At 43.6% G+C, this 144,179-nt stretch overlaps 1 protein-coding gene across 1 annotated transcript; it reads left to right on the top strand.

Annotated features, from left to right (window-relative positions):
* Positions 1 to 57,324: 57,324 nt before the first annotated feature.
* On the top strand, positions 57,325 to 137,103 carry LOC129824436 (voltage-gated potassium channel subunit beta-1-like). Its single transcript, XM_055884087.1, has 14 exons — positions 57,325 to 58,659; positions 92,552 to 92,595; positions 94,266 to 94,303; positions 95,376 to 95,455; positions 97,824 to 97,868; positions 98,560 to 98,604; positions 100,050 to 100,093; positions 104,010 to 104,096; positions 130,940 to 131,025; positions 131,384 to 131,504; positions 131,689 to 131,783; positions 131,889 to 132,009; positions 132,131 to 132,219; positions 132,712 to 137,103. Exons 1-14 carry the CDS (start codon positions 58,430 to 58,432, stop codon positions 132,805 to 132,807), a joined length of 1,221 nt encoding a protein of 406 aa, XP_055740062.1. The 5' UTR covers positions 57,325 to 58,429; the 3' UTR covers positions 132,808 to 137,103.
* Positions 137,104 to 144,179: the final 7,076 nt, after the last annotated feature.

Genomic DNA, 144,179 nt, shown 5'->3' with positions numbered 1-144,179 from the left:
AAATGTTTGGGTATGAACTAAATGTCCTTTTATTTTTTTTACTGTTCTGTGTTATGGTGCTATCAATTCATTGATGGAGTGATCTACTCATTCAATCTACAAAGCGTTTTCTGGTGTTTTTGAAGTACTCAATTTGAAATACGCAATATTTGGTTGTGGACTTTTTGGTGAAACTTTTCGGTGTTTGAATTTTTGTGGGCCTGAAGTGCTCAATTGATTTGAAATGAATAACTATAACTGAAAGTATGTTGGGTCTGTCTTCACAGGGCTTCACAGCATATGCCCCCCTTCTTTGCCTGGGAAAGCTGATTTTGTATCGTAGCAGGTGGTTGCCTGGGAAGCTGTGCAGACAGAGTAAATGTTGAATTCTCTAAAATGTCCATCATTACAGCTTGATGATTGTGGAAAGACAAAAGGAGATGGAAAGTGAAATAATAGCCCCCCCCCCCCCCCCCCCTCCCCCCTCCACCATCATGATTAGACCCAATGACACAAGCTACATTGACTGTAAGACAACGACACACACAATGGAATGGCAGAATATGACTTTCAGGGGTGAATTACAAATACTACCCACACCGCAACTCCTTTTGTGGGCAACATTCCTTCATGGCAGCTGTGTGCTGGCAGTTCTCAGACTCAACGTAGGGAGCTGAGGGATGGAAGAACAAAAATCATATAGTGACTATCAGGTGTGTTGCAGAAAATATACCGTTCACAAGTCAAAACAATCACCTAACCCCCCCCCCCCCCTGCCAATTCGTGCACATTCATTATGGGAGGTGTTGCCCTTTGATTGTTTATGTTCATCAATTCCGCATTACATATATCACCAGTAGTACATTTCAAATGAATCCCTGTCCTTTGTAATCTAGAGTGATTGGTTTAATATGGCCATTTCTGTGAATGCATTCAATATTATTACAGTCATTTACTGTGGACACGTTGTTTGCAGAGCTCACAACCTTTGCTACCCGCTGCACTATCAATTATCAGGAAATCAAAGTTTTTTTCTCTCACAGTGACTTAGGCTATCTCCAATATTTGGGTACAATATGTGTCCGTACAAATTAATTTCAAACAATCAAGAAAATGGATTCTGCATGTTGCATATCTCATATTGAGTGTACCAATGCCTGATTCACACTACCGCACCAAACCAAGGAAGGGGTTTGGTATGAAACACACTCCCTTCTAGATGTACTGTGTGGTACGACCTCAAGGAATTACTATAAAAGCAGGTGACGTCAAGCCTTATTTGGCAATGGTCTTGGTAAGTGGGGTGTGCCAATATTTTTTCTATGATGCTTCCTTGACTAGACTACCAACATAACACAACATTCTAAAGGCAGTAAGGCACATTTCCACATGACCAAATGTAGCGCCTTTGTTTACGGTGTCATACACATCTATGTCCTTTTAGGTAGATGTAAAAAAAATATCATGTAAGCTGTGAGAAGTGTACGATTATATTCGGAGCTGCATCCATCGTAACAAGAAACAGATGACAATGGGGTCGTGTCAACTCGTATTTTTTCCACAGCTGTTTTGACTGAATGGTGGTGCAGTCTGCTAAGACAGTTGGCTCATAGTTCAATGGCTGTAAGTTCCATTACCACATGGGGCAATTATCATCACATTTTTCAAATCCTTTAACAATATTCATCCCATACCCACACACTTCTAAGTTTGACAAATGAAAGCATACTTGTGAGAGGGGTCCACCCTGGTAGTAGTTGTAGGTTTTAATACATTACCCAAGACCAATCTGTGAGTGAAATTTGACCATTGGAAAAAGAGCTACTACATAAATACTCCAATGCAGGTTGGATTGAATTGAGCACCTAAGCTTCATTTTCAAGGTGATGATTAAATTCTCCCAACTTGGTAATTGAACTTACACCGCAAGTGGCAATAGATGTCAGCAACTCACCGCGGTGAGATAACTGTCCAAACCATATATGCTTCCAATGCACATACTTTTATTATCAGAGCATGGCAACTTCTGGTAAGTTTGCCTTATGCCCCGTACACATTGTGACGTATTTCATGACGTCGTACGTCATCTTCACGGAGTCTTGCCCTGCCACTGAACAGTTCCAGACAGTCCAGAATAGATGTTTGGCTTATATCGAAATGTGTTGAAAGTGTGTTACTCAAAATGTTTTTACTACTCCGCTCACAGACCACCGTCTATTTCCATTTATGTGAAATTATTTACCCCTTATACTAACCATGGTAGAGCATCCTACTGGAAGCTAAATAGCTCCTTATTGAATAACCATCTAGTTAAGTCTGAGGTTAAAGGTCTACTTTCACACTTATGGGAAAAGGCTTGTGCAAAAAAAGTCTTATTACAATAGCTGGGAGCACTTTAAATGACCTTATATGGTAATACTCTTGCTTAGACCGGAAGAGCTGAGGAGGAAAAGGTGGTAATAGCTTCCTCTTCCTCAAAAAACCTCCAGCCGGCCTTTCAGGGGAGGAGAAGATGGAACTGATTGAGTTACAAAATAAACTGGATGACAGATACGCTGAGCGTACAAAACATTAAGAACACCTGCTCTTCCCATGACAGACTGACCAGGTGAATCCAGGTGAAAGCCACGTTGCTTTATTGATGTGCTAAATCCACTTCCATCAGTGTAGATGAAGGGGAGGACACCGGTTTTAAAGAAGGCGTGTTAAGCCGTGAGATAATTGAGACATTGATTTTGTATGTGTGCTATTCAGAGGGTGAATGGGCAAGACAAAATATTGAAGTTCCTTTGAACGGGGTATGTCAAGAACTGTGTCAAGAACTGCAACACTGCTGGGTTTTTCACGCTCAACAGTTTTCCATGTCTATCAAGAATGGTCCACCACCCAAAGGACATCCAGCCAACTTGACAACTGTGGGAAGCATTGGAGTCAACATGGGCCAGCATCCCTGGGGAACGCTCTTGACACCTTGTAGAGTCCATGCCCTGACGAATTGAGGCTGTTCTGAGGGCAAAACGGGGTGCAACTCAATATAAGGAAGGTGTTCCTAAAGTTTTGTACACTCAGTGTATAGATAAAAGCAGAAGGAGCCTTTATTAGATACAGGGAAAACTGGCTTGAGGAGGCAGAACAGAATTCATACTATTTCTTTAGACTTGAGAAATTTCACTGGAATGGAATGGAATCAATGGAACGTAGTCAACATGTGGTTTCCATATGTTTGATGTGTTCAATACCGTTCCATGAATGCCATTCTATAATGAGCCTGTCCTCCTATAGCTCCTCCCTCCAGCCTCCTCTGGAACCCACAGATATGTTTTTTGACTCACTGAATACTGTTAATTCTATCATTGATAGAGACTATGAACAGTGATGAACCCATCATTGTTGAAGAGATTATCGAGTTTATCAAACATCTAAAGAACAATAAATCCCCAGGTATTGATGGAATTATGTCCGAATTTTACAAGTTATTAGTCGGGCTCCCGCGCCTCAGCCGGCTCGTCGGGCTCCCTAACCTCGGCCTGCTCGTCGGGCTCCCGCGCCTCGGCTGGCTCCCCCAGGTAGGACGCCAGGTGTTGTCCGTAGAGGGTGGTACTGTCACGTCTGCCCCCGCTCCCCCTCTCTGGCGCTTGAGGCCGCCAAGCTGTTCATCATTACGCACACCTGCCACCATTGTTTCGCGCACCAGCGCTTCATCGGACTCACCTGGACTCCGTCACGTCATTGATTACCTCCCCTATATCTGTCACTTCCTCAGTTTCATCCCTATGTCTGCATTGATGTTGTTTTGGTTCTCTTGTCCAGATGCGGATTTTGATTTGTTTCATGTCTATTTATTATTACATCCTCACCCTGTACTTGCTTCCCGTCTTCCAGCATCTGTCGTCTCAAGACCGGTACATTATCAAACTCAAAAATGGCACCTCACCTAGATTTGAGAGGAATTCGTCAAGGTTGTCCTATCTCATCGTATCTGTTTTTATTAGTCACCCAACTACTTACAAATTATATGAATAGTCCTGTACAAGGTATTTCCATAGCTGGTAAAGAAATTATTATAAGCCAGCTGGCTGACAATACTACATTTTTTCTGAAAGACGCTAGTCATATTCCAATATCGATCAATATGATATAATCATTTTCCATAGCATCTGGTCTACGTCTTAACATTAATACATATGAACTTATGGCTGTCAAAGATGGTGTGACTATGGTATTCCAGTGAAAGAAGAACATACATATTTAGGTATGACTATTACTAAGGATCAGAAGTCTAGAGGCTTTTTTTAGGGGGTAGATCAGCGTTTATATTGCAGCTAGATTGTGGCTTCTATCAATGCAATTGTGTGCATCATTTCCAATCCCCCAAATACTTAAAAAAAATATATATACAGTACCAGTCCAAGGTTTGGACACACCTACTCATTCCAGGGTTTTAAGTTAATTTTGAATATTTTCTAAATTGTAGAATAATAGTGAAGACATCAAAGCTATGAATCATGTAATAACCAAAAAAGTTTTAAACAAATCAAAATATATTTTATATTTGAGATTATTCAAAGTAGCCACCCTTTGCCTTCGTCCAAAGGTGTAAAATGAGTTCCCTGTAAAATATAGATATTATATTCCTTCTCGTTCAGCCAGGTAAAGACTGATCATCTTTTCTTATTATCTGCTAAGCCATTACAATTATAACTAGCTATTTGATTATACTAACCATAACATATGTTTGTAAACTTACCATTAATAATTGAGTATCCATATAGCAGTACCATGATATTTACACTGTTAAGCATACTGTAACTTCGACAAAGTAAACCTCTAATTGTCCTCCAATATTCCACCCGCTAAAACCTTCCCCCATCCCAAGTTGGGTTGTCATCCCAGTGACTGGCTGAGCATCCCTGTACACATGGATCTGGAGCCTTTAAGAGAAAGGGGCCCATCCTTAAAAAGAGCAGATGGTGCTACCTACAACAGAACCAGATCCACAGCCAACACCATTTCGAACGCCCTCGACTCAGTTGTACTGCGTCTAGTTATTTAAAAAATCTGATTTTTCCCCCCACAGTTGACAGATAATTGCGTGATAATACAAGCACTTACCTAGCTGGCATGAAAATAAACCACGGGGAAAAGTGTCCTCCATTCGCCATTTAAGTGCATAGATGACGTGTATTTTTGCCTGCTGCCCCCATTTCGATACAGGTGCATGATAATGGTCCATCCTAAATCAAAACAAATGTCACACATATATTATTTAGTATATGTTAAGACAAGATTAAATGAAGAATAGTCTGATGGGTGACAAAATTCGCCTATCACTTGGGACTTCTAAACCCAGAAAAAAAAGAAACGTCCCATTTTCAGTGCCCTGCCTTTCAAAGATAATTCGTAAAAATCCAAATAACTTCACAGATCTTCATTGTAAAGGGTTTAAACACTGTTTCCCTTGCTTGTTCAATGAACCATAAACAATTAATGAACATGCACCTGTGGAACGATCGTTAAGACACTAACAGCTTACAGACGGTAGGCAATTAAGGTCACAGTTGTGAAAACTTAGGACACTGAAGAGGCCTTTCTACTGACTCTGAGAAACACCAAAAGAAAGATGCCCAGGGTCCCTGCTCATCTGCATGAATGTGCCTTAGGTATGCTGCAGGAAGGCATGAGGACTGCAGATGTGGCAAGGGCAATAAATTGCAATGTCTGTACTGTGAGACGCCTAAGACGGCGCTACAGGGAGACAGGACGGACAGCTGATCGTCCTCGCAGTGGCAGACCACGTGTGACAACACCTGCACAGGATCGGTACATCCGAACATCACACCTGCGGGACAGGTACAGGATGGCAGCAACAACTGCCTGAGTTACACCAGGAACGCACAATCCCTCCATCATTGCTCAGAATGTCCACAATAGGCTGAGAGAGGCTGGACTGAGGGCTTATAGGCCTGGTGTAAGGCAGGTCCTCACCAGACATCACCGGCAACAACGTCGCCTATGGGCATAAACCCACCGTCGCTGGACTAGACAGGACTGGCAAAAAGTGCTCTTCACTGACGAGACGCGATTTTGTCTCACCAGAGGTGATGTTCGGATTAATGTTTATCGTCGAAGGAATGAGCGTTACACCGAGGCCTGTACTCTGGAGCGGGATCAATTTGGAGGTGGAGGGTCCGTCATGGTCTGGGGTGGTGTGTCACAGCATTATCGGACTGAGCTTGTTGTCATTGCAGGCAATCTCACTGCAGTACTTAATGCAGCTGGTGGCCACACCAGATACTCACTGTTACTTTTGATTTTGACCCCCCTTTGTTCAGGGACACATTATTCCATTTCTGTTAGTCACATGTCTGTGGAACTTGTTCAGTTTATGTCTCAGTTGTTGAATCTTGTTATGTTCATACAAATATTTACACATGTTAAGTTTGCTGAAAATAAACACAGTTGACAGTGAGAGGACGTTTCTTTTTTTGCTGAGTTTATATTATCACTTGTGAATGATGCCCAGCATAAGAAAAAAAGCCTTTTTTTGTGACTTGTTCGAATCATAGTCGCACACCTCATGTAGCCTAGCCGGTAGGCCCATATGTTATGATAAAGTTTGTATTCAACTAAAGTGGCCAAGTAACTTCTTAAAATTAAGCACATTAAAAACCTGTTGAGGACAGAGGGCGCTGTTTTCACTTTGGGGGAAAATCGTGCCCAATTTAAACGGCCTCGTACTCAATTCTTGCTCGTACAATGTGCATATTATTATTACTATTGGATAGAAAACACTCTCTAGTTTCTAAAACTGTTTGAATTATATCTGTGAGTAAAACAGAACTCCTTTTGCAGCAAACTTCCTGACAAGAAGTGGAAAATCTAAAATCGATGCGCTGTTCTAGGGCCTGCCTATTAATGTCCTTGATATTTATTAGTATAGATGCAATTCATACGTCTTCCACTAGATGTCCACAGGCAGTGAGAGAAGAAATGGAGTGAATAACTTGATCTGGGGTCGAATAAAAGCTCTCGGCATGACGTGTCACCAGTTTCCTGTTTTCTGGAGAGCGCGTGAAGGGACCTGGTTTTGCCTTCTGATAAGCTGTCGCTATGGACGACTAATTTCTCCGGCTTTGATTTTATTTGATACATGTGACAATTTCATCGTAAAGTATGTTTTTTCAATATAGTTTTATTAGATTATTGAAATTTATTCGGGACGTTAAGCGTGTTGCGTTGTGTGCCTTTGTTCAGGAAGGAGAGCTTCGCGCTACTTTGCTAGCTTTCCGTGCTAATTGACTGGAGAAGAGGACATTCTAAATCCAAACAACGATTGTGCCCGACAAAGGACCCCTTGTACGACATTCTGATGAAAGATCCTCAAAAGTAGGACCCATTTTATGATGTTATTTCATATATCTGTCAAACATGTTGTACTAGTAGTTTGCGCCCAGATTTTGGGTACTCTCTCGCTATACCTAAGCTGGATGTCGTAATGAAGTTATTTTTAGAATTCTAACACGGCGATTGCATTAAGAACTAGTGTATCTATCATTTCCTATACAACATGTATTATCTAGTAACGTTTATGAATAGTTATTTGGTCAGAATAGTTGGAGTATCATAAAAATATCCACACATTCTGGGAAAAAGATGCTACGTTAGCACAATGCATAACCACTGATTTCAGCTCTAAATATGCACATTTTCGAACAAAACATAAGTGTATGTATATCCTGATGTGTTGCGTCAGCCACATTGCATAACAAAGTTTTTTTGATGCTAGTGGTTGTATTAATGTGGGATCTATCGCATCCCACAAACCCAGACTATGTTTGGAATATTTATTTCTCGCACAGAATAGAATAGTTCGACTTTTGTACTATGGGGGATAGTAGATTGACATAGGATAGTGCTTTTGCTGTTCGTTAGGCCTATTCATCTTGTTGGCTGACAAAATGTAAATGTGGACAGTTCTTCCAATATCTTCAATTTGCACCTCGGAATTGGATAAGGACGCACACAGTTGTGTCCCCTATGTGTCTGTCTTAACTTGTAGCCTGTGAGAAAGACCTGATCACACACAGTTGTGTCCCCTTTGTGTCTGTCTTAACTTGTAGCCTGTGAGAAAGACCTGATCACACACAGTTGTGTCCCCTATGTGTCTGTCTTAACTTGTAGCCTGTGAGAAAGACCTGATCACACACAGTTGTGTCCCCTATGTGTCTATCTTAAAGGAAGATGGAGAGTAGTGTTTATAAACGCAAGATGGAGGACAGTTGGAGATCACATTAGAACAGGTCAGGGTTCCATAGCCGCAGGCAGAACAGTTGAAACTGGAGCAGCAGCATGACCAGGTGGACTGGGGACAGCAATGAGTCATCAGGCCAGGTAGTCCTGAGGCATGGTCCTAGGGCTCAGGTGCTCCGAGAGAAGAGAGAGAGAAAGAGAGAGAGAATTAGAGGGAGCATACTTAAATTCACACAGGACACCGGATGAGACAGGAGAAATACTCCAGATATAACAGACTGACCCTAGCCCCCTGACACAAACTATTGCAGCATAAATACTGGAGGCTGAGACAGGAGTGGTCGGGAGACACTGTGGCCCTGTCCGACGATACCCCCGGACAGGGCCAAACAGGCGGGATATAACCCCACCCACTTTGCCAAAGCACATCCCCCACACCACTAGAGGGATATCTTCAACCACAAACCTACTACCCTGAGACAAGGCCAAGTATAGCACACGAAGATCTTCCCCACGGCACAAACCCGAGTGGTAAACCAACCTGGACAGGAAGATCACATCAGTGACTCAATCCACTCAAGTGACGCACCCCTCCTAGGGACGGCATGGACGAGCACCAGTAAGCCAGTGACTCAGCCCCTGTAATAGGGATAGATGCAGAGAATTGCAGTGGAGAGATTGGAACCGGCCAGACAGAGACGGCAAGGGCGGTTCTTCGCTCCAGTGCATTTCCGTTCAACTTCACATCCCTGGGCCAGACTACACTCAATCAGAAGACCTACTGAAGAGATGAGTCTTCAATAAAGACTTAAAGGTTGAGACCGAGTCTGCGCCTCTCACATGGATAGGCAGACCATACCATAAAAATGGAGCTCTATTGGAGAAAGCCCTGCCTCCAGCTGTTTGCTTAGAAATTCTAGAGACAGTAAGGAGGCCTGCGTCTTGTGACCGTAGCATATGTGTAGGTATGTACGGCAGGACCAAATCGGAAAGATAGATAGGAGCAAGCCCATGTATAGCTTTGTAGGTTAGCAGTAAAACCTTGAAATTAGCCCAAGCCTTAACAGGAAGCCAGTGTAGAGGCTAGCACTGGAGTAATATGATCACATTTGTTGGTTCTAGTCAAGATTCTAGCAGCCGTGTATAGCACTAACTAAAGTTTATTTAGTTCTATATCCTGGTAGCCGGAAAGTAGAGCATTGCTGTAGTCTAATCTCGAAGTCACAAAAGCATGGATACATTTTTCTGCATAATTTTTGGACAGAAAGTTTCTGATTTTTGCAATGTTATGAAGATGAAAAAAAACGGTCCTTGACAGGGTCCAGAAAAGGAGGTCCTTCAGTTTTATTTGAGATGACTGTACAACCATCAAGATGAATTGTCAGATCCAAAAGAAGATCTCTTTGTTTCTTGGGACCTAGAACTAGCATCTCTGTTTTGTCCGAGTTTAAAAATAAAACATTTGCCTCCATCCACTTCCTTATGTCTGAAACACAGGCTTCCAAGCAGGGCAATTTTTGGGCTTCACCATGTTTCACCGAAATGTACAGCTGTGTATCGTCCGCATAGCACTGAAAGTTAACATTATGTTTCCGAATGACATCCCCAATAGGTTAAATATATAGTGAAAACAATAGTGGTCCTATAACAGAACCTTGTGGAACACCAAAATTTACAGTTGATTTGTAAGAAGACCAACCATCCACAGAGACAAACTGTTACCTTTCCGACAGATACGCTCTAAACCAGGCCAGAACTTGTCCGTGTAGACACATTTGTGTTTCCAATCTCTCCAAATGAATGTGGTGATTGATGGTATCAAAGCAGCACTAAGGTCTAGGAGCATGAGGACAGATGCAGAGCCTTGGTCTGACGCCATTAACAGGTAATTTACCACCTTCACGAGTGCAGTCTCAGTGCTATTATGGGGTCTAAAACCAGACTGAAGCGTTCTGTATACATTGTTTTTCTTCAGGAAGGCAGTGAGTTGCTGCGCAACAGCTTTCTCAAAATTTTTGAGAGGAATGGGAGATTCGATATAGGCCAATAGTTTTTAAAAAACATTTTCTGGGTCAAGGTTTGGGTTTTTCAATAGAGGCTTTATTACTGCCACTTTTAGTTTGGTACACATCCGATGGATAGGGAGCCGTTTATTATGTTCAACATAGGAGGTCCAAGCAGAGGACGCAGCTCTTTCAGTAGTTTAGTTGGAGTAGGGTCCAGTATGCAGCTTGAAGGTTTAGAGGCCAAGACTATTTTCATCAATGTGTCAAGAGATATAATATTGAAAAACGTGAGTGTCTCCCTTGATCCTAGGTCCTGGCAGTGTTGTGCAGACTGAGGACAATTGAGCTTTAAAGAAGGGTCTGTAATTTGCTTTCTAATGATCATGATCTTTTCGTCAAAGAAGTTCATGAATTTATCACTGCTTAAGTGAAAGCCATCCTCTCTTGGGGAATGATGCTTTTTAATTAGCTTTGCGACAGTATTAAAAATACATTTTCGATTGTTCTTATTCTCCTCAAATAATTTGGAAAAATAGGAATATCGAGTAGCAGTGAGGGCTCTTCGATACTGTCTTTCCAAGCCAGTCGGAAGACTTCCAGTTTGGTGTAGCACCATTTCCGTTCCAATTTTCTGGAAGCTTGCTTCAGGGCTAGCGTATTTTCTGTATACCAGGGAGCTAGTTTCTTATGATAAATGTTTTTTGTTTTTAGGGACGTGACTGCATCTAAGGTATTACGCAATGTTACATTTAGTTCCTCAGTTAACTTACCTTGGGAAGGTGGAGTGAGTCTGGAAGGGCATCTAGGAATCTTTGGGTTGTCCGAGAATTTATAGCAAGGCTTTTGATGATCCTTGTTTGGGGTCTGAGCAGATTATTTGTTGCAATTGCAAACGTAAGAAAATGGTGGTTTTATAGTCCAGGATTATGAAGAAAAATATTAAGATCCACAATATTTATTCCACGGGACAAAACTAGGTCCATATTATGACTGTGGCAGTGAGTAGGTCCGGAGACATGCTGGACAAAACCCACTGAGTCGATGATGGCTCCGAAAGCCTTTTGGAGTGGGTCTCTGGACTTTTCCATGTGAATATTAAAGTCACCAAAAATGTATGTTTTGTTCGAAAAATGTGCATATTTCAAGTATAAATCATAGTTTTACATTGCAGCTACAATCACAAATATCACCAAAGCAGCTAGAACAATTACAGAGAGCAACGTGAAATACCTAAATACTCATCATAAAACATTTATGAAAAATACATGGTGTACAGCAAATGAAAGATAAACATCTTGTGAATCCAGCCAATATTTCAGATTTTTTAAGTGTTTTACAGCGAAAACACAATATAGCATTATGTTAGCTTACTACAATAGCCAAACACACAACCGCATTCATTCACCGCAAAGGTAGCGATCGCAAAAAAACATCAAAAGATATAAAATGATTCACTAACCTTGACAAACTTCATCAGATGACAGTCCTATAACATCATGTTACACAATACATATATGTTTTGTTCGAAAATATGCATATTTAGCGGTACAAATCGTGGTTTTACAATGTGAATACGTAGCCAAACTGCACAAAATTATCCGGATATATTTCTGACACTCACCTAATCTAATCAAAGAACTCATCATAAACTTTACTAAAAAATACATGTTGTACAGCAAATGAAAGATACACTAGTTCTTAATGCAATCGCCGTATTAGAATTCTAAAAATAACTTTAGTACGACATACAGCTTATGTTATACCGAGACAGCGCCTGCAATGAGGGCGGAAAATAGAACTAAACATTTTCCACAGAAATACGAAATAACATCATAAATGGTTCCTACGTTTGCTGAGCTTCCATCAGAATGTTGTACAAGGAGTCCTTTGTCCAGAATAATCGTTGTTTGGTTTTAGAATGTCCTCTTCTCCTGTCGTATTAGCAAACATAGCTAGCCATGTGGCGCAAACGTGCACAACTTCACATGACGCAAAGAAAAGAAAATTCCGAAAATCGCAATAAACGTTCAATAAACTGATATAACTCGGTTTAAAAAAACTACTTTATGATGTTTTTATCACATATATCAAATAAAATCAGAGCCGGAGATATCTAACGTGTATACCGAAAGCTTTTCAGAAGGCAATCTGGTGATCCTTCTCGCGCCTTCGAAGACAATGAAAATTCCAGACACGTCATTCCAAAAGCTCTTGTTCGGCCTCAGATCAAGCTAGACACCCCATTCCACCTCTAACTGCCTGATGACGTCTAGTGGAAGGCGTATGCAGTGCATGTATATCCATAGATTTCAGGCAAATTAATAGGAAGGACCTGGAACAGAGCCTCGATTTCAGATTTGTCACTTCCTGTTAGGAAGTTTGCTGCAAAATGAGTTCTGTTTTTCTCACAGATATAATTCAAACGGTTTTAGAAACTTGAGAGTGTTTTCTATCCAATAGTAATAATAATATGCATATTGTACGATCTAGAATAGAGTACGAGGCCGTTTAAATTGGGCAATGAATAGGGTGTTCAATTTGATAGAGCTAATGGTGGGAGGCTCCGGCATCTCAGACCCCGTAACGGGTGGAGGAGAGACCAGAGAAGACTCTGACTCTAACTGGTTGAAAGTTTCTGTCGGCTGAATGAGCGACACCGGTTGAGCATTCCTACAGCATTTCCTCTCAGAAGCCATGAGAAAATTGTCTGGCTGCCATGATTGTGTGAGGGGATTTTTAATACTATCTGTACTTATTGGTGGCACAGACACTGTTTCATCCCTTCCTACACTTAAATTACCCTTGCCTAACGATTGCATCTGAAGCTGGGCTTCCAGTACGGCTATCCTCGCCACACGGCGATCTTTCTCCTGTACTGTTGACTAACCCCATTCCGTACAAATTCAAACAAGGCTGCAGTGAAAACAAATGGGACTGTAGCGACTGTGTTGGCATCATAATCTGGGGTGTGAACTACAGTGATGTAACGGCTGTCGTCGGTGGAAGAAGGAGAGGACCAAAGCGCAGCGTGATTAGTGTTCATCTTAATTTAATAATAAACCAAAAAACGGAACACTTCAAATACAAAACAACAAACGTGAAAACCGAAACAGTTCTATCTGGTGCAGACACACAAAGACTGAAAACAACCACCCACAAAACCCAACAGAAAACAGGCTCCCTAAATATGGTTCCCAATCAGGGACAACGATTGACAGCTGCCTCTGATTGAGAACCATATCAGGCCAAAACACAGAAAACCAACACAGAAATAGAAAACATAGATTACCCACCCAACTCACGCCCTGACCAACTAAAACAAAAGACAAAACAAAGGAACTAAGGTCAGAACGTGACAGTACCCCCCCCCCCAAGGTGCGGACTCCGGCCGCAAAACCTGAACCTATAGGGGAGAGTCTGGGTGGGCATCTGTCCGCGGTGGCGGCTCTGGCGCTGGACGTGGACCCCACCCCACCATTGTCTTTGTCCGCTTTATTAGCGTACTTTGAGAGGCGACCCGCGCCTCTGACGTTGGCCTGAGAACCCTAATAAAGGGCCGCACTGGACCGAGGAGCACTTCTGGACTGAGGGGCGCCTCTGGACTGAGGGGCAGCTCCGGACTGAAAGGAAGCTCCGGACTGAAGGGCAGCTCCGGACTGAAGGGCAGCTCTGGACTGAAGGGCAGCTCCGGACTGAAGGGCGGCTCTGGCAGCTCCTGACTGGTGGGCGGCTCTGGCGGCTCCTCACTGGCGGGAGCTCTGGCGGCTCCTGACTGGCGGGCGGCTCTGGCGGCTCCTGACTGGCGGGCGGCTCTGGCGGCTCCTGACTGGCGGGCGGCTCTAGCGGCTCCTGACTGGCAGGCGGCACTGGCGGCTCCTGACTGGCGGTCGGCTCTGGCGGCTCAGACGGCGCTGGACAGACGGGCGGCTCAGACGGCGCTGGACAGACGGGCGGCTCAGATGGCGCTGGACAGACGGGCGGCTCAGACGGCGCTGGACAGACGGGCGGCTCAGACGGCGCTGGACAGACGGGCAGCTCAGACGGCGCTGGACAGACGGGCAGCTCAGACGGCGCTGGACAGACGGGCAGCTCAGACGGCGCTGGACAGACGGGCACCTCAGACGGCGCTGGACAGACGGGCAGCTCAGACGGCGCTGGACAGACGGGCAGCTCAGATGGCGCTGGACAGAAGGGCAGCTCAGGCGGCGCTGGACAGACGGGAGCAGGAACAGGGCATACTGGACCCTGGAGGCGCACAGTAGGCCTGGTGCGTGGTGCCGGAACTGGTAGTACCGGGCTGGGAACACGCACCTCAAGGCTAGTGCGGGGAGCAGGAACAGGGCATACTGGACCCTGGAGGCGCACAGTAGGCCTGGTGCGTGGTGCCGGAACTGGTGGTACCGGGCTGGGGACACGCACCTCAAGGCGAGTGCGGGGAGAAGGGACAGGGAGTACTGGACCCTGGAGACGCACTGGATGCCTGGTGCGTGGTACCGGCACTGGTGGTACCGGGCTGAGGACACGCACCTCAGGGGGAGTGCGGGGAGGAGAAACATGGCGTACAGGGCTCTGGAGACGCACAGGAAGCCTGGTGCGTGGTGTTGGCACTGGTGGTACTGGGCTGGGGACACGCACCTCAAGGTGAGTGCGGGGTTCTGGGACTGGAGGCCTGGTTCGTGGTGCCGGCACCGGACGACTGGTGCGAGGGGCTGCCACAGGAGAGCTGGTGTGTGGGGCTGCCACAGGAGATGCAGGACTAGGGTGGCGCACAGGAGGCCTGGTGCGTGGGACTGGCACTGTCATTACCAGACAGTTAGCACGCACCTCAGGACGAGTATGGAGAGCTGACTCAGGTAATATCAAATCCCGGACACGCTCCGTCGGGCGGATGTCGTGCCTCATGCACCAACACAGCAACTCCCTCATTTCACTCTCCTCCAATTTCCCCATTAATTCCTTCACAGTCTCTGCTTCACTCCCCTTGCTCACCTCCAATTCCACCCCGACTGGCTCTGGTTCCATCTTCGGCTCCGCACGGTAAGCACGGGAAGTTGGCGCAGGTCTCCTACCTGAACTCGCCACACTCCCCGTGTGCCCCCACCAATACATTTTTGGGGCTGCCTCTCAGGCTTCCAGCCGCGCTGCCGAGCTAGCTCCTCATAATCCCGTCTCTCGGCTTTCGCTGCCTCCAGCTCTGCCTTGGGGCGGCGATATTCACCTGGCTGTTCCCATGGTCCCTTGCCGTCTAATATTTCCTCCCAAGTCCATTGCTCCACAAAGCGCTGTTCCTTCCTTTCACGCTGCTTGTCCGGTTGTGGTGGGTTATTCTGTCACGTTCGTCGTATGGAGGAAGAGAGGAGGACCAAGGCGCAGCGTGATAGTAATACATTCTTCTATTTATTTACCGAAACGAAGAACACTTGACAAACTATACAAAAAAAAAAAAAAAAACGACCGCGAAGCTATATACGAATAGTGCAGACACAGGCAACTTACACATAGACAATAACCCACGAAATCCCTAAAGAATATGGCTGCCTAAATATGGTTCCCAATCAGAGACAATGATAAACAGCTGCCTCTAATTGAGAACCAATCTAGGCAACCATAGACATACAAACACCTAGAATAGAAAACGGCACAGCCAGAAGAGGACTGGCCACCCCTCATAGCCTGGTTCCTCTCTAGGTTTCTTCCTAGGTTTTGGCCTTTCTAGGGAGTTTTTCCTAGCCACCGTGCTTCTACACCTGCATTGCTTGCTGTTTGGGGTTTTAGGCTGGGTTTCTGTACAGCACTTAAAGATATTAACTGATGTACGAAGGGCTATATATAAAATAAAATAAACTTGATTGAAAACACCCCATAAACATACAAAACCCCTAGACAAGACAAACATAAATCCCCCATGTCACACCCTGACCTAACCAAAATAATAAAGAAAACAAAGATAACTAAGGTCAGGGCGTGACAGAGATGTAGAAGCTTTAGAAGCAGGAAGTCACCCCTTCCTACTACCTCTGTGTTGTCACACAGGATGTGGTTACCGTAACCAGTGAAGATTCGTTTTCATTCTTCAGGCCCTACGTCAGCTGCTCAACTCAACACCTGGTTCATTTGAATGTCATTGTCCTTTAAAATGTATTCAGACCTCTTTAGTTCAAACTGTTTCTTACAGACAGGGGAGAGAGGGAGGGAGAGAGGGAGAGAGAGAGAAAAGAGAGAGAGAGAGAGAGAGAGAGAGAGAGAGAGAGAGAGAGAGAGATGGAGACAGGGGGAGCAAGAGTGAGAGTGAGAGAGAGAGAATTGAAAAAGGAAGCTAGATCAAGAGAAGATAAGGAAATCAAGAAGTGCAGTGGAGGTTTGTACAGCATAGTGTGATTTGTGCTTGCCTCTGGATTGCTGCAGAAGTATGGAGTGTGGAGGAGTGGGTGAGTCACTCTGGTCTTTAGTGAGTGCAGTGCAGGCCGCACATCCAGAGCCTGAAATAGACTATAGCGCTCTCTGTCTATAGCCTACCTCTCACTTTAGTCTGCACTGCGTGGGAGGACTAGCTAAACAGCAGACAGAACAGCTCTCCTCCCACACACACAAACACGTCTGATCACAGTATATAATCCATATGAAACATGGTGAAAGTATGTGGAAGAGAGAGAAAATGTATGTGTGTAAGGCAGGTTATCAAAACATAACTGAAGACTAGATAGATAGGGGTTTATTTTATATTATAAACTGGGTGGTTCGAGCCCTGGATTCTGATTGATTGACAGCCATGGCATTTTTACTGGTCTAATTACGTTGGTAACCAGCTTATAATACCAATAAGGCACTTCGGGGGTTTGTTATATATGGCCAATATACCACGGCTCCGCAATGCGGAGAACAGCCCTTAGCTGAACAGCCCTTAGCTGTGGTATATTGGGCGTACACCACACCTCCTCGGGCCTTATTGCTTATTAAGTATACCATGGGTATGGCAAAACATTTATTTGTACTGCTGTAATTACATTTTCTGAAAGGTACAGATTACTGCCAAAATAAAAGTACACACCAACATAGTGTCTTAACAGGAAGTTGGGCCATCACGAACCAGAACAGCTTCAATGCACCTCGGCATTGATTCTACAAGTGTATGGAACTCTGCTGGAGGGATGTGACACCATTCTTCCATGAGAAATTCCATCACTTGGTGTTTTGTTGATGGTGGTGGAAAACGTGGTCTCAGGTGCAGCTCCAGAATATCCCATAAGGTTTCCATTGGATTGAGATCTAGTGACTGAGACTGGCAGGGTTCCCCAACTGGCAGCATTGGTTTTATTTGGCCCCTTAAGTTGTTTTGGGGGGGGGGGGGGGGATTGTCATTGTTGGACATACAAGAGATCAGCTCCAAATTATTTTTCTTTTGAAAATCTATTCCTATGTAAATTAGAGAGACATGTGATCCTATAGAAATATAAGCAATGCTTGAAATTATTATGTTTTAGTCAAATATGATGTATGTTTGGGCTTCTTGCGGTCAATTTGCAGTCTACAAATGATTTGCAATTATGTTCCAGCCCCCCGACATTCTACTCATGAAATGTACATTTTTATTCACAGCAGAATCCTTGGCGGACAACCGATTCCGACAACATATCCCAAGAGAGCCATGTTTCCCGTGAAACAGAGAATGTTACAGTGTCTGATGTCTCCCTGGAAGGCAACCCTTGCTCGAATTTCATCTACCTTGTTGTCAAGAGACTGCACATTGGCGAGTAGTATACTCGGTAGCGGTGGGCGATGTGCACGTCTACGGAGCCTGACCAAGAGGCTGCTCCGTCTGCCTCTTCTGCGGCGACGTTGTTTTGGGTCGGCTTCTGGGATTAGATCCATTGTCCTGGGTGGTGGTCCACACAAAGGATCCGCTTTGGGAAAGTCGTAATCCTGGTCATAATGTTGGTAAGTTGACGTCGCTCTAATATCCAATAGTTCTTCCCGTCTGTATGTAATACGACTTAAGATTTCCTGGGGTAACAATGTAAGAAATAATACATAAAAAACTAAATACTGCATAGTTTCCTAAAGACTCGAAGCAAGGCGACCATGTCTGTCGGCGCCATTACTATCTGTCCTGAGAGTCCATTAGGTGCCTTTTGGAAAACTCTAAGCGGGCTGTCATGTGCCTTTTACTGAGGACTGGCTTCCATCTGGTCACACTACCATAAAGGCCTGATTGGTGGAGTGCTGCAGAGATGGTTGTCCTTGTGTAAGGTTCTCCCATCTCCACACATGAACTATGGAGTTCTATCAGTGACCATCGGGTTCTTGGTCACCTCCATGACCAAGAACCTTCTACCCTGATTGCTCAGTTTGGCCTGGCAGTCAGCTCTAGAAAGAGTATTGGTGGTTCCAAACTTCTTCCATTTAAGAATGATGGAGGCCACTGTGTTCTTGGGAACCTTCCATGCTGCTGACATTTTTTGGTACCCTTCCCCAGAGCTGTGCCCCGACACAATCCTGTCTTTGAGCTCTATGGACAATTTCTTCGACCTCGTGGCTTGGTTTTTGCTCTGACATGCACTATCAATTGTGGGACCTTATTTAGACAGCTGTCTGCCTTTCCAAATCATGTCCAATCAATTGAAGTAGAAACATCAAGGATGACCAATGGAAACACAATGCACCTGAGCTGAATTTCGAGTCTCATAGCAAAAAAATTTAAAAACCTATTTTCACTTTGTCATTATAGGGTATTGTGTGTAGATTGATGAGACATAAAAATATAGATATTTTAGAATAAGGCTGTAATGTAACCACATGTGGAAAAAGGGAAGGGGTATGAATACTTTCCAAATGCACTGTATTTCAATCAGGTAAGTATAAATCACATAGGTAAGTACTTAATATTTCATCACATGCATTAATATAAACACACAGACATACGCGGAGCTCTGTATGTTCTGTCTTTTATACAAATATGTTTAAAATTGGCTCTAACATACCGCCCCCTAAATGTTAACTGCACTGAAAGCATAACAATGACTTAGTATTCAAAAATAGAGCCAATACACAAGACACACTATACCAGAGCAGTATTACAGTTCATAGCTATATATACAAATATACAAGGTCGGATATAGAACAAGAATCCAGTGATCTCAGTCCCAGAGTTGAATTTGTGAGTGTTCAACATCCAAAATTCAAGCGCTCAACAAGCGTTCAACAGCCAAGAATCAGAGGTGCACGTGATTCAAAGATGGAGCGCTGTGTGTGTGTGTCTCAGTCAGCCGTCGCCAGGAGCAGACAGAGTTTATTGATAGGTCTCTGTAAGATGTTGGTCTTGGTCTTAACCATGACGCTCCGGACAAGACCTTGGGCCCTTGGCAAAGCCTCCACCACACGCCCCATCAGCCAAGAGTTCCTTGGGGCTGTGTCATCGACGATGAAAACAAGGTCACCAGGACTGAAGTTTCTCTTAGTTAACTCACCAGCATTACGACCAGGAATACGACTTTCCCGAATTGGATCCTTTGTTTGTACCACCCAGGGCAATTTAACTTAATACAGAGGCTGATCCAAAACATTGCCGGTGGAGAAGAGGTATTCGGAGTGGACTTCTTGTCTGACTCAGCATGCGTGCATACCATCCACCGCTTCCGAGTATATTACTCGCTAATGTTCAGTCTCTGGATAATAAAGTAGACGAGCTCAGGGCGAGGATCTCCTTCCAGAGAGACATCAGGGATTGTAACATACTCTGTTTCACGGAAACATGGCTTTCTCGAGATATACTATCCCCGTCCATACAGCCAGTTGGGTTCTCAGTACATCGCACAGACAGGAATAAAGAACTCTCCGGGAAGAAGATAGGTGGGAGTGTATGTTTCATGACTAACTAGTCATGGTGTGATTGTGATAACATACAACAACTCAAGTCCTTTTGTTCACCCGACCTAGAATACCTCACAATTAAAACGCTGACCGTATTACCTCCCAAGAGAATTTTCTTCGGTTGTAGTGGTGTACATTCCCCCGCAATCCGATACCACGACGGCCCTCAAAGAACTACTCTGGAATTTATGCAAACTGGAAACCACACATCTTGAGGCCGCATTAATTGTAGCTGGGGATTTTAACAAAGCAAATTTGAGGAAAATTATACCGAAGTTCTACCAACACTGACTGTAGTACTCAATCTGGAAAAACATTTGACCACTGCTTACCGCCCCATAGATCCACAGTCGATGCAATCGCCGTTGCACAGCACACTGCCCTATCCCATCTGGACAAGAGGAATACCTATGTAAGAATGCTGTTCATTGACTATAGCTCAGCATTCAACACCATAGTACCCTCCAAGATCATCATTAAGCTCTGGGCCCTGAGTCTGAACCCCGCCCTGTGCACCTGGGTTCTGGACTTCCTGACGGGCCGCCCCCCCAGGCGGTGAAGGTAGGAAACAACACCTCCACTTCGCTGATTCTCAACACAGGGGCCCCATTAGGGTGTGTGCTCAGTCCCCTCCTGTACTACCTGTTCACCCATCATCAAGTTTGCAGACGACAACAATAGTAGGCCTGATTACCAACAATGATGAGACAGTCTACAAGGAGGAGGTGAGGGCCCTGGGAGAGTGGTGCCAGGAAAATAACCTTTCACTCAACGTTAACAAAACAAAGGAGCTGATCGTGGACTTCAGGAAACAGCAGAGGGAGCACGCCCCTATCCACATCAACGGGACCGCTGTGGAGAAGGTGGAAAGCTTCAAGTTCTTTGGCGCACACATCATTGACGATCTGAAATGGTCCACCCACACAGACAGTGTGGTGAAGAAGACACACAGCTCCTCTTCAACCTCAGGAGGCTGAAGAATTTTGGCTTGGCCCCTAAAACCCTGACAAACTTTTACAGATGCACAGTTAAAAGCATCCTATTGGGCTGTATCATCGCCTGGTACGGCAACTGCACCGACCGCAACCGCAGGGTTTTCCAGAGGTAGGTAGGGGTCTGCCCAACGCATCCCTGGGGGCAAACTACCGGGACACCTACAGCACCCGATGTCACAGGGAGGCTAAAAAGATCATCAAGGACATCAACCACCTGAGCCACGTCCTGTTCACCCCGCTATCATCTAGAAGGCGAGGTCAGTACAGGTGCATCAACGCTGGGACCGAGAGACTGAAAACAGCTTCTATCTCAAAGCCATCAGACTGTTAAATAGCTATCCCTAGCCGGCTTCCACCCTGTTACGCAGCCCTGCACCTTAGAAGCAGCTGCCCTATATAAATAGACTTGGAATCACTGGCCAATTTAATAATGGAACACTCGTCACTTTAATCATGTTTACATACTGCTTTACTCATCTCATATGTATATACTGTATTCTATTCTCTGCCACTCCGACATTTCTCAATCTAATATTTATACAGTATATTTCTTAATTCCATTATTTTACATTTGTGTGTATTGTTGTGAATTGTTAGATTCTACTGCACTGTTGGAGCTAGGAACACAAGCTAACTATGTGTATATGACCAATAAAATTAGATTTCATTTGATTTATCCATCTCTTCCAGAAGTCAGTGATATATGGTGTTTGCTTCCATCTCCTTCGTGAGTATAGGTCTCCTCTCTGGAACAGTCCTGGCAGCAGGACTGGTTTTGCTTTCAGATGTAGCAGATAGTTTGGTGCGAGGGGTTCTAGATCATTAGGGTCATGTGTCACATATGTCACAGTCGTTCATGACCGCCTCAACTTCCGACAAGGCTATCTGCAAAGCCTCATCGTCCAGGACTTGCTGAATAGAGGATATTTTTCACCAGTCGGATCAACCTCTCCCTTACTGCCTTAATTTTGCTGGGCCCCAGGATCAATAATAATGCATTTTGTATCTTGTTGTGATCCAGCTCTTTCAAAGCTTCTCCTAGCTCTCTCTGTGTTCCAACGAAGTTTGTGCCATTGTCTGTTCTGATACTTGTTACTGGGCCTCTTCGATAGATGAACCTGTACAGGGAATTGATGCAGGAATCAGTATCCAGAATATGGGGCAAGGAAACCTAATGGATTGTAAACAGAGCTGACAGTTGAGAGAGTACCTCTTCTTGTAAGGTGTCTGTTTTTGACAGTGACTCAGAAGGTAAACACATCACTTTCAATGTTCCATCAGATTCCAAGTGATCTTTCAACAGGCAGCTTTTCTCTAGTTCTCCAGTTCCAGTTCTTCTTGGCTTTGTGTTCATCATGGATAGAAGCCAGCACATTGCGGCTGTTGCTGACCCACTTGGTCCACTTGAACCCATTTCTGTTTTTTTTGTGTGAGAGCTATGGCTTGTTCTTCGGTGGCCACTGATTTGAGGTTTCACTCACCTCTTCATTGTACACTCACAGTTATCTTCTGCCGTCTTTTGCAGTGCAAAGTTTGCACAACTTGGAGAGGATATGTCACTGAAGAGATGTACCATCATTCTGTATTCCTTTATTCTTTTTTTAGTGTCACAATCTTACCACCATAGGAACTGCAGGAAGTCTAAGTCATCTTCATGGACACGTATTTGATGGAATACTGCCATGATGTCTGCCATCATGGCAATATGCTTGTGCCGAAATCTTAGCAAGACTTAGATGAGTGTTTGCCAGGTAAGGGCCTTGAAGGTGTTGTGTCTTTGGCATCATGAAATTGAAGACTGTTATTTTATCAAATCAATTCTCTGTAATTATTATTACGTGATTAAACTAATCATGTAAATGTAATTAACTAGGAAGTCGAGGCACCAAGGAAAATCTTCAGATTACAAAGTTATAATTTTCCTAATATAACTTTTCAGATATTTTAATATCTGATCAATTAGTCTTCTAATTAATGAATTGTTCTTTACCTCACGTTAGTCTCATTCCAAACGTCGTAAGTTATTGGTTATCTGCACGAACCCAGCCTTCACTATGAATCATCCATACATCAATCGTCAAAATCCTTTATTTACTAAGTAACTAAATAATCACAGAAATGCATAACAAACAAACAGTAGATATGGTTACAAGGAAATGATAGGGGATGTGCCCTAGTGGGCTAAACCGATATGGCGGCTTGGTAGACAAAGGGACTGAGAAGGGCGCGAAAGACAAGACACTACACAGTTGATAATTATATTGATAGAAATACAAATCCTTTGCACATGAATGCTCACTCATTCGGGAATAATTGCAATCAATATATATATTTATGCTCAGTGTGTCGTCATGATCTCTGTTGGAATCGTCCGTCTTTCTGTTGGAAAGTTCATCTGAACTTCTCTTTGCGTCCCTGGAGTCTTTCGTGGTTAGAATGGATACTTCAGAGTCCCATTCAGAAATGTTTATATAGAATAGATGTTTCGGTGGTTGTCGGTCTTCGCATTTCAGGTCGACATAACTTCTAGCTGCAGACTAGTAGTTTTGACTCGTTTTGAAGATTTGCTCTTATTCTGTCGGAATCGATAGTCTCAGAGTTTCAACAACCATTACAACCTTAGCTTATACTGAGGTTTTTATGGTCTCTATTCAAACCTTTGCCCCCTCTGTGATCAAGGTACGCATGGTCTGAAGTGGGATTCTCCAGGTGGGGGTTATATTCGGAACAGCAGAAAAGGCTGTCCTATGATGCCAGATCAATGTCTGTGCTCATGGGGCAGGCCAATGACTTAGTTAAACTTTAAAGGGAATTGGATTCTTCATTAAACAGTTTAAAATCACAAATAGTTTCATCTTTACTCATTCATTTTATACAATAATTAGATGCAAATCGGAGACTCTTGAATAAACAGAGTTATGGTAATGTGGCTGTATTGTCTCTCATGAGGTCACAAACATTAAACATAATGGACCGGTTGTATCTGGATTCTCCACCGACCGTTTACACATTCTCCAAAACATGGATATTGTTCAGTTCTCAAGTTCTGTGAGGTAGAAGAAGTTCCTTTGTTCTACTATGAACCCTCTCTCTATACCGCATGGCCGGGGGGGAAGACAGTCTCCTCATGGAATTTATGACCTGAGATAACAGAGCCTGGGTGTAGGAGGGAGAGAGGTGGTAAGAGAGAAGGGGAGGGTACTCGCTATACCCAAAGAGGGCCACGTCATGACAGTCCCCCCTGGTTTGTAGATCATTGTTGCAGTCCCCCTCTGGTGGTTGAACTTGGTAGGATCTCTGAAAGCGGAGCAGTCCACCATAAGGATGGGCAGTTGATGTCCGGTTGGTGATCGCCGTTGCGGTCCCCCTCTAGTGGTTTACCTTGGTAGGTTCCTGGAAGCTGCAAAGTACCACAGGAGTGGCCAGGGGATGTCCTGGTTGGTGATTGCCATTGCCGTCCCCCCCTCTGGTGGTTTACCTTGGTAGGCTCTCTGACAGCGGGGCAGGCCGCCACAAGGATGGGCAGTGGGTGTCTGGATTTGGGATCGCCATTCCGGACCCGTCGTCTGGTCGTCCAGACTGGAAGATCTGGGCAGTAACTTAGGCAGATGTTAACAATGCACACACACTCACAAAGTACATATAATTACATTCATTCCCCAATGAGCGGCGTTGTGGCACTAAGTGATGGTTGTATGGGGACTTTGTTTATGGCTCTATCACTTCCTAAGTGTCAAAGGAACTGAACCGAAAAAGAATGAAAGCATAAACAAAAGATATACAAAATATAGTTCTCACACAAAAATCATCTAACTGGACTGTATTCTATATACGTCCAATGTCCTGGCAAAATGACTATCATGGCATTGTCTCTAATGTCAAATCTAGTGTTTTCCTACTTGGTGTGTTGCTAAGGCACTATCCTAAGTTGATAACTACATAATAAGTCTACAGCTGTAAGGCACTAGTTTTGGGAAGTCTACAGGGATGACCTATGGACTTCTAGGAAGAAAACTGGTGAGTACTGTAGCTGTAGAGTCAAAGGCCTCAAAGTAAATGTTCAACTTTACTAAGACTGGTATTTTGCTCGGACCCTTAAGTGATCCTAGCATAAATCCTAATTGGTTGTGCATGTGCATTTATGCTTACACAAGCGCGCATGTCAAGGGAAGAAGTATCCAAGTATCCTGGCAGATTACAACTTGTTCAGGATGAGTCTGATGGAGTGAGGTAATTTTCAGGTCAATTCCTGGAGGTCAGTCAGAATTGGTGTCTGTGGTGGTTTTACTACAAGTCACTGTGTCTTCCACTATTGTAGTGGCGATAGGTATGAAGAAGTCTATTTCATAGATATGTTATCCACGGAGGAGCTAACCTCACGACGGAAGTACTCTTTAAGTATTGGACCAGTCGTACGTGGTGTGATCATGGTTCATGACTTCTAATAATTTTCCTCCTGAATGGAGGATTCTATTTATTAGTGGCATGTGTGTTAACCATTGGAAGAGTGCACTGGAGATTCCCCTCCTCGTGTTGCACTCTGAGTGACTCCTAACTACTATGTCGCTGATGTCAAGGGTAATTTGATTGGTTAGGTCTCTAACCTTCTTACTGATTGTAGCTGGAATGACTGTTGCTGTTATAGGTACTGGTACTCAAGGGGACCAGATGTCCTACCAATTTGTTCTGAAATATTATTTTACCGGAACACATGATTAGAGCATTTTACTAGTTGTATTGTAGTTGAACCTACACATGGCAATGCATGACTATTTAAAAAAAATGTTGCCAATTGTTTGAGGTGGAAGTCCCAAGGACTTCTACGACCAGTGTGGTACACCTCAAAAATATCTTAGATGTGTTCTAAGATTATCCCCCGTCTAGGGGCCTGTTTGCTCCTCACTGTTCTCATAGGGGAGTTTACAACTAGATTTATTTTATGCTCTGGCGGTCTCATACGGTGTTGCCCATAGTCTCGACCCCTCCCACCGGCCTCGATGAGGTTCACCATGGGTCTGGGCTACTATTCCCCCCCTTTGTGTCTCGGGACCCCCCACCCCCCCCACCCACCAGCGGGTGGTGTTGGTGTCCGAGGCGCAAACGAAAAGGTCGGACCCTATGTACAATTTGTCAGTGGCCGCGTTGTTATTTTTTTAACCTTTATTTAACTAGGCAAGTCAGTTTAGAGCAAATTTGAATTTTCAATGACGGCCTAGGAGCAGTGGGTTAACTCTTGTTCAGGAGCAGAATGACAGATTTGTACATTGTCAGCTCGGGGATTTGAACTTGCAACCTTTCAATTACTAGTCCAACGCTCTAACCACTAGGCTACCCTGCCACCCCAATTATGAGAATGGCTGTAACCTTTCAACCAAATCTCCTGGTGTTTGTGCTCAGTGGCTGTCGAGGCCTGTTAGTCACCACCGCGTCCGCATGTGGCAACCTCTTCAGTACCTGTGAACTGAGACGAGGATATTGGTCTGTGATATCGCAAAGTGTTTCACCAGTGGGAGTCATCGGGTCAGTTGCTGGACTGACGACATTAGTGTCATTGTAAGGGGTGACAGTCCACCACAAAGCGGAAGGTGTATCATCGGAAGCAGAGTATACTCTGCGCATCAATGTTTTTCTTGCTGAGACGGCCGCAGTGCTTGCGGAAGTGTCCATAGGGCAAGAGAAGTTCATCTCAACTACCGTATTGCACGACTGCAAGGAGGAGGGAAATTGCTCATTCACAGAAACAGCTGGCTCGAAATCATGAAAAGAATGGTCATTCAGATTTGCTGATGGAATGTGTCGAGATATCGTAATATCTCATTGGATCGGATTCTGCACCAAGAGGTTTCGAAACATCTTTTTCTCAAGGGGTGCTTTCATTTACATTTACATTACATTTAAGTCATTTAGCAGACGCTCTTATCCAGAGCGACTTACAAATTGGTGCATTCACCTTATGACATCCAGTGGAACAGCCACTTTACAATAGTGCATCTAAATCTTTTAAGGGGGGGGGGGGGGATGGGGGCAGAAGGATTGCTTTATCCTATCCTAGGTATTCCTTGAAGAGGTGGGGTTTCAGGTGTCTCCGGAAGGTGGTGATTGACTCCGCTGTCCTGGCGTCGTGAGGGTGTTTGTTCCACCATTGGGGTGCCAGAGCAGCGAACAGTTTTGACTGGGCTGAGCGGGAACTGTACTTCCTCAGTGGTAGGGCGGCGAGCAGGCCAGAGGTGGATGAACGCAGTGCCCTTGTTTGGGTGTAGGGCCTGATCAGAGCCTGAAGGTACTGAGGTGCCGTTCCCCTCACAGCTCCGTAGGCAAGCACCATGGTCTTGTAGCGGATGCGAGCTTCAACTGGAAGCCAGTGGAGAGAACGGAGGAGCGGGGTGACGTGAGAGAACTTGGGAAGGTTGAACACCAGACGGGCTGCGGCGTTCTGGATGAGTTGTAGGGGTTTAATGGCACAGGCAGGGAGCCCAGCCAACAGCGAGTTGCAGTAATCCAGACGGGAGATGACAAGTGCCTGGATTAGGACCTGCGCCACTTCCTGTGTGAGGCAGGGTCGTACTCTGCGGATGTTGTAGAGCATGAACCTACAGGAACGGGCCACCGCCTTGATGTTAGTTGAGAACGACAGGGTGTTGTCCAGGATCACGCCAAGGTTCTTAGCGCTCTGGGAGGAGGACACAATGGAGTTGTCAACCGTGATGGCGAGATCATGGAACGGGCAGTCCTTCCCCGGGAGGAAGAGCAGCTCCGTCTTGCCGAGGTTCAGCTTGAGGTGGTGATCCGTCATCCACACTGATATGTCTGCCAGACATGCAGAGATGCGATTCGCCACCTGGTCATCAGAAGGGGGAAGGGAGAAGATTAATTGTGTGTCGTCTGCATAGCAATGATAGGAGAGACCATGTGAGGTTATGACAGAGCCAAGTGACTTGGTGTATAGCGAGAATAGGAGAGGGCCTAGAACAGAGCCCTGGGGGACACCAGTGGTGAGAGCGCGTGGTGAGGAGACAGATTCTCGCCACGCCACCTGGTAGGAGCGACCTGTCAGGTAAGACGCAATCCAAGCGTGGGGCGCGCCGGAGATGCCCAACTCGGAGAGGGTGGAGAGGAGGATCTGATGGTTCACAGTATCGAAGGCAGCCGATAGGTCTAGAAGGATGAGAGCAGAGGAGAGAGAGTTAGCTTTAGCAGTGCGGAGCGCCTCCGTGATACAGAGAAGAGCAGTCTCAGTTGAGTGACTAGTCTTGAAACCTGACTGATTTGGATCAAGAAGGTCATTCTGAGAGAGATAGCAGGAGAGCTGGCCAAGGACGGCACGTTCAAGAGTTTTGGAGAGAAAAGAAAGGGATACTGGTCTGTAGTTGTTGACATCGGAGGGATCGAGTGTAGGTTTTTTCAGAAGGGGTGCAACTCTCGCTCTCTTGAAGACGGAAGGGACGTAGCCAGCGGTCAAGGATGAGTTGATGAGCGAGGTGAGGTAAGGGAGAAGGTCTCCGGAAATGGTCTGGAGAAGAGAGGAGGGGATAGGGTCAAGCGGGCAGGTTGTTGGGCGGCCGGCCGTCACAAGACGCGAGATTTCATCTGGAGAGAGAGGGGAGAAAGAGGTCAGAGCACAGGGTAGGGCAGTGTGAGCAGAACCAGCGGTGTCGTTTGACTTAGCAAATGAGGATCGGATGTCGTCGACCTTCTTTTCGAAATGGTTGACGAAGTCGTCTGCAGAGAGGGAGGAGGGGGGGGGGAGGGGGAGGAGGATTCAGGAGGGAGGAGAAGGTGGCAAAGAGCTTCCTAGGGTTAGAGGCAGATGCTTGGAATTTAGAGTGGTAGAAAGTGGCTTTAGCAGCAGAGACAGAAGAGGAAAATGTAAAGAGGAGGGAGTGAAAGGATGCCAGGTCCGCAGGGAGGCGAGTTTTCCTCCATTTCCGCTCGGCTGCCCGGAGCCCTGTTCTGTGAGCTCGCAATGAGTCGTCGAGCCACGGAGCGGGAGGGGAGGACCGAGCCGGCCTGGAGGATAGGGGACATAGAGAGTCAAAGGATGCAGAAAGGGAGGAGAGGAGGGTTGAGGAGGCAGAATCAGGAGATAGGTTGGAGAAGGTTTGAGCAGAGGGAAGAGATGATAGGATGGAAGAGGAGAGAGTAGCGGGGGAGAGAGAGTGAAGGTTGGGACGGCGCGATACTATCCGAGTAGGGGCAGTGTGGGAAGTGTTGGATGAGAGCGAGAGGGAAAAGGATACAAGGTAGTGGTCGGAGACTTGGAGGGGAGTTGCATTGAGGTTAGTGGAAGAACAGCATCTAGTAAAGATGAGGTCAAGCGTATTGCCTGCCTTGTGAGTAGGGGGGGAAGGTGAGAGGGTGAGGTCAAAAGAGGAGAGGAGTGGAAAGAAGGAGGCAGAGAGGAATGAGTCAAAGGTAGACATGGGGAGGTTAAAGTCACCCAGAACTGTGAGAGGTGAGCCGTCCTCAGGAAAGGAGCTTATCAAGGCATCAAGCTCATTGATGAACTCTCCGAGGGAACCTGGAGGGCGATAAATGATAAGGATGTTAAGCTTGAAAGGGCTGGTAACTGTGACAGCATGGAATTCAAAGGAGGCGATAGACAGATGGGTAAGGGGAGAAAGAGAGAATGACCACTTGGGAGAGATGAGGATCCCGGTGCCACCACCCCGCTGATCAGAAGCTCTCGGGGTGTGCGAGAACACGTGGGCAGACGAAGAGAGAGCAGTAGGAGTAGCAGTGTTATCTGTGGTGAGCCATGTTTCCGTCAGTGCCAAGAAGTCGAGGGCCTGGAGCGACGCATAGGCTGAGATGAGCTCTGCCTTGTTGGCCGCAGATCGGCAGTTCCAGAGGCTACCGGAGACCTGGAACTCCACGTGGGTCGTGCGGGCTGGGACCACCAGGTTAGGGTGGGCGCGGCCACGCGGTGTGAAGCGTTTGTATGGTCTGTGCAGAGAGGAGAGAACAGGGATAGACAGACACATAGTTGACAGGCTACAGAAGAGGCTACGCTAATGCAAAGGAGATTAGAATGACAAGTGGACTACACGTCTCGAATGTTCAGAAAGTTAAGCTTACGTTGCAAAAAAAAATAAAATAAAAGATCTTATTGACTAAAATGATATATTACTGCTGGCTGGTGAAGTAGCCTGGCTAGCAGTGGCTGCGTTGTTGAAAGTGAAGCTGGCTAGGTAACCTCGACAATTTCTCTAAATTTCTCTAAACTACACAATTATCATGGATACAAGGACAGCAAAGACAACTAGCTAACACTACGCTAATCAAGTCGTTCCGTTGTAATGTAAGTTTCTACAGTGCTGCTATTCGGTAGAAGTTGGCTAGCTAGCAGTGTTAGCTAGCAGTGTTGGCTAGGTAGGAGGACGGCAGCGCGGCAGGCGAAAATAGCTGGCTAGCTAACCGATAATTACTCAAAGCTACACAATTATCTTAGATACAAAGATAGCAAAGAAAACTATGTAGCTAGCTAACACTACACAAATCAAGTCGTTCCGTTGTAATGTAATCTTTTCTACAGTGCTGCTAATCGGTGGCTAGCTGGCTAGCTAGCAGGGTTGACTACGTTACGTTACGTTACGTTAGGACGAGAATACCTGGCTAGCGAACCTCAGCGAACCTCGATAACTACACAATTATCTTTGATACAAAGACGGCTATGTAGCCAGCTAAGTAGCTAGCTAAGATCAAACAAATCAAAGATAGCAAAGACAACTGTGTAGCCAGCTAACACTACACTAATCAAGTCGTTCCGTTGTAATGCACTCGTTTCTACAATGCTGCTATTCGGTGGCTAGCTGGCTAGCTAGCAGTGTTGGCTACGTTGCGTTACGTTAGGACGAAAATAGCTGGCTAGCGAACCTCAATAACTACACAATTATGTTTGATACAAAGACGGCTATGTAGCTAGCTAAGATCAAACAAATCAAACCGTTGTACTGTAATGAAAATGAAAATCAAACCGTTGTACTATAATGAAATGTAATGAAAAGTTATACTACTATTCGGTAGACGGTGGACGTTTGCTAGCTGGCTAGCTGCTGGGCAGATAGCCGTGTGGACTACGATAGACGACGAAATACGATAATTACGCAATTATCTTTGATACACAGACGGCTATGTAGCTAGCTAAGAAGAAATTGCTAAGGTTAGACAAATCAAACCGTTGTACTATAATGAAATGTAATGAAATGTAATGAAAAGTTATACTACCTGCAGAGCGAATGCAAATGCGACCGCTCGCTCCAAACCGGATGTAACTGGTTTTCGACAGATACCCCTCGTGTTACGAATCCCTTTGGCCCGACAGTCTAGGGGGGATGGCAATGGGACCCGTAACATAACTCATGCAAATTATAGTAGTGACAAAGTAAGAGTGAGAACGAAATAACCACGACAACTAAAATATCTACCGTCAAACACTCAGGGTTTATTTACAAACACACGGTAATGGGGGGAGCAGGAAAAGAGGCTGAGCTGGACCCAAGGAAAGAAATAATAAGTATCCACAAACACCCCTAAGCTAGACTAGCCTACTTCACCAACAGCTAACTAACTAACCAAAAATACAGTAGGTGGTCCGCCCAGTTCTAACTAGTGTATTTAACAAAGTTTACCTACGGGTAGTGTATGCCCATGGGCGACTTATCTTGGTACCCCCTTTTCCCACCGTCAAACAAACACCATAACAAAACCAATACTCACAGGTGGGGACAAAGTGACATGTAGATGCTAAACCACACAATGGATCTACAGACATATGGCATTGACAGAGAGATTGAGCTCTAGAGAACACAACTGACAGGGTTTTTAAACCAAGGGAAAGGGAATGTGATTGGGTAGGAGAAAAGGAGCAGGTGTCTTCTGATTAGGGACTGATTGATGACTGATTGGGGAATGATGATTGTCACCTGTGAGTAGGGGAGAAGGAGAGAACAGAAATACACACAGGATACACACAGGATACTTGTATCCGTAACACCTCGTGAATGACTGCGTTCCAGCTAGCGTTAGGGGAAGACAGTGTGGTCAGTGGAGAAGGCACGGTGGCCTGTGACCATACCTGGTTGGTTTTCCAATCCATCAGTGGGAGTAACCGATCCATCAAGTCTGCTCCAAGTAGCAGGGGTACAGATTCGAGGCTGGTAGCATACACATGGTGAACGAGCGATACGTCCTGGAAGTGAAGTTTCAGCATGACTCTCAATGTGAGAGGCGAGTTGGTCTGAGTGAGCCCTCGAAGTGTAGTGTCGCATCGTTCCACTTTTAACCAACGTTTAGTTGGCTTCAAAGCTCTTTTGAGATCATTGAACAATGTTTGAGAGATGAGCGATATTGTCGCGCCGGAATCAATTAGTGGATGACAAGTTAAGCAGTCCTCCAGGACTGTTTCCAGGTATGGGCATTTAGATTCGTGTTTAGTGGACATATTCCCCACAAAGTGGAGTGGTCGTTTGCGACGACATGATGTGCCATTTCTGTTCATGGTGGAAGCAGATCGACTTTTCAGATTTTCCATGGGCTAAGCTTTAGCTGTAAAACCCTTTGTAGTGTTTTTTTTTGGAACTGCGCTTAATCCTGAAAACTCAACAGGTGATGGTTCAGGTTCCTAAAAGACCTTGGGATCCTGGTTCTCAAAATGGGAGTTAATTCCATCTTCTGGGTTTAGTGGGCTGCCGCAGCATGGGATTGAGAAATTGACTTAAAACTCTCCAGGACCTTCAGTCTGGCAATTTAAGCTGCTATGTCCGTTTCCAGTTCATTTTTTTTTCTATCCTAGCATTCAGTTGAGCTTTCTGTTGTTCCAGTTGAGCTTTCTCCAATTCCAATGCATGTTTGCCCTGTAATGACGCTTGCGAGTGAGTCGAACTGCTCCCACTGCCTCAACTTTTAGGGGTGCAGAGGACACTGAGGATGATGCGGCCTTAGAATACTTTATTTCACTTGATATTTTTTACACATTGGAAATGCTGCCATGTGGTTCAATGAGTGTTTTTGGCTCCTGTTCAGCATTTTTCCATATTTACACCTCTTTCGTGAATCCTAATTCTTGGTTGATAATAGTTAATGCTCTCCTGTTCCTGTTCCTCCTCTGTGACCAGCTCTAGCACAGATTCATGAGCATTCTTAAAGTCATTGAGAACAACATCAAATGCGTCAAGACCCTCATTCACAGTTTCAAAATGTCCTCCCTCAACAAGAATACTTTTATTTCATTCATTTTGCGTACACACTCCAAGTTTGCCTCTCCGGTCTGCATAGAGTGAATTTAAATGCTCCTTGCCCTCTCCAGTTGGGATTTATTTGGGATTTAATCCGTCATCATTCACTTTTAATTCACTCAATTTACAATGACACAGTTGTTGATGATTGCTAAACGCAATGCCCTTTACTCCTCTTTTAATGCTTAAAACAGTCATCCGTTTCAACATATTGACCCATTTTGCTTTGAACATGTGCAAGTTGGGCATTTTAGATGCACTAAACATTTCATCCCATTATAGGTTTTGTCCCCTTTATTTAAATTGAAACACGCAGTATCTTTAGATCCTTTAGTTGCATCCCATTGATACATTGCATTTCCACTTTACGCCTAACATTGGACATTTGATTAGGCTACATTGTGCATAGGATCTCAAGTGTTTCGCAAACTCAAATTTTTCAATTTCAACACATCATTTCCAGACCGATTGCTACATTGCTACATTCGTCAGACTTAAGGATATTTCCTCACCATTCATACATGGAACAATCATTTTTATCTTAATCAGTGTACTGACTCCAAAGCATGGCTCGCAGGCTACAAAGCATTTGTCTATGCGCACTAAGGCGTGTGCACTCCTATTATGCACAGCCAGAATGACAGAGACATCGGGGAACTCCGTCATAACCCGGGGAATATGAACAAAGAAAACCGTGCATTGAATTAAATAAACAGAATTTCTACCTCATGAATCTTGCACATGTTTATGTGCACAATAAACATTGTGCCCACTCAGAGGGTAGGAAATGGTCAAATGTATCATATCAAACATGAAACAACTTGATTGACAGTTTGATGGTTCAATCAGAGGGCCGAGTATGCCTTTCCCTAGCCAATCTGTTTCATTTTTTGTTTTGCAAGAGTGATGCTGTGGCTACGGTCGCTGGCTGTGTGGAGAATAATCCATGAAGACTGTGCCACAAAATGAGTGACAAAACATTACGTAACCTGGCCAGATCACTTGAAGTCATCAGTCTCAAGTCAAAGTCCTGAGTCTTGAGGCTCTAAGTCCAAGTTAAGTCTCAAGTTATTTTATTTTCTATCAAGTCGAGTCTCAAGTCATAAAATGTCTGACTCTGCTGGGTGCACAGAAGTCAAGTCAATGAGCATGAGCATGTCTTTAAGGTAGGTGAGAGTGTGTCCGTGTAAAAGATGGTTCCAAAAGGGTTCTTTGGCTAGGAGAAGTGAGGCAAGAATTTGAGTAATGTGCTCAGTTTTTGGTTCCTTTTAGGACTCTGCCATGTTTTGTATGAGTTGGAGATTATTCAGAGTGGAAGAGGTAGAAGAACGTAAGTGAAAGTAGGTTTCAGATTTTTGCTATGTTCCTTAGATGAAAAAAGTTTAAGTCACAGATGGCTGTTGCTACAGTGTTTAGAGCGTCAGACATAATAGTATAGGGAGTGCACATACCAAATAATATTTGATCATGTAAGGATTGCAGCCTCCAAAAAAGGGTAAGTGTAAAAAATATAAATACATTAACTTCTCTGCGCTACGGATCCCTTTTACGGGATCACTTTCATAAACAACCGCTAGAATTGCAGGGCGCCAAATGCATAAATATTACTAAAAATATTTATAATCATGCAATCAAAAGGGAAATATACCAAAACACAGCTTAGCTTGTTGGTAATCCACCTATCGTGTCAGATTTTGAAAATATACTTTACAGCGAAAGAAATCCAAGCTTTTGGCAATCAATGCTACAACAGCTAGCCCCAAATTAGCATGGTCACGAAATTAATCGCTTACCTTTGATAATCTTCAGATGTTTCCACTCACGAGACTCCCAGTTACACACAAATGTTCTTTTTGTTCGATAAATATTACTTTTATCAAAAAGAAACGCCATTTGGGTTGCGCGTTATGTTCAGAAAACTACAACCTTGTTCCGTTCGACAAATTCCAAAAAGTATCCGTAACGGTCGTAGAAACATGTCAAATGTTTTTTATAATCAATCCTCAGGAAACATCTCGCTAATTTTTCAAAATAAAAGCCTGAAACTATGTCTAAAGCCTGCTCACAGCCTTGCGGAAGAAATTGGAAAAGCAATCTGGTTGATACCCCTTTAAATGGAGGATAGACGTTCCAGGAAACACAGTTAAAAATATATATATATCACTTCCGGGTTATATTTTCTCAGGTTTTCGTCTGCAGAATACATTTTGTTATACTCACAGACAATATTTTGACAGTTTTGGAAACTTTGGAGTGTTTTCTATCCTAATCTGTAAATTATATGCATATTCTACGATCTGGGCCAGAGAAAATGTCAGTTTACCTTGGGAACGATATTTTAAGAAGAAGAAAAATTCTGAACCCTAGCGTCTAAGGGCTCTATTCAATCAGATCCGCTTTAGCGAACATCCACATAGTGGTTGTTTTGGCAGTGTCGGCGGTGGAACTGCATTAGAGCTGTCAACTCCACAAGCGGCTCCTGGCATTATACCTAAAGTGGACATTGCCATTGGCTGCACGGAGTCACATTAAGAGAAGTCCCATGCGGCCTTGTTAACGTGTCCGAACACTGGAATGTGAGATGTAATCGACACCTCGATTAGGCTGATAGAAATCTTCATCATTTTCAAGTTGTTTATTATCATTATTTCTATATGGCCTACGCATTCTTATTCTGGACCTTTGAAGCGAGTGGGATGGGTGTGGGTTCATGACAATGATCAAGAGTAGCTGCTCACCGATTTTGACCGCTCCGACGCAGCTACACCTCCGACGCCAAAACATTGGCTATGCGGGAGTCGGCAATCGCCGGTTAATGCTTCATCCGTTTCAGACTCTGAAACAACATGAAGTGAAAACTGTGCAGGGGTTCACACACTTTTTCCTCCTCACTGTACATTTGGTTTCATGAGTGACAAACACCGTTACATCTAAACATGCAGTACAGTTCCCTTCTCTAAAGAACTCTGCGATGATAAACATTTCTCAAGTGTAGATTTTGCTTCAAGGATTTGTCTCTTTAACATCAGTGAAGATCCCCAAATGGACCACAGAGAGAGGGGGGACCCTCCACCTTCCTCTACTGACACGCATGGTCAGACCATGTGGGGCGATGGAGGTGGAGGGTCCCCCTCTGACCGTACAGGGTATAGTAGTGACTGTCCTTCCACTATGAAAAGACTACACTGCAAATGTTGCATTGCATCAACCAATGGTTGCGTGCTACATTATCTACTGAGCAGTCAGTGTCAGATTGCTATATCACATGATGTGGATGAAATGTTAGACACCTATCCTATCCATTGTGAGATCTGGCATGCGTCTGCAATGTAGTTGGCCTGGAACGCAGCCATTTACTGTAATGTTTCTCATTTGCATACGCAGTGTGGGTTTCAACTCTCCTCTCATGGCTCGTGTCTCGTGAGTAATAGGCCAATCAGATGTGGCCTCAGGGAGGAGTCTGGTATGCTCACCAGTTCCTCTGTGTTCTTGACCCTAGAGTGAAACGTGTAACGAGTTCAGCACGACAGCATGTGAAGGATCAATATCACTACACCGATGTCCAATCGAGTTAGTAAGTGTGGTGATGAACAGAACACAATGCAACATTGCACATTTTCGTGTTCTGTATACTGAGAACACAGGCGTCTGGTGGCACCTTAAGTGGGGAGGACCGGCTCATAATAATGGCTGGAAAGGAATAAATGGAATGGTATCGAAACACATCGAACACATGATTTCCATGTGTCTGATACCATTCCATTCACTCCATTCCGGACATTATTATGAGTCATCCTCCCCTCAGCAGCCTCCTGTGACTGAGAACCTGTTTTTGAAAGCGTGTACAGTGTATGACTCTGAGCTTTTTTCCTGGGACTATGAAGGTCCACTCTGGCCCATGAACGTATACTTAACTCATGTCTATAAATAAAAGCGCAAACGAAAAGGTTTTTCCAAATATGGCATGGCTTCCTGTTGTGTCCACAATAGAATGTACTGATGTGTCTTTTAATATGGCATTAAAGGCTCTGTGTTCCTTACGTCAATGAGCTTGACTTGAATAAATATGAATAAAATGTCCATGGAACTTAGTGTTTCTGTCACGGCATTCAAGAGAAGAAGATGAGGACCAAGGTGCAGCGTGGTACGTGTTCATATTTAATTCAATAACCGAACACTAAACATGAAAATGACAAAAAGAACCGAAACAGTTCTGTCTGGTACAGATACGAAACAGAAAACAACTACCCACAAACCCAGGTTGGAACAGGCTACCTAAGTATGGTTCTCAATCAGAGACAACGATAGACAGCTGCCTCTGATTGGGAACCACACCAGGCCAAACACATAGAAACACAACAACATAGACAAAAAGAACATAGACTGCCCACCCTAGTCACACCCTGGCCTAACCAAAATAGAGAATAAAAATCCTCTCTATAGCCAGGGCGTGACAGTTTCATTATCTTATGTCTGTTGAGTTTTGCTACCAAAAGTGTTCAATAATGCTATTTTGACATATTCAATGCAACATGCCTCTCTCCACCTGTACCTATTATCACAAAATATTCAAAACAGTAGATAACACCTCCACATGTTACTGAGGAGGACAGGGAGCAGTTGGAGAGAGGTTGAGGGTTATGGTCATACAGGTGGCAGTGTTTCCAAAATGGTGGATGAGGAGTGGGGTCACGGCTAATGCCTTGTGAGTCACCCTGGCTAAAGCCAAATGTATGGTCCAAGGTGGCTTAGCAGTTCAGACGTCTTTTCCGTATTGTCTTGTCGTGTCCTGTATATATATATATATTTACACCTTTTCTTCACATATCTTTTATTTATTTTATTATCCAAGAACTCAACTACAAAGCTTTCCTGCAAAAGCTTTCCTGCAACCCGCTTCACCAATTACAATAAGTATTATTTATCTCAATCTGAAAATCCATCGTGGAAGATAGCCAGGGGCTAATTCAGAAGCTAGCCTGATAGCTAACCAGAAGCTACTCCGATAGCTAGCCAGAAGCTAATTTGTAGCTGCCCCGAAATTAGCCGGTTTGCTAGCTAGCGTTGGTGTTTCAGCTGCCCACGTTTTGCGGTCATCAGCTATTCCTTTAGCTCGATCATCTACCGGCACTTTTGTGCAACGCGACTCGGACCGGAGCATTCCGGGACTTTTTTTTCTCTCAGTTTCCCCGGATTCCAACCGCAGGCTCTGGACACTTGCACCTTGATTTCGCAGCTAGCTAGCTGCATACCGTGTGACTATTGGCTTACGTCGACCCCGGAGCAAACTCAAATCATGCTGGAGCTAGCCAGCTGAGGAGTTCCATCACCATCCGGACCCGTTTCTTTTGTTGCTGCTGCAGATACGGAACCCCACCGGGCCTTCACGACTGACTGCCGACGTTATCTGCCCGAGGGATTTATCCAACCGGCAAATCCGTCCCGACGTTACCTGAACGCTCACCTGAGGCCCGCTAATCGTTAGCTGTCCTATCGGCTGCTATCTGAACAAAACCCCACTACACGGAACCTACCGACGGAAACGCACGAGGTATCTACAAACAGACCTCCATCCTATGCTGCTACCGATAGCCATATACCCGGCCAGCTGTCTGGATCGCCACGACCCCAACCAACCTCTACTCACTGGACCCTTACTGATCACTCGATTAAGCATGCCTCTCCTTAATGTAAATATGCCTTGTCCATTGCTGTTCTGGTTAGTGTTTATTGGCTTATTTCACTGTAGAGATTCTAGCCCTGCTCTCTATACCATATCCAACCTATCAGTTCCACCACCCACATATGCGATGACATCATCTGGTTTCAATGATGTCTCTAGAGACAAGATCTCTCTCATCATCACTCAATACCTAGGTTTACCTCCACTGTATTCACATCCTACCATACCTTTGTCTGTACATTATTCCTTTAAACTATTTTATTGCCCCCAGAAACTTCCTTTTACTCTCTGCTCTAGTAGCTCTAGGCGACCAATTCTCATAGCTTTTAGCCGTACCATTATCCTACTTCTCCTCTGTTCCTCTGGTGATGTAGAGGTGAATCCAGGCCCTGCAGTACCTGGCTCCACTCCTATTCCCCAGGCGCTCTCTTTTGATGACTTCTGTAACCGTAATAGCCTTGGCTTCATGCATGTTAACATTAGAAGCCTCCTCCCTAAGTTTGTTTTGTTCACTGCTTTAGCACACTCTACCAACCCGGATGTTTTAGCCGTGTCTGAATCCTGGCTTAGAAAGACCACCAAAAATTCAGACATTTTTATCCCCAATTACAATATTTTCAGACAAGATAGAACGGCCAAAGGGGGCGGTGTTGCAATCTACTGCAAAGACTGCCTGCAGAGTTCTGTTATACTATCCAGGTCTGTTCCCAAACAATTTGAACTTCTACTTTTAAAAATCCACCTCTCTAAAAACAAGTCTCTCACCGTTGCCGCCTGCTATAGACCACCCTCTGCCCCCAGCTGTGCTCTGGACACTATATGTGAACTGATTGCCCCCCATCTATCTTCAGAGCTCGTGCTGCTAGGCGACCTAAATTTGAACATGCTCAACACCCCAGCCACCCTACAATCTAAGCTTGATGCCCTCAATCTCACACAAATTATCAATGAACCTACCAGGTATCACCCCAATTCCGTAAACACGGGTACCCTCATAGATATCATCCTAACAAACTTGCCCTCCAAATACACCTCTGCTGTTTTCAACCAAGATCTCAGCGATCACTGCCTCATTGCCTGCATCCGTAATGGGTCAGCGGTCAAACGACCTCCACTCATCACTGTCAAACGCTCCCTGAAACACTTCAGCGAGCAGGCCTTCCTAATCGACCTGGCCGGGATATCCTGGAAGGATATTGATCTCATCCCGTCAGTAGAGGATGCCTGGTCATTTTTTAAAAATGCCTTCCTCACCATCTTGAATAAGCATGCCCCATTCAAGAAATTTAGAACCAGGAACAGATATAGCCCTTGGTTCTCTCCTGACCTGACTGCCCTTAACCATCAGAAAAACATCCTATGGCGTTCTGCATTAGCATCGAACAGCCCCCGTGATATGCAACTTTTCAGGGAAGCCAGAAACCAATATACACAGGCAGTTAGAACAGCAAAGGCTAGCTTTTTCAAGCAGAAATTTGCTTCCTGCAACACAAATTCAAAAAAGTTCTGGGACACCGTAAAGTCCATGGAGAATAAGAACACCTCCTCCCAGCTTCCAACCGCTCTGAAGATAGGAAACACTGTCACCACCGACAAATCCACTATAATTGAGAATTTCAAAAAGCATTTTTCTACGGCTGGCCATGCTTTCCACCTGGCTACCCCTACCCCGGACAACAGCACTGCCCTCCCCTCTGCTACTCGCCCAAGCCTTCCCCATTTCTCTGTCTCCCAAATTCAGTCAGCTGATGTTCTTAATGAGCTGCAAAATCTGGACCCTTACAAATCAGCCGGGCTAGATAATCTGGACCCTTTCTTTCTAAAACTATCTGCTGAAATTGTTGCCACCCCTATTACTAGCCTCTTCAACCTCTCTTTCGTGTCGTCTGAGATCCCCAAAGATTGGAAAGCAGCTGCGGTTATCCCCCTCTTCAAAGGGGGGGACACCTTTGACCCTAACTGCTACAGACCTATATCTATCCTACCCTGCCTTTCTAAGGTCTTCGAAAGCCAAGTCAACAAACAGATTACCGACCATTTCGAATCACACCACACCTTCTCCGCTATGCAATCTGGTTTCAGAGCTGGTCATGGGTGCACCTCAGCCACGCTCAAGGTCATAAACGATATCGTAACCGCCATCGATAGGAAACAATACTGTGCAGCCGTATTCATTGACCTGGCCAAGGCTTTTGACTCTGTCAATCACCACATCCTCATTGGCAGACTCGACAGCCTTGGTTTCTCTAATGATTGCCTCGCCTGGTTCACCAACTACTTCTCTGATAGAGTTCAGTGTGTCAAATCGGAGGGTCTGTTGTCCGGGCCTCTGGCAGTCTCTATGGGGGTGCCACAGGGTTCAATTCTTGGACCGACTCTCTTCTCTGTTTACATCAATGATGTCGCTCTTGCTGCTGGTGATTCTCTGATCCACCTCTACGCAGACGACACTATTCTGTATACTTCTGGCCCTTCTTTTGACACTGTGTTAACAACCCTCCAGGCGAGCTTCAATGCCATACAACTCTCCTTCCGTGGCCTCCAACTGCTCTTAAATACAAGTAAAACCAAATGCATGCTCTTCAACCGATCGCTGCCTGCTCCTGCCCGCCTGTCCAACATCACTACTTTGGACGGCTCTGACTTAGAATATGTGGACAACTACAAATACCTAGGTGTCTGGTTAGACTGTAAACTCTCCTTCCAGACCCACATCAAACATCTCCAATCCAAAGTCAAATCTAGAATTGGCTTCCTATTCCGCAACAAAGCATCCTTTACTCATGCTGCCAAACATACCCTTGTAAAACTGACCATCCTACCAATCCTCGACTTCGGTGATGTCATTTACAAAATAGCCTCCAAAACCCTACTCAATAAATTGGATGCAGTCTATCACAGTGCCATCCGTTTTGTCACCAAAGCCCCATATACTACCCACCACTGCGACCTGTACACTCTCGTTGGCTGGCCCTCGCTTCATACTCGTCGCCAAACCCACTGGTTCCAGGTCATCTACAAGACCCTGCTAGGTAAAGTCCCCCCTTATCTCAGCTCGCTGGTCACCATAGCAGCACCTACCTGTAGCACGCGCTCCAGCAGGTATATCTCTCTAGTCACCCCCAAAACCAATTCTTCCTTTGGACGCCTCTCCTTCCAGTTCTCTGCTGCCAATGACTGGAACGAACTACAAAAATCTCTGAAACTGGAAACACCTATCTCCCTCACTAGCTTTAAGCACCAGCTGTCAGAGCAGCTCATAGATTACTGCACCTGTACATAACCCATCTACAATTTAGCCCAAACAACTACCTCTTTACCTACTGTATTTATTTATTAATTTATTTTGCTCCTTTGCACCCCATTATTTCTGTCTCTACTTTGCACTTTCTTCCAATGCAAACCAACCATTCCAGTGTTTTTTTAGTTTTTATTTTACTTGCTCTGTTGTACTCACTTCGCCTCCATGGCCTTTTTATATTTTATTTATTTATACATATATCTGTTTGCCTTCACCTCCCTTATCTCACCTCACTTGCTCACATTGTATATAGACTTATTTTTTTTCACTGTATTATTGACTATATGTTTGTTTTTACTCCATGTGTAACTATGTGTTGTTGTATGTGTCGAACTGCTTTGCTTTATCTTGGCCAGGTCGCAATTGTAAATGAGAACGTGTTCTCAATTTGCCTACCTGGTTAAATAAAGGTTAAATAAAAATAAATAAATAAAAAATGGTAGAAAATTCAAGTTGCAGACAAAAGTGACAACAAAGCAGACAAAAAGACGTGGAGGAGCACTGGAGGGTCACAGACGTTGTCGCTCAGCACTCCAGACGAGTGTCTGCGACCCACCCAGACGACACTTGTCTTTTCTACCAAAAATTGGGCTTAAAGATGTGTTTATTTGGTGGGTCAGTTGGAAAGATATAAACCACTGTAAAGGTGTGCTGTTGGAAGTGTATGAGATTATAGCACCACAACCATTCCTCAAGTGTGGGTTTTTCTGTAAGGACTTGTCTCTGAACATCAGTGAAGACCCCCAGAGGGACAACAGAGTGGGGGACCCTCCGCCTTCCTCTACCCACATAAAGGGTCTTATTGTACAGGGAAGACAGAGATATGAGCATCTCCTATCACTACTGTAGTGGCTGTCCTCCAACACTAGATGGTAATCTTTGCACTATGAAACCCATGGTCTTATCCACCATCACACATTAACTGCAATGTTTCTCATTTGCACACACACACACACACACTTTCATCGCATTGGTCATGTCTCATGGGTAATAGGCCAATCGGGTGTGACCTCAGGGGAGGAGTCAGGTATGCTCATCAGTTCCCCTGTGTTCTTGACCCTACGTGAAATGTGTTACAGGTTCAGCAGAACAGTATGTGAATGATCAATACCCTTGAACAAGGCAGTTAACCCACTGTTCCTAGGCCGTCATTGAAAATAAGAATTTGTTCTTTTAACTGACCTGCCTAGTTAAATAAAGGTAAAATAAAAATACAACTACACCAATGTCCAATAGAGTTAGTAAGTGGTGATGAACAGAATATATCACATTTTTATTGTTCTGTATACTGAGAATCTGTGTATGTGATAGTGTGTATAGTGTATGATTCTGTTTTAGCTCTTGACTTGGAACTATGAAGGTCAGCACAAGGAACTGATCAACTAAATGGCACCCACTGACACATGAACATATTCTCAACTAATGTATGTAAATAAGACTGAAAAGGTTTTTCCAAATATGGTATGGCGTCCTCGTGTGTTAAGTCAACAGTAGAATGTACTGGTGTGTCTCCAAATATGGCATAAAAGGCTCTTTGTTTGTTATGTCAACGAGCCTGATTTTAATAAAAGTTCATCATACTCATACGGAAAAAGAATATATTGACATATTTTTTTTTTAGACATCTATATACAGTATATGTTAAGCTTTATATGTACAAACATATATGGACATATTACTAAATTGGCAGGTTCCATATACAGTACCAATCAAAACTTTGGAAACCTACCTGTACTCATTCAAGGGTTTTTCTTTATTTTTACTATTTTCTATAATAGTGAAGATATCAAAACTATGAAATAACACATATGGAATCATGTAGTTAAATCAAAATATATGTTTGATTCTTCAAATTAGCCACCCTTTGCTAGAGTTGACAGCTTTGCACACTCTTGGCATTCTCTCAACCAGCTTCATGAGGTAGTCATCTGGAATACATTTCAATTAACAGGTGTGCCTTGTTAAAAGTTCATTTGTGGAATTTATTTCCTTCTTCCTTCTTAATGCATTTGTGTTGTGACAAGGTAGGGGTAGTATAGGCCGTCATTGTAAATAAGAATTTGTTCTTAACTGACTTGCCTAGTTAAATAATGGTAAAAATATATATATAAAAAAATACAGAAGATGGCAAGAATAGCTGAAATTAACATAGAGAAACGACAGTCCATCATTACTTTAAGACAATCCGGAAAATGTCAAGAACTTTAAAAGTTTGTTTAAGTGCAGTCGCAGAAACCGTCTATGATGAAACTGGCTCTCATGAGGACCGCCACAGGAAAGGAAGACCCAGAGTTACCTATGCTGCAAAGGATAAGTTCATTAGAGTTACCAGCCCCAGAAATTGCAGCCCAAATAAATGCTTTACAGAGTTCAAGTAACAGACACATTGTCACGGTTGTCATAAGAACGGGACCAAGGCGCAGCGGATGTTGAGTTACACATATTGTTTTCAAAAGTGAAACTTAAAGCACACCAATAAATCAATAAACGAACACCGAAACGTGACTAAGTGGTGCACATGCACAAACACAAAACAATATCCCACAAACACAGGTGGGGAAAATAGCTACTTAAATATGATCCCCAATTAGAGACAACGATTACCAGCTGCCTCTAATTGGGAATTATACAAAAACACAAACATAGAAAATATAAACTAGAACACAACATAGAAATTATAAACTAGAATACCTCCTAGTCACGCCCTGACCTACTACACCATAGAGAAACAAGGGCTTTCTATGGTCAGGGCGTGACAGTACCCCCCCCCCCCCCCCCCCAAAGGTGCGGACTTCGGCCGCAAAACCTGACCCCAAATGGGGAGGGTAGGGTGGTGGTGGGGGGGGGGGGGGGTGATTAGTGTTGGTGGCGGCTCCGGTGTAGGTCGTAGCGCCCGCCCAGACCCCGGATTCGGCCATCGCGCCGGGCTTAACGCCGTGCCTGGACTGGGCATCGGCGCAAAGCAGGACTCCGGCCATGGAGCTGGGTTGGACGCCGTGCCTGGACTGGGCATCGGCGCAAAGGAGGGCTCCGGCCATGGAGCTGGATTGGACGCCGTGCCTGGACTGGGCACCGGCGCAGAGGAAGATTCCGGCTTTGGAGCTGGACTGGACACCGTGCCTGGACTGGGCAAAGGCGCAGAGGGAGGCTCCTGCCATGGAGCGGGACTGAACGCCGTGTCTGGACTGGGCACTGGCGCAGAGGAGGGCTCCGGCCATGGAGCTGGACTGGACGCCTTGCCAACAAGCTCCTTACCGTTGACCCTCGCTGGAGGTTCCGGACCGTTGAACGTCGCTGGAGGTTCCGGACCGTTGACCTTCGCTGGAGGTTCCGGACCGTGGACCTTCGCTGGAGGTTCCGGACCGTGGACCGTCGCAGGAGGTTCCGGACCGTGGACCGTCGCAGGAGGTTCCGGACCGTGGACCGTCGCAGGAGGTTCCGGACTGTGGACCGTCCCCGGAAGCTCTGGACTGGGGACCGTCGCCGAAAGCTCTGGACTGGGGACCGTCGCCGGAAGCTCTGGACTGGGGGCCGTCGCTGAAAGCTCTGGACTGGGGACCGTCGCCGGAAGCTCTGGACTGGGGACCGTCGCCGGAAGCTCTGGACTGTGAATGCGCACTGGAGGCCGAGTGCGTGGAGCAGGCACAGGACGCACCGGACTAGGGAGGCGCACTGGAGGCCTGGTGCGTGGAGCCGGCACAGGTGGCACCGGACTGGTGACACGCACTTCAGGGCGGGTGCGGGGAGCTGGCACCGGATGTACCGGGCTGGGGAGGTGCACTGGAGGCCTGATGCGTAGATCCGGCACAGGTGGCACCGGATTGGTGACACGCACTTCAGGGCGAGTGCGAGGAGCAGGCACAGGACGTACCGGATTGGGAAGGCACACTGGAGACCTAGTGCGTGGAGCCGGTACAGGTGGCACCGGACTGGTGACACACGCACTTCAGGGCGAGTGCGAGGAGCAGGCACAGGACGTAGCGCACTGGAGGCCTAGTGCGTGGAGGAGAAACAGGACGTACCGGACTTAGGAGGCGCACTGGATGCCAGAAGGGTGGAGCCAGCCCAAGTTGCACCAGACTGCTTACCAGATCCCCTGGTCGGATGTTGAGCAGAACACACTTGCACAACATCTCTCTCCTTTCTCTCTCTCCTAACTTCCCCACACAGGAGGTACGGTCCCGTGTGGCTCAGTTGGTAGAGCATGGCGCTTGCAACGCCAGGGTTGTGGGTTCGATTCCCACGGGGGGCCAGTACAAAAAAGTATGAATGTATGTACTTGTAAGTCGCTCTGGATAAAAGCGTCTGCTAAATGACTTAAATGTAAAATGTAAATAGCTAGGCTACATTCAAATTCAATGCACGAAATTTCACTAAATCACAATCCCAAGGATGAACCAGACTTGTGAAGGTCTACAAATTTTTTTCTGAGGTCTTGGCTAATTTCTTTTGATTTTTCCCATGATGTCAAGCAAAGAGGCACTGAGTTTGAAGGTAGGCCTTGAAATACATCCACAGGTGCACCTCCAATTGACTCAAATGATGTCAGTTAGCCTATCAGAAGCTTCTAAAGCCATGACATAATTTTCTGGAATTTTCCAAGCTGTGTTAAAGGCACAGTCAACTTAGTGTATGTAAACTTCTGACCCACTGGAATTGTGAAACAGTGAATTATAAGTTAAATATTCTGTCTGTAAACAATTGTTGGAAAAAGTTACTTGTGTCATGCACAAAGTCGATGTCCTAACCGACTTGCCAAAACTATAGTTTGTTAACAAGAAATTTGTGGATTGGTGAATCTCTAATAAAATGGGTTGAAGTTATTTATAGTAATCTTAGAGGTAAAATAGTAAATAATGGCTACTAAAGTTTAAACTGTCAAAGAGGAGTAAAACAAGGTTGTCCACTATTATTATATCTATTGATTATTGCCATTGAAATGTTAGCTGTTAAAATCAGATCAATATTATATCACGGGGTTAGATATCAAGGGCTTAAAAACAAAGGTGTCATTGTACGCTGATGATTCATGTTGTCTTTTAAATCCACAATTTGGGTCCCTCCACAGCCTTATAGAGGATCTAGATAATTGTTCTAACCTCTCTAGATTGCAACCAAATTATGATAAGTGTACTATATGACTTATTGTATCACTAAAAAATACAACTTTTACATTACCGTGTAGTTTTCCAATAAAATGGTCTAACAAAATATATGGAAATGCCTGCTCTACCAACTAATTGCAGCATTAACGCAAAAACGAAAGAAGCAAGTGGAAAGGGGAAAAAGTAAGGAACTTGTCTATCAGCCCTGCATTAAGTAGGAAAATTGGTTAAAGAAAATTGCCCTAAATAAAAAAGGTATGCCAGTTTCATTTCAGGACCAAAAAATTGACAGCTGTGCCATATAGATAGCAAAATAGTTTGGAAGAGATTTTCGATGTACCGATTCCAGGGCACATGGTTTATGAATTGTTACGCAAAATCATGCCTGATTCAAAACATATATTTTTGAATGTAAATGATTAAACAAAATTCTTGCAATAAATAGAATGTTATATATATGGGGGATACAACCTTCCCAGCTCTGCAGATTTTGCTGTGAAGAGACGGAGTCATTGGATAATTTATTTTGGTACCGTCCATACGTAGCTTGTTTTTGGTCACATGTCCAGGAATGGCTGAAGAATTGCAACATTAATTCTGCAGAGAGCACTACAGGGTGATTTGAAAAGTCATAGTCAATCGATCAATAATATAATAATACTTAAAAAAAAAAAAATCCTTTAATTTACAATCTGTAGAAACTATGAGAATAGAAAGGTTCAGAACTTTTTCGAAACATCACAGCAGGTTTGAAAAATATATAGCAAATAGAAATCCAATATGGATGGTGTTAAGAGATAGATGGGAGAGGTTGAAGGGAGCTGAAGGGTGGGACTAATAACAACATGATAACTAATGTAAAATATAATGTGTCTGTAAAATGTATATAGGTTCAGAACTTTTATGAAACAGCACAGTTTAAAATATATGGCAAAGTGAAATCACACTTGATGGACATCAGAAATAGATGGGCGACGTTGAGGGCAGAGGTATAACTGTTGTAAAATAGATTGTGTCTGTAAAATGCATTTAGTATGTACAGTATAAGCTGAAAGTAGAAATCTTAGTGTTGTTGATCATTAGTTTACTCCAATTAGGGGAGGGGTGGTAGGGTGAGTGGAAAGTAATAAAGGAAATTAGATTTTAAAAAGATATGTGTATATATATACATTACACTACCGTTCAAAAGTTTAGGGTATCTTAGAAATGTCCTTGTTTTTTAAAGAAAAGCTCATTTTTTTGTTCATTAAAATAACGTCAAATTGATCAGAAATACAGTGTAGACATTGTTAATGTTGTAAGTGACTATTGTAGCTGGAAACAGCAGAATTTCAATGGATTATCTACATAGGCGTACAGAGGCCATAAGCACACAGGCAAGACAACGCAGGTCGCATGTTTCATGATCTAAAATAATAGATTCCAGAAATATTCCATATCCACAACAATCAAATTTCTCTCAAATTTTGTGGCCAAATGTGTTTACATGCCTGTTAATAATGAGCATTTCTCCTTTGCCAATATAATCTTCCACCTGACAGGTGTGGCATATCAAAAAGTTGATTAAACAGCATGATCATTACACAGGTGCACCTTGTGCTTGGGACAATAAAAGGCCACTCTAAAATGTGCATTTTTGTCACACAACTCAATGCCACAGATGTCTCAAGTTTTGTGGGAGCGTGCGGTTGGCATGCTGACTGCAGGAATGTACACCAGAGCTGTTCCCAGAGAATTGAACATTCATTTCTCTACCATAAGCCGCGTCCAACGTCCTTTTAGAGAATTTGGCAGTACATCCAACCGGGCCTCACAACCACAGACCACATGCTACCATGCCAGCCCAGGAACTCCACGTATGGCTTCTTCACCAGCCACCCGGACAGCTGATGAAACTGAGGAGTATTTCTGTCTGTAATAAATACCTTTTGTGGGGAAAAGTCTTATTGGCTGGGCCTGGCTCCCCAATGGGTGGGCCTGGCACCCCAATGCCCCTGCCCAGTCATGTGAAATCCATAGATCATGGCCTAATTAATTTACTGACTGATTTCCTTACATGAACTGTAACTCAGCAACATTTTTGAAATTGTTGCATGTTGCATTTATATTTTTGTTCAGCAAAAAACACAGAGGGGAGTGTAAATATAGCATAAGAAAAACCTATAGTTTATCATATAAACGCCTATAGCTAGCTGTAAGATCCTCATTTGTGCATACTGTATGCCTTTTACAGAACTATATTTGAAAATCTCATCGCCAAGCATTTCGAGTAAACCTCTAATCCTTTACAGCTGTCTTTGTACTATGGTTGATGTGCTTCAGGCGAACACACGGGCATCACCAACACTGATGCCAGGAATAGGGCCTTTTGAATCTGGATGTAATGACTCCCTAACCGCTTTATCACTGTAAACTGTATCAGGGTTGGGGTCAATTCCATTCCAGACAATTCAATAAGTACACTTAAATTCCAATTCCAATTCTCTTCAATGCTTTTCAATTAAGAAATGTTGGAATTGGAATTTGAATTGACTCGAAGATGATGGTGCTGGTGGTGATGATGATGACGAATCACCAGAGCAACCATAACCTTGATCAGCCTAAATCTTCCCTTACTCAGTGATACACATAAGATCAATACCATGGCTTTGCTGACAAAAAAACAGATTACTTTACCTTTACCTGACCACACCCCTCTCTCTCCCTCAGCTTCCTTCTGATCCGCAGTACATTCGTGCGAAACGGCACAGGGTAATATTTGAGTTGCCTAATAAGTTAGCATGGAGTCAATGCCAACGCCATTGGAGGCTGATTCTAGTTCTAGTAGTTTGGTTCTGTAGTTCTAGATATGAGCTGCGTGTTAATGACTACTGCGCCCAGGCACATCTACAACATGAGCGATTTGGTATGGTCTGGCGTGGAGACAGAGAGCGGCGTGGTGAATGGTGATTTAGCATGGAGAGAGGGGAACAGATGGGCTGGTGGGGAAAGAGAGGGGAAGGGGGGGAAGGAGACGGGGGGAAAAGAAAGGAGCGTGAAGGAGATGGGATGGAGAGAGAAAGAAATCAAATAAGAAATGAGAGCGATAGGAAGAGAAAGAAAGAAAGCAGCAGAGAGGAGGGAGAGAGAAAGAAATTAAGAAATCAAAGAGAAATGGAGAGAAAGAGAGAGAAAGACTACAGAAGCAGCAGTGACTTCACAACCTCATTCAAAACGTTTATTCAACCTGGTTCTTTTAACAGGAAGTTTAGTTCATCTAGCAATTATCCCGGATCCCGCTGAATGCCATTGAAAAACACAGGTTGCCATAGTGTGTTCTCTTATGTGCAATATATGCACGGTTGTTTCTACGTAATTAAGTCTTGCCTACACTCCTGGTGACAACTCAACTGGTGTGTACTGTGTGTTTTCGGGTTTGAGAAAGGAATTGCCTGCAATAAAATGAAGCACACTGATAATGTGATTCATAAATTGGTCTTGCTGAATTATGTTTTTTATTTTATCTTTATTTAACGAGGAAGTCAATTATGTATATTTATTGGAGAACGAAGCAGATAGGGGGACTCAATCTTCAGTTTTGTGGAGTTTCTAACAACCTAATTGTGCATTCTCATATTCCCCTGTGTGCTGATCACAGTTTCTTATATAGGCTGAGTCTCTGTCTCAGTGACATTCTAATCTAAGCCGTCTCTTCCACATCTCATTTATAGATTCTTACTGTGGTAAAGTAGTTAGCCGGGGGATAATCAGAGTCATCATTGCCCGTCGGGGATTCTTCCAACCTAGAATGTGTCAGTTCTAGTTGACAACTTTGAGTGACATACTTTTAAATGGGTTGAACAAGGAGGACGTTTTGGCTTACAGGCATTGAGGCACAAGCGTGATGGACATCTCAGCACCGTGTTCACCCTCTACCTAAAACGTACCGGACTGTGTCTCTCACAGGTCTCACAGCTTAGATCTACACAAACTCACCCTTGCCTCACGGTGGTAGCCTTTTGGATGTCTCTGTGAAAATCTTTTGGCGTACTTGATACAGTACTTTGAGTATGGTAAATCATAGTCTTTTGCTAAGTTTGTTGTGGACCATTTTGTTATGGTTAAATTAGAAGGAAATAAATATAGTTTACCAATCTTTTTTTCTTTCTTTTTTTGCACTGAGTTTGTTAAAAGAAAATATAATTATAATTCATCTTCATTTTTCCATTGGGTTCTTATACAACAAGTAAACATTAGACACAAGAAGACACAATGTCTCTTGGCACAGCAACCAAAAGAGAACCCATCGGATTTACAGAAATACAATGTACAACATTGTGTATTCGATTCTAAAACATCAACAGACAGATACAACTCAGAGTTATCAAATGAATTCATAAAGGATATACGTAAGTCTTGCCATGGCCCTGGGGTTTGCTTTACTCAGGGAACTGTGAAATCCTGCATCTTCACATCAGTGTTCTGTGGGGGAGGCTGGAGTAAAGGAACACATGCATGCAGCTCTGGTGGAACGGAGCAGAGCATATCAGAGGCAGGGTAGAACAGGGTTATACTTCATTTCACAGTACTGTTTCTGGCTCGTATCACTTAGATATGTGAACACAACAGATAGCTTCTGGTTGCTTATTTAAGAAGAGCTCAACAGAATTAGACTTCCCACTGGGCACAGACGTCAGCTCTAGTTTTGAGTTTTCAACTAATGTGAATTCAACGTGAAATCAACCAAACGTCACCATGTCATTGGATTTACGTTAAGAGTTGGGTGAAAAAAAAGGTCAAAATGCCCATACATTGTGATTTTTGCCAATCCAAATTATTATTAAATTGAGGTCCCCCTGGAGGCTGGGCTTCAAGGTTTGGCCTCTCAGATGTTTTGAAGTCTCTTTTTTGTTTTCTTGAGTATGGCAGCTCCAAAATGCAGGTGTTTCAGTCTAGCTCAGTGCTTTCTGTGGTGGTGGGGCAAGCCAGCAGAAAATACGGAGCGTTGCGCCGTAATTGGCTCAGTGTTCTGTCACTCATGGGGACAGTACGTCACCGCCAAGTCTAAGTGTAGAGGTCTAAAATTCTAGCCCCTTGGGTGCTGACATATAGTTACATTAGAAGTGCCCATCCAAGAAGGCTCAAGGTCATTGGACACAGATAAAATTATGTCAAATCATGTTATATATACAGTAGCTTTGATTGGACTGATCATGTCAACATCATACTTTCAAAATCTTAGCTACCAGTCAGCATCATGAATCAAGTCGACAATCTACTGGCAAATCCTTTTTAATCCTTGTCATATGAAGACAAGTAATGAAGAGATATTATAGATAAAACGTATCGGTGCTCATCAGGCATTGGACATAAACATTAAACAACAAGTTGGAAATAGCAAATTCAACAATGAATAGTTTGGAAGGAATCAGTGCATTGCAAAGCAATCATTAGCCTTCTATTCAGTGGAGTGGCTGTGTGGTCCCAAGTCTAAGATTAAGGGTCTATTTTCCTAATTTAAAATTCTAAACATTCAACATTGGCCATGCGGTCAATGAAGCATGATTTAAGCCGTGCTCAAAACAACTGTTAACTCAGAACTGCAAAATCTGACTTTAGTGAGTTCAAGTCAACTTGGAACTCGGGGAAAACGAGCTACAACTGGGGAAATACGTATTGAACTTTCATCCAACTCGGAAGTAAATCGGGACCTCGGACCTCTTTCCAGAGCTACGACCTGAAGAGCACTGACGTCATCATGATTCAAAACATTTTTTTCAGAGTTCCCAGTGTCTTGAACGCACCATAAATCCAGAGAATGCCAGATTTTAATGACAAAGTTTGATGACAAAATTTGCCCACAAGAAGGACTGTTTTCCCCGAGTTCCCAGTTGACGTCAGATTTTGCAGTTCCAAGCTAACAGTTGTTTTGAGCGCGGCACAAATCATGATTCATTGACCGCATGACCAATGTTGAATGTTTAGAATTTCTGTTCAAGTGACTCCAAAAATGTATTGTATGCTTCTGCATAAATTATGTAATATGCCAGGGAGATATGTATACTGTAGCTAAGAAAGTAATACTAAGTGTATGTTGTGTTAGTAGCCCATGTGCCTCACCCTAATAATTTGGTCTATTTTCCCCTCATCATTTCACCTACTGTTCTGACTTGGTGGTGCACATGTAGCCTATAGCCTGTTTTTGAGAAATGTAATCATTGAATATTGTAGAGCTTTCATTGTCTGCTTATATGCCCTCTTTATTTGTCCTACGGTTCTGACTTGGTGTACAGGGAGAAAACTGTAAGAGCGGCCCATGTTATGAATTCTGTCGCTGTACGTTTCAAAAGTGCTGAACAAATAGTTACATTGACTACGTCCGTCCGCTCGCTTATTAATGTCTTAATCGACATTTTGGATTGCCTCTTATCCACTTGTCGTCCCCTTATGCCATAGTTTGTACATCTCAATTGTCAGTAGAAACCACATTTGTTTAAGCAAGTCAGCCATATCAGCAAAACAAATTTAAAGGCAGCAAATGAGGCTGAATGAGCTGTTTCGCTGCCAGACAACACTCCGCTGATAGCCAGGTGTAGCAGTGGTAAGATGTTGGGACTGCTGTTGAGACTGCTGTTGGGACAGCTTTATGTAGACCCTAACAGTTTGTGGGCACCGTTTTTATCACCGTTATAGTGCAATTCATTTATTGTTTAGTGTTGTGTTGTGTAGTGTCTTTGCTGGCATACATCCCACATATTCTTTTTTTGCCCCACCAAGATTTCCATACTAAAATCGCCACTGTGTGCATGCACCACATGGTTGGACACATGGCCTAGGATGTTGCTCACTACTTCTTCCACAACAAAAAAGCAACTTGTATAACTGTTTGCGCTTGTGTGATTCCCTTATGACAACGGCCACACAATGCACAGCGTTCAGTGTGTCAGCCACAAGGCTCACCTCGCGGGTGACTTCTTGCAAAACTAAATCCAGTGAATTGTTCCTACACTGCACATGCTGCACATGGTACCTCGAAATACCTCTTTCAGTTGAGCCTGTACACCTGAAAAACGACCTGACGTGTTACTTACTCCATCAAAGCAGAATCCCTTTTAGCTGTTCCATGGGAAAATGTTTAAACGCAAATATCCTTCACACGCAAGAACAGATTTTCGCTGTGGAGTCGGGGGCATGGTAAAACCCCCCAAAATCAGTGTGACTCCAGGTGCTGGTCGACGTACTGTAGACTGCATGAGTACTGTTACATCATGCTCGCGTCAGTGATGCAATCAGCTGTCAATCCATATAGAAAGGCACATTCAGATGAGCGTGACTATCGCCCTCTGTACAGTGTGATCAAACTGTAGAAGGATCTCATCCAGTCTCTCCGAAGTCTGGATGTCAGCAAGTCTGATAGCAAGGCATTGATCGGTGGGCTACCTAAAGCAAGCAATTGTTGTAATTGATCTGTGTGCAAGTGTGATTTCTCATGTTCCCAGAATCTCTTGATTGCTTTGCACCAGTTTACAAAACTACGATTTAACAAAAATGCGATTGAATCTAACATTTTCCTCATTCATAAGCATTTTCTCCACTGCCTTAAACGCATGAGAAACATGGCACTCAATGGTCTTCCTTGGCATAATGCAGCCAGTATCATTTGTCGAAACAACCTGGCTTAAGTGCACGGGATACGCTTTCCATAAAGGTGAAGTTCTCCTTGGGTTGGAAAGGCTGATCAGCTAGCTCAGCCATGGCTGCCCAAATGTTCTCTGTGGGTGCAGTAGGCCTAGCATGCTTCTCTGCCTGGTGCCGGGGCTAACGCGGAGCTGTTGCATCCAGTGGAGATAGTATCTTGCTCCTCAGAGGCTAACGTTTCGGCACCAGTCAGATAGGGCCTGGACCCGTGTGGACTGCTGCAGGTGCTAGAGGCAGCATGCTCTTTGTTTTCATTCCTTGGGGCTGCTGTGATAGCAGGTTGCTTTGGTTGGCTACCAGGATTTAAAAAAAATATTTTCGTGGGGGGATACAGGTAAAATATTTTAATTCATATAATTTCATATTACATATATTTTCTAGTAATTATCTCATACATTGTACCTGTGGGCTGCCACTCAGAAAAAGAAGACAAAAATAAGATTAAAAAAACATTACAAAGGTACATAACTACGACATATTGATCATTTGGATCACATTTCAAGTTTAAGTAATTATAAATGAAGTTTAAATAGGAAAATAAACCAAAAAATAAGTGGTGCTCCACCCCCAGCCTCCCATCCCATTCCCCCAATCCCACCCAGCTGACATGTATCCATCCACTGAGGCAGCGCTGCCTGCCAGCAGTAATCGTCTCTGATTGATTGAAAGATTCCAGGAGCTATCAATTGTATGTAAGATAATGGATTCAAAGCATTGAAGGTTTACATTCAAGCACTTCAAATGAATTTGGTAACTTTGCTCCAGAAGAATTTAACTGCAGGGGCACTCACACATCATATGGAGGAATGTGCCTACCTGATTTAGGGGAAACGGTGAACAGTTGGGAGTTGGGGCCAATGTCATCGTAAAACATTTCCTTGGTGTTAAATACAGTCTGTGAACAAACTTAAAATGTATAAATTGATGGTTCAGATGTGTAATGGCAATCTCAGAATATTAGCTTTATAAAAGTTGCTTATATATTATAGAGATCAGTCCTTTCAGTAGCACAGATAATTTCTTTATAAATCCCACCATTGAATGGTTCAGTAGTTCGGTTTCCCAAGGGACTCCAAAGGCCAGCATAGATGACCTAAGTTGTAAATATAGAAAACAGTTGCCTGGTAATGTCTATGTATCTTTTACATCTTGGAATGTTCTCAAACCATTACTGTCCATGATATTGGTAAGGGTACGGATTCCACATTTGGACTATTGGGAGGGGGGGAGCAAAAAGCCGCCTTCCAAATCGAAAAGGCATTATTGTGAAATATTTGCATATGGGGCATGTCGTTTTGATCCCCAGTTACTTTGTTTAAAAATGTTCCGCCAAATAGAAATTGTGTGAAAAAATAATAGGACCAAAGCATTGTTTACATTGTTGAAGTGATATATCAGTGACGTACACCTCTTCTAGGGCAATAGAAGACACCATATGTCTCTATATACTCAGTCAGGGTGCGTAATAATCATGTCTAAACCTATTTAGGATGGGGAGAACTGCTAGAAGTGCCTGGAAATACAATTTAAAGTTTGGTATGGATAGTCCTCCTACATCTTTCCCTTTTTTTGGAAGTTTGTTAATTTATCCGGGATCGCTGACCTTGTCATATACATTTTGAAACCCTACTATTACTTTTTTCCCCACTAGCCAGAAGGGGGCGCCATGGGAAGCATTGTACTACAGGAATTCAGTCGTGGTAATATATACATTTTGACAATAGATATTTAATCGGAGACATTTTGAATTTGATTGACCTTGTAAATGCTACTATTACCCTAAGAAAAGAATCAAGTGGAAACGTTCAACCTCACGGTAGTGCATTGTTGAGGCCTGGTTGTACAGTTTGAAGATTTTATTTATATTTTTATATACTGTATTACACTATATTATAGCCAATATTATTATTATTTTTTATCAATAACGCAACGGGAAAAAATATAATAACAGTTTTTAACTGCAACAACACAAGTTCTTATACCTCTTCTGCAGTTTTACCATCTCACCACCAGGGGCTGCTGTAGCAACCCCTGCACCCGTACTTAATGCAGCTATGCTTATAATACCACTGAGCATCTACCTCAATAAACAAACACTCTTTGATACACACACACACACACACACACACACACACACACACACACACACACACACACACACACACACACACACACACACACACACACACACACACACACACACACACACACACACACAAAACTTGGCTTCAGCTCTGTCCCTTCCATCCACACTGTGTTCTCCTCTCTCTGTGTGTCGCTAGTGAGGAAACTGTGGTCATTTCAGCCAGTCATTTAGAGGCAGCAGCCTGTCTCTCTCTTTCAATCACTCCCTCGCTCACTCTCACACTCACCACCATGCATTCCTTCTCGGCTCCTCACTCCCCCTCTCATTGTACGCCTGTCCTTTCCTTCCAGAAGAGAGGGATCATGCTTCGTCCTTTTCCCTCCTCCTCCTTCTCCTCCTCCTCTTCTTCACTTCCTCACTATCATTCTGGGGTCTCTGTATCAAACGGAGCACGTTTTCCTTCTGAGCAGAGCATTGGAAGCTGTCCCTCTCTTCTCGGCACGGGGGACTTTTAGAAGCGGGATTTCCTGGGCTAGAAAGCCTGCACATCAGCTCTCTACACTACCAGAGGTCCTGGTGGGATGCAAGTCTTAGTGGGACTCCTGCTTTCCTCACGGGACAGCTCGCTTCTCCTCGAAGTTGAAGGACAATCCAAGAATCTCTTCATTCTTTTAATCTCCGAACGCTGTAGATATCTGGCTCGGTGTAAGAATGTTTTTCTCCGCATGTGGCAGTGTGTAGATTTGGAAGACTGAAGATTTAGGTCTGTGTGTGAGAGAGCGAAAGTGTTTGTGTTGGTCTGTTAAGATCTGGTTGCGAGTGTGTACGAGATTCTGTGTGTGAGCGAGTCTGTGTGTGGCTGTGTGTGTTGCTCTGTATGCAGTGCAGTCCGCTCCCACTCCTGGTTCTTGACTGGAGGGTTTAGCCGACGCTGGAGGGTGAAGGAGACCCCTCCACTGCAGTCCCCTGCTCCCGGAGAACCTCCTCCGTGACACAGACTAGCCCGAGAAGAGGAGGGAAGAGAAAGAGAAGGGAGAGAGAGCCAGGTATAACAAACAGAAGAGAAAGAGGTAGAATGAGAGGGGACTTTTCGACAAAACAGTGAAGTGCATGACCACTAAAGGAGACAAAAACCACTTCAGGAGAGACAAAGACACTACAGACACATACAACCCAGTGAAGACTGGAGCAAGGCTGGCAAGCAGCCCCAGCAGCCCACCACCACCACCGACAGTACAGCCACCACCATGCAGGTGTCGTTTGCATGTTCGGACCAGGACGGAGGAAGAGGAGGGCTGAGGCCCCCGGGGAATGGAGGGCACAGCAAGCAGAATGCCACCAGTGCAAACACAGCCAGCCAGGCGCGGGCACGCTTCCGTACGGTGGCCCTCATCGCCCGCAGCCTGGGCTCCTTTACCAACCGCTACCACCACAACCTTAAGGAATCCACCGCCAAGCTCACTGGCATGAAGTACCGGTACGTAGATGAATTACTGTTGTAATTGTGGTAATGAGCGCTTATTCATGTGTTATACATGCTTAGTCAATGAGTTATTGGTTCTTAAGTAATGAGTCTTCGTATAGTGTTTACGATTTATTGTTGTAGTGGCTTATTCATTCATGTGTTATAAAGCATTAGACCCACATGGAACCAAGAAGTATCACATTGAAGTGTTTTACCATTTTCTTTTCAGGGCAACCAGGGCTACAAGTAAAACACAACATGATTTGACAAACAGTTGCAAAAAACGTGATAAAAAAGTACATAAATTGGAAATTAATATCCACCTGAGTTTGTGACAGCAACTATGTGAGCATATTACAGTATTATAGACACTGGGATTTCCTATGATCTATGTAGAAGAACAGAAGTCCTTTCCTTCTAACGACTCTTACAGTGCCTTCAGAAATGATTCATACCCCTTGACTTATTCCACATTGTGTTGTGTTACAGCCTGCATTCCAAATGGATTAAATGTGAAAAAACGATTTTACCAATCTACACACAATACCCCATAATGACAAAGTGAAACATGTTTTTAGCAATGTTCGTAAATTGATTGAAAATTAAATACAGAAATAATCTAATTTACATAATTATTCCCAAGCCTGAGTCAATACTTTGTAGTAGCACCTTTGGCAGCGATCACAGCTGTGAGTCTTTCTGGGTAAGTCTCTAAGAGCTGTCCGCACCTGGATTGTGCAACATTTGTTCATTATTCTCTTAAAAATTCTTCAAGCTCTGTTAAATTGGTTGTTGATCATTGCTAGACTACCATTTTCAGGTCTTGCCATAGATTTTCAAGTAGATTTAAGTCAAAACTGTAACTCGGCCACTCAGGAACATTCACTAGCTTCTTGGTAAGCAACTCCAGTATAGATTTGGCCTTGTGTTTTAGGTTATTGTCCTGCTGAAAGGTGAGTTCGTCTCTCAGGGTCTGGTGGAAAGCAGACTGATCCAGGTTTTCCTCTAGGATTTTGCCTGTGCTTAGATCCATTCCGTTTATTTTTAATCCTGGAAAAACTCCCCAGTCCTTAACCACTATGCTTGAAAATATGGCGAGTGGTACTCAGTTATGTGTTGTATTGGATTTGTCCCAAACATAACCCTTTGTATTCAGGACGAAAAGTTAATTGCTTTGCCACATTTTTTGCAGTATTCATTTATTTCCTTGTTTCAAACTGTATGCATGTTTTGGAATATTTTTATTCTGTACAGGCTTCCTTCTTTTCACTCTGTCAATTAGGTTAGTATTGTGGAGTAAGTACAATGTTGTTGATCCATCATCAGTTTTCTCCTATCACAACCATTAAACTCTGTAATTGTTTTAAAGTCACCATTGGCCTCATGTTGAAATTCCTGAGCAGTTTCCTTCCTCTGCAGCAACTGAGTTAGGAAGGACACCTGTATCTTTGTGATGACTGGGTGTATTGATACGCCATCCAAAGTGTACTTAATATATGTGTACTTAATAAGTGTACACCATGCTCAAAGGAATATTCAAAGTCTGATTTTGTTTTACCAATCTACCAATAGGGGCCCTTCTTTGCGAGGCATTGGAAAACCTCCCTGGTATTTGTGGTTGAATCTGTGTTTGAAATTCACTTCTCGACTGAGGAATCTTACAATTATCTGTCTGTGTGTGGTACAGAGATGAGGTAGTCCTTCAAGAATCATGTTAAACACTATTATTGTGCACAGAGTCCTTGCAACGTATTTTATTTGTTCATTTTTTTTCAACTCCTGAACTTATTTAGGCTTGCCTTAACAAAGGGGTCGAATACTTATTGACTCAAAACATTTCAGCTTTTCATTTGTCATGAATTAGTTACAACTCTGACATTATGGGGCATTGTGTAGGCCAGTGACACGAAATCTAAATGTAATCCATGTTCAATTCAGTCTGTAACGCAACACCACTTGGAATACTTTCTGAAGGCACTCTATGTGGCTTGTGAATAGTTTGTTGCTCAAACCATTTGTACTTTCAGACGTCTTTGTGAGAAGAACTGTTTTCTAGATCCACCCTTCTCACAAACACCGCTCTAGTTCAGCCCCCCCCCGTCAATCGCTGGTTGGTATCAGCGGTTGCAGAAGAAATAGACAAATCCAATACTAAAAACAGAAGTCTGTAGCTCAAGCACACGGTGTTTAAGAAGGCTTAGAAGCAAAAAAATCAGGCCGGAGTGACGGTGGGACTCAAGCGGTTATAGAGTCTTACGTAATGAGTCATACAGTCATGAACTGCACAGTTTTCCATACAGAGTGTATTGACCACTAAGTGTTGAGTTATAGTGTTTAAGGTTGAGTTACTGAGCAATCTTGTATATGGTGACTGTTTATGGATTGGCGTAAGTGGAGGACACGAGCTCCACTCCTCAGTGACTTGAGGTCCCAGTACAAGGTGCAAGGACAGTCTGTTAGTCTGTTAGTCAGTCTGTTAGCTCTCAGTCTGTTACAGTTAAATTTGACTGCAGGTTTATGAACAATAAATGATGACATCCATACATGCATGAGGGAATTAGAATGTTTTAGTTTAAATGTATACGTTGTTTAGAATGTGTTTAAGAGATGTGTAGGTTTATGTGTATTATGTACAGTAACCATATAAATGACAATTCCTGCTTTCCTCAGCACCAGTGCATGTGTGTAGTGTGGTTACGATACCTTATTCATTACTTGTAAAGCATTCATTTATGAAATATAGAGCTTTGGAGAGTTTTTTATGCATACTCCATGTGTATGATGTAAGTATACAGTATATAACTAAATACATAATAATTACTTGAGGAAGAGTAACAATAGCTCTATATGAAATACTCGTTGAGGCTTAATGATCTGTAGATTTACTGTAAGATGTCTGTGTGAGGTCATTGTATCACAGCTGAAACAGTTGGAGAGAGAAGGGACAGTTTTTACAATGGAGGCAACTACAGCAATTGAATGTGAATGGATTTGATGAAGATGAGGAAATCGCAGTGGTGGAAAAAGTACTCAATTGTCATACTTGAGTAGAAGTAGAGATACCTCAATAGAAAATGACTAAAGTAAAAGTGAGTCACCCATTACAATATTACTTGAGTAAAAGTTTTTTTTAAAACATATGTTTGTAAATGTACTTAAGTACAGTGGTGGAAAAAGTACTTAATCTCATACCTGAGTAAAAGTAAGAAGTATGAGTAAATGCTACACATCAACTTCCTTTAAAAAGGTTATCCCTTTTAGATTAAACTATATTAAATATATTCACGTCACCAAATAACTGATTAAACACACTGTTTTGCATTGAAGGTCTACAGTACCCTCAACAGCACCCTCTAGGGTAGCACCATGGTGTAGCCGGAGGACAGCTATTTTCCTTCCTCCTCTGGGTACATTAACTTCAACACAAATCCTAGGAGGCTCATGGTTCTCACCCCTTTCCATAGACTTAAACAGTAATTATGACAACTTCCGGAGACATCCTCCAACCTACCAGAGCTCTTGCAGTATAAACTGACATGTTGTCCATCCAATCAAAGAATCAGATAATAAATCTACTACTGAAAACGGCTAGCTAGCAAAGCAGCGCATAAAATGTGGTGAGTAGTTGACTCAAAGAAAGAGAAAAACAATAGTTGAACCGTTTTGAACTAATTAATTTCTTCAAAAATGAAGGAGAAGCAGCAGAGACAAAGTGAGAGAGAGCTAGCTATATTTTGTTGTATTTTTTTCTTCATTGTTTACCTTTCATGTACTTAGCTAATGCAGCTAATTTAGCCTACTGAACAACCTGACTCAAACAGAGAGGAATGTTATTTATGTTAGCTAGCTGGCTAAAGCTATCCAACACGGCAACTTTTCAAAGTCATGGTAAGCTTTCGGTTGTATTAATTTATTGCCACCTAGGCCCCCCAGTGTAACTATTAAACTGCTTGCCATACACTGTCCTGAGTGTTTGTACACATGGATTGTAGGTTTACTAATCCGTTAGATCTAGTTTGTTGACTATAACATTAACATGGTGACACGATGTAGGCTGTGTAGCTGTTAGCGGTTGTGGTATGACGATTTGGCTTGGAGAGGTTATTGCGCCTGCTCACAGACAGCTGTTGTGTTGTGCACTGAAGTCCACAAGAGAAGGTGAGGAGGAGAGTGTGTAGATGAGAGAAGGAATTATACAACGAGCAAAGTGATGATGCTGTATGTGGCTGCTTTGAAAGTGAACTGTGTGTGCAAGTGATCAGGGTGTATTCATTCTGCCAATTCTGTTGCAAATTGTTTCTTAAATGGAAGCAAACTGAATAAAATGGGGAGAGCCTACCTGAATTTGTCCAATAGAAACTCTTGTTTTAGTTTAGTTCGGACTAATGATTACACCCCAGATAAACTAGATGCAGGGAAAAGTGTGCAATGCACTATTGAATGTGTCACTGTCTTGATTACTCCAATTTGTCTCTTGACCTGTTCACCTAGAGTTGAAGTTGGAAGTTTACATCCACCTTAGCCAAATACATTTAAACTCTGTTTTTCACAATTCCTGACATTTAATCATAGTAAAAATTCCCTGTTACAGGTCAGTTAGGATCACCACTTTATTTTAAGAATGTGAAATGTCAGAATAATAGTAGAGAGAATTATTTATTTCAGCTTTTATTTCTGTCATCACATTCCCAGTTTACATACACTCAATTAGTATTTGGTAGCTTTTGCCTTTAAATTGTTTAACTTGGGTCAAACGTTTCGGGTAGCCTTCCCCAAGCTTCCCACAATAAGTTGGGTGAAGTTTGGCCCATTCCTCCTGACAGAGCTGGTGTAACTGAATCAGGTTTGTAGGCCTCCTTGCTCGCACACGCTTTTTCAGTTCTGCCCACAAATTGTCTATGGGATTGAGGTCAGGGCTATGTGATGGCCACTCCAATACCTTGACTTTGTTGTCCTTAAGCCATTTTGCCACAACTTTGGAAGAATGTTTGGGGTCATTGTCCATTTGGAAGACCCATTTGCGACCAAGCTTTAACTTCCTGACTGATGTCTTGAGATGTTGCTTCAAAATATCCACATAATTTTCCTCCCTCATGATGCCATCAATTTTGTGCAGTGCACCAGTCCCTCCTGCAGCAAAGTACCCCCACAACATGATGCTGCCACCCCCGTGCTTCACGGTTGGGATGGTGTTCTTCGGCTTGCAAGCATCCCTCTTTTCCCTCCAAACATAACGATGGTCATTATGGCCAAACAGTTCTATTTCTGTTTCATCAGACCAGAGGACATTTCTCCAAAAAGTACGATCTTTGTCCCCAGGTGCAGTTGCAAACCGTAGTCTGGCTTTTTTTATGGCGGTTTTGGAGCAGTGGCTTTTGCCTTGCTGAGAGGCCTTTCAGGTTATGTCGATATAGGACTCGTTTTACTGTGGATATAGATACTTTTGTACCTGTTTCCTCCAGCATCTTCACAAGGTCCTTTGCTGTTGTTCTGGGATTGATTTGCACTTTTCACATCAAAGTACATTCATCTCTAGGAGACAGAACGCGTCTCCTTCCTGAGCGGGATGACAGCTGCGTGGTCCCATGGTGTTTATACTTCCGTACTATTGTTTGTACAGATGAACGTGGTACCTTCAGGCACTTGAAAATTACTCCCAAGGATGAACCAGACTTGTGAAGGTCTACAATTTTTTTTCTAAATTTTAATTAATTAATTTTTTATTCATCTTTATTTTTATTTTTTTTCCCCATCAAGCAAACAGGCACTGAGTTTGAAGGTAGGCATTGAAATACATGCATAGGTACACCTCCAATTGGCGCAAATTATGTCAATTAGCCTATCAGAAGCTTCTAAAGCCATGACATCATTTTCTGGAATTTTCAATATGCTATAATAAAAATAAGGCCATGCCTGTACCCGTGTAAGGATTGAAAATGTCAGATTTGGGCACTATAAGTGCTTAAATTGGAGCTGAGGCTCTGCACTTTAATGCGCTGTATGAGTTTTGGATGCTGTTCGGAACTTGAGCATCGCATGCACAAGAAGTTGGTCCCATCCCTCCCACTAGTTGGACAACTTTAGCACATTTGTTGTTGTCTGAGTGAGGGAAATGCTGTAAATTAAGAGGACTTAATGTATTTTGTAAAATGAGGCGTTGAGGATTTTAATAAATTCCACTTTGATGTCATACAAACATGCCAAACACCCGTGAGTCCAAATGTGCACTCCACATTTTCTTATCATAAAACTCATATACAGTCTCAATGTTGATGATCACTATGTTTGTACAGTTGCAAGATGACATGATGTCACTCCCTGGGTTGCTCTGAACAGAATGAGCCTATGTTTGTCTATTGTGATTCACACCTGAGTGCTAGTGCTTGTAGTATCCTATATCTTTGCTTTCTAATGGATACATTTTTATTTTTATTTGGTCGCCATTTCCTCGTGTTAAGCCTAATGTTGATGTTTCACGAATCCATAGGCCTACGGTGTCGCAATGCTGCTATTCAGAATGCTGGCTGGCGACAATAATGTAGAGTATTTACTTGTTCAGTAATTAAAAGGGGAAATTCAAAAATTGCAGATTGTAGAATGAATGTTCGATGCAACAGCATACTAATCAGTAACCAATAGATTGTTTTAGAATATACAACTGCCCTTTAGCCTACTTTAGCTGTATTTGGGCTCTCTCGCAGCTTGTATAGAAAGTTGTGCTGTGTAAAACCAGTCTTTTAATGCCAAATAATACAATCAGTCCACCGTCAAAACAATAGCTTGCTAGGGATTGTTTCATTATGCAGACAATGCAGTCTAGCCTATCTATACCTACAGTGCCTTCAGAAAGTATTCATACCCTTGACTTGTTCCACATTTGTGTTACAGCCTGAAATCATAATGGATTAAATGTATGTTTTTCTCTCTCACCTAACTACACACTACCCCATAATGACAAAGTGAAAACATGTTTTTGAAGTTTTTGCACATTTATTGAATAATAAAACACAGAAATATTTCATTTACATAACAATTTACACCCCTGAGTCAATACTTTGTCGAAGGCGGTTACAGCTGTGAGTCTTTTGGGGTAAGTCTCTAAAAGCTTTGCACACGTGGATTATAATTTATTTTCCCATTTTCCCATTCTTCAAGGTCTGTCAAGTTGATTGTTGATCATTGCGAGACAGCCATTTTCAAGTCTTGCCATAGATGGTAAGCAACCAGTGTAGATTTGGCCTTGTGTTTTAGGTTATTGTCCTGCTGAAAGTCCATGCAACTTATTATGTTAAGGACATTTTTACTCCTGAAATTATTTAGGCTTACCATAACAAAGGGGTTGAATACTCAAGACATTTCAGCTTTACATTTTTATTAATTTCGAACATTTTCTACAAATAATATTCCACTTTGACATTATGCGGCATTGTGTGTCAATCAGTGACACAACATCTCAATGAATCCATTTTAAATTCAGAATGTAACACAACAAAATTTTGAAAAATAGTCAAGTGGATACTTTCTGAAGGCACTTACAGTATTTAGTTGGTAGCCTATTTATATTACACTTTGGAACTCGGACTCCACGCTGTCGGAGCTATCTGTCTCATCACTCTTAGGCTTACCAGTGGTCACAGAAGGGGGGTCGCTCTCATGAGCGCCGCTGGGTCTCTGGCAGTTATCAACTTGGTTTTCTGGGAGAGGAGGAGAGGGAGGACCGATATTCTCACTAGAGGAACTGTCACTTTTCTCGAGGGGAGGAAGAAGAGGATGAGCAAGGCCACTGTCACTTTACTTTACTGACTTCATTGTCCCCATGGGGAAATTTTGTTGCAGTGTCATGTACATGTTTAACCTCTCTTGGGCACGTGAGACGGTAGCGTCCCACCTCTTCAACAGCCAGTGAAACTCCTGTGCGCCAAATTCAAAATACAGAAATACTCATTGTAAAAATTCTGAAAACAAAACATATTTTACATAGGTTTAAAGATTAACCTCTTGTGAATCCAACCACTGTGTCAGATTTTAAAAATGCTTTACAGCGAAAGCATACCTTACGATTATTTGAGAACATAGCCCACTAGACAAATCATTACAAACAGTAGCCAGCCAAGTAGAACAGTTACACAAGTCAGAAATAGAGATAAAATTAATCCTTACCTTTGATGATCTTCATATGGTTGCACTCAGCAGACATTCATTTACTCAATAAATGTTCCTTTGTTCGATAAAGTCTCTTTATATCCAAAAACCTGTTCTGTTCACGCGTTTTCTTCAGTAATCCACAGGCTCAAACGCAGTCAAAACAGGAAGACTAAAAAATCCAAATTGTATCCGTAAAGTTCATAGAAACATGTCAAACGATGTTTATATTCAAACCTCAGGTTGTTTTTAGCCTAAATAATCGATAATATTTCAACCGGACAATAACGGTGTCAATTCAAAAGGTAAACAAAAAACGCACTCTCTCCATCTCACACATGAAAAAGCTCTGTGACACTTTAGGGTCCACTCATTCAGACTGCTCTTACTTCTTCATTTTTCAGAATACAAGCCTGAAACAATTTCTAAAGACTGTTGTCATCTAGTGGAAGGCATAGAAACTGCAATTTGAGTCCTAAGTCAATGGATACTGTAATGGCATTGAATAGAAAACTACAAAAAAAAAAAAAAAACTACTTCCTGAATGGAATTTTTTTCAGGTTTTCGCCTGCCAAATCAGTTCTGTTATACTCACAGACACCATTTTAACAGTTTTGGCAACTTTAGAGTGGTTTCTATCCAAATATACCAGTTATATGCATATCATATCTTCTGGGCCCGAGAAGCAGGCAGTTTAATTTGGGCATGCATTTCATCCAAAATTCCGAATGCTGCCCCCTATCCTAGTGAAGTTTTAAGGTGGCGTTTACATAACAAAACAAATTGACAATATAACTTGCATAACAGTTACATACCAGTAAAAAGAGACTAGCCTGCTGGCCTTACTGGGTCAGTAGGAACATTAGCCCGAGGTATTTAGGAGGGATATCACACCTGGCACAAATGATTGTCTAGTTCTGTTTTTCCTGCCGCAGGGTGCCCTATACCTGCGCCCAGGGGAGTAGTTCAAAGTCCGGGTACAGGGGGTGGCTTGGGTCTAAAATTATTTTGTGAGCCTTGCGGATGGCCCTGACCTTAAACATCTCATCCAGGCCTGTCTGTTTGACTCCATGTACCTTGCTTGCTGTGGTGATAATCCTTCTCAGCATATTTCTCTGGCTGACAGTGGAATTGCCAAACCAACAAACAATGCAAAAAGTTTAAATACTCTCAATGAAAGATTTTGTAAAACAGAGTCAGTATAGTACAGTCTACATTAAAAGATCCCAGGTTTTTGAGAACGTCTCTATTGACTCTTTTTGTAGATCAGGTCTGTACATTTACTCCACTGAAGCTTTTTGTTCAAGAGGACACCCATATATGTGTTCCTCTACAATCTCTATGTTCTGACCTCTGATAGATTTTGCAGAGATACGCTTCCTGAAGTCTGTGCAGATCTCTTTGGTCTTGTTGGTATTGAGGACCAAGTGTGATTCGTCACACCACTCTACAAAGTAATTTAGGACCGGGCCGTGGTGTCCCTCGTCATCATGATCAGGCTGATCAAAGCAGTGTCAACAGCGAACTTAACGAGGTGTCTGTCGGGATGGGAACTAGTACAAGATGTACAGGAGTGGGGACAAAACACATCCCTGAGGAGAGCCTGTGTTGGTGTTGCGTGTGTCCGACACTTGGAGACCTATTTTGACCCGCTGTGACCATTGGCTCAGGAAGTCCAACAGCCACAAAATAAAGTCCAGCTGTGTGCAATCTAAGAGTCACATGATCTCAGTATTTATACACCTGTTCCGAACGGCCCCAGAGTCTGCAATACCACTAAGCAAGAGGCACCACCAAGCAAGCAGCACCATGAAGACCAAGGATCTCTCTAAACAGGTCAGGGACAAAGTTGTGAAGACGTACAGATCAGGGTTGGGTTATCAAAAAATATCCAAAACTTTGAACATCCCACGGAGCACCATTAAATCCATTATTAAAAAATGGAAAGAATATGGCACCACAACAAACCTGCCAAGAGAGGGCCGCCCACCAAAACTCACGGACCAGGCAAGGAGGGCATTAATCAGTGGCAACAAAGAGACCAAAGCTAACCCTGAAGGAGCTGCAAAGCTCCACAGCGAAGATTGTAGTATCTGTCCATAAGACCACTTTAACCTGTCTAGGATGAGGGTGCCGCTAGCGGCACTCCCCCCCCACCCCCACTGAAAAGGCAGAGCCGCGAAATTCAAAAAATATATATTTTTTAAATATTTAACTTTCACACATTAAAGTCCAATAAAGCTAATGAAAGACACAGATCTTGTGAATCCAGCCAACATGTCCGATTTTTAAAATGTTTTACAGGGAAGACACAATATGTAAAGATGTAAATCTATTACCTAAAAATACATTAGCATAATCCACCATCTTTTATTTGTCCACCAACACCAGTAGCTATCACAAATTCGGCTAAACTAAGATATTTATAGCCCCTAACCAAGAAAAGAACTCATCAGATGACAGTCTGATAACATATTTATGGTATGGGATAGGTTTTGTTAGAAAAATGTGCATATTTCAGGTAGATGGCATAGGTTACAATTGCACCCACCGTCACAAATGAACTAGAATAACTACATAGAGCAACGTGTTTACCTACTTACTAATCATCAAACATTTCGTAAAAATACACAGCATACACTAATCGAAAGTATTTCAGATTTTCTAAGTGTCTTACAGCAAAAACACAATAAATCGTTATATTAGCATAGCACATGTGCAAACATTACCCCAGCATTAATTCTAGCCAAAGTGAGCGATAACGTAAACATCGCCAAAATATATTATTTTTTTCACTAACCTTCTCAGAATTCTTCAGATGACACCCCTGTAACATCACATTACAACATACATATACAGTTTGTTCGAAAATGTGCATATTTATCCACCAAAATCATGGTTAGACAATGGGGAAAGTAGCCCAGCTGGTGAGAAAATGTCCGTGCGCCATATTAGACAGTGATCTACTCGTATACATAAATACTCATAAACGTGACAAAAAAATATAGGGTGGACAGCGATTGATAGACAATTTAATTCTTAATACAATCGCGGAATTACATTTTTTAAATTATCCTTACTTTTCAATACAGTTTGCGCCAAGCGAAGCTACGTCAAAAAACATGGCGTCCTAAGCCACTAACATTTTTCGACAGAAACACGATTTATCATAATAAAAATTTCCTACTTTGAGCTGTTCTTCCATTAGTATCTTGGGCAAAGGATCCTTTCTTGGGTCTAATCGTCTTTTGGTGGAAAGCTGTCCTCTTGCCATGTGGAAATGCCAACTGCGTTCAGCATGAACTGGAAGCGTGCCCAGCGATTCACAGCGTTTCAGAAATAAATGTCCCAAAATCGCACTAAACGGATATAAATTGCTATAAAACGCTTTAAATTAACTACCTTATGATGTTTTTAACTCCTATAACGAGTCTTAACATGACCGGAGAAAGATTACTCCCAACACTAATGCTTGGAACAGGTGCGGGTCGGTGTCCTCCACGCGCATGACGCAGCTGCAAAAGACTTACTAGCTACAGGGTTTTTTAATTTATAGTGCCTGTGAACGCGCAATCGACCCCATTCAAATCGTCATCACGTAAAGGCATCCAGGGGAAGACGTAAGCAGTGTCCGTATACTCATAGGAATAACATTGGCTTTAAAACTGACTCCAGAACAGTGGCCAAAATTTCTGAAATCTGACTCCATGTCAGGGAAATTGCTGTAGAATGGGTTCTGTTCCACTTAGAGACAAAATTTCAACTCCTATAGAAACTATAGACTGTTTCCTATCCAATAATAATAATAATATGCATATTGTACGATCAAGAATTTTGTAGGAAGCCGTTTCAAAAATTTCACGATTACCATAAATAGTGACAACAGCGCCCCCAGCCTCAACAGGTTAAGCCATACACTCCACAGAGTTGGGCTTTATGGAAGAGTGGCCATAAAAAAGTAATTGTTTAAAGAAGAAAAATAAGCAAACACGTTTGGTTTTCGCCAAAAGGCATGTGGGAGACTCCCCAAACATATGGAAGAAGGTACTCTGGTCAGATGAGACTAAAATTGAGCTTTTTGGCCATCAAGGAAAATGTCTGGCACAAATCCAACACCTCTCATCACCCGAGAACACAGTGATCACACCGAGAACATGTTTTTCATCGGCAGGGACTGGGAAACTGATCAGAATTGAAGGAATTATGGATAGCGCTAAATACAGGAAAATTCTTGAGGGAAACCTGTTTGACTCTTCCAGAGACTTGAGACTGGGGCGGAGGTTCACCTTCCAGCAGGACAATGACCCGAAGCATAACGCTAAAGCAACACTCGAGTGGTTTCAGGGAAACATTCAAATGTCTTGGAATGACCTTGTCAAAGCCAAAATATCAATCCAATTGAGAATCTATGGTATGACTTAAAGATTGCTGTACACCAGCGGAACCCATCCAACTTGAAGGAGCTGGACCAGTTTTGCCTTGAAGAATGGGCAAAAATCTCAGTATCTAGATGTGCCAAGCTTATAGAGACATACCCCAAGAGACTTGCAGCTGTAATTGCTGCAAAAGGTGTCTCTACAAAGTATTGACTTTGGGGGGTGAATAGTTATGCTCTCAAGTTTTCAGTTTTTTTGTCTTATTTCTTGTTTGTTTCACAATACAAACATATTTTGCATCTTTAAAGTGGTAGGCATGTTTTGTAAATTAAATGATACAAACCACAAAACATTTTTTTATTCTAGATTGTAAGGCAACAAATAGATCAAATGCCAAGGGGGGTGAATATTTTTGCAGGCCACTGTACCTCCCACACAGTACAGTCAAAACACCTCTGGAGACAAGTGATACTGTTGTCGTTCCAGATCTGGACAGTTTTAACTGTGGGTTTCTCCCTCTCCAGGAGGCGACAGTAGGTTGGCCTGAGGTAGACAACATTGTGGTCTGATGTCCCCAGGGGAGGTCTGGTGGTGGCAGAGAACACATTTGGTATTGTCCCATAGCACAAATCAAGAGTCTTATTTTTCCTAGTGTGACATTTCACATACTGGTGGTATGTGCGCAGGACTTTGTGCAAAGTACAGTTGTTAAAATCTCCTAAAATAAATGTGGTTGCATCGGGGCAGATGGATTGCAGTTTCTGTGACAGATTATAAATCATCTCTGATGCCTTTGTTATATTAGCTTTCGGTTGGATGTACACAACGGTAACAAACAATTGGGGGAACTCACGCGGTAGATAGTAGGGTCGCAGTGACACAGAAAGTAGTTCAATGTCGTGGGTACAGAGTCTCTTTCTTACCAGGATCGATTTACACCACTGGTCCCTGACAAGCAGGCAGACGCCCCCACCGTGATGTTTCTCTGTGACTGTCAGATCACGGTCCGCTCTGACCAGAGTGAAGCCGGCTGGCTCCACTTCCCTGTCCGGGACTCTGTCATCCAGCCAAGTCTCAGTAAATGGCAGCAAACAGGCCTCCTGGTTTTTCCCCTCAGTGCATGCGCATTGATCAGCAAGGTGGTGGGTAAGGGAGGTTTGGTCTTAATTTTTTTAAATTTTTTGTCTGATTTCCCCGCGTTTTCCACATTTGCATTTAGGTTTGTAATCCACTCGCAGACACTCGGGATTAGATTGGCCATTGGGATATCCATCGCGTTCGTGTTTGAGTTGCATTGTAGTAGAACTCTCTGCTGTATTGGATTCCGCTGCCAGCAGCGTTTTCATAATTTAGTCCGTTTGTAGCGGGTATGTACACGATCAACAAGATCAGTCCAACACCCCACCACTGTGAATCCATCGTTGACAGATGGCAGATTGTTTGAAAACAAAGTGTACAAATTAAAAACATAAAAGAAGGCCACACCAAACGTCACACACACTGCGGGATGCAACAGAGCCGCACCCCTTTCATCTCCTTTAGCACCAACTAGACTGGAACATTAAGACGGGCCCTGGCCGTGAGTTCTCTGTCGGGACTGGGAGATAGGCTAATGCTAGCTGATGCATAAGTAGGACTACTAGCTTCCACCTGCGATAGTGTGCAACACAATATTAGGAAGGTGTCCTTAATGTTTTGTACACTCACCCTAACCCTAACCCATGTAGATTGGAAAACACAAATGCTTCACTTGCTACATGTGAAAATTTAAAAAAGAGGGTTACTGTCAAAATGAGAATATTTTGGCATAGATTTGAGATGACGGGCGCATGAGACCTCAGAGCTCATAGGCCTCTCCGCCTTGCGGTTGCTGTGGGGGTTTCCACTACGCCAGTGACTCAAGACTCCTTTCATTTATAAGAAGATGTTTTTGATTGCATAAACAACAACAATAATTCTGTGATGGCAGAGATGCAGGGTTGCGTTCCAAACAAAACAACTACAAGTGTTCTTGATCTGGTTCCTCAACGGCACAGCTTGGAGAGCTCAAAAAAGCACCCTATAGTTGAAGACTCTTCTTAGAGTCATAAAAGTACATTGAAATGACTTAGGAACTGTGCACGCATTAGAGAGGTGTGTGGCCACTTGGAGACAGCAGTTTGACCTCTCACTCAAACCCTTGTCATTTTTTCTTATGTTGCACCCCCCCCACATTTTCCATTAATATTTCTATCATGTCAGGGAATGTATTCGAAGTATTTTTAGATTTCGATATCAACAAATGCAGAGAAAAGTACAATAAATGTCAAATCCACATGAAATCAACAGTGTAATGTTTGGATTCAGTCTTGTGTCAGGTGATATGTTGTGTCCTCAACGTTGGTCTAATAATTTCCCCATAATCTCCAAACTGTTACCTTTCAATTGCTACCACTCTTATGCATATGCATTTTCACATTTATTCTGTAAGAAACATTTTAATATAGGCCAATTCCCACGAGTGTAAAGTTGGTGCCGTCCTCCTAATCTTAAACGCCACTGACTGCCACTGGGGTGTGGGTGTGAGTGTGTACATCCTCGTGTGTGTGTGTGTGTGTGTGTGTGTGTGTGTGTGTTTGTGTAGCTGTCACGCTCTGCCTCACATGTCGCATTGGGAAAACATCTGAGGGTGTAATCCTGATACAGAGCGCGAGCAGACGGAACCACAACGTGATAATACAGCCGTTAGAGTCATTCACAGTTGTCATGGAGATGTGAAAAATACTTACATATACACTACCGGTCAAAAGAACATCCTACTCATTCAAGGGTTTTTCTTTACTTTGACTATTTTCTACATTGTATAATAATAGTGAAGACATCAAAACTACGAGAACACATGGAATCATGTAGTAATTAAAAAAGTGTTAAACAAATCAAAATCTATTTTATATTTGAGATTCTTCAAAGTAGCCACCCTTTGCCTTGATAACAGCTTTGCACACTCTCGCAGCCAACAAGAGCTCAGCATATGTGGGAACACCTTCAAGACTGTTGGAAAAGCATTCCAGATTAAGCTGGTTGAGAGAATGCCAAGAGTGTGCAAAGCTGTCATCAAGGCAAAAGTTGGCTATTTGAAGAATCTCAAATATAAAATATATTTTGACTTGTTTAACACATTTTGGGTTACTTCATGATATCATATGTGTTATTTCATAGTTTAGTAAAAATACAGAAAAACCCTTGAATATCCTTTTTTTACCCACTTCTTCGCCCCAATTTCGTGATTAAGATCTTGGCTCATCGCTGCAACTCCCCAACAAGCGGGGGCTCTCAGAATTGGAGAGAGTATCTTCCAGTCTGAATGATTCTACGTCTTTATAAGGAAGTCTCACACCAGTTTGCTGGTAGGGTATGGGATGCTACAAGCTTAGTGAACCAATGGAATCTAAAAAGTGCAGAATGGGATGCTACAAACTTAGTGAACCAATGGAATGGAAAAATTCTATCAAAATGTATTTGTCACATGTGCCTAATAGAACAGTGTAGACTTTACTATGAAAGGCTTGCTTACGAGCCATGCCCGACGATGCAGAGTAAACAAATAATTATAAAAGAAACATGGTTAACACAAGAGGAATGAAATACACAAGAATGGAGCTATACACAGGGAGTACAAGTACCATGTCAATGTGCACGAGTCAGAGGTACTTGAGGTAAATATGAAGGCAATGTAAAGTGACTAGGCATCAGGATAGATACAAATACGAGTCAAATAAAGAACAGAGTAGCATCATCATATGATGAGTTTAAAAGCGTGCATGTGTGTTTGTGTTGTGTCGGCGTGTGCGTATGTAGTATATGTGAATGTGTGTGGGTTTTGTGTGAGGTTGTCGGTGTAGCAAGTGTGAGTGAGTGAAGCTATGCAGTAATGTGTGTATATGGTCTTGTGAGTGTGCATAGAGTCAGTGAACTGTTTACTTGGACAGTCGCCTATCACAGACCAGCAGTGTGTGTTTGTGTATTCACACTGTTAAAAAGCGAGAGAGATGGGGGGGGGGGGGGGGGGGGGGGGGGGGGGAATTCTCCAAAGCCTCAGCTAATATTTGTTATGACATGGTGACAAATAGCCCAGCTTTCAAAGGCAACTTTTAGAGGGAAACAGAAATCATAGTCACATTTGTTTGACCCAGGACTGAGTTTGGGAAACCCTGTGCTAAATTACTAAAATGTAAATAATTAGAATAAATCGCAACCTAATCCTTATTAAGTACACTGCTTTTGACCAGATCCAAATGAGCCCTGGTCAAATGTGGTGCACTATATAGGGGATAGTGTGCCATTTTGGACACAAGCAGTGTGTCCTCCCGATCTGGCTTTGAGCAACCGGTTTTAATAAACGTGTAACTTATCAGACCTTAAGCCATTGTCTCGATTCAGATGGCGTCACTCCTAAGCGATGCTCGTCCCTCAACCGATCTGTCTTGTAGGATGTGGAACTCATATTCCATTTTTTTCATTCCAGAGCATCCGCCATTAAAAAAACTAAAACATAGTTCCTGATTTATGATATCCCTGTCCTCGCATATGACCTTGCACGAAAGAAACTAGCAAATGTATTACAAACGTTGTGACAGTGATTTAATAGTTTGCAATTGTGATAAAGTAAAAACAAAGCGGTGGCTATCTCCTGCAAAAATTCATAGCAAGGACATCGGTCGCCAGTGCAGTGACTTAACCAGCTGTTTAGCAAATTGTTGTTGCTAGCTTACTTACATAGTTAGATAGCTAGATCTACATTGACTGACAAAACAAATAATTAGCCTGTTTAAATTATCCTGAAGTTGGAGACATGCAGCCCCAAAATGAAAGGGACATTTCACCGCTGCTCTTTCACAGTATATGTCCATGAATATGTTATTAAGATATAATATGTGTCATACAATACATTTTTTTTCTATGTTGGCCTGGTATGGGTCCCAATCAGAGGCAGCTGTGAAGCTTAAGGCTAAGTGCCAACAAATAAAGTTAACTTCCCACAAAGACAGGTGGGAAAAAGTGCTACCTAAGTATGGTTCTCAATCAGAGACAACGATAGACAGCTGTCCCTGATTAAGAACCCTACCCGGCAAAAACATAGAAATACAAATAATAGAATATTAAATTCCCCGCCCCAACTCACACCCTGACCAAACCAAAATAGAGACATAAAAAGGATCTCTAAGGTCAGGGTGTGACAGTATAACTTTACGTCGTCCCCTCGCCCCGACACGGGCGCGAACCAGGGACCCTCTGCACACATCAACAACAGTCAACCACGAAGCGTCGTTACCCATCGCTCCACAAAAGCCACGGCCCTTGCAAAGCAAGGGGCAACCCTACTTAAAGTCTCAGAGCAAGTGACGTAACTGATTGAAATGCTACTAGCGCGTACCCGCTAACTAGCTAGCCATTTCACATCCGTTACACTCACCCACCTTTCAACCTCCTCCTTTTCCGCAGCAACCAGTGATCCGGGTCAACAGCATCAATGTAACAGTATAACTTTACGTCGTCCCCTCGCCCCGACACGAACCTGGGACCCTCTGCACACATCAACAACGGTCGCCCACGAAACACGGTCGTTACCCATCGCTCCACAAAGGCCGCGGCCCTTGCAAAGCAAGGGGCAACCCTACTTAAAGTCTCAGAGCAAGTGGCGTAACTGATTGAAATGCTACTAGCGCGTACCCGCTAACTAGCTAGCCATTTCACATCCGTTACAAGGGCGTGACACACCCAAAGGACATTCATCCAACTTGACACAACTGTGGGAAGCATTGTAGGCAATATGGGCCAGCATCCATGTGAAACACTTTTAACACATTGTAGAGTCCATGCCTAGACGAATTGAGGCTGTTCTGACGGCAAAATGGGGTACATGTTCCTAATGTTTTATACACTCAGTGTATACAGTAGAAGAAACATATACTACTAACGCCTACAATAAATACTACAGTTATACAAAGGGAATGCTTGCATATGGTGTGCTTGCGGGGTACAGTGAGGTGTTCGGAGTCACTTTGATACCAGGGGAGATTGTTGTTATGGGACCTTTCACATCTCCTCTTGAGAGTCAACGACTTCTTTGTATTCAACATACTGTCCATCCTGTGAGGGATAAATTGCTTGAATGTCCCCTAGCCTCTCCCCATGTACAACAAACTCAAAAAAATTATCTGTAGGCCACCAAGCAGTGTTGTCTGAAAGAGAATTACAAAAACTATATTAGACTTTAATGGACAATCGTTGTGTACTGTCTATATTCCTAATGTAGCAGCACGATGCAGAATATGACACATCTCACAGACACATGTTCACTAGCTAGCTAATTAGCTAGCTAGCTACAACAACACAGGTACAGTTACTTAACGACTAATATGACTCATGAAGCCAAAGTCATTCCTTTACTTGTCGCCATCATCATCAAAACATTTCTCCAGTTTTGCTCCTAATGAGATGCAATGAGGCTAGCTAGGCTAGCTAGGCTAGGTTCTCCAGTAAGAGCTGTCTGTGCTTGAACACAGTTATTTATACCTCAGTGGACAGCACCCGCATAGGCTCCACCAGTCGTGAATCGCCATCCCTGCTTGCTGGTCTCACAACTTGTGTTCTCGCTGTCTCAACTCCTCTTCAGTGTATTCCAGCTCAAATGAAAATGGCTGTATGTCCCTTTGTAAAAGAACACTAAAACGTTTTTCGTCGCCAAGGACTTCTTGGAAATGAAAATCATCCAAAGCAGTCTTTGGAATTATTTACCAATTTCGGACAGACAGTGCATGGTAACGTAGCTCCTGTTAGCCTGTAGAAAACGAGTACTGCTCCCATTTTCAAAAAGCCCGCCTTCGAGCGCGGGAACACAATTTGACAAGGAAGTAGGGCTTTACAAAGCCAGGGAAAATGAGTCAACCTAATGTCGTGGCAGATAGGAACATCGTTAAGACAAGTCCAATGGCACAATTGAACAAGGACAACCATATCTACTCACGACTAGCGTGATTGTGCAATCGGCGAAAAACAAAGGCCACAATAATTGCTACAAAACATGACACCTCAATCAAGCGATGACATCACTCTCCTGGTGCAAAAATTCAAATATACGGCTATGGTGCATAATTATGTCTGAAACACATCTCATCACTCATGATTATGTAGGGAGACTGGAAAACCACCCAAAATAGTGTCTAGTGTAGCGGTGAAGTTTCTCTTGAAGAGGGACTGTTATCAGAAATCAGTTGGTAAATAAGCATGTTTCCCTGCGATTGATAATGTTACTTTGTATGGTTGGGTCAGCTGAACACAGCAGTTGACTTGGGAAGGCTACTGCATTCACTCGCGCATAACAGCTGCTTCATGAAAACTCATAATAATGATAGCTAGCATTTGTTGGAAGCATTCAACATTGTCTGTGCAGCACTTAGTAAACTCTCCTCATTAGATGGTTAATAGCAGCATCGTTTCAGTGACTGGTTCAGCGAGCAGCTAACGATAGCTAAATAATTTGCAGGTTGACTTTTATTGTGACGAATCTTGCCCTGGAGGCAGAACTGAGCAATTCCAGCTAGATGGGAAAGTCAAAAATGGCTATATTGTAAAAAATGAATGAAAACAAAAATGTGCTTTTTGGTTTTATTTTAGGTTAGGGTTAGGCATTAGGGTTAGCAGTGTGGTTAATGTTAGGTTTAGGTTAGGGTTAGGTTTCAAATCAGATTTTATGACTTTGTGGCTGTGCCAGCTCTGCAGAGCTGCCTCCAGGGTAAGATTAATGACAACAAATGCCAACCTGCAAGTAATATTGGACACATTTATGCTAGCTTTCATTGTCAAACTTCAGAAACACTGCTTCATGAATAAAAAAATCTTTAGCTAGTTGTATAATGGTGCAACTTTCTCACCAAAAGAACGTCATCTTTATTGAAAGATGCATTGCTTAGAAGAATTACGACTGTTTGAGGCAGAAATGGGGTTCAGCAGACGATGTCACCTAAGACATAGGTCCTAACTAATATCTTTGAATGTTGAACAGCACATCGTAGCCAAACTACTTTTGATGTATCCCATTGCCCTTTGCGAGACATGAGACAGATCGCTGCAGGTGGAATCTGACGTAAGATATTTACATTAACCACCCCCTATCTCTATTTACATTAACCACCCCCTATCTACATTAACCACCCCACTCTACTCCAGTCTTGAACCGCCTATCTTAAACCCCCTACTTCACTCAAGTCTGCAACCCCCCACCGTACCTTCTCCGCTGTGCAATCCGGTTTTCGAGCTGGTCACGGGTGCACCTCAGCCACGCTCAAGGTACTAAACGATATCATAATCGCCATTGATAAAAGACAGTACTGTGCAGCCGTCTTCCTAGACCTGGCCAAGACTTTCGACTCTGTCAATCACCGTATTCTTATTGTCAGACTTAACAGCCTTGGTTTCTCAAATGATTGCCTCGCCTGGTTCACCAACTACTTCTCAGACAGAGTTCAGTTTGTCAAATTGGAGGGCCTGTTGTCCGGACCTCTGGCAGTCTCTATGGGGGTACCACAGGGTTCAATTCTTGGGCCGACTCATTTCCCTGTATGTATCAACGATGTCACTCTTGCTGCGGGTGATTCCCTGATCCACCTCTACGCAGACGACCCCATTCTGTATACATCTGGCCCTTCTTTGGACACTGTGTTAACAAACCTCCAAACGAGCTTCAATGCCACACAACACTCCTTCCATGGCCTCCAACTGCTCTTAAACGCTAGTAAAACTAAATGCATGCTTTTCAACCATTCACTGCCCGCACCCGCCCGCCCGACTAGCATCACTACTCTGAACGGTTCTGACTTAGAATATGTGGACAACTACAAATGCCTCGGTGTCTGGGTAGACTGTAAACTCTCCTTCCAGACTCATATTAAACATCTCCAATCCAAAATTAAATCTGGAATCGGCTTCCTATTTTGCAACAAAGCCTCCTTCACTCCCGCCGCCAAACATACCCTCATAAAACTGACTATCCTACCGATCCTCGACTTTGGCGATTTACAAAATAGCTTCCAATACTCTACTCAGCAAACTGGATGCAGTCTATCACAGTGCCACCCGTTTTGTCACCAAAGCCCCATATACCACCCACCACTGCGACCTGTATGCTCTAGTCGGCTGGCCCTCGCTACATATTCGTCGCCAGACCCACTGGCTCCAGGTCATCTATAAGTCTTTGCTCGGTTAAGCTCAGCCTTATCTCAACTCACGGGTCACGATAACAACACCCACCCGTAGCACGCGCTCCAGCAAGTATATCTCACTGGTCATCCCCAAAGCCAACACCTCTTTTGGCCGCCTTTCCTTCCAGTTCTCTGCAGCCAATGACTGGAACGAATTGCAAAAATCGCTGAAGCTGGAGACTTATATTTCCCTCACTAACTTTACACATCAGATATCTGAGGAGCTAACCAATCGCTGCAGCTGTACATAGCCCATCTGTAAATAGCCCATCCAATCTACCTACCTCATCCCCATGTTTTTATTTACTTTTCTGCTCTTTTTCACAGCAGTATTTCTACTTGCACATCACCATCTGCTCATCTAACACTCCAGTGTTAATTGCTAAATTGTAATTACTTCGCTACTATGGCCTATTTATTGCCTTACCTCCTCACGCCATTTGCACACACTGTATATAGACGTTCTTTTTTCCCTATTGTGTTATTGACTGTACGCTTGTTTATTCCATGTGTAACTCTGTGTTGTTGTTTGTGTCGCACTGCTTTGCTTTATCTTGGCCAGGTCGCAGTTGTAAATGAGAACTTGTTCTCAACTAGCTTACCTGGATAATTAAATAAAGGTGAAATAAAAATAAATAAAAAATACATCTCAAAACCCCTACTTCACTCCAGTCTGCAACCCCCTATGTCAAACTCCCTACTCCACTCCAGTCTGCAACCCCCTATCTCAAACCCCATACTTCACTCCAGTCTGCAACCCCCTATCTCAAACCCCCTACTCCACTCCAGTCTGCACCCCCCTATCTCAAACCCCCTACTTCACTCCAGTCTGCAACCCCCTATGTCAAACCCCCTACTCCACTCCAGTCTGCAACCCCCTATCTCAAACCCCCTACTCCACTCCAGTCTGCAACCCCCTATCTCAAACCCCCTACTCCACTCCAGTCTGCAACCCCCTATCTCAAACCCCCTACTCCACTCCAGTCTGCAACCCCCTATCTCAAACCCCCTACTCCACTCCAGTCTGCAACCCCCTATCTCAAACCCCCTACTCCACTCCAGTCTGCAACCCCCTATCTCAAACCCCCTACTCCACTCCAGTCTGCAACCCCCTATCTCAAACCCCCTACTCCACTCCAGTCTGCAACCCCCTATCTCAAACCCCCTACTCCACTCCAGTCTGCAACCCCCTATCTCAAACCCCCTACTCCACTCCAGTCTGCAACCCCCTATCTCAAACCCCCTACTCCACTCCAGTCTGCAACCCCCTATCTCAAACCCCCTACTCCACTCCAGTCTGCAACCCCCTATCTCAAACCCCCTACTCCACTCCAGTCTGCAACCCCCTATCTCAAACCCCCTACTCCACTCCAGTCTGCAACCCCCTATCTCAAACCCCCTACTCCACTCCAGTCTGCAACCCCCTATCTCAAACCCCCTACTCCACTCCAGTCTGCAACCCCCTATCTCAAACCCCCTACTCCACTCCAGTCTGCAACCCCCTATCTCAAACCCCCTACTCCACTCTAGTCTGCAACCCCCTATCTCAAACCCCCTACTCCACTCCAGTCTGCAACCCCCTATCTCAAACTCCCTACTCCACTCCAGTCTGCAACCCCCTATGTCAAACTCCCTACTCCACTCCAATCTGCAACCCCCTATCTCAAACCCCCTACTCCACTCCAGTCTGCAACCCCCTATCTCAAACCCCCTACTCCACTCCAGTCTGCAACCCCCTATCTCAAACCCCCTACTCCACTCCAGTCTGCAACCCCCTATCTCAAACCCCCTACTCCACTCCAGTCTGCAACCCCCTATCTCAAACCCCCTACTCCACTCCAGTCTGCAACCCCCTATCTCAACCCCCTACTCCACTCCAGTCTGCAACCCCCTATCTCAAACCCCCTACTCCACTCCAGTCTGCAACCCCCTATCTCAAACCCCCTACTCCACTCCAGTCTGCAACCCCCTATCTCAAACCCCCTACTCCACTCCAGTCTGCAACCCCCTATCTCAACCCCCCTACTCCACTCCAGTCTGCAACCCCCTATCTCAAACCCCCTACTCCACTCCAGTCTGCAACCCCCTACTCCACTCCAGTCTGCAACCCCCTATCTCAAAACCCCCTACTTCACTCGTCTGCAACCCCCTATCTCAAAACCCCTACTTCACTCCAGTCTGCAACCCCCTATCTCAAACCCCCTACTTTACTCCAGTCTGCAACCCCCTATCTCAAACCCCCTACTTCACTCCAGTCTGCAACCCCCTATCTCAAACCCCCTACTTCACTCCAGTCTGCAACCCCCTATCTCAAAACCCCTACTCCACTCCAGTCTGCAACCCCCTATCTCAAACCCCCTACTCCACTCCAGTCTGCAACCCCCTATCTCAAACCCCCTACTTCACTCCAGTCTGCAACCCCCTATCTTAAACACCCTACATCAGTCCAGTCTCGAACCAAACCGTTATCACCTGAAGCTCCTTGCTTTCCCGAAGACACGCATCATTCAGTAATAGATGAGTGTCTCCCAGACATTGGCGTTTCTCACATCTGACTTTGAGAGGTGTAGTTGCAAATTATTTAACCTGTTCTTTTTGGTCTTATCCACATAAAGGTTATGGGAAGAATATTTGCTTACGCTGGCATTTTCTCCCAGAATGGGAGATTATCATTCCATGCCTGGATGCCCCTCTGTATGTGTGAGTGAGTGTGAGTGTGTGTGTGTTTTGTGCCGTACTGTTTGTGACTCTTGTGTATTGTCACGGCTCTTGTCGGAATACATGGACCAAAACGCAGAGTGGTAAGTGTTCATGATGTTTTATTAATCAAAAAACACTCGAACAAAATAACAAAGGGAAAAAAACAAAAACAGTTCTGTCAGGTGCAGACACTAAACAGAAAATAACTACCCACAAAACCCCAACGGAAAAGGACAACTTATATATGATCCCCAATCAGAGACAACGATAGACAGCTGCCTCTGATTGGGAACCACACAAACATAGAAATAAAGACACTAGAATGCCCATCCCAGTCACATCCTGGCCTAACAAAAATAGAGAATAAAAGCCTCTCTATGGCCAGGGCGTGACAGTACCCCCCCCAAAGGTGCGGACTCCGGCCGCAAAACCTGACTCTAAAGGGGAGGGTCCGGGTGGGCATCCCTTACGGCGGCGGCTCCGGTGCGGGACGTAGACTCCCCTCCTCCAGCAGATCTCTCCGCTTTGGTGGCGGCCCTGGTGTATGGACCTTCACTGGAGGAACCGGGCCGTAGATCACCGCCAGAGGAACCAGACCACCGATTATTGCCGGAGGCTCCGGACTGGGAAACGTCGCTGGAGGCTCCGGACTGGGGACCGTCGGTGGAGGCTCCGGACTGGGGACCGTCGCTGGAGGCTCCGGACTGTGGACCGGCGCAGGAGGCTCCGGACTTGGAGCCGGAACAGGTCTCACCGGACTGAGGAGACGTTCTGGCAGCCTAGTGAGTGGAGCTACCACAACACATCCTGGCTGGATACTCACTTTAGCTCTGTGAGTGTGGAGAGCTGGCACAGGACGCACCGGGCTATGATGGCGCATTGGAGGCATAGTGCGTAGAGCCAGTGCAGGATACACTGGACCGTGGAGGCGCACCGAAGGTCTGGAGCGCAGAGCTGACACAACTCGTCCTGCCTGGATACCCCCTGTAGCCCGGCAAGTACGGGGAGCTGGAACAGGCCGCACTGGGCTGTGCTGGCGAACCGGGGACACCGTGCGTAGAACTGGCGCCGGATAACCTGGGCCGAAGAGACACACCGGAGACCAGGAACGCTGAGCCGGCACAATCCGTCCTGGCTGAATGCCCACTAGCACGGCCACTGCGGGGAGCTTGCACAGAGCGCACCGGGCTGTGGATGCGCACTGAAGGCATGGTGCACCGAACCGGATAGCATGGTGCTTGACCGGTCACTCACTCCCCACGGTAAGCACGAGGAGTTGGCTCTCCAGATTTGAGATTTTAATACCAACCCCTGTGTCTTTGTGAGATGTGTTGTGAGTGAACGGATTATCTCCACATATGTATTTCCCCACCGTAAAGCATGGAGGAGAAGTTTTTATGGTGTGGGGGTGCTTGCTGGTGACACTGTCTGTGATTCATTTAGAATTCAAGGCACACTTAACCACCATGGCTACCACAGCATTCTGCAGCGATACGCCATCCCATCTGGTTTGCGCTTAGTGGGACTATCATTTGTTTTTCAACAGGACAATGACCCAACACACCTCCAGGCTGTGTAAGGGCTATTTTACCAAGAAGGAGAGTGATGGAGTGCTGCATCAGATGACCTGGCCTCCACAATCCCCTGACCTCAACCAAATTGAGATAGTTTGGGATGAGTCGGAACACAGAGTGAAGGAAAAGCAGCCAACAAGTGCTCAGCATTTGTGGGAACTCCTTCAAGACTGTTGGAAAAGCATTCCAGGTGAAGTTGGTTGAGTGAATGCCACGAGTGTGCAAAGCTGTCATCAAGGCAAAGGGTTGCTATTTGAAGAATCTCAAATATAACATTTATTTTGATTTGTTTAACACTTTTTTTGCTTACTACATGATTCCATATGTGTTATTTCATAGTTTTTATGTCTTCATTATTATTCTACAATGTAGAAAATAGTGAAAAAATAAAATAATTATAATTGAATGAGTAGGTGTTCTAAATCTTTTGATCGGTAGTGTATGTACAGTTGAAGTCGGAAGTTTGCATACACTTAGGTTGGAGTCATTGAAACTTGTTTTTCAACCACTCCACAAATTTCTTGTTAACAAACTATAGTTTAGGCAAGTCGGTTAGGACATCGACTTTGTGCATGACACAAGTAATTTTTCCAACAATTGTTTACAGACAGATTATTTCACTTATAATTCACTGTATCACAATTCCAGTGGGTCAGAAGTTTACAAACACTAAATTGACTGTGCCTTTAAACAGCTTGGGAAATTCCAGAAAATGATGTCATGGCTTTAGAAGCTTCTGACCTCATTTGAGTCAATTGGAGGTGTACCTGTGGATGTATTTCAAGGCCTACCTTCAAACTCAGTGCCTCTTTGCTCACATCAGCCAACACCTCATAAAAACAATTGTAGACCTCCACAAGTCTGGTTCATCCTTGGGAGTAATTTCCAAATGCCTGAAGATACCACGTTCATCTGTACAAACAATAGTACGCAAGTATAAACACCATGGGACCACGCAGCCGTCATACCGCTCAGGAAGGAGGCGTATTCTGTCACCTAGAGATGAACGTACTTTGGTGCGAAAAGTGCAAATCAATCCCAGAACAACAGCAAAGGACCTTGTGAAGATGCTGGAGGAAACAGGTACAAAAGTATCTATATCCACAGTAAAACGAGTCCTATATCGACATAACCTGAATGGCCGCTCAGCAAGGAAGAAGCCACTCCTCTAAAACCACCATAAAAAAGCCAGACTACGGTTTGAAACAACACATGGGAACAAAGATCGTACTTTTTGGAGAAATGTCCTCTGGTCTGATGAATCAAAAATAGACCTGTTTGGCAATAATGACCATTGTTATGTTTGGAGGGAAAAGGGGGAAGTTTGCAAGCCAAAGAACACCATCCCAACTGTGAAGCACAGGGGTGGCAGCATCATGTTTTGGGGGTGCTTTTCTGCAGGAGGGACTGGTGCACTGCACAAAATAGATGGCATAGTGAGGCAGGAAAATTATGTGGATATATTGAAGCAACATCTCAAGACATCAGTCAGGAAGTTAAAGCTTGGTCGCAAATGGGTCTTCCAAATGGACAAGCATACTTCCAATGTTGTGGCAAAATGGTTTAAAATGTCTTACGGCTGAGTTCAAACAACAGAAATCTCATAATTAAAATTCCTCAAACATACAAGTATTTTACACCATTTTAAAGATAAACTTGTTTTTAATCCCGCACAGTGTCCGATTTCAAAAAGACTTTACGATGAAAGCACACCATCTGATTATGTTAGGTCAGTACCTAGTCACAGAATCACTCAGCCATTTTTCCAGCCAAATAGAGGAGTCACAAAAAGCAGAAATAGAGATAAAATTAATTATTAACCTTTGATGATCTTCATCAGATGACACTCATAGGTGTCCTGTTCCTGAACTTATTTCCTTTGTTCAGTCTTGTTTAGTTGGTCAGGACGTGAGCTGCGTGGGCATTCTATGTTATGTGTTTCTATGTTTGGTTTAGGGTTGTCAACTAGCCTGATATGGTTCTCAATCAGGGGCAGGTGTTTTACCTTTCCTCTGATTGGGAACCATATTTAGGTAGGCTGTTCTCACTGTTTGTTTGTGGGTGATTGTTCCTGTTCATTGCGTTCTTCGTTGTCTGTATGTTCACATGTTCAGGTCTGTAGCGTCGTTAGTTTCATTTTTTGTTTATTGTTTTTGTTCGTGTTAAGTGTTTCCAATAAATATGGAGACATACCACGCTGCGCTTTGGTCCTCCTATCTTCCACCTAACGACGAGCGTTAAAATAGGACATCATGTTACACAATACATGTATGTTTTGTTCGATAAAGTTAATATTTATATCCAAAAATCTTAGTTTACATTGGCGCTTTATGTTCAGTAATGTTTTTTTTCTCCAAAACATCCGGTGATGTTACAGAGAGCCACATCAATTTACAGAAATACTCACAATAAACATTGATAAAAGATTTACGGAAAAAGCACACCATGCAATAATCTGAGTACGGCGCTCAGACACAAAAACAAGCCATACGGGTATGTTGTGGAGTCAACAGAAGTCAGAAATAGCATTATAAATATTCACTTACCTTTGATGATCTTCATCAGAATGCACTCCCAGGAATCCCAGTTCCACAAAAAATGTTTGTTTTTTTCCGATAAAGTCCATAATTTATGTCCAAATACCTCCCTTTTGTTCGCGCCTTCAGTTCACAAATCCAAATTCACGACGCGCAGGCCAGACAAAAAGCCAAAACATTCCAGTACACTTCGTATAAACATGTCAAACAATGTATAGAATCAATCTTTAGGATGTTTTTAACATAAACCTTCAATAATGTTTCAACCGGAGAATTCTTTTGTCTTTAGAAATGTAATGGAACGCAGCTACCTCTCACGTGAGCGTGCCTGAACGAGCTCATGGCCTTCTGGCAGCACCCCTTACTCAATCAGCTCTTATTCTCTCCTCCTTTACAGTAGAAGCCTGAAACAAGGTTATAAAAACTGTTGACATCTAGTGGAAGCCTTGGGAAGTGCAATCGGACCAAATTTCCACTGTATCTTGGATAGGCAAAGAGTTGAAAAACTACAAACCTCAGATATCCCACTTCCTGGTGGGATTTTTTCTCAGGTTTTTGCCTGCCATATGAATTCTCTTATACTCACAGACATCATTCAAACAGTTCTAGAAACTTCAGAGTGTTTTCTATCCAAATATACTAATACTATGCATATCATAGCTTCTGGGCCTGAGTAGCAGGCAGTTTACTCTGGGCACGCTTTTCATCCAAGCTACTCAATACTGCCACCCAGCCATGAGAAGTTTTAAGGACAACAAAGTCAAGATATTGGAGTGGTCTTCACAAAGCCCTGACCTCAATCCCATAGAAGATTTGTGGGCAGAACTAAAAAAGCGTGTGCGAGCAAGGAGGCCTACAAACCCTACTCAGTTACACCACCTCTGTCAGGAGGAATGGGCCAAAATTCACCCAACTTATTGTGGGAAGCTTGTGGAAGGCTACCCAAAATGTTTGACCCAAGTTAAACAATTTAAAGGCAAAAGCTACCAACTACTAATTGAGTGTATGTAAACTTCTGATCCACTGGGAATGTGATAAATGAAAGCTGAAATAAATCATTCTCTCTACTATTATTCTGACATTTCATAATCTTAAAATAAAGTGGTGATCCTAACTGGCCAAAGACAGGTAATTTTTACCAGCATTAAATGTCAGGAAATATGAAAAACTGAGTTTAAATGTTTTTGGCTAAGGTTTATGTAAACTTCCGACTTCAACTGTATGTTAGTGTCTTTAGCAAACCTATGTATTAAACTCTAGCTCTATAATACAGTAAATTGCCCACCGATGTAATTAGTGACCAAGGGAGACTCGAGATGTTGAATTTTCCATACACAAGTTCCAAAGAGGCTGCGCTGGGTAAGTGACCCATCTCCCTCCCCCATTCAGTACCTTTGATGTCCAGTCAATTCCAGGGGTCCAGTATTAAAGTTTAATTGGGCCCCATAACATGCACAGATCATTTACTCACACACACATGGTATGCATGCACGCACACAGACACACACGATCGAACACACACACACACACACACACACACACACACACACACACACACACACACACACACACACACACACACACACACACACACACACACACACACACACACACACACACACACACACACTGAGCCCTGTGGGGAACCAGCTGTCATTTCACATTTCACATGTACTAACGAAAGCATGCACGCACGCACGCACGCACACACACACACACACACACGTACAAACACACACACACTGACAGTTGCACGTACAAACACACACACACTGACAGTTGCACGTACAAACACACACACACACTGACAGTTGCACGTACAAACACACACACACACTGACAGTTGCATGTACAAACACACACAGACTGACTGAACCCTGTGGGGGACCAGCTGTCATTTCACATTTCTCATTCTGTGTCATTTAGCGAAGTGTGTTTGATCTGAATAGACTTTTGGACTTTTAGATTCTCCCCTCTGTGACTATCTACATGTTGGACTCTCTCTCTCTTTTTCCCTTTCTCTTTCTCCCTCTCATTCTCCCTCCCTCCCTCTCATTCTCCCTCCCTCCCTCTCATTCTCCCTCCCTCCCTCCCTCCCTCCTTCCCTCCCTCCCTCCCTCCCTCCCTCCCTCCCTCCTCTCTTCCCCTATCACTCCAATTCCCTCTGTACCATTTCCTTCCTCAATCTACTTGTCTGTCTCCCTCCCCTCTGTCTCTTTCTCCCTATTCTTCCTCACCCTCTTTTCTCGGTCCACCAAGTGTCAGTCAAGGACAATTTCAGGCGATCCCTGAGCAATGTCTGCAGGCTTAGCTTATGATTTCCTCTCTCTGCTTCATAGCTTTTCTCTGGCAGCCCCTAATATCCTAACTTTCCCTCAAAGTTATTTTCCATAGTCTAAGTTTGATGAGATAGCTATGAAACGGCTTCTCAGGGATTCATTATGTCTCTCCTCGAGTGTAAGTGGTGACTATTCCACCATTTTCAGGGTGTGATTTAAGAAGTCTCACTAGATGTTAATTTGATCATCTATTTAAACAGAGGATGTTGGAATATGGGATAAAAATAGCGCTAGCGAGTAGCTATAGTGACGTAGCAGCGGATGTTTATGTGGCGTGACAGGTCGGTTTGTACGATTGGGGTGTCTTCATGTGGCTCATTTGACATTCCACTTTAAGGCTTTTCTCATTTAGGCATCCTCCATGCATAAGAAACTGTGTTTAATGTACTATATGTTTTGCATGTTGACTGTACTGAATGTGTTATACTATGTAAATTGCCTAGCCTAGAACAAAAGTTTTCTGCAAAATGAACACACACACAGGCAAGCAGACAAGCACGCACGCACGCGCACCCACGCACAAACAAACAAACACACACGCACACATTACAACTCTCAAGGTTAAACCTTCTCACTCCTCTCCCTCCACTTCTAGACTTGAGTAAAGTCTCATCTCTGGAATCATTGGTGTCTCCACCCCAGCCCTGACGCCCCGTAGCTCGTTACATATGCTGCTTCACCAACGAGAGACACCTTGTCTGAGGTCAGCCAGTAGAGATTGATAGCTACCGTCCCAAACGATGCACATATCTCTCTCGGTCTACAGGAAAAGCTCTGCAGGGTAATCTAGAACCCTTTCAGATGTGATCCCTTGTGCACTCATCACTCTGCAGGATTTATTAGAAAGAAGTGATCTTAGAATGTGTATAAGAGGCTTCCCTAGTGGGCACAGCAGTCTAAGGCACTGCACCAGAGTGTTGCGGCGTCACTACAACCTGGGGTTCGATAGGGCGGCAGACAATTGGCTCAGCGTCGTCCGGGTTAGGGGAGAGTTTGGCCGGGGGAGGCTTTACTTGGCTCATCGCGCTCTAGTGACTCCTTGTGGCGGGCCGGGCGCCTGCAAGCTGATTTCGGTCAGCAGTTGAACGGTGTTCCCTCTGACAAATTGGTGCAGCTGGTTAAGCGAGTGGGTGTTAAGAAGCGCGGCTTGGGGGCCTCCCGAGAGGCGCAGTTTTGCCAGTGGTTGTGAGTAATTTAGCCTTATGTTGTACATGCCTAATTGTGTTGGTCTGAAGTGATGTTTGATAGCATGGGGTTAGATTCAAATGGCCATGTCTCGTCCTGCAAGGCCCATTAGTTGTTTGCTCAGCCGTTAACCTTGTCATTAACGGTGTTGGTAATCTTAATGGAGAATGGAGTCAGTGAAAACGTCTCTTTGCCTGAGAGCAGCGGCATATTTTTTTACAGATAGACGTTGTTGTTTCCTCTGATTCAGGGATATGTAAGGACGTTTAGTCCTGCATTACAGTGAGTAAAGGGGCGTGTGCGTGCGTGTTTGTGTGCGGGCGTGCATGTGTGAAGATCAATGGTCTTGGGTTTCGCTCCAGTCGTTACTTATTTTCTCCTACTCCGTGAGAGGAACTCTATCTCTCTCTCGCTCCCTCTCTTTTTGTATTAGCGTGGATCAGCTAGGAGGAAATTGAGAATTAGCTTGGAATAAATGAGGCTTTAGAAGAGAGCCATAGATCAGAGGTATACTGTGAGAGAGTTAATGGTCAGAGGGACAGCAAGAAAGAGAGAGAGATAGAGGGGGGGGGGGTGAGCGAGCGAGAACAAGAGAGTGAGAGAGAAAGAGGGAGGAGGGAGGGAGAGGGGGAGAGCGAGAGTGGGTATGTGGGTAGTGAGAGAGAGAACGAGAGAGGGTGGAGAGAAAGAGAGATCGAGAAAGGTGAAAGTTTTTGGGATCGCAGTCGTATTAGAGTAATAAGATAGCACTGCAGTGGTGATGGTGGCAGATGCTACAGATAGTCGTGTTGTGTTCCTGAGGCAGACAATAACAATATAATGTTTTAGGGTAGAATTGTCTGTTATCTCTGTTGTGTGTGTGAGTTTGTGTGCATGTGAGCGTGTGTGCATGCATGTGTGTATACTGTACGTGTGTAAGAGCTCCCGAGTGGCGCAGCAGTCTAAGGCACTGCATCTCAGTGAATGAGGCGTCAGTAAAGACCCTGGTTCGATCCCGGGCGGCGTACAATTGGCACAGCGTCGTCCGGGTTACGGGAGGGTTTGGCAGACAATAACAATATAATGTTTTAGGGTAGAATTGTCTGTTATCTCTGTTGTGTGTGCGAGACCATTATTGTAAAATAAGAATTTGTTTTGAACCGACTTGCCTAGTTAAATTAAGGTTAAATAAAAAAAATATCTGTGTGTATTTCTTTAAGAGTCTGATTTGGAAAAAAGAACATCTTAGACTGAAAAAAGATTGATGGCTTACTTAAAACAGTTATAGTTTTGTACAAAATCGTTCATATAATTTCAAACCCCACAGAGGTACAGTATGAAGTAATGAAACAAGTCCAATCGGCCCATATAGTCCTCAAGGGGCTTTTAAAAACATCCCAATGCTTCAGGGCCAGAGAAAATCCAACGTGAGAGTGTAGTGTGTGATAGATGGGCTAAATCAACTCTCTTCTCCCAGTAATCTCTCAATTCTGATTCATGATTGGACCAGCGACAGAGGTGACCCCGTGTTCCAATGATTCTCCCATATCAAATACGAGGAGGTCAATAAAGGTCACAATGACCATTATTAAACGCTCCGCGCAGAGATTACAATTGATTTTCTGTTCCTTTTCAATTGTTCAGCGCAAAACAGAGCAAACGGCTGCCAGTGAATTGTGTACATGTCTCGTGTGTTTACATCCGATCAAATAGCATGCCATTTTTTGATTGTCAAGAGACAAGAGGACATGTGTGTGTGTGTTTCTAATATCATGAACACGCAACACTAGTTTTCTTCAGCTCAGTAACATTATGGGATGTGTTTTCCAACAGGAACCTGGGGAAATCAGGCCTGCGTGTCTCCTGTTTGGGCCTCGGTGAGTACGTTTAGTTAGCATGAGTGACACTTCGCTAATGATTTGATTCGCATCCATGTGTGACCTCTGTATTCAGCTCAACTCTTTCCAGGTACTAATGCTTTATTATGTCCTATGGGTTTGTGCAAAGGGATGCAAGTGGTTGTGTGTGTGCGGTGCGTGTGCGTGTGCGTGTGTGTGTGTGTGTGGTGCGCGTTTGTGTGTGTGTGTGGTGTGTGTGTATGTGTGTGTGTGTGTGTGTGTGTGTGTGTGTGTGTGTGTGTGTGTGTGTGTGTGTGTGTGTGTGTGTGTGTGTGTGTGTGTGTGTGTATGCGAGTGACATAGATACAGAGAGGCAAAGTTTAGCATCTTCTATACTCTGAGTGTTGAGGGACAGTGTGCAGCTATTTACAGTAATTTAATCCTATTCTTGTTAATATTTAATCAGTGCTCCTGGTTTCAGAAAACAAGCTGCTCAATTATCACCCATATCTAATGCACAACCAGGGGGTAAACAGGCTCTTTGATAGGATTGATTTAATTCATCGGCCTTATGAATACTTAAGCAACGAAATCGACTAGTGCACAACTACGGGGCATAACAGACGGAGTCGGCTTAGAAGAAGGAGCACATGTTGTAATACACTGCTGTAGTTGTTGTTGAGCCAGCTGTCGAATTTCAACCATATTAACGTTGACATGAAAGGAGTCAAAACACTTCAACACGAAACGCGCTATCAAGAACAAGAAAAAATGAAAGGAGCCGCCTACGATTCCCCATATGGAAGTTTCTTGTCATTGTTGCTAGCTATCTGACTGTTCAAAATCACAACAAGCTCGGCTTCCGGCCCCGTTGATGCACACGCATCATTTTCATGATGATGTCAGCCAACCCAACAGATAAACACGCTTTGTGTTTATCTTCTATGTGTGTTTGTGTGTGTGTGTGTGTGTGTGTGTGTGTGTGTGTGTGTGTGTGTGTGTGTGTGTGTGTGTGTGTGTGTGTGTGTGTGTGTGTGTGTGTGTGTGTGTGTGTGTGTGTGCAGTAATAGTACAATATAAAGTCATCCTTGTGCTTTTGAGCAAGGCAAATAAGTCATACTCGCCTATTGCCTTGTACAGCAACTCTAATGACCCAGCTGAAACACTGAGGGGGTAATTGAGGCTAAAGGGAGAAGTCAACAAACAGTAAGCACACAGTAACTGAATTATTTTGGGGTGATGCTAGGCGATTCTGACAAGGACAGAGGGGCTGTAGCTTTACACTGCAAAGACTGGGAGCAAAGTTAGCGTCGTAACACACACACACATGAAATGACTCACACGTACACACACACACACACACACAAACACGCAGCTCCACCCAGGGTGGGTTTAGCAGTGGTGAATCATGGGTAAGTCGAGTCGAGGCCAGGGTTGTGACAGGGAGAGAAACAAGAGGATGAGTACTGACCCTGCCAGAATTGATCCTACTGTGCCCTCTGACCTTTCACATTTTTTTGTTAGATGTTGGATTTGAGAGTGTTAGTCATATTTCTGTGTCCAAAGCTAGCAATTGCTGGGTGACTTGTGGTTACACTTTCTATCACTATCAACATAGAGGGGTTTAACGTTAAGATTAGAATGTTCCATTTTGTACAAATGGCTTTTTTTGCTCCAGAATTTATGACTTTGACATTTATTTTTCCTAGGTACTTGGGTAACGTTTGGAGGTCAGATTTCAGATGAGGTAAGTCAGGATTCAAATGACAAGCAATGCATGAGACCGTTAAGGAATTGCGCCCACAACATTGGTGTTACCAGAGCAGCATTCCAACCAACTGAGCTATCCCGGACCCCTGGTTAGTGTGGTCGTCCCAAAACAGGTCTCCTTCCCAATCAGGTCCTGTTAGCACCAAGACCTTCTCTGCCTTAACACTCCCTCACCCTGCTGCCTCTCAGATCCATGGGCCAAAATCCCAGAGGCTTTCTGGCTCACACATGGACAGAGAGAAGGACATGGAGACAGTTCACACACAGTTGAACAAACACACACACGCACACACACACATTTAAATACATGCCACACGCACACACGTGCATGGCACACACACACACACACTGGTGGAGTGAGGGCATTGAACTGTGACATTTGTCTACTGGAGACGCTGATACGGGTAGACTGCATTGTCCTTGTGAAAGTGGCCTGCAGGTACAAAAAGTAGAATGATGTTGACAAAGTGTTGTGGGGAAATTACAGGGTGTTGATATTGTCTGTTTGGATTGTGTATTTTATGTAGAGTAACAGGGAGATCCCACAGACTAGATAACAAGACAATATTCATTTAGGTACTAAAACATTGAAATAATGCAAAAAGGGATAGTTCACCCAAACGACAAAATGACACATTGGTTCCCTTACCCTGTAAGCAGTCTATGAACAATGTCTGACAACAATCCATGCTTTGGCTTAGTTTCCCTGGCACCATTTCCAAATGTTAACGTTTTATCATTTATGGCACAAATCCCAACCGAAATGTATTTCTCTCATTTGTTTTTGCTGAATTCTATCCAGTACAATATATGCTATTTAGCAGATAAATTGATCTGAATAGATTTACAGTCATGTGTGCATACATGCGGTCCAGGAATCAAACCCATTGTTCTGGCGTTGCAAGAGCCCTTGCTCTACCAACTGAGCTAGAACTGCTCCGTTTCATTTTGAGTTTCAAAGTCTTTTCTCTTGTTGTGTCTCTGCCGAATGCCTCTCAGCTGCCAGCTCTCTGTTCTCCTGGGTTGATGAAGCCTCTTGTGTTTCTCAGGTGGCTGAGCAGCTGATGACCATCGCCTACGAGAACGGGGTCAATCTCTTCGACACAGCCGAAGTTTACGCTGGGGGGAAGTGAGTGTGATCTGAATACCTATTACCTACCTACCTGAAACCAGAGGGCAGGAATGGCTATTTTACTTGTATTTTTTATTTCACCTTTGATTTAACCAGGTAAGCTAGTTGAGAACAAGTTCTCATTTACAACTGCGACCTGGCCAAGATAAAGCAAAGCAGTGCGACACAAACAACAACCTGGCTAATCTGGTCTTGGTGGGTTGACACACACATACAGTGCAGGTTTTAGTTCCAGACCAGCACTAAACCCCACAAAGTACAGGGGTCAGCCAAGCTGACAGTGGTGTGAATCAACCATATGGAATGAGATTAGTTCTAAAGCAATTAGGTTTACAGCGTGGGTGCATGCCAGACTGTTTGTTTATTCAACATAGTTGCCTTGCCAAGACAAGGAGAATTCAGCTGAGGCTGAAACAAGCTGGCACCCACACCAGTACATGTACACTTCCATGCACACATGATTGAACATAGTACAGGATGCATACAGTGTATATGGGGAGCATTGATAATGCGCAATGGTTCATTTGATCAAGTTCTAATAGTACTTCCTGTTATACAGTATGAAACGTGCTATCTTCCCGAATGACTTCGAACGCAGCATTCTGGGGCTTCGGTTTTCATCCTCAACTGAATTCCACAGTAATGGGTTGGTTGGATTTAGCAACAGATTGGAACGCTTTGTCAATGCTCAAGCACTTTACATTGTAAAGGCACCTACCAATGTTTAGCACCACTAGCGTAGCACAGTTTCCCTGTGATCCCGCTCTCCTCCAAAAAATCGAATGCGTCAGCCACTCACAAAGAGCAGGCAATCGCTGTCCATGGTTCTGAAATGCCGACGTCTATGTGGCTGCCTATCAGATTATGTTATTATTTATTTAACTAGGCAAGTTGGTTAACTTCTTTGGGGTAGGGGGCAGTATTTTCACTTCCGGATGAAAAGTGTGCCCAGAGTAAACTGCCTGCTACCCAGATGCTAGAATATGCATATTATTAGTATATTTGGATAGAAAACACTCTGAAGTTTTTCAACTCTTTGCTTATCCAAGATACGGTGGAAATGGGGTCATATTGCACTTTCTAAGGCTTCCACTAGATGTCAACAGTCTTTAGAACCTTGTGTGAGGCTTCTACTGTGGAGTTGGGGCGAATGAGAGGGGATTGAGTAAGGTCTCTCCCAGAGTGCCATGAGCTGACCACACGCGTTCACGTGAGAGTTAGCTTGAGTTCCATTGCATTGCCATGCTCTTTCACTGGATGTTGGTCAGGTGGGACGTTAGCGTCTCACATACCCTTGAGAGGTTAAGAACAAATTCTTATTTCCAATGACGTCCTACCCCAGCCAAACCCTAACGACGCTGGGCCAATTGTGCGCCACCCTATGGGACTCCCAATCACAGCTGGTTGTGATACAGTCTGGAATCAAACCAGTGTCTGTAGTGACGCCTCTAGCACTAAGATGCGGTGCCTTAGACCGCTGCGCCAGTCAGGTGCTAGTGCTTTTAGTAGCCTATAGATTTCCTTAAATGGATACATGTTTATTTATATTTGGTTGTAATTTTGTCATGTTAAGCCTAACGTTGATGTTTCACGAAGCTATCTGCCTACTGTGTCGCAATGCTGCTATTCAGAATGCTGGCTGGCGGCAATAATGTATTTTCTTGTTCAGTAATTAAAGTGGGTAATTCAAACATTGCAGATTCTAAAACAAATTTTCAATACAACGGCATACTAATCAGTAACCCAAATATTTTTGGGGAATATAGAACTGTCCTGCAGGCCTATAGCCTACCTTAGCCGACTTCTGCTCTAGCGCAACTTTGAAATAAAGTTTGTGCTGCGTAAAACCAGTCCACTAGCCGCTAGGTCTCTGGCAGTCATCAGCTTGGTTTTCTGGGAGAGGAGGAAGAGAAGGAGGTCTTCACTAGTCACTATTCTCGAGCGGAGGAAGTAGAGGAGGAGCAAGGCCACTGTCATTGCCTGGCCCGGGCAGTGAATTCTCTGTCGGGACTGGGAGGTTGCTAGTGCTAGCTGATGCATAAGTAGGACTACTAGCTTCCACCTGCGATGATGTTTCGTCACTCGAGGATGATGTGGTAGCTTTGCTGATGTGGTTCCGTAATTTGGCACGAGCTTGATCAGAAAAAGCTTATTTTGCGGCTTTTTTTGTGCACCACTTGGTCTTGGCCTTTTATTTATCCACCGGCACCGCTGAGAAATAGGCTAATTAAATGCATGACAACTGTATTGCCTGTCTGTCTCAGCTACTACCATGTAGACACACACACACACACACACACACACACACACACACACACACACACACACACACACCCTTAGAGTTAATATACCTGCTTTATTACAGAGCCGAGATAATCCTGGGGAACATCATCAAGAAAAAGTGCTGGAGGTATGTATCATCTTTTAAGTGTGTGTTTGTGTGTGTGTGTGTGTGTGTGTGTGTGTGTGTGTGTGTGTGTGTGTGTGTGTGTGTGTGTGTGTGTGTGTGTGTGTGTGTGTGTGTGTGTGTGTGTGTGTGTGTGTGTGAGAGAGAGAGAGAGAGACGGGGCCAGCTAACAAACGTTAATCTACCGTTAGTCTACCGTTAATCAACCCACACATTTTCTCTCAATTCCATCACCAACATAACTCATCCACCCATCTGCTAACTAGGTCTGCAGCAGTAACCATGGCAATCAGAGGAAAGTGATGTGTTCTTGGCTATGCAAAGGCTGGTAGGCTGGTAGGTGGTCAGGCCTCAGCTATCAGGACATACTGATCTCATACATCTTTGCTGCTTCATTTCTTCAGTTCACGTCGGTTCACCGCCTCCGATTTAATCGTTAAACAGCCAAGCAATGGGGATTTGACTTTACTTTGAGTCGATACACTGTATCCTATCAAAGTTCAGAGAAAGTGTCCCAGAATACTTTTCCGCATACTTGAATAGCGTGTACAAAAAAGCTAAAGGATCCATATTGTTGACTCCCCTACAGTATTAAGACATGACATAAGGCTATATTCATCAGGATACGGATAGGGATTTCCATGTCTTTCCCTCTGTTTGTCTGGCTGATCTCTCTCCCTTTGTGTTTATGTAGGAGGTCGAGTCTGGTGATCACCACCAAGCTCTACTGGGGAGGGAAGTAAGTATGTTTCTCCTCAGACATTCTGAGCACCACGCCAATGTGATTCTGAGGTGCGTGAAATAGGATAGACCTTTGAACGGTCTGTACTGAGGCTCACCTATACCGTATACTGTCTGAGTTCTGTCTTGACAGAAGTTGAAAAGGATCATCCATCCGAGAGCTCTAACCTGTTCATCTTCTCTTTATTAGACATATCCTGTCTGTTTGAGGTTCCTAATGAGGATCTAGATAATTGGTCAGGTCGGAGTCGTTCCTGTGTCTGTTACTGACTCTGCAGGTCGAATCTCAACTAAAACGCTCTTCCCTTTACAGTGCACTAGAGCCACAAAAGGCTGGATTTACACTATGATGAAGGAGGGTGTCCAAGATTTGTGCACATACTCAGGCCAAAAGTAGTGCACAGCAACATGGTACCATAGAGCTCAACCAGCTCTATCTTTGAAGTATCAGAGTGGTTCTGTGGTGACACAGCCCTCTTCACTGAAGGGAGAGAGGGAGAGGGAGAGGGAGAGGGAGAGGGAGAGGGAGGGAGGGAGAGGGAGAGAGAGAGAGAGCCATGATTAACAACCAGCCTGGCAGTCTGTTTGGGGCCTGACGAGGCTCTCTGCGTCTCTGAACAGACTTGCACACACAGCTGGGGGAGCCGATAACATAACAGAGAATAACACAGCCAGAGATCCAGGATGACTCAGTCCCACGCTACAGTTCTCTGTGTGCCTGGAATATCAGTCCCCAACTCTCAGAGGGAGTCTGGGTGGCTCTGTCAGTAGAGCATGTCACTTGCAATGAAAAAGGTTGTGGGTTTGATTCCTGCTGGGGCCACCCATGTGTAAAATGTATTCAAGCCTTATTGTAAGTTGCTTTGCTTAAAAGTGTCTGTTAAGTGGCATATATTATGAAAAGAGAGGGGGGTGAGCATGACGAATAAACTAAGGAGAGGAAGACAAAGAAAGGATTGAAGGGAGGGGGTGTGAAGAAAGAGAGAAGATGGATAGTAATGGAGGAGGGCTGAGTAGATGAGGATGATGTCGCTGACAGTTTGTCATTGACTCAGACATCCACCATGACAGATTACAGGGCATTGCATTTTCAGTGCTGACAGACGATAAAGTTGTTTTGTCGCTACCGACACTTCCCAGGGCCTGTTGTGTCTCTTGTCTATTCATCGATTTGTAGACAGCTCATTGGAGGCTGGTGGGACAAGTTCAACGCTCTAGTCACTGTAAATCTGTGCGTCTGTATGTCTGTGTGTGTGTGTGTGTGTGTGTGTGTGTGTGTGTGTGTGTGTGTGTGTGTGTGTGTGTGTGTGTGTGTGTGTGTGTGTGTGTGTGTGTGTGTGTGTGTGTGTGTGTGTGTGTGTGTGTGTGTGTGTGCATGCACTGGTGTGTGCCCTTTCGTGTATACTTTTCTGTGTGTATATTTACTTCTTTGTTCTTTTCCAGAGCGGAGACAGAGAGAGGACTCAACAGAAAGCACATAATTGAAGGTAAAGTGGCTGATTTCCTCTCCTCCTCTTCCTTCTGTCTTGTCCTCCACATCACTCCATACCCCAGCTCACCTCTATAATCCCCTCCTTTTCATATCCACATCAAGTTTTATTTTCTCTCTTCTCCCTCTCTCTTGTGATTGGTTGCTGCAAGAATGCTGTTCATTGACTACAGCTCAGCATTCAACACCATAGTACCCTCCAAACTCCTCATTAAGCTTGAGAACATGGGTCTCGACCCCGCCCTGGACTTCCTGACGGGCGCCCCCAGGTGGTGAAGGTAGGAAACAACATCTCCACTCCGCTGAATCTCAACACTGGGGCCCCACAAGGGTGCGTTCTCAGGCCCCTCCTGTACTCCCTGTTCACTCACGACTGCGTGGCCATGCATGCCTCCAACTCAATCATCAAGTTTGCAGACGACACAACAGTAGTAGGCTTGATTACCAACAATAACGAGACAGCCTACAGGAAGGAGGACAGGGCCCTCGGGGTGTGGTGTCAGGAAAATAACCTCTCACTCAATGTCAGCAAAACAAAAGAGATGATCGTGGACTTCAGGAAACAGCAATGGGAGTAGCCCCCTATCCACGTCGATGGAACAGCAGTGGAGAAGTTGAGAAGTTTTAAGTTCCTCGGAGTACACATCACTGCCAAACTGAAATGATCCACACACACAGACAGTGTGGTGAAGAAGGCACAACAGTTCCTCTTCAACCTCAGGAGGCTGAAAAATGTGGCTTGTCACCAAAAACCCTCACTAACTTTTACAGGTACACAATTGAGAGCATCCTGTCGGGCTGTATCACCGCCTGGTACAGCAACTGCTCCGCCCACAACTGAAAGGCTCTCCAGAGGGTGGTGCGGTCTACACAACGCATCACCGGGGGCAAACTACCTGCCCTCCAGGACACCTGCAACACCCGATGTCACCGGAAGGCAAAAAAGATCATCAAGGACAACAACCACCCGAGCCACTGCCTGTTCACCCCGCTTCCATCCAGAAGGCAAAGTCAGTACAGGTGCGTCAAAGCTGGGACAGAGAGATTGAAAAACAGCTCTTATCTCAAGGCCACAGATTGTTAAACAGCCACCACTAGCACAGAGAGGCGGCTGCCTACCTACAGACTTGATATCATTGGCCACTTTAATAAATGGAACAGTAGACACTTTAATAATGCCCCTTAATAAGAATGTTTACACATCTCGCATTACTCATCTCATACATACAGTATATAATGTATATTGTATCCTTCACTATCTATTCTTTACTATCTATTGCATCTTAGCCGCTCTGTCACTGCTCATCCATATATTTGATACTTATATATTCTCATCCCATTCCTTTACTAGATTGTGTGTATTAGGTGTTGTTGTGAAATTGTTCGATATTGCTGCACTGTCGGATCTAGATGCATAAGCATTTCACTACATTCGCAATAACATCTGCTAAACATACGCATGTAACCAATACACTTTTATTTTATTTCCTCCTATGTGCTCAGTTGAACTTTAACCTCCTCTTTTGAAGTACCTGTATGTCTCTACCACCGTTCAGGGTCGGATGTCTCTGGGTCTTGAGTTGGTCCATTTGTAATATGATATGATAGACATGAGCACCCCTCTATCCATACCGTCGTGTCCTGTAGTGTCCTCTCCTGTTCTTTTCTCTCCGAGCATCTCCTCTCCTCTCCTCTCCTCTCCTCTCCTCTCCTCTCCTCTCCTCTCCTCTCCTCTTATTTTCTGTCCTCTCCTCTCCTGCCATCTCCCACTTTACCTTTCCATGTTTCCCCTTTCAGTCCCTCCAGTCTCCTATTTTACAGTTTTCAGGGTATTACACAGCTAAACCTGACAACCAGGTTACCCCAATCTGCACGCTGCCCCAAACCAATTCCCTGATCCAGCCCAACAATGTCCCGTCCACAGCAGTGCCTGCACCTCCTGCAGCACTCTCATATAGTATTAACATTCATATCAGCTTCTAGCTTTCCCCCCAAAGAAGAACAGAATCGTATGTTTAGCATGAGAGATAAAGAATGGGGAGAAGGGGGGAGAGACAGAGAGAGAGGGAGAGAGGGAGGGAGAAGAGAGAGGAAGAGAGCGGGCAAGATAAAGTGAGAGAAAGTGAGAAAACATAGTGAGAAAGTGAGAAAGAGAGCATAGCAAATGAGTTGGGCTCAGCTGTCCTGTCTGGAGGATAGATAACAATACTGAGGCACAGCGCCTGTGTCACCATAATGTGGTGGATGTCACCGCAGGCGAACTGATGAAGCACACGATTGGCTGAGAGACACAGTTGATGACAACCTATTTAAACCGTTGATGTGGCTGTCACTGCGGGCTCATCGATGCAGCATCTGATTGTCTAAAAGAGACGGCTGTTCACAGCATTTTTTTTTTGAAGGGCATTGGCAGGTGAGGCGGTGTCACCTCAAGATAATCGATGTTGGGCCGAGAAAGACAGTTGATGTCCGTATTCATATCTTTGAGTGATGTCTAAACTGGTTCCTATAGTAGAGGGTTCGTGAGGCAAACTGGTGTTGGACAAGGATTTTTTTGGGGGGGTGGTTTTATTTACTGATTGACAGGATATTTAAAGAGATTTTTAAACAGGACTTTGTTCATGACCGTCCTTGTTTCCTCCTTTATCCAATATCCACCAATGGAATTAATTTGATGTATTACCCTTCTATCCACTTCTCTCTAATCTTCCAAAAATAGAGACAAGTAGAGGCCTTAAGACTGCCTAATCAGTGCAAGTCGTGTGAGTGTGTGTGAGTCACATCAAAATAGAGTCCCTTCAGAGCCTTATAAAAATCATGGCAGAGCAGACTCCGATTAGTGTGTGTGTGTGTGTGCGCGTGCACATGCATGTGTGCGCGCATGTGTGTAATGTTCCTGGGATTACCGGGTTGTAGATGACAGGACATGGATTAGGATGTGTGAATGGTGACAAGGGAGAGCATGACTCCCTTACAGGATTAAGGACTGGCATTCATCTGTCACAGAAATGTACACACGTATACACACACACACACACATGCGCAGACACTCATACAGTATACACGTAAAAACACTTTTACAAACACACATATGTACACACTCATGTACACACTCAGGTACACACCTCTTTTCTTTGCCTTTCCTGTCATCCTCTCCTCTCCATCCTTTCATCTATGTCTGCTCTCCTATTAGTTTTTGTGAATGGAGCTGAGCTGACAGACACAATACCTCATTCATCTCTACCCCGCATTCCTCTTCCCTCTCGGGATTCAAACAGCAAAGCCTTCATCTGACAGGGTGAGAGAGACAGAGGAGGAAAGGTCTCCCTCACCTTCCCTCAGATCCTCTGTGGCTTGTTGTGTTCTGTACCTGCAGGTTTCTAACAGGTGTTTATCTCTCTCTGTCTCTCTGTCCCTCTCTCTCTGTCCCTCTCTCTCTGTCCCTCTCTCTCTCTCTCTGTCCCTCTCTCTCTCTCTCTCTCTGTCCCTCTCTCTCTCTGTTCCTCTCTCTCTCTGTCCCTCTCTCTCTCTGTCCCTCTCTCTCTGTCCCTCTCTGTCCCTCTCTCTCTGTCCCTCTCTCTCTCTCTCTCTCTCTGTCCCTCTCTCTCTCTCTCTCTGTCCCTCTCTCTCTCTGTCCCTCTCTCTCTCTGTCCCTCTCTCTCTCTGTCCCTCTCTCTCTCTCTCTCTCTCTGTCCCTCTCTCTCTCTCTGTCCCTCTCTCTCTCTCTGTCCCTCTCTCTCTCTCTGTCCCTCTCTCTCTCTCTGTCCCTCTCTCTCTCTCTGTCCCTCTCTCTCTCTGTCCCTCTCTCTCTCTGTCCCTCTCTCTCTCTCTGTCCCTCTCTCTCTCTCTGTCTCTCTCTCTGTCCCTCTCTCTCTCTGTCCCTCTCTCTCTGTCCCTCTCTCTCTGTCCCGCAGGTCTGAGGAGCTCTCTACAGAGGATGCAGCTGGAGTATGTGGATGTGGTGTTTGCCAACCGGCCCGACAGCAACACCCCCATGGAGGGTGAGAGACCCCGGGGGAAGAGGGAGGGAGAGGGTGACTCTCAGGGATGGGAGTGATTGATGGTATTGTTGTTGGTTTACTTTGGCACTCGTTTGTTCCACATGCACACACGGTAATGTGCATGCACAAACACACACACACACACACACATACACACAAGCAGGCAAACAAACACACTCACACAGGCATGTACACACTGCCCCCCCCCCCCCTCTCTGTGTTCAGTAAGTTTCAACAAGGCCTCTGTGTGTGTTGCTCCCCTCCCCTCATTCTACTGAAACAGGATTAGAGCCCCCCTCGAGGGTAGCTGGTGTATTTTGGGGTTGGTCTCCATGGAGATAGAAGTCCCACTGTGCTCCTCTTCTTTAATTTATCTTTCTCTAATTTGTGTCTCTTTGCTCTTTTTTTTCTCTGCCTTTGTCTCGCTTACTTACTTCCGCTCGTTCTTGGCTCTCCTATACCAGAGTGGGTCACATCACTAACTCGCTAGAGATTTCTTGTCTCTAAACCGCCTTCTCTTTCTCCATCCCCTCCTCTATTTCTTGGAGTGGCTAGACAGCCCCTGCTGTTCTCTCTAAGCTCGGATCCTTCTTACTCCCTCAGCCCTAGACAAGCCACCGGGGGTCCAGACTGTACACAACCTGAGCCAGTCACCCAGAGCCGCTGACGTCTGTCACACATGCACCATGCGTAGACATTTTCAAAGAAAGGTTGCTAGATCGTCTTTGCCCCACGGCCAACAACAGACAAATGTTGTCTCTTCTGATGTACCCATCACTACTAAATACGATACTGATTGACCGATTGACAGACACAGAAAGCAAAGCAGATGGATAGATGGACGGACAGATGGACTGACAGACAGGCACGCGCACGCGCACACACACACAAACTCTCTCTCACACGCACACACCCAGCTGTGATCCTATCCCAGGCTAACAATTTTAGGGAAAGAGAACGTTTTTGCAATGTTACCCTTAATGTTCCCCAGATATTTGAGTGTCTAGTTTTCCGTTAGTAGGGAGAACATTGTATGTTAGCAAAAAGCTCATGAAAACCTATTTAGTATGTGCTGATGTTAGAGTTACCAGGACGGGGTTGCCGTGTTCTCAGAATAAAATACTGTATATTCATGTTCTAAACACGTTTCATGGGAACGTTGCAGAAACATTTCTGTGTATCATTTGTCAGGACGTCACCTGACGATCCCGAAGAAATGTTCTCTCCAAAATAAAAGGGTTTCCTTTACACATCACCCGTTGTTACTGTTGTAGAGCCTATCAAGGCCATAATTGGTGAACCACTGATCTTTGGCAAGGTTAGGGACACCCACAGTGCTATTTAACATTCAGTGTTTTCAATTTACATATTTGAAACACATTGACATACATGAATACATTTTGCATCTATAAAGTAATTCATATTCATCTTGTCCTCACCTGGGATTTGAACTCACAACATCTTGGTTCATGTCCATCCAATCTTTCTGCTACAGCACCATGTCTGCATCAGTTATCAGTTAATCTTACTATTCTCTCAGCAATTTTCGGGCTTTCTGTATAGTGGTCTAATGTTGGTGGGTCATTTCACCCTGTTATAATGTTACTCCTGATCAATAAAACAGTTTTTCTTCAGTGTACTTTTAAGAGAGCTGAGATTCACTTCAATGTGCATTTTAAGAAGACGATGGAGAGATGTCCAGCTATATAGAATTAATAAGTACTAACAATTTATGAGAGGTAGTGGAAATGTGGTCATCAATCAATCAATTATAAAGCTCTTCTTACATCTCAGCTGATGTCACAAAGTGCTGTACAGAAACCCAGCCTAAAACCCCAAACAGCAAGCAATGCAGGTGTAGAAGCACAGTGGCTAGGAAAAGCTCCCTAGAAAGGCCGGAACCTAGGAAGAAACCTAGAGAGGAACCAGGCTATGAGGGGTGGCCAGTCCTCTTCTGGCTGTGCCGGGTGGAGGTTAAAACAGAACATGGCCAAGATGTTCAAATGCTCATAGATGACCAGCAGGGTCAAATAATAATAATCACAGTGGTTGTAGAGGGTGCAACAGGTCAGCACCTCATGAGTAAATGTCAGTTGGCTTTTCATAGCCGATCATTCAGAATTTGTCTACCGCTCCTGCCTTCTCTAGAGTTGAAAACAACAGGTCTGGGACAAGGTAGTACGTCCGGTGAACAGGTCAGGGTTCCATAGCCGCAGGCAGAACAGTTGAAACTGGAGCAGCAGCACGATCAGGTCGACTGGGGACAGCAAGGAGTCATCAAGCCAGGTAGTCCTGAGGCATGGTCCTAGGGCTCAGGTCCTCCTCCGAGAGAGAGAAAGCAAAAGAGAGAGAGGGAGAAAAAAAGGAGAGAGAGAGAATTAGAGAGGGCATACTTAAATTAACACAGGACGCGGGATAAGACAGGAGAAATACTCCAGATCTAACAGACTGACCCTAGCCCCCGACACAAACTACTGCAGCATAAATACTGGAGGCTGAGACAGGAGGTGTCGGGAGACACTGTGGCCCCGTCCAACGATACCCCTGGACAGGGCCAAACAAGCAGGATATAACCCCACCCACTTTGCCAAAGCACAGCCCCCACACCACTAGAGGGATATCTTCAACCACCAACTTACTATCCTGAGACAAGGCCGAGGATAGCCCACAAAGATCTCCCTCACGGCACGAACCCAAGGGGGGGCGCCAACCCGGACAGGAAGATCACACCACTAGAGGGATATCTTCAACCACCAACTTACTATCCTGAGACAAGGCCGAGGATAGCCCACAAAGATCTCCCTCACGGCACGAACCCAAGGGGGGGCGCCAAACCCGGACAGGAAGATCACGTCAGTGACTCAACCCACTCAAGTGATGCACCCCTCCTAGGGACGGCATGGAAGAGCACCAGTTAGCCAGTGACTCAGCCCCTGTAATAGGCTTTGAGGCAGAGAATCCCAGTGGAGAGAGGGGAACTGGCCAGGCAGAGACAGCAAGGGCGGTTCGTTGCTCCAGTGCCTTTTCGTTCACCTTCACACACCTGGGCCAGACTACACAATCATAGGACCTACTGAAGAGATGGTGTAATAGTCGGATGTCTGTTTTTGTGTTGTCCTGTCCCGTCCCGTGTATATATCGTTTTCTTCGTATATATTTTTTAATCTCAATTTCGATCTACGGACAGAACATACTCTCCTGCAACACGCCGCCTCAACCAATGTGGTACGGATCTGCTATTTTTTATACTTTAGAACCGGAACCCCACCAGAAGCTAGCCAGCTAAGTAGCTACAAGCTAGTAGTCAGTTAGCCACTGACTACTCGGACATCAGCCAGCCTCAGCCCGGTCAATTCCTGCCAGTCTGCGCAGCGCGATATCAACCCAGAGCATATCGGACTGCTTTTTCTCTACCATATCTCCGGATTCCTACCGCAAACTCTGAACCTTTACACCGGATCATCGCAGCTAGCTAGCTGCTATTCGAGTGGCTACTCCTGGCTAACGTCTCTGTCCCGAAGAAAGCACCAGTTAGCCTGGAGCTAGCCTCGAGCTAGGTCCATCTCCCGGCTAGCCAAAGACGTCCATCAGCCAATTCTTGGGCTACAATACCTTGTTTGCCAATTGGCCTGGACCCTTTACTGCCGACACAGAGCCCCGTTGATCCATCACGACTGGTCTACCGACATAACTGTCCGAGGTGGTTTCAACAGGCTCTTCCGTTACGATGTTCCCGGAGGCCCATCTGCTAGCCCCGGCCCGCTAGCTGTCTGAATCGCCATGTCTCCAGCTCGCCTGGCGTAGTAGCACTACTGAATTGGCTCCCTGACTCATCTAGTGCTACTCACTGAACCCTATGATCACTCGGCTACACATGCCTCTCCCTAATGTCAATATGCCTTGTCTATTGCTGTTTTGGTTAGTGATTATTGTCTTATTTCACTGTAGAGCCTCCAGCCCTGCCCAATATGCCTTAACTAGCCCTTTGTTCCACCCCCGACACATGCGGTGATCTCACCTGGCTTAACTGGTGCCTCTAGAGACAAAACCTCTCTCATTGTCACTCAATGCCTAGGTTTACCTCCACTAAACTCACATCCTACCATACCCATGTCTGTACATTATGCCTTGAATCTATTCTTCCGCGCCCAGAAATCTGCTCCTTTTACTCTGTTCCGAGCGCACTAGATGACCAGTTCTTATAGCCTTCAGTCATACCCTTATCCTACTCCTCCTATGTTCCTTTGGTGATGTAGAGGTTAACCCAGACCCTGCAGCCCCCTGCACCACTCCCATTCACCAGGTGCTCTCATTTGTTGACTTCTGTAACCGTAAAAGCCTTGGTTTCATGCATGTTAATATTAGAAGCCTCCTCCCTACGTTTGTTTTATTCACTGCTTTAGCACACTCCGCTAACCCGGATGTCCTAGCCGTGTCTGAATCCTGGCTTAGGAAGGCCAACAAAAATCCAGAAATTTCCAACCCTAACTATAACATTTTCCGACAAGATAGAACTGCCAAAGGTGGCGGAGTTGCAATCTACTGCAGAGATAGCCTGCAGAGTTCTGTCATACTATCCAGGTCTTTGCCCAAACAATTCGAGCTTCTACTTTTAAAAATCCACCTTTCCACAAACAAATCTCTCACCGCTGCTGCCTGTTATAGATCCCCTTTAGCCCCCAGCTGTGCCTTGGACACCATATGTGAATTGATTGCCCCCCATCTATCTTCAGAGTTCGTACTGTTAGGTGAACTAAATTGGGACATGCTTAACATCCTACAATCTAAGCTAGATGCCCTCAATCTCACACAAATTATCAAGGAACCTACCAGGTACAACCCTAAATCCGTAACCATGGGCACCCTCTTAGATATCATCCTGACCAACTTGCCCTCTAAATACACCTCTGCTGTCTTCAAACAGGATCTCACCGATCACTGCCTCATTGCCTGCGTGCGTAATGGGTCCATGGTCAAACGACCACCCCTCATCACTGTCAAATGCTCCCTAAAACACTTCAGCGAAAAGGCCTTTCTGAACGACCTGGCCTGGGTATGCTGGAAGGATATTGACCTCATCCCGTCAGTAGAGGAGAGCCTGGTTGCTCTTTAAAAGTGCTTTCCTCACCTCATCTTAAATAAGCATGCCCCATTCAAAATATGTAGAACTAAGAACAGATATAGCCCTTGGTTCACCCCAGACTTGACTGCCCTTGACCAGCACAAAAACATCCTGTGGCATTCTGCATTAGCATCGAATAGCCCCCGCAATATGCAACTTTTCAGGGAAGTCAGGAACCAATATACTCAGTCAGTTAGGAAAGCTAAGGCTAGCTTTTTCAAACAGAAATTTGCATCCTGTAGCACTAATTCTAAAAAGTTGGGATACTGTAAAGTCCATGGAGAATAAGAGCACCTCCTCCCAGCTGCCCACTGCACTGAGGCTAGGAAACACTGTCACCACCGATAAAGCTACGATAATTGATCATTTCAATAAGCATTTTTCTACTAGCTGGCCATGCTTTCCACCTGGCTACCCCTACGCCGGCCAACAGCTCAGCACCCCCTGCTGCAACTTGCCCAAGCCTCCCCCATTACTCTCGGGTGAAAACCCGAGGTTAGGCTGACCGGGACCCCCAGCCGTTCCATAAACGCCCTCCAAACTCTGGACGTGAACTGGGGACCAAGATCATAAATTATGTCCTCAGGCACCCCGTAGTGCCGGAAGACATGGGTAAACAGAGCCTCCGCAGTCTGTAGGGCCGTAGGGAGACCGGGCAACGGGATGAGACGGCAGAACTTAGAAAACGACCAGGATCGTGGTGTTTCCTTGAGACGGGGGAAGGTTGGTGAGAAAATCCACCGACAAATGCGACCACGGCCGTTGTGGAACGGGGACGGGCTGTAACTTCCCTCTAGGCAGGTGTCGAGGAGCCTTGCTCTGAGCGCACACCGAGCAGGAAGAGACATAAAACCTCACGTCCTTAACCAACGTGGACCAAGAGTACCGCCCCCTAAGACTCCGCACTGTCCTCTCGATACCAGGAGGACCCGAAGAGGGTAGTGTATGGGCCCATCGAATCAACCGATCATGGACACCCCGCGGCACGTACTGAACCCCTGCTGGACACTGAGGAGGTGCAGGTTCCAACCGTAACGGCCGCTCGATCTCTGCGTCCACCTCCCATACCACCGGTGCTACCAGACATGAAGCTGGAAGGATGGGAGTCGGATCGGTGGACCGCTCCTCGGTGTCATATAGGCGGGACAGCGCGTCGGCCTTCGTATTAAGGGAGCCTGGCCTATAGGAGATTGTAAAACGAAATCGGGTAAAAAACATGGCCCACCTGGCCTGACGCGGATTCAATCTCCTCGCTGCCCGGTTACGATGGTCAGTTCAGATGAGGAAAGGGGGCTTGGCCCCCTCAAGCCAATGTCTCCACATCTTCAGAGCCTTGACTACAGCTAACAAGTCCCGGTCCCCCACGAAATAGTTCCGCTCCGCCGGACCGAGCTTCCTCGAGAAGAAAACGCAGGGCGGAGCTTCGGTGGCATGCCCGAGCGCTGTGATAGCACGGCTCCCACCCCAGCCTCGGACTATGAACACCAAAGAGGGGTTCGGATGAGCCAGCACGGGAGCGTTGGTGAACAGGTCCTTCAGGCGACTGAAGGCTCTGCCCGCCACTGCTTACCAGCACAAGCGCGCCCGGTCCCCCTTCACCAGTGAGGTAATGGGAGCAGCCACCTGACCAAAGCCTCGGATAAACCTCCGGTAGTAATTGGCAAACCCTAAAAACCGCTGCACCTCCTTTACCGTGGTCGGAGTCGGCCAATTACGTACGGCTGTAACGCGGTCACACTCCATCACCACCCCAGAGGTGGAAATGTGATAACCCAGGAAGGAAACGGCTTGTTTGGAGAACACACATTTCTCAGCCTTGACGTACAGGTCATGCTCCAGCAGTCGCCCAAGTATCCTACGCACCAGAGACACGTGCGCGGCGCGTGTGGCAGAATAGATCAGTATATCATCAATATACACTACCACCCCCTGCCTGTGCAGGTCTCTGAGAATCTCGTCTACGAAAGATTGGAAAATGGCTGGAGCATTCTTCAACCCATACGGCATGACGAGGTACTCATAATGGCCAGATGTGGTACTAAACGCGGTCTTCCACTCATCTCCCTCCCGGATACGCACCAAATTATACGCACTCCTAAGGTCCAGTTTTGTGAAGAAACACGCCCCGTGAAATGATTCCACTGCCTTGGCGATGAGAGATAGCGGATAACTAAACCCCACTGTGATGGAATTTAGACCTCTATAATCAATGTACGGACGCAGACCTCCCTCCTTTTTCTTCACAAAAAAGAAGCTTGAGGAGACTGGTGACGTGGAGGGCCGAATATACCCCTGTCCCAGAGATTCAGTGACATATGTCTCCATAGCCACTTTCTCCTCCCGGGACAACGGGTACACGTGACTCCTCGGAAGTGCTGCGTTTACCAGGAGGTTTATCGCACAATCCCCTCGTCGATGAGGTGGTAATTGGGTCGCCCTCTTCTTACAGAAGGCGATAGCCAAATCGGCATATTCAGAGGGAATGCGCACAATGGAAACCTGGTCTGGACTCTCCACCGTCGTCGCACTGATGGAAACTCCTAGGCACCTACCTGAACACTCCTCTGACCACCCTCGGAGAGCCCCCTGTCTCCATGAAATCTCAGGATTGTGATTAACCAGCCAGGGAATCCCCAGCACCACTGGAAACGCAGGAGAATCAATAAGGAAGAGACTAATCCGCTCCTTATGATCCCCCTGCGTTACCATGTCCAGTGGAACCGTGGCCTCCCCGACCAGCCCTGACCCTAATGGTCGGCTATCTAAGGAGTGCACGGGGAAAGGTTGGTCTAACGACACCAGGGGAATCCCTAGCCTTAACGCGAGCCCACGATCCATAAAGTTCCCAGCTGCGCCTGAATCGACTAGCGCCTTATGCTGTAGAGAGGGAGAAAACTCAGAAAAATAAATTAGTAGGAACATATGACCAACAGGGAGCCCTGGGTGAGTCTGGTGCTAACTCACCTGGGGTGAACGAGGAGTGCTCTGCCTACCATCCCGACTCCCAGACGAGCTCCTCCAGCACCGATCGGCAGTGTGTCCTCTCCGACCACACCTGGTGCAGGAGGAGCCTCCTCCTCCGGTCCCCCTCGATGCGGTTCCCCCTAACTCCATGGGGATTGGAGCGGGAGGGCCTGGAGGTGGAACCAACAGGGCCCTTTCTGGATGCCCGAGGGCAGCCAGCATGTTGTCTAGTCGGATGGACATGTCAATAAGTTCGTCGAGGGAGAGGGTGGTGTCCCGACAAGCTAGCTCCCTGCGGACGTCCTCCCGGAGGCTACAGCGATAGTGGTCCATCAGGGCCCTGTCGTTCCAGCGGCCAAGGTCCGGAACTCCAGTGCAAAGTCCTGCGCGCTCCTCGTCTCCTGTCGCAGGTGAAACAGGTAGTAGTGATCCCTCACCAAGTCTGGGCCATTCCACACTGCGTTGGCCCACTCCAGGGCTCGACCCGTCAGACAGGAGACGAGGACGCTCACGCTCTCCTCCCCAGAGGGAGTCGGACGAACGGTAGCCAGGTACAGCTCCAGCTGTAGTAAGAACCCCTGGCACCCAGCCGCCGTTCAGTCGTACTCCCTGGGGAGCGCCAGACGCAGAGCACCGGATCCGGACGCCGGAGGAGGGGTAGGTGCTGCTGGCGGAAGAGGAGCTGGGGATGAGGTAGGGAGGCCACTCCTCTCCCATCGGTCCATCCTCTCCATCATCTGGTCCATTGCCGACCCGATACGGTGGAGAATGGCCGTGTGGTGGAGGACTCGCTCCTCCATAGATGGGAGAGGAGGTGCAGCTGCTCCTGCTGACTCCATTACAGGTGCGGGATTCTGTCACAAATTGCCTGGAGTGGTGGGTGCAGAGTCACTTGCAGAGAGCAGAGGATACTGGGGAAAACCGTCTTTATTGGGATTCCCACGCGAATGCCCAAAACCATAGGCGATAAACAGATAGAAAAATTGTCCGACCCAACACAGGGCACAAACGGACAGGAACACAAACACGCACACCCCGACTAACAGAAAATAATCCCGCACGAACATAGGCGGGCCTTACAGGCTTAAATAGACATAAATCAAGAAACAAAATAAGGGACAGGTGCAACCAATAAGACCAAACAAACAGAAAAGGAAAAAGGGATCGGTGGCGGCTAGTAGACCGGCGACGACAACCGCCGAGCGCCACCCAAACAGGCAGGGGAGCCACATTCGGTGGGAGTCGTGACAGTCATTAAAGTTTGGCTACATTTTCAAGCGCCTCCCTCATGTCAGCATAGGTCTGGCCATCACCTGCAATTTGATATGTAGGCTAATTATTTATCTACATATACTTTTTTTTTCATGACAGAATAGCTGGGGTATTTCGGTTTTCAAAGCAATTTAATTGGCTATTTTGGTTAATGGCCTTGTTGCCCTTGTTGTAGATTGGGCATCTCTTGAAGGCCAATTGGCCTTGTCCCTAAAATCATGAAATTACAGACATGGTCCACACAAGACATGAAACAACATGACACAATACAGAACATTAATAGTCAGAACAGCTAAAGGTCCGAATTAAATGCATTTTAAAGCGGAACACATAGCCTTTATATCAATACATCCACATAAAATATCTAGGTCAAATAGGGGAGTGGCATTGTGCAGTGAGGTATTGCTTTATCTGTTTTTTTAAACCAGGTTAGCTGTTCATTTGAGCAATATGAGATGAAATGGAGTTCCATGCAATAATAGCTCTATATAATACCGTACACTTTCTTGAATTTGTTGTAGATTTGGGGACTGAAAAGACCCCTGGTGGCATGTCTGGTGGGAAAGGTGTGTGTGTCAGAGCTGTACGTAATTGACTATGCAAACAATTTGGAATGTTCCATACATTAATGTTTCTTATAAAAATAAGAAGTGATGCAGTCAGTCTCAACTTTTAGCCAAGTGAGACTGCCATGCATATGATTTATATTAGCCCTCTGATTACAATGAAGAGCAAGACATGCACTGTGTTCTGGGCCAGCTGCAGCTGAACTAGGTCTTTCTTTTCAGCACTTGACCACATGACTGGATAATAGTAAAAATAAAACAAAACTAGAGCCTGCAGGACTTGCTTTTTGGAGAGTGGTGTCAAAAAATCAGAGCATCTCTTTATTACGGACAGACCTCCGCCCATCTTTACAACCATTAATTCTATATGTTTTGACCATGACAGTTTACAATCTAAGGTAACACCAAGTAATTTAGTATCCTTAACTTGTTCAACAGCGAGTGGCGCAGTGGTCTAAGGCACCACATCTCAGTGCTAGAGGCGTCACTATAGACACCCTGGTTAGATTCCAGGCTGTATCACAATCAGCCGTGATTGGGAGTCCCATAGGTCGGCGCACAATTGGCCCAGCGTTGTCCGGGTTTGGCTGGTGTAGGCTGTCATTGTAAATAAGAATGAGTTTTTAACTGACTTGCCTAGTTAAATAAAGGTTAAATTAATAAATACAATTTTAAAAAGGGCCAACCCCTTCATTACCAGATTCAGCTGAGATTTAGAGTTTAGGGAATGATTTGTACCAAATTCAATGCTCTGAGTTTTATAGATGTTCAGGACCAGTTTATTACTGGCCACCCATTCCAAAACTGACTGCAACTCCTTGTTAAGGGTTTCAGTAACTTCACTAGCTGTGATTGCCGACATGTATATGGTTGAATCATCAGCATACATGGACACACAGTCTTTGTTTAATGCCAGTGGCAGATCATTGGTAAAAATAAAAAAGGGTAGCAGGGCCTAGAGAGCTGCCCTGTGGTACACCACACCCTACATGTTTGAAAATTGAGAGGTTTCCATTTAAAGAAAACCCAAGATATGGTCAATAATATCAAAGGCTGCACTGAAATCTAACAGTACAGCTCCCACGATCCTCTTATGATCAATTTCTTTCAACCAATCATCATCCGTTTGTGTCAGTGCAGTACATGTTGAGTGCTCTTTTCTATAAGCATGCTGAAAGTCTGTTGTCAATTTGTTTACAGAGAAATGGCATTGTATATGGTCAAACACCATTTTTTCCAATAGTTTGCTGATAGCTGGCAACAAGCTGATAGGTCGGCTGTTAGAACCAGTAAAGGCCGCTTTACCACTCTTGTGTAGCGGAACTACTTTGGCTTCCCTCCAGGCCTGAGGACAAACACCTTCCTGTAGATTCAGATTAAATGTATGACAGGTAGTAGTGGCCTTAATGGCTCACTGTTCATTGTTGCCATTTCCTGCCTAAGTTTGCCCACTTTGCCAATAAAGTAATCATTAGAATAATTGGCAACATAAAATGGTTTTGTGATGAATACGCCATCTGATTTTATGGAAGGGTGGAGTTGAATTTGTCTTTGTCCCAATAATTTAATTTAAGGTACTCCAAAGTTTTTCCACCATCATCCTTTATATCATTGATCTTGGCTTCATTTATTTGTTTATTTTTTTGTTGTTGAGTTTAGTTACCTATTTTCTTTCTTCTGCAATAAATCAGCCACAGATTTGCAGCCAGACTTATTAGCCACTCCTTTTACCCCATCACTTTCAACCATACAGTTTTTCAATTCCTCATTAATCCATTAATATTTCTAAAAGTCCGTTCCTTAACAGGTGCATGTTTATCAATAATTGGAAGAAGCAATTTCACAAATGAAACAAGTGCACCCGTCTGGATGCTCTTTATTAATCACATCAGACCAACAAATATTTTTTTCGATCATCCACATAAGAGTCAAAGCAAAAAATGTGATCACTACATGTGGGTGATCTTGTTCCTGTCGTGTTTGTAAACACCCTGGAGGTTGATTAATTAATAACCTGAACCAGATTACAGTCACTGGTTACAGTGGGAAGCTTCCTCTTGAGCGGACTGTTTGATGAAAACCAGTCAATACTGAGGTCCCCAAGAAAGTTGACATCTCTGTTTACATTGTTAGTTTTACACTTCAAACCAAGTTTATTCAGCCACTGGGTCAAACAGCTGCAAAGATAAAGACCTCTTTACACATATTTATACCCCCATTTAGGCAGAGTCTCCTCCTTTCTCTAAACACTACATTATTGTTGCTAGGCAGGAAGTTTAGGGATGTGGGTCATAAACTGTGCCTTCTCCCTTCATGTGACCTGACCTGACCTTGGCCCACAAACTAATCAACAGCTATCCACCCTTATCAGTGACCGCAAACATGTTATTCCCTTTACCCTTACTTAGTAACTATACAGGGCGCTGGCTCTTTCTTATACAACCTCCATTGACCCCACCATATACATTCCTCATACATGTAACACTTAACTTCTAGTAAAGCAAGTCTTTCAAACTAGAATTCAACAACATCACATTCACTATCAAGCATTTCACACACATTATTTAGATACTGACTGTTAGCACTTGGTGGTCTATAGCAACACCCCAAAATAATAGGCTTTAGATGAGGCAGCTGAACCTGCAAACACAGCACTTCAATAACACTTGACAGAGATCTTCTCTAAGCATTACAGGAATATGGCTCTGAATATGTCTATAGAAACATCTCCCCCATAAGCATTCCTGTCTCTTCTATAGATGTTATGTCCTTGTATTGCTACTGCTGTATCATCAAGGGAATTATCTAAATGAGTCTCAGAAATGGCAAATATATGTGTCAGGTTGTGCGCTACTGGTGTAGAAGTCAGGTGATTGGGGACACTGCCCTGTGTAGGGTGCCGTCTTTCGGATGGGACGTTAAACGGGTGTCCTGACTCTCTGAGGTCATTAAAGATCCCATGGCACTTATCGTAAGAGTAGGGGTGTTAACCCCGGTGTCCTGGCTAAAATTCCCAATCTGGCCCTCAAACCATCATGATCACCTAATAATCCCCAGTTTACAATTGGCTCATTCATCCCCCTCCTCTCCCCTGTAACTATTCCCCAGGTCGTTGCTGCAAATGAGAACGTGTTCTCAGTCAACTTACCTGGTAAAATAACGGTAAAATAAAAATAAATAAAAAAAGGTGCAGGAGAGTAGAGAGTTGTGATCAGGCGCACACTTTATTTGGCAGGAGCAAACAACAGACGGACTCAACTGCGTCAAGCCTTTCCTGGGTAGCTTCTCAGAGATTGACATAATATGGAAAATAACAAACTAAGCAAGAGAAAAAAAAAAGAATTCCATTAATCAGTTGGTGTGTGTGTGTGCGCGCTCTGGGATTGAATCTATGAACCCATAGGCTTGGCTCTCTCATCCCTTCCAGGCTTTTGGGAATGAGGGTGGACAATGAGCCTGTCATAGCAGATGTAAGCATTGTCCCCACGCGCTCTGGCAGCTTTCATGGACGGGATCAGTTATTTTCTCTTCTAGCGCACAGCTTCAGGATAGTCCTCATTGAGGAAAATGTATGTTCCTCTCAAGTTGTTGGCTCTTTCCAAAACAGCTACATTGTCCTTGAACATCAGGAACTTGATTGGCCTGGGTCTGTCTTAAACTTGGCCTGGGCCTGTCTTGAACTTGAAACACTATTGGCCTGGGCCTGTCACGTGGGCCGGTGGTGGGTTTTCCAATCCTGTGGGAATCTTCCTGTGGTCCATCTTCAGTTTCTCTGAGATCATTTCCTTCACTTTTAGCTCAGACTCTGTCCAGGTCTTATGTGGAGATTCTGCAATTCCGCCCACAACCATGTTGTTCTGCCTTGATTGTCCCTCGAGATAATCTGATTTGTCCGTCATTGTTATCATGGATTCACATACAGAACTAAAGTCCTCTCTCAATGACTTACAGATTGCTCTCATCTTGCCATTTTCCTGTTTAAACTCATCGAGCTGACTCTGGGAGAACTGCAAACTGTTCATCAGGTCCTGGACCTGTCTGATCAGGTCGTCCATTCTTTTACTAGTTGACTCCACCAGTATTTGTACACAACTCTTGAAGTTATTTGCTTGATGTTGTAACAACTGCTTATAGAAATCTTTTTGGTTGTCTAAAATATCCCCCACCTGTGATAGACCTATCCTCAAAGGTACTCCCACCGGCTTTGGTCTTTCTCATGGTAGCAACGTAGGCTACGCGGTTACTCCTCGCAGTTCCAGACAGGGCAGCTCGCAGGGAAGGTGGAAAAAGCAACAAAAAGCAGGGATCACATGTAAACCATGTGTTTGATGTATTTTATACCATTCCACTTATTCCCGCTTCAGCCATTACCACGAGCGCTTCCTCCCCAATTAAGGTGCCACCAACCTCCTGTGATGTTAACGTATATTAATGATACTCCTGAATCACAATGATCAATAAACGTGTTTCTTGAGTGTAGTTTTAACAGAGTTGAGATTTACTTCGAAAGTGCGTTCACCCTATTTCTTACAGCCTTACACCTATAAAGTTGTTTCAGATCCACACAAGTGCCTAGGGAGGAAGGGTTAGGCTTTTTTCAGTACTGGACAGGGCCTAACTATACTGACCCAATAAGCACATGTCCTAGAGCAATCCTTTATTGGGACGGTGGTAATGGTGTTTGTGCTGATGGTGCTGATGGCCTGGATTTGAGACCCGCTAAGACAGGTGTGTCAAAGTCCTTACATGGAGGGCCTAGTGTCTGCTGTTTTATTTATTATTATTTTCAACTAAGATCAAGACAACCAGGCGAGAAGAGTTCCTTCCTAATTAGTGACCTTACTTCATCAATCAATTACAAGGGAGGAAGACACTCGGCCCTCTGTGGAATGAGTTTGAGAGACGAGCTAAGGGAATCACCCTACTCTCACATTCTTATCAAAATATGTTCATGTCAAAGTTAAAATAACTATCTGATATAGGTAAAATGAGTTTGTCACTCAAACATGGGGATCTGTAGGATTTCTTCTTGAGCACGAATTTTGACCACTTTCCACATATTCAACTACAGAGGTTTTCCAATGCTCCTCTAAGAAGGGTACTCATTGGTAGATGGGTAACACAAAAAAAAGTAGACATTGAATATCCTTTTGAGCATGATGAAGTTATCAATTACACTTTGGATGTTGTATCAATACACCCAGTCAGTAAAAAGACACAGGCGTCCTTCCTAACTCAGTTAAAGAGGAAGGAAACCGCTCAGGGATTTCAACATGATGACTTTAAAACTTCTTTGGGATCAAATCACGATAGCGGGATCAATTTGACAACATCCGGTGAAATGGCAGAGCGCCAAATTCAAATTAAATTATTAGAAATATTTAACTTTCATAAAATCACAAGTGTAATGCACCAAAATAAAGCTTAATTCCTTGTTAATCCAGCCACCGTGTCAGATTTCAAAAAGGCTTTACGGCGAAAGCAAACCATGCGATTATCTGAGGACAACACCCCATCATACAAACACATGACAATCATATTTCAAGGCGTGACACAAAACTCAGAAATAACGATATAATTCATGCCTTAATTTTGAAGATCTTCTTCTGTTGGCACTCCAATATGTCCCATAAACATCACAAATGGTCCTTTTTGTTTTATAAATTCCGTCGTTATATCCCCAAAATGTCCATTTATTTGACACGTTTGATTCAGAAAAACACCGGTTCCAACTCGCCCAACATGACTAAAAATTATCTAATAAGTTACCTGTTAACTTGGTCCAAACATTTCAAACAACTTTCCTAATCCAACTTTAGGTATTTTAAAACGTAAATAATCGATAAAATTAAAGACGGAATATACTGTGTTCAATAGCGAATAAAATTAAAGTGGAGCGAGCTTCATGTCGCGCGCCGCAAACAAAACAGTCCACTTGGCTCGACACTCAGAAAGGAAAGGGCTACTTCTTCATTACTCAAAAGAAAAACATCAACCAATTTCTAAAGACTGTTGACATCTAGTGGAAGCCATACGAACTGTAACCAGATGCCTCAGAAATCTAGATTCCCATAGAAACTTAATTGAAAACACAGTGAAGTCAAAAGAAATTCATGGATGGTTTGTCCTTTGGGTTTCGCCTGCCAAATAAGTTCTGTTATACTCACAGACATTATTTAAACAGTTTTAGAAATGTTAGAGTGTGTTCTATCCTGATCTACCAATTATATGCATATCCTAGCTTCTGGGCCTGAGTAGCAGGCAGTTTACTTTGGGCACGCTTTTCATCCGGACGTGAAAATTGTGCCCCCTATCCCAATGAAGTTAAACAGTTACAGAGTTTAATGGCTGTGATAGGAGAAAACTGAGGATGTATCAACAACGTTGTAGTTACTCTACAATACTAACCTAATTGTCAGAGTGAAAAGAAGGAAGCCTGTACAGAATACAAATATTCAAAAAAATCCGTCCTGTTTGCAACTAGGCACTATAGTAATACTGCAAAAAAGGCAAATCCAATACAACACATTACTGAGTACCACTTTCCATATTTTCAAGCATAGTGGTGGCTGCATCATGTTATGGGTATGCTTGCAATCATTAAGGACTGGGAGTATCATTTCAGCCCTTACATTTCTGAAATAAGTAAATCAAATCAATGATGAGAATAGTCAGATTAACTGATACCTGACATGAACATGGTGGCGTTGTGGGAAGCTCTAAGAGGTTGTGAGTTTAAATCCCAGGTGAGGACATGTTGAATAATAATGACTCTGTACGTACACAATGTGACCATCTACTATATGTCAAATATGTGTGTGAGTATCTCTAACCTTGCCAACAGACAGCGAGCTATGAATGGATCCGTGGTTCACCAATCAGGGCATTCGGCAACAGTAACAAGACGTGATGTGTAAAGAATATTTTGGGGGGGGAGAGCAATTCTTTAGAACTATAAAGCGACGTCCTGACAATTGATACACATAAATTTTCCTGCAACGTTCCCATGAAACCTGTCTAGAACATTAATGTCTTATATTCTGAGAACATGGCAACCATGTTCTGTGTATGTTTGGTGTGATGATGATGGATTATTTTCCTAACACAGGAAACTGTGCACATGAATGTTCTTGCAATGTTCCCATGAAACGTGTCTGTAACATGAATATCTTATGTTCTGAGAACATGATAACTATGTTCTGTGTATGTTTGGTGGGACGTTCATGGAATATTCTCCTAACCCACAGAAATGGGACACATGAATGTTCTTGCATTCCCATGTATAGAACATGAATATCTTAAGTGAGTTCATGGTAACCACGTTTTAGGTAAGTTCTATTTGACATTAAGGGAATATTTTCTTGGAAATATTCCAAGCACATCCTGGGTACATTCCTATGGAAACGTTAGTTAATGACCTATAGAGGAAGGGAACATTCTCTAAAGTTGTGGGAACATTTGTTGTTAGCTGGGTTACTACAGTACGTCCATTTTTGGACTTATAAAATGTTGATATGTACCCATTGATTCTTGAAGAATATAACTTAGAAATGCCTAATGAGTTTAGTTCAACTGTCTTGCCTCATCAGAACCCGAAATATAAGCATGTTTCACCCCAATGTTTGTAAACAAAGTCAATGTAAACCATGGTTAAAACTATAATTTTGTTATCATGGATGGTCCGTCCTTACATCCATAGCTGTGTCAAAGACAGTGCAGTATAAAGATAGACAGAAACTGCTTCTCCAATAAAATCCCAGATCACACTTGTAGGCCATGTCATGTCAATGTTGGTGAGCTAAGGTCATGCGCGTCTGTTCTAACAGTTGCCTCACGCCGAACTGCGCATGTGCAGGGCGTCAAATCAAAAGCACTTCTTCGGTATAAAAATGTTTTTGGGCAAAAATGAAAACGTGTCAGTTTGTCACTTTCACGAGGTTGGAGTAATCACATGTTCAGCTCTTTAAGACGTCGTCTCGAATCTGGGTTGTGCCTTTAGATTTTGAGAAAATGAACAACAAAGGAAGAATTTTTCACTTCTCTCATTGTCTTCTCAAACCCCAGCCTGGTCTGTTCGTCAAGCGTTTCCGGAAATCTTATGACGTTTCACCTCTAGTTTTAGACACTCTGTGGGTCTGTCTATGAATTTGAGAGTGGTTGCAATTTTCCAGCCCCATCCCTGAGATTTTAGCGAAACAGTGGCAGCGAGAACACTTCCATTTTGTTCAACTGCTGATTGCCGCTTTAAGAATTCATCGAATCTGATGAACAATGTACGCCTCACAGCTATCTCGTTCATTCTTTCTCCATTTCTCTCTTCCATCTCAGAACTGATGTATTGTTGTTCATGCCTGATATTTTCCCCTCTCCACTTCCCACCTGTTTCACCCACACACCCTGGCACTCTCCGCTGTCTGTAGGCTCACAGAATGAGCTGCTCATGAAAGGGAATCACATTTTTTTAAATCACACTGATGTAGGTTCATCTATCTTTTTTCACCTCTCCCTGTTTTACATATTGTTGTACAGCATGATTATAGTTATTTATGGAGAAATACACCCAAACCCAATACATCCTGTTGCATTGCTTGATTAGACTATACATTTGTAAGTGTATGGGGGGAAAGGGGGACAGACCCCTAGTCAGTTGTACAACTGAATGCATTCAACTGAAATGTGTCTTCCGGAATTTAACCCCTTACCTCTGAATCAGAGACAGATTTTCACCTTGTCAGCTCGGGGATTCAATCGAACAACCTTGCGGTTACTGGCCCAACGCTCTAACCACTAGGCTACCTGCCACCCCGTAATTGTATCACCGAAGCTCTCTGTGTGATTTCACTTTTTTATATACGTATATATACAGTGGGGCAAAAAAGTATTTAGTCAGCCACCAATTGTGCAAGTTCTGCCACTTAAAAAGATGAGAGAGGCCTGTAATTTTCATCATAGGTACACTTCAACTATGACAGACAAAATGAGAAAAAAAATCCAGAAAATCACATTGTAGGATTTTTAATGAATTTATTTGAAAATGATGGTGGAAAATAAGTATTTGGTCACCTACAAACAAGCAAGATTTCTGGCTCTCACAGACCTGTAACTTCTTCTTTAAGAGGCTACTCTGTCCTCCACGCGTTACCTGTATTAATGGCACCTGTTTGAACTTGTTATCAGTATAAAAGACACCTGTCCAAAGACACCTGTTTCCTTACAATAGAGCTTCTGGTTAGTTAGACAACTTGAGTAGTAACATTCGATGTAGCAGAAGTCACCCAAAGTGGACCTTTGTCAGTTCTGTTTGTGCCTGAGGGTAGAGTGGTATTGCAGGGCCATTGTGGCGTGAAGAGCGATACATAAACACTGTTTCTGTGGGAGGAGAGAGGTTATTGAATTACAGAGGGTCATAGGCAGCATTACAGAACTGACAAAGGTCCACTACGGGTGACTTCTGCTACATCAAATGTTACTACTCTGATTAGAGCCTCTACAAGCTACCCACTGGGCACACGCACACCACAGTATTTCAACATGTAAATGTGGGTAATATTTTGGTAGAGACGTCAATGAGATTGCAAGCTTTTTTTCACCAACTCTAAAAGTCAGCCAGAAGTTTGTTGAATTCCTAATGTGTTATCACTATGCTTTCAGCCATCTAAAAGGACAACCAAATTCCAATGGAAAAACAAAGTCTGATTTCTTGTTTAGTTGTCATCTACAGTAAATGTGTTATCACTGCGCTTTCAGCCATTTTAAAGGACAACACAGTTTAAATGGGAATACAATGTCAATTGTTTTATTTATTTTATACCACACAATGTTTGTGAGAAAGTTCCCACAGGGAACAAACTAGTTAAATAAACGTTGTTTCAATGTATACTGAACAAAAATATAAATGCAACATGTTAAGTGTTGGTCCTATGTTTCATGAGCAGAAATAAAAGATTGCAGACATTTTCCATTTGCACAAAAAGCTTATTTTTCTAATTTTTTGGTGCACACATTTGTTTACATCCCTGTTAGTGAGCATGTGTCCTTTGCCAAGATAATCAATCCACCTTACAGGTTTGGCATATCAAGAAGCTGATTAAACAGCATTATCATTACACAGGTGCACCTACACAGGTGCACTTGCGCTGGGGAAAATACAAGGCCACTCTAAAATGTGCAGTTTTCTCACACAACACAATGCCACAGATGTCTCAAGTTTTGAGGGAGAGTGCAATTGGCATGCTGACTGCAGGAACGCCCACTAGAGCTGTTGCCAGAGAATTCAATATACATTTCTCTACTGTAAGCCGTCGTCAAGGTCGTAAAGAGAATTTGGCAGTACGTCCAACCGGCCTCATAACCACAGACCACATGTAACCACGCCAGCCCAGGACCTCCACATCCGGCTTCTTTTTTTCTATATATTATTTATTTAAACTTTATTTAACTAGGCAAGTCAGTTAAGAGCAAATTCTTATTTACAATGACGGTCTACCAAAAGGCAAAAGGCCTTTTGCGGGCCTTTTGCTCGGACTCTGTGACCGCCTGCGGGATTGTCTGATACCAGTCACCCGGACAGCTGATGAAACTGAGGAGTATTTCTGTCTGTAATAAAGCCCTGTTGTGTGGAAAAAATCATTCTAATTGGCTGGGCCTGGTTCCCCAGTGGGTTGGCCTATGACCAGTCATGTGAAATCCATATATTAAGGCCTAATTTATTTATTTAAATGTACTGATTTCCTTAAATTAACTGTAACTCAGTAAAATCATTCAAATTGTTGAATGTTACGTTAATATTTGTGTTCAGTATAATTTGTCAAATTATTTTGATGTGGAATCTATGTGGAAAATACATAAGATTTGAAAAAAGTAATCAATGTCAACCAAATGATTATGTTGTCATGGTAACCAATTTTCAACATAGACAAACCTGGGCAAGACCTCCTGGAGAGCTATCCCTTCAGTCTCCCATCCAGAGTTTTAACATCATCCAGCTCTGCTTAGTTTTGATATTTGTCACTGACTATAACCATTGCGCTGTCATGAGAATGATTGCTGAGGAACCTCCACTTAAACTGATACAGACCTATATCTATCCTATCCTGCCTTTCTAAACAAACAGATCACTGACCATTTTGAATCACACCGTACCTCAGCCACGCTCAAGGTCCTAAACGATATCATAACCGCCATCGATAAAAGACAATACTGTGCAGCCGTCTTCATCGACCTGGCCAAGGCTTTCAACTCTGTCAATCACTGCATTCTTATCGGCAGACTCAACAGCCTTGGTTTCTCAAATCACTGCCTCGCCTGGTTCACCAACTACTTCTCAGATAGAGTTCAGTGTGTCAAATCGGAGGGCAGGTTGTCCGGACCTCTGCCAGTCTCTATGGGGGTGCCACAGGGTTCAATTCTCGGGCCGACTCTTTTCTCTGTTTACATCAATGATGTCGCTCTTGCTGCGGGTGATTCTCTGATCCACCTCTACGCAGACGACACCATTATGTATACTTCTGGCCCTTCTTTGTACACTGTGTTAACAAACCTCCAGACAAGCTTCAATGCCATACAACACTCCTTCCGTGGCCTCCAACTGCTCTTAAATGCAAGTAAAACTAAATGCATGCTTTTCACTCGATCGCTGCCCAACCTGCCCGCTCGTCTAGCATCAATACTCTGGACGGTTCTGACTTAGAATATGTGGACAACTACAAATACCTAGGTGTCTGGTTAGACTGTAAACTCTCTTTCCAGACTCACATTAAACATCTCCAATCCAAAATTAAATCTAGAATCGGCTTCCTATTTCGCAACAAAGCATCCTTCACTCATGCTGCCAAACATACCCTCGTAAAACTGACTATCCTACCGATCCTTAACTTCGGCGATGTCATTTACAAAATAGCCTCGAAACACTCTACTTAGCAACTTGGATGTAGTCTTTCACAGTGCCATCTGTTTTGTCACCAAAGCCCTGTCTACTACCCACCACTGCGACCAGTTTGCTCTCGTTGGCTGGCCCTCGTCAAACCCACTGGCTCCAGGTCATCTATAAGTCTTTGCTAGGTAAAGCCCCGCCTTATCTCAGCTCACTGGTCACCATAGCAGCATCCACCCGTAGCACGTGCTCCAGCAGGTATATTTCACTGGTCAACCCCAAAGCCAACACCTCTTTTGGCCATCTTTCCTTCCAGTTCTCTGCTGCCAATGACTGGAACGAATTGCAAAAATCACTGAAGCTGGAGTCATATGTCTCCCTCACTAACTTTAAGCATCAGCTGTCAGAGCAGCTTATCAATCATTGCACATGTACACAGCCCACCTGTAACTAGCCCACCCAACTACCTCATCCCCATATTGTTTTTTTGTTTTTTTCTCCTTTGCACCCCAGTATCTCTACTTGCACATTCATCTTCTGCACATCAATCACTCCAGGGTTTAATTGCTAAATTGTAATTATTTCGCCACAACAGCCTATTTATTGCCTTACCTCTCTAATCTTACCACATTTGCACACACTGTATATATATTTTTCTGTTGTGTTATTGACTGTACGTTTGTTTATCCCATGTGTAACTCTGTGTTGTTTGTGTCGCACTGCTTTGCTTTATCTTGGCCAGGTCGCAGTTGTAAATGAGAACTTATTCTCAACTGGCCTACCTGGTTAAATAAAGGTGAAATTGAAATGTTAAACAAATAGATTAACTGTTGCTATTGAAGTCATTCCAAAAGGTAGGTTCAACAGAGCAATTTAAATGGAACCATACTTGATCAATCATACATCATCAATGATGCTATTTAAGCCTACTGTATTTAGTATCTGGGAAGTCACCAACAGCTGTTGTTTAAATTCAGTCCAGGATCAACTAAAAATAGATATGTAGGCCTGGGGTTTCAAGCTTTGGTTGATTTCCAATTGAATCTACAAGTTAATTATAAATACACTGAGTTTACGAAACATTAAGGACACATGCTCTTTCCATGACATAGGCTGACTAGGTGAATTCAGGTGAAAGCTATGGTCCCTTATTGATGTCACTTGTTATATCCACTTCAATCAGTGTAGATGAAGAGGAGGAGACAGGTTAAAGAAGGATTTTTAAGCCTTAAGACAATTGAGACATAGATTGTGAATGTGTGCCATTCAGAGGGTGAACGGGCAGGACAAAAGATTTAAGTGCCTTTGAACGGGGTATGGTAGTAGGTGCACCAGACGCACCAGTTTGTGTCAAAAACTGCAATGTTGCTAGGCTTTTCATGCTCAACAGTTTCCACTGTGTATCAAGAATGGTACACTACCCAAAGGACATTCAGCCAACTTGACACAACTGTGGGAAGCATTGAAGTCAACATGGACCAGTATCCCTGTGGAACGGTTTCGAGCTTTCAACGCCTTGTAGAGTCCATGCCCTGATGAATTGAGGCTGTTCTGAGGGCAAAATATTAGGAAGGTGTCCTTAATGTTTTGTACACTTAGTGTATGTTGGATTCACGTCTCCATCTCAAAGTAAAAAAATACAACTAAATCAAATCAAACTGTATTTAAATTGCATTTAAAGTTGGATTGGATATGATTTAGTTCTATTCTTTCAGTTCGATTTTCGGTGGAAATGGAGGCTTTTGTCAATAGGTGGCGCAATTAGCATTTTTTATTTCTGGGTGTCGCCAAATTAAACTGCCTCGTGCTCAATTCTTGATCGTACAATATGCATATTATTAATTATATTGGATAGAAAACACTCTCTAGTTTCTATAGCCGTTGGAAATTTGTCTGTGGGTGACCCAGAACTCTTTCTACAGCGAAATCCATGACAGGTACTGCGATGGTCTGAGAGCGAAGCTCTGATTTCAGATCAGTTTTGAAAGTCTGTGTATATCCTATGGAACGACATGAACTGCACCCGCCTTCCCCTGGATGTCAGTAACCAATGAGAAGTGGAATGGGCTTTCTGCGTAGCTCTCAGAGGTTATAAAAGGCCAAGGAGTGAGCGTAGCCCCCCTTTCGACTACGCATTACGCAGAAGAGGACTTCGGGATGCCATTTTCAGAGGCTCGGTTATCAACGTGAAATGTATCCGTCTGTAATTTAATTCGATATAGGAGTTAGAAACATCATAACGTAGTTAATTTAAACCGTTTTATAGCAATTTATATCCGTTTAGTGCGATTTTGAGGAATTTCTATGTGATGCTCTTTGAAGCTTTGGGCACATTTCGGGGTCCCGGTCGAACGTTAGTGGGCATTTCGACGGACAGAGGACATCTTTCGACCAAAAGAAGATTAGACCCAAGAAAGGATGCATTGCCCAAGAATCTGATGGAAAATCACCTCATAGTAAGAAATATTTAATATGATAAATCGTTGTTCTGTCGAAATATTTTAAACGCATATATCCGCCATTTTGTTTGCTATAGCTTCGCTTGGCGAACCCTGTATTGCACAGTAAGGATAATTTTAGAAATGTAAATCAGCGATTGCATTAAGAACTAATTTGTCTTTCGATTCCTGTCAACCCTGTATTTTTTTGTCAAGTATATGATTAGCTTTCGATTAAACTAGATCACTATGAAAGATGGCGTCCGACATGTTGAGGCTTGATTTGCTACTATTTTCATTGTATAACCACGGTTTTTTATGGCTAAATATGCACATTTTCGAACAAACAATATATGTATGTTGTAATATGATGTAACAGGAGTGTCATCGGAAGAATTCTGAAAAGGTTAGTGAAAAAATGTATATCTTTTGGCGATGATAACGATATCGCTCCCTTTGGCTTGAATTCATGCTGGGGTGACGTTTGCACATGTGGTATGCTAACTTATCGATTTATTGTGTTTTCGCTGTAAAACGCCTAGAAAATCTGAAATATTGTCTGAAATCACAAGATCTGTGTCTTTCCATTGCTATGCTTTGTCTATTTTTATGAAATGTTTTATGATGAGTAAATTGGTCATACACGTTGCTCTCTGTAGTAATTCTAGTCGCTTTGGTGAGATTTGTGTTGGTGGCTGCAATGGCAAACTATGATTTATACCTGAAATATGCACATTTTTCTAACAAAACCTATCCTATACCATAAATATGTTATCAGACTGTCATCTGATGAGGTTTTTTCTTGGTTAGTGGCTATCAATATCTTAGTTTAGCCGAATTGGTGATAGCTACTGGTGTTGAGAAAAAATGGTGGACAAAGAAAAAGGGTGTCTTTTGCTAACATGGTTAGCTAATAGATTTAAATATTTTGTCTTCCCTGCAAAACATTTTAAAAATCTGAAATGGTGACTTTATTCACAAGATCTGTATCTTTCATTAGGTGTCTTGGACTTGTGATTTAATGATATTTAGATGCTACTATTTAAATGTGACGCTATGCTAGCGATGCTAATCAGTGTGGGGGGGTGGGGGGGGATCCCGGATCCGGGTTTCTGAGGCAGTAATTAAAGCCAACATATCAATAATTAATTTGTAAACAAACTGGAATTAAAGCCAAGCTCAGTGGCATAGATGGAGCTATCCAAGCAGAAAAAACATCTCCAAATGTTAATATTGTTTGTGTTGACAACCTAAAACAATTCAATAACACACTAGCAATACGGTAAACAGCCTATTAACTTGTCGACAAGTTAACAAATGATATGTTGGATTCACATCTCCATCTCAACCAACAACAAACGCTAAAGGTATCGGATTAAGCCAGTGGCTCAGATCTAACTATCCAAGCAGTAGATACATCTCCATTAAATGTTCATATTTGGTTGTAAGACAGTAAATAGCGTCAATGGTAAGGCTATCTTACAAACTAATGTAACAGTATGTATTCATTTTAAAAATGAGTAACACATCCTTGGCCACAATTTGAGGTTACTGTAACAATAAATGTCTTCTTATGTAATCATAGAAAGCGTGCATGTTCATGGTCGCCGGTCTGTGGAAATCTTCACAATTGCTATAATAGCCTTCACAGAATCTCAAACGGCAATGAACACTTGCACCATGTACTTTAATGTAATCTCAACTGCAATCCAGGTCATTTGGTTGTGCTATTAGATGAAGCACAGTGATAACACATTAAGTTGTTGTATAAATTAACAACATATCTGACATTGTATTCCCATTTGATCTTTGTTTTGCTTTTAAATGGTTGACAGCGCAATGATAACACATTTAGCTGACAACTAAACCAAAAATCTGAATTTGATTTTCCATTGGAATTTGGTTGTGCTTTTAGATGGTTGAAAGCATAGTGATAACACATTGGGATTTCAACAAACTTTTAGGTCTTTTGGTGGTCTTTTGAGAGGGTGAAAATAGGTTGGAATCTCATCTAACAAATATTACCCAATTCTCCAGGTTGAACTGACTTGGTGTGCCCAGTAGGATATTAGACAACAAAAGTCAATATATGCCTTTAAGAAGATTGAACAGGATTTTAAGCACTTTAAAAATTGCTAACACATTGTAGGAATTGGAATCCGTAACATATACACATTTCAGACATATTTTTGTATTTTATTTATTTAGCAGAACGTAACGTGGACCCGTTTTGGCTCGTGAGCGCTACTTTCAAAACTACTGGCTGAAATTATACAAAGCCTTTATAATGCATCTTTTAGTAATGAGAAGTGATCTTTCTGATGTCTCCTTAACATTGGAGTATCTTCATCGTATCAGTTTTCCTCTGTATGTTCCACTCAAAACACAACCAGGCTTCGATTTACAGGTAAACGGACAATTAATGTATATTTTCAGGGGAACATCACTTAAAAACATAATTTATCTGATTTTGCTATACTCTCCCAACTCCCTTTGTGCAGAAAGGGGCAGATGCCAACCTACACCAATACTCACAACATCCCATTTGTCCAAAAAAGCCATGGTTCCCTCCCTTGGCTAGCAGGTGTTTGTTGTTTTTGTCTCTGCAGAGATCGTGAGGGTGATGACCCATGTGATCAACCAGGGTATGTCCATGTACTGGGGAACATCACGGTGGTCTGCCATGGAGATCATGGTGAGCAGAAACACACTTCCTCACAACCTCACAACACCTGAACTTCATACTCTAATTTGCCGTAGACCTACTGACTAGATTCTGTCCACATAATTCACGAGCATGCTTGGGAAATGAATGCTTCTGAAGTCTGACATCAGGGAGTAAACAAACACTACAGGGGTAAAGGTAAATGAAGTCTGAAAAGTGCAGGGGATGTCTTGTAATATCAATGTTTTTGAAGATATGGAAGTTTGGTCTGGCGAGAAATGCAAAGCTTTAAAAGATGAATGCCGTCAGTAGAGTTCAGATGCCACTTTCCTCACCATGTTTCTCTCCCCTTTCCTCCTCCTCTCTTTCTCATCCCTCATTATTTTAGGAGGCGTACTCTGTGGCTAGGCAGTTTAACCTGATCCCTCCGGTGTGTGAGCAGGCCGAGTATCATTTCTTCCAGAGGGACAAGGTGGAGACACAGCTGCCTGAGCTCTACCACAAGATAGGCAAGTGGCATCTATATTGGACTGTGCATGCTGTGGCCTGCATGCTGTGGTCTTTGACATACCAGTCAATATTCCATGCCTCAAAAGGTAAACTGTAGATACCAGTTCTTTTGTCCTTCAGTACCATGGTCGTCTGATGATTACCTTGCCTGTCATGTGGCCTGACTACCACGTGCCATTGCAGGTGTGGGTGTGGTATCCTGGTCGCCTCTAGCCTGTGGAATCATCACTGGGAAGTATGAGAATGGTATCCCAGAATGCTCCAGGGCCTCCATGAAGGTACTGCTCGTATCTTCTTGTCCCAACAACATCTGAGGGGTTTTATGAATGTCTGCTTGGTCCTCAGGGGTTTTCTAAGATCCTTCTCCATTCTCTCTCCTCCAGCCGTATGCCTGGTTGAAGGAGAAGATAGTGAGTGAGGACGGGAGGAAACAACAGGCCAAGCTGAAGGAGCTGACTACCATCTCTGAGAAGCTGGGTTGCACTCTGCCACAACTAGCCATCGGTAAGATATCGGTACAGACAGATAACCATGCTAAATGTAGAGGATTGCCCTATTTGGAGTCTTGGAGGGACTAACTCCACAAGGGACTTGTCCTGATTAACCTCTCTCTCTCTTTCTCTAGCCTGGTGCCTGAGGAATGAAGGAGTGAGCTCAGTGTTGCTGGGAACATCCAACCCCATCCAGCTTGCAGAGAACCTGAGGGCCATGGAGGCAAGGAGCATCTCTCATATACTACTATACTGTCTACATTTAGGGGAGCAGGACTCCTTTGAAGAATACATTTCAAGCTTTAATATATAATAATAATAACAACAATACATGACAGTTAGAACACACGTTTATCTAAAGCGACATACAGTTATCTGTGGATACAATTTTTACATATGGGTAATCCCAGGAATAAAATCAACTATCCTGGCATTGCAAACACCATGCTCTACCAACTGAGCTAGACCAGCTGTCTTACTGACGACCAGGCCGGAACTTGGACCATGGACGTAGTAAATAAAAATTGTAATAAATTATGTAATTTTTCTGGCGTCCCTTTCTCAGCACTCAAACATTGTTCCCTCTCTCTAGTCTACACTGTTCGTTGAATATTTTGGATACAGTGCATCTATTGTGGTGTTTTTACTAACTACTGCTATCACCTTCACAACTAACTGAATCAAATGTTTTGTTTCTCCTTTTCATATATTGTAGGTCATTCCAAAGATGACAGCAGGCATTGTCACAGAGATTGACCACGTCTTGGGAAACCGACCGCACAGTAAGAAGGACTTTCATCAAGCACATTAGGATAGAACCATTTTACAGAACTGTGATTGATAGGCCTAATCTGGACAAGTTCTCATCAATGGCACCTCCAGTGTGTGCCCAACCCTGTTCTTGTGTATGTGTGTGTGTTCTGCACAGCTCCTCCTCCTGCCTCATCTGTATGAAGAACAATCTGTACTCAATGTTGTTAACTGAGAGCTCTACTTGACAAAGCATGCATGCCACAGCTCTGCTACAGTGCAGACAGTTTAAACTTGCCTAAACAATCATCGTTATCAAGATGTGCTCATAAAAAAAAATCACACAATTTCTTGAATGGGGTCCATCTGTTTGTAAAAGTAGTCTTTCTCTTGATTTGAGAGCAACTTCCTCTGTCTTTGTAACGTCAGAGGATAGTGTATAGTGCATTTCAAACAATGATTCATCCTCAGAGACACCAATGAGCTTTAAAAGCATGTCTGCAATACATTTTTAGACAGGCATGGATCAGGGGAGGTTAATCATAATCCCAAGCCACGAAATATCCCTTTGAGTATGGTCAAGTATGGTAATTCATCTCTGGATGGTGTATCATATCACCCAGACACTGCAAAGATCTGGCCACCCTTCCTAAATGTGCTGTGGCCGAGAATGGAAAACTGCTCAGGGATATCACTATGAGACTAAAAGACGTACATGGATCAACAACATCACATTCACTCCATATTACTGGCATGTCTGACAAAGTAAAAAGAAGGAAGCCTGTGCTAAAACATCCATTCTAAATCATCCATCCAATTTGCAACAAGGCCATTAAGTAATACTGCAATACATCATGGCAAAGAAATTCACTTTTTGGCCTAAATAAGAAAACGTTTGGGGCAAATCCAACGCGACACATCACAGAGTAAAAACCTCTGTATTTCCAAGTATTGTAGTGGCAGTATCATGTTATGGGTATGCATGTCACCGGCAATATCTGGGGAGTTTGTCCAGATCAATATAAATGGAGCAAAGGAAATCTAAAATTTTACAGGAAAACATGCCTCATTCCTCTGAAGACCTAACACTAGGATATAATTGTATTCTTCAGAAGGAAATTTATATGAATTTTAAGGCCAAAAACACTCCAGAATGGCTTTCGAATAGATGTTTAGTGTTCCTTAGTGGTCCAGTCTCAGTCCTGACTTGGCCTAAATCTGCTTTAAAATCAGAGACAAGATTTGAATATTGCTAATACATCAATAATTCCCAACCAAGTTGACTGAGCTTGAGCAATTTTGACAAACACAATGTATATACGTTGCCCTAAAACTTGTACAAAGTTGGTGGAATCTTATTCAAAATGAGTCATAGCAGTAACTGCTGCCAATAGTGCATCCACCAAGAGCTATGCAATCAAGGTATCTTTGCTTCTTATTTTTTAATCCATTTAGACATTTTCTATGCATCTCCTTTCACTTTGAAAATGTGTGTAGATTGTCTAGATCAGCAGGAAAACAAAAATCCTATTTAATCCCGTTTCAGATTTAAATTCAAGGCAGCAAAATCTGAAGACTGTACAAGCGGTGCGTAGGTTTTTACTAGGCACTGTACATGACTTAAGTGACAACGCGTGCCAATATATCCTCCAAACACCGGCTTCGAGGACATTATCACTATTATCACATATTCCAGTAATGATTGACATATTTTCATAAAAAAATATATTTTTAACATCATTGATTTAGTTGGTGGTAACTTGTGGAATAGACACTGGCTGGAATGCGGTTTTAACCAATCAGCATTCAGGATTAGACCCACCCATTGTATAAATGTCAACATTCTATGGCAGCCATGTTAGCACCTCATTAACATTGCATGGGGAATATTTAAATTAACTGAATGTCTAGAGTTACAACAATATTCAAAAAAGTGTCCTAACTCTCTATATACAGTGGCAAGAAAAAGTATGTGAACACTTTGGAATGACCTGTATTTCTGCATAAATTTGTCATAAAATTTGATCTGAGCTTCATTTAGGTCACAACAATAGACAAACACTGTTTACTTAAACTAATAACACACAAACAATTATACTTTTTCATATCTTTATTGAACAAACTGTGTAAACGTTCACAGTGCAGGGTGGGAAAAGTATGTGAATCCTTGGATTTAATAACTGGTTGACCCTCCTTTGGCAGCAATAACCTCAACCAAACGTTTTCCGTAGTTGCGGATCAGAGCTGCACAACGGTCAGGAGGAATTATGGACTATTCCTCTTTACAAAACTGTTTCAGTGTCTGGTGTGAACTGCTCTCGAGGTCATACCACAGCATCTCAATGGGGTTGAGGTCAGGACTCTGACTGGGCCACTCTAGAAGGCGTATTTTCTTCTGTTGAAGCCATTCTGTTGTTGATTTACTTCTGTGTTTTGGGTCATTGTCCTGTTGCATCACCCAACTTCTGTCGAGCTCCAATTGCGGACAGATAGCCTAACATTCTCCTGCAAAATGTCTTGATAAACTTGGGAATTCACTTTTCTGTTGATGATAGCAAGCTGTCCAGGCCCTGAGGCAGCAAAGCAGCCCCAAACCATGATTCTCCCTCCACCATACTTTACAGTGGGGATGAGGTTTTGATGTTGGTGTGCTGTGCCTTTTTTTCTTCACACATACTGTTGTGTGTTCCTTCCAAACAACTCAACTGTAGTTTAATCTGTTCACAGAATATTTTGCTGGTAGCGCTGTGAAACAGCCAGGTGCACCTTTGCAATCTTCAGACGTGCAGCAACGTTTTTTTGGACAGCAGTGCCTTCTTCCGTGGTGTCCTCCCATGAACACCATTCTTGTTTAGTATTTTACGTATCGTAAACTCGTCAACAGAGATGTTAGTATGTTCCAGAGTTTTCTGTAAGTCTTTAGCTGACAGTCTAGGATTCTTCTTAACCTCATTGAGCATTCTGCGCTGTGCTCTTGCAGTCATCTTTGCAGGACGGCATCTCCTAGGGAGTAGCAACAGTGATTAACTTTTTCTCCATTTATAGACAATTTGTCTTACCATGGACTGATGAACATCAAGGCTTTTAGAGGTACTTTTGTTACCCTTTCCAGCTTAATCGTAGGTCTTCTGAGATCTCTTTTGTTCGAGGCATGGTTCACCTCAGGCAATGCTTCTTGTGAATAGCAAACCCACATTTTGTGAGTCTTTTTTATTGGGTAAGGCAGCTCTAACCAACATCCCCAATCTCTTCTCATTGATTATACTCCAGGTTCGCTGACTCCTGACTCCAATTAGCTTTTGGTTGGCCTAGGGGTTCACATACTTTTTCCAACCTATACTGTGAATGTTTAAATGATGTATTCAATATAGAGAAGAAAATTATAATAATTTGTGTTTTATTAGTTTGTCTATTGTTGTGACAAATTTGCTGACCAATTTATACAGAAATCCAGGTAATTCCAAAGGGTTCACATACTTTGTCTTGCCACTGTACATGGCTCTGGGTACACCCAGCTGTTCTGCATTCTGTAGAAGCCAAAGTGAACCCTCTCTCTATCCATCCTGCTGACCTCTGTAGACTACAGTAGGACATTTTGAGGAAAAACTATTGGACAGAGGACTGTGTTCCTGTCTTCAGAGTGATTGACAGTGGCATGTGCGAATGATCTCTACTGTCCGTGATGGTCAGTTATGGCTGAGCCCTTCCTACCCTACGACCTGGGTGCTTACCTAGCCCTGCATTGTTGTTGTGATAATGAACTCTTTGGTACATGATGAGATCTTTCGTTTTTTTTTGCATCATGATGCTAAAATACCAACAGAGGTGTTGGGTTGAATATTTCAAATTCAAAACATTTGTAATGACTGTTAACTCATTTAATTTTTTCAATGCTGGACAGCAGAACACACTATTGGAATACTATTTTCATAGGATCTTCCCATTTCTCTGGATCGTCTCTTCTGCTGACAGATATTGAACTCATGTACGTAGTACAAAGCACGTACAGAAACATTAAAACATGTATATTAATATATATTTTATTTTTTTTAACCCATTTTTGTCCATAATTTCGATCTTGTCAAATCGCTGCAACTCCCCAGCCTGCTTGGGAGGCGAAGGTCGAGTCCTCCGAAACATGACCCGCCAAACCACGAGAAGCATTTTCATTTTATCCAAGTTATTAGCTGTCCCCTTTATCATTGCAGCAGGGCTAAAACTGAATACAATGTCTGTTCAAATGTAAAATTGTATAATGAGATTATGTTAGTGGTTGAGTTTTGAGTCAAGACTGTATTTGTTATTGTTGTTGTTAATTTGTACATATATTAATAAATATCCAGTGTGAACAATGGTATTTTCTGTTCAGAAAGCACCTCATATCAAGCAGCACTGTAAATATGTAGTAAAAAAATAAGTAAAAGACAAGTTTCCAGGACTAAGGAACATGTGAAAGTAATGGTCAGAGTGGAATTGATGACTTTATTGGGAAAATGTTCCTCTAAAGTTAAGGATGTAGGCTACCAATTTCATTATGTAGCTTTTTCCACCAGCACGCAGAAGTCAATAAGATATCTAAATTGTCTCGATGTTCTATTTGAACAACATTAAACCTTTTATTGATTTCAAAGGAATATTAACTTTTTCTCTGATGCACACAATGCACTGATTCATCACTTTTTCACTAATGCCCTGTTTGGTACCTCTGCCAAAGCCGTTTTTTTCTAGAAGGGATACAGCCTTTGTCAAAATTGACTTTTCGTAGCAGGTTTAGGAGAACCACTTAGCCGCTAGCTATAATGCAAACTTTTCTTGACCATCTAACTGTGGTAAACTGTGGGGTGCTGGGTTGAGCATGCAGAGACTAACACAGAGACAGGGAGGTTTTAGTCCGCAAACACAACTTTACTAGGACATAAAATAAATACAACAAAGACAATCACTTAGGTTTGGCTCGGTACTTCTTCTCCGCTTTGGCTCTGTGTCGGTCTCTCCCAGTTCTCTCTCGCGATGTGCCACAGTGCTCCTTTTATGTGGCCTCCACGGCTGGTTGGCACAATCTCTAATTACCTCCGCTTGGAGCTATCCGTGTCGGGGTGTCCAGCTCGTTTACTCCCAGCAGAGGGAGCCAACGTCGCATCACGTACCTCCCCTCTATTACCACCCCCTGGGGGAGACCTCCTGGGATACCACATAACGTTAGCTACAAATAACAAAGCAAAGTTGAATCTCTTTCTTTGATTATATTTAGCATTCAACTACCCATGAATTTGTGTCACTAAACACGATACAGTGTCGGGTGCGAGATTATTTAAGATTCATCGGAATTTATGGCAGCTCTTCTGACCTTAGCAACCAACCTGCTCAAGCAAGCCAGCAAGGTAAAGTTAACACAGCTGTTAGCGAGCTAGCCAACTAGCTTGTCCATTTGCAAAGTGTTCACATAGTTATGTATTGTGTAGATCAAATCAAGAGTTTTATTCCAAAACGCTATATTTTCTTTTTTCCAGAAATGTTGGTAAATTAGCTTTAACTGTTTAAAGAACTTGTAGAGAGAATGTTTCACCATCTAATCATGAAATGGGGTTGTTCAATGACAGACATATATTTGCTTGAAATCTAACACTTGATAGTTTCCATATGGTTAAAAACGCTATATATCCACCTCGCTGTCAGATGGGTAGAGCTGCTTGGTTTTACAGTCAAATGTGAAAAATAACTACCTAAACACTATACATACTTTTAATAAAGAACTGTACAAATTATACATTTGTGACATCAATATTTATTTATATACATTTTTATTTATTTATACAGTTATGAGTTCTGTATGTAAAATAATTACATTTGACAATTGAGTCATTTAGCAAATGCTTTTATCCAGAGTGACTTAGTTAGTGCATTCATATTAAGATAGCTAGGTGAGACAACCACATATCAAATTCAAATATACAGGATACAAACATTACATATTTTACACACACATAAGAAATAATTTCTGATGAAAAAACATAAATATGAAAAATTGGTGTGTATTGCGATTTGGAATGAAACTCAAATATTAATCCGAATGGAATAGTATAGGAGATTGTGTGTGCTCTATTCCAGGGGCATAACATAAATTCATTGGTTGGTGGGCCAGCAGAAATTTGTGCTGAGGAGCAATGTTCCCTCTTATACTGTGGCTATTTGATCATAATGTAGGCCTACAGTAGTGGCTTACCATAAAAAAAACAATGGAGAAAATGCTTCACATAACTTTTATAAAATTGGAAATAGCGGTTCTATGATTCAGTCTACAGTAGCAGCCTACATGTTCAATGTAGGCCTACAGTCCATGAGACTTTTTAAAAAAGCATGCAGGGCTTGCCAGTAACCTGTTCATCCACTTGTCCTTCAGACAAGGAGGTGACTGAACATTTTGTTGTTTGATGCAAGAAGCCGCTTTACAAAACAAAATGCATTATTATAAGACCACACTAAGACCGCACTCAACCAACTCTATAAGGCCATAAGCAAACAAGAAAATGCTCCTCCAGAAGTGGCGCTCCTAATGGCCGGGGACTTTAATGCAGGCAAACTTAAATCCGTTTTTTAGAGGTACCCAGGGTCACGGCTTCATTGCTCCAGACCACCGCAAGGGGGAGTTAGAGCAGTCATTATGCATTTGGGTCCCGAGGTTTTTATATAACCAATCATATCGAGTGGTTCCAATGATGAATTTGACGAACCCGTCCCTGGTGACGTTCTTCAGCAAAGATGGCTGACAAATCATTACGGTGGAAGCAAATGTAAGTAGTTTTAACGTCATAACGAGTCAAGCAAAACATTTACAAATGAGAGGAATATGTTAGTTAATGTAGAGACAAACGTTTGTGCATATTTTTCTGTCATAAAGTTAATTTACGAAAATCGCTATTAAGCAAGTTAGCTGACTAGGTAACATTAGCCAGCTAGGTAGCTAGTGTTATGACATGAGAATGATATTGTAAATCATGTTTAATGTTTTAGGGACTCCTGAGAGAACCAGCAAACCAGGCTGTCATCTTGTGAAACAGTGGACGTAAAGAATCTAGCTAGCTAAAGCATTTACTGCAAATTGAATGTACATTTGTGTTAGCTTGCTTTGCTTATATTTGCCATGCAATACAGCTAAAGGAACATAGCGAGCAAACTATTTGCTTATTGTGTAGTGGAGGATAATTATAACTGTATGCCTATGGATGTGTAGCTAGCTACAGTATGTAGCTGATCTGTGTATGGACCCAAAAACCTTTGGTATGAATATTAGTTCAGAACCTATCTATGAACCTCAGCTATCAAAGTCGTTGTATCGACTTCAAGTCTGAATGGCTTGAGTAGAATATAATAACTTTATTGTGCCATGGATGAAAGTCCTATAGACATGTTGTAAAGGTTTTGACTTGAGGTTATTTATAGGGGTGCCAGGTAGGTTGTGCCTACCACCTTGGTTTCTCCTTTTGGTTTGGGAGGGAATGAGTCCCATCTGGTCCGTCATGTCTACACCAATACAAAGGATTTATGTAAAAGTCAGGATGGAAATACACTTTTCATAAACCCTTAAAACATTGGAAAGAACTTGAAAAACAAGTGTATTCTTTTGTGTGGGTTGTATTAACAACAAATGACCACACACACACATAACAATATAACAACTAATGAGCTCTGGTTCCTCCAGAAATGTCCTGTACCTCGGGCCTAAAAAGAGTCCAGCCCGGTAAAGAAGTTCAGGGACTCAAGTGACCTTAGTCACGCAACGTTGGTCCGTAGTGTAAACCCAGTATTAATCATACAATCAAAATACCACTTATTTTACAACACATCTATAAAGCGTATCAAAGACTAATACGTCCGCACAACTGACTACATAAATCACAGTATACATCACCCCAAAACAAATGAAATACCATGTACAAAAAGGTTGTGGAGCGGAGAAAAGGCCACGAAGAACAACAGAGAGGTGTAGTCCACAGACGCAAAGAGTGGATCCAATCCTGGGTAAACTAGCTATTAGGCTACAAAACACACTTTAAGGCAACAAAACAAACGGAATAGTGAAGCTTCAGGAACTGAGGGTTGAACACATCCTCATTCATGTCTCAATCACTACCCCACTTTTGTGCAGCTGATGCTGGCTATTTAATTGGGAATTAAAGGAGAAGCGCCCTATTGGAAAGAAAAGCACTGAGACGGTTCAGAAAATTTCAGGGCCGTCTCAATGTACTGTAGTTATTACCATGCATGAGATCCCCACATTTTTTTATTTATTTATGTATTATTTTACCGTTATTTTACCAGGTAAGTTGACTGAGAACACGTTCTCATTTGCAGCAACGACCTGGGGAATAGTTACAGGGGAGAGGAGGGGGATGAATGAGCCAATTGTAAACTGGGGATTATTAGGTGACCATGATGGTTTGAGGGCCAGATTGGGAATTTAGCCAGGACACCGGGGTTAACACCCCTACTCTTACGATAAGTGCCATGGGATCTTTAATGACCTCAGAGAGTCAGGACACCCGTTTAACGTCCCATCCGAAAGACGGCACCCTACACAGGGCAGTGTCCCCAATCACTGCCCTGGGGCATTGGGATATTTTTTTTAGACCAGAGGAAAGAGTGCCTCCTACTGGCCCTCCAACACCACTTCCAGCAGCATCTGGTCTCCCATCCAGGGACTGACCAGGACCAACCCTGCTTCAGAAGCAAGCCAGCAGAGGTATGCAGGGTGGTATGCTGCAGGGTGGTATGCTGCTACATTGCAGTCTGTACATTGAATATATTCACTGATCATATAGTCTTCCTTGGCAAATAAAGGTGCAAATAAATATATAAAGGTATGAATCTCTATCAAACATTATTTTCAGTCACATCCAATACCAGGTGTATCAAACTGTCACGCTGGTATAAAGGATTTGGAGACCGGCGCAGGAATACAAAATAGGGATTTTTAATACACCCATAACAAACATGTATACAAAACACTGGGCTGTACCCCAAAAAAAGAGTGAGAGTAAACCTTGTTGAATGACACGGCACAATACCCGTAATACACAATATATAAAGCACTCAGCATAACAGCTGCACCAATGCATAGGTACTCACACGACCAACAGACATGGGAACAATAACCGACAAATACAGAGGGAACAGATGGCAAATATATAACATACTAATCAGGGGAAATGGGAACCAGGTGTGTGTATTCAGAAAAGACAGTCCGGAGTTGATGATAATAAATCTCATTCAGAGAAGCCTAGAAAGCCCCCCCTCCATACGCTGCACTAGCAGCGGGACGACACCGGCCTCGGGGACAACCACAGGGGCGCGGTGCGGGTCGGTCTGGCGCCAATGAGGAAAATCCCTGCTCAGCGAATCCTAGAAAGCCGTTGACGTAGACCTCCGGAACTGGGGAACAGAATGAGCAGCAGTTCTTTAAATTATTCTGTGTCTGCATGTATGTATTACAATTTCACCCTTCAACAGTGTTTACCACTCCTGCTCCTGGGACATCAATGGTTACACATTGTAACTATGCAAAAGACTAGAAACATGATTTAAGTAAAGGCTGATTTGTAATTCATATACAGTGGGGAGAACAAGTATTTGATACACTGCCGATTTTGCAGGTTTTCCTACTTACAAAGCATGTAGAGGTCTGTAATTTTTATCATAGGTACACTTCAACTGTGAGAGACGGAATCTAAAACAAAAATCCAGAAAATCACATTGATTTTTAAGTAATTAATTTGCATTTTATTGCATGACATAAGTATTTGATCACCTACCAACCAGTAAGAATTCCGGCTCTCACAGACCTGTTACTTTTTCTTTAAGAAGCCCTCCTGTTCTCCACTCATTACCTGTATTAATTGCACCTGTTTGAACTCGTTACCTGTATAAAAGACACCTGTCCACACGCTCAATCAAACAGACTCCAACCTCTCCACAATGGCCAAGACCAGAGAGCTGTGTAAGGACATCAGGGATAAAATTGTAGACCTGCACAAGGCTGGGATGGGCTACAGGACAATAGGCAAGCAGCTTGGTGAGAAGGCAACAACTGTTGGCGCAATTATTAGAAAATGGAAGAAGTTCAAGATGACGGTCAATCACCCTCGGTCTGGGGCTCCATGCAAGATATCACCTCGTGGGGCATCAATGATCATGAGGAAGGTGAGGGATCAGCCCAGAACTACACGACAGGACCTGGTCAATGACCTGAAGAGAGCTGGGACCACAGTCTCAAAGAAAACCGTTAGTAACACACTACGCCGCCATGGATTAAAATCCTGCAGCGCACGCAAGGTCCCCCTGCTCAAGCCAGCGCATGTCCAGGCCCATCTGAAGTTTTCCAATGACCATCTGGATGATCCAGAGGAGGAATGGGAGAAGGTCATGTGGTCTGATGAGACAAAAATATAACTTATTGGTCTAAACTCCACTCTCTGTGTTTGGAGGAAGAAGAAGGATGAGTACAACCCCAAGAACCCATCCCAGATGTGAAGCATGGAGGTGGAAACATCATTCTTTGGGGCTGCTTTTCTGCAAAGGGGACAGGACGACTGCACCATATTGAGGGGAGGATGGATGGGGCCATGTATCGCGAGATCTTGGCCAACAACCTCCTTCCCTCAGTAAGAGCATTGAAGATGGGTCGTGGCTGGGTCTTCCAGCATGACAACGACCCGAAACACACATAGAAAATCTTTGGAGGGAGCTGAAAGTCCGTATTGCCCAGCGACAGCCCCGAAACCTGAAGGATCTGGAGAAGGTCTGTATGGAAGAGTGGGCCAAAATCCCTGCTGCAGTGTGTGCAAACCTGGTCAAGAACTACAGGAAACGTATGATCTCTGTAATTGCAAACAAAGGTTTCTGTACCAAATATTAAGTTCTGCTTTTCTGATGTATCAAATACTTATGTCATGCAATAAAATGCAAAGGAATTACTTAAAAATCATACAATGTGATTTTCTGGATTTTTGTTTTAGATTCCTTCTCTCACAGTTGAAGTGTACCTATGATAAAAATTACAGACCTCTACATGCTTTGTAAGTAGGAAAACCTGCAAAATCGGAATTGTATCAAATACTTGTTCTCCCCACTGTATACAAAATACACCTATGCAAATCTAACTCCCTTCATGTGCATTAATCTGAGGACACAGGATAGGTGTAGTAATGAGATACTTAATTTCAACCAGTGGAGCATGTTTAACGCTTTATTGAAAGTTCATTATCCAGGTGTTATAAATACATAATACATGCATTATAAATAGTATAATTGTAATATTCCATTATAAATACAAGTTCAGTCTGTACTTCAATGCACATATGGTGTGCATTATAAAAAATAGGAAGAAATAGGAGGTGGGGAGAGAGGTATAGAAGACAGAAAAGGAAAGAGGTAAAA

This window comes from Salvelinus fontinalis, chromosome 26 (assembly GCF_029448725.1).
Source record: "Salvelinus fontinalis isolate EN_2023a chromosome 26, ASM2944872v1, whole genome shotgun sequence".
Taxonomy (NCBI): Eukaryota; Metazoa; Chordata; class Actinopteri; order Salmoniformes; family Salmonidae; genus Salvelinus; species Salvelinus fontinalis.
The sequence above is the reverse complement of the archived record's forward strand: the minus strand, read 5'-3'. Positions and strand labels throughout refer to the sequence as shown.

Bases quoted from the DNA above. Each gene is read 5' to 3' on its own strand.
- LOC129824436 (XM_055884087.1), top strand. From the start codon at position 58,430: ATGCAGGTGTCGTTTGCATGTTCGGACCAGGACGGAGGAAGAGGAGGG. The intron at 131,026-131,383 runs GTGAGCAGAAAC...TCATTATTTTAG, and splicing joins GGTCTGCCATGGAGATCATG to GAGGCGTACTCTGTGGCTAG. The intron at 131,505-131,688 runs GCAAGTGGCATC...GTGCCATTGCAG, and splicing joins TGAGCTCTACCACAAGATAG to GTGTGGGTGTGGTATCCTGG.